Source organism: Cottoperca gobio, chromosome 7 (assembly GCF_900634415.1).
Source record: "Cottoperca gobio chromosome 7, fCotGob3.1, whole genome shotgun sequence".
Taxonomy (NCBI): domain Eukaryota; kingdom Metazoa; phylum Chordata; class Actinopteri; order Perciformes; family Bovichtidae; genus Cottoperca; species Cottoperca gobio.
Genome location: NC_041361.1, coordinates 1,509,832 through 1,650,676, shown reverse-complemented (window position 1 = coordinate 1,650,676; position 140,845 = coordinate 1,509,832). Strand labels below are relative to the sequence as shown.

The 140,845-nt window shown below is 41.2% G+C and overlaps 10 protein-coding genes across 25 annotated transcripts in view; 5 read left to right on the top strand and 5 right to left on the bottom strand.

Moving 5' to 3' along the window:
• Positions 1 to 16,158, top strand: part of dnmt3bb.1 (DNA (cytosine-5-)-methyltransferase 3 beta, duplicate b.1) — a 28,385-nt gene extending 12,227 nt beyond the window's left edge. Inside the window, exons 3-23 of one of the 3 annotated variants that reach the window (XM_029436266.1) lie at positions 1,540 to 1,678; positions 2,171 to 2,256; positions 2,365 to 2,502; positions 3,099 to 3,107; positions 4,421 to 4,564; positions 6,466 to 6,624; positions 6,734 to 6,841; positions 7,672 to 7,813; positions 7,925 to 8,050; positions 8,362 to 8,406; positions 8,509 to 8,588; positions 8,931 to 9,043; positions 9,173 to 9,356; positions 9,643 to 9,727; positions 9,838 to 9,983; positions 12,324 to 12,414; positions 12,539 to 12,687; positions 12,816 to 12,901; positions 13,713 to 13,797; positions 13,913 to 14,031; positions 14,668 to 16,158. In XM_029436266.1, the coding sequence (XP_029292126.1) occupies positions 1,540 to 1,678; positions 2,171 to 2,256; positions 2,365 to 2,502; positions 3,099 to 3,107; positions 4,421 to 4,564; positions 6,466 to 6,624; positions 6,734 to 6,841; positions 7,672 to 7,813; positions 7,925 to 8,050; positions 8,362 to 8,406; positions 8,509 to 8,588; positions 8,931 to 9,043; positions 9,173 to 9,356; positions 9,643 to 9,727; positions 9,838 to 9,983; positions 12,324 to 12,414; positions 12,539 to 12,687; positions 12,816 to 12,901; positions 13,713 to 13,797; positions 13,913 to 14,031; positions 14,668 to 14,809 (2,376 nt within the window). In that variant the 3' untranslated portion in view covers positions 14,810 to 16,158. The remainder of the gene's footprint in view (positions 1 to 1,539; positions 1,679 to 2,170; positions 2,257 to 2,364; positions 2,503 to 3,098; positions 3,108 to 4,420; positions 4,565 to 6,465; positions 6,625 to 6,733; positions 6,842 to 7,671; positions 7,814 to 7,924; positions 8,051 to 8,361; positions 8,407 to 8,508; positions 8,589 to 8,930; positions 9,044 to 9,172; positions 9,357 to 9,642; positions 9,728 to 9,837; positions 9,984 to 12,323; positions 12,415 to 12,538; positions 12,688 to 12,815; positions 12,902 to 13,712; positions 13,798 to 13,912; positions 14,032 to 14,667) is intronic. The other 2 variants (XM_029436268.1, XM_029436267.1) reach the window with 2 other exon arrangements.
• Positions 16,159 to 19,275: 3,117 nt separating this feature from the next.
• Positions 19,276 to 36,924, top strand: LOC115010818 (uncharacterized). 3 transcript variants are annotated; one of them, XM_029435627.1, is made up of 26 exons: positions 19,276 to 19,383; positions 20,083 to 20,222; positions 20,373 to 20,518; positions 20,660 to 20,816; positions 21,069 to 22,528; positions 24,921 to 25,070; positions 25,304 to 25,402; positions 25,787 to 26,036; positions 26,128 to 26,190; positions 26,338 to 26,447; positions 26,566 to 26,703; positions 27,326 to 27,433; positions 27,585 to 27,726; positions 29,048 to 29,593; positions 29,704 to 29,748; positions 29,977 to 30,056; positions 30,584 to 30,696; positions 31,376 to 31,562; positions 32,068 to 32,152; positions 32,599 to 32,744; positions 32,882 to 32,972; positions 33,424 to 33,572; positions 33,884 to 33,969; positions 34,165 to 34,234; positions 34,364 to 34,488; positions 35,955 to 36,924. In XM_029435627.1, exons 2-26 carry the CDS (start codon positions 20,096 to 20,098, stop codon positions 36,151 to 36,153), a joined length of 4,872 nt encoding a protein of 1,623 aa, XP_029291487.1. In that variant the 5' UTR covers positions 19,276 to 19,383; positions 20,083 to 20,095; the 3' UTR covers positions 36,154 to 36,924. The 3 variants fall into 3 exon arrangements, with proteins under 3 accessions (XP_029291487.1, XP_029291485.1, XP_029291486.1); XM_029435625.1 differs by having other exon boundaries at positions 26,560 to 26,703; XM_029435626.1 differs by lacking the exon at positions 19,276 to 19,383 and adding an exon at positions 19,516 to 19,973 and having other exon boundaries at positions 26,560 to 26,703.
• Positions 36,925 to 37,416: 492 nt separating this feature from the next.
• Positions 37,417 to 49,423, top strand: mapre1b (microtubule-associated protein, RP/EB family, member 1b). Of its 3 annotated transcripts, none has more exons than XM_029435700.1 (7): positions 37,417 to 37,602; positions 39,464 to 39,597; positions 40,076 to 40,221; positions 42,685 to 42,886; positions 42,969 to 43,078; positions 43,748 to 43,900; positions 45,436 to 49,423. In XM_029435700.1, exons 2-7 carry the CDS (start codon positions 39,477 to 39,479, stop codon positions 45,487 to 45,489), a joined length of 786 nt encoding a protein of 261 aa, XP_029291560.1. In that variant the 5' UTR covers positions 37,417 to 37,602; positions 39,464 to 39,476; the 3' UTR covers positions 45,490 to 49,423. The 3 variants fall into 3 exon arrangements, with proteins under 3 accessions (XP_029291560.1, XP_029291561.1, XP_029291559.1); XM_029435701.1 differs by having other exon boundaries at positions 37,418 to 37,602; positions 39,467 to 39,597; positions 45,445 to 49,423; XM_029435699.1 differs by having other exon boundaries at positions 37,418 to 37,602; positions 39,467 to 39,597.
• A 2,413-nt stretch (positions 49,424 to 51,836) lies between these two features.
• Positions 51,837 to 70,493, top strand: LOC115010862 (acetyl-coenzyme A synthetase, cytoplasmic-like). Of its 3 annotated transcripts, none has more exons than XM_029435719.1 (19): positions 51,837 to 52,600; positions 55,165 to 55,360; positions 58,624 to 58,715; positions 58,853 to 58,956; positions 59,354 to 59,426; positions 60,932 to 61,007; positions 61,775 to 61,886; positions 62,989 to 63,033; positions 64,864 to 65,001; positions 65,172 to 65,342; positions 65,530 to 65,663; positions 65,751 to 65,883; positions 66,087 to 66,143; positions 66,491 to 66,571; positions 66,664 to 66,772; positions 67,077 to 67,145; positions 67,227 to 67,403; positions 67,811 to 67,885; positions 67,969 to 70,493. In XM_029435719.1, exons 1-19 carry the CDS (start codon positions 52,474 to 52,476, stop codon positions 68,094 to 68,096), a joined length of 2,097 nt encoding a protein of 698 aa, XP_029291579.1. In that variant the 5' UTR covers positions 51,837 to 52,473; the 3' UTR covers positions 68,097 to 70,493. The 3 variants fall into 3 exon arrangements, with proteins under 3 accessions (XP_029291579.1, XP_029291578.1, XP_029291580.1); XM_029435718.1 differs by having other exon boundaries at positions 62,986 to 63,033; XM_029435720.1 differs by lacking the exon at positions 62,989 to 63,033.
• Positions 70,494 to 72,649: 2,156 nt separating this feature from the next.
• On the bottom strand, positions 72,650 to 79,236 carry LOC115010799 (V-type proton ATPase subunit S1-like). Its single transcript, XM_029435586.1, has 11 exons — positions 79,075 to 79,236; positions 77,438 to 77,564; positions 77,114 to 77,188; positions 76,695 to 76,888; positions 76,002 to 76,042; positions 75,426 to 75,511; positions 75,203 to 75,352; positions 74,482 to 74,639; positions 74,273 to 74,323; positions 73,869 to 74,106; positions 72,650 to 73,714 (listed from the first exon to the last, which is right to left on the bottom strand). The coding sequence occupies exons 1-11, from the start codon at positions 79,203 to 79,205 to the stop codon at positions 73,505 to 73,507; spliced, it is 1,461 nt and encodes a 486-aa protein (XP_029291446.1). The 5' UTR covers positions 79,206 to 79,236; the 3' UTR covers positions 72,650 to 73,504.
• Positions 79,237 to 80,321: 1,085 nt separating this feature from the next.
• LOC115010800 (tafazzin-like) lies at positions 80,322 to 86,667 on the bottom strand. 2 transcript variants are annotated; one of them, XM_029435587.1, is made up of 11 exons: positions 86,600 to 86,667; positions 85,345 to 85,493; positions 84,868 to 84,996; positions 84,746 to 84,791; positions 84,569 to 84,654; positions 84,111 to 84,191; positions 83,971 to 84,012; positions 83,537 to 83,599; positions 82,991 to 83,043; positions 82,822 to 82,899; positions 80,322 to 82,461 (listed from the first exon to the last, which is right to left on the bottom strand). In XM_029435587.1, the coding sequence occupies exons 2-11, from the start codon at positions 85,451 to 85,453 to the stop codon at positions 82,360 to 82,362; spliced, it is 789 nt and encodes a 262-aa protein (XP_029291447.1). In that variant the 5' UTR covers positions 85,454 to 85,493; positions 86,600 to 86,667; the 3' UTR covers positions 80,322 to 82,359. The 2 variants fall into 2 exon arrangements, with proteins under 2 accessions (XP_029291447.1, XP_029291448.1); XM_029435588.1 differs by having other exon boundaries at positions 86,595 to 86,649.
• Positions 86,668 to 88,146: 1,479 nt separating this feature from the next.
• On the bottom strand, positions 88,147 to 95,951 carry LOC115011081 (mitochondrial carnitine/acylcarnitine carrier protein-like). Its single transcript, XM_029436027.1, has 9 exons — positions 95,661 to 95,951; positions 92,059 to 92,151; positions 91,665 to 91,792; positions 90,545 to 90,635; positions 90,240 to 90,357; positions 89,998 to 90,070; positions 89,799 to 89,908; positions 88,745 to 88,866; positions 88,147 to 88,596 (listed from the first exon to the last, which is right to left on the bottom strand). Exons 1-9 carry the CDS (start codon positions 95,760 to 95,762, stop codon positions 88,534 to 88,536), a joined length of 900 nt encoding a protein of 299 aa, XP_029291887.1. The 5' UTR covers positions 95,763 to 95,951; the 3' UTR covers positions 88,147 to 88,533.
• A 1,081-nt stretch (positions 95,952 to 97,032) lies between these two features.
• On the top strand, positions 97,033 to 101,085 carry LOC115010552 (non-structural maintenance of chromosomes element 3 homolog). The gene is made up of 11 exons (XM_029435182.1): positions 97,033 to 97,189; positions 97,465 to 97,528; positions 98,171 to 98,290; positions 98,393 to 98,456; positions 98,674 to 98,753; positions 98,855 to 98,949; positions 99,037 to 99,116; positions 99,218 to 99,260; positions 99,424 to 99,486; positions 100,460 to 100,574; positions 100,666 to 101,085. The coding sequence occupies exons 2-11, from the start codon at positions 97,478 to 97,480 to the stop codon at positions 100,759 to 100,761; spliced, it is 807 nt and encodes a 268-aa protein (XP_029291042.1). The 5' UTR covers positions 97,033 to 97,189; positions 97,465 to 97,477; the 3' UTR covers positions 100,762 to 101,085.
• Positions 101,004 to 116,588, bottom strand: LOC115010551 (6-phosphofructo-2-kinase/fructose-2,6-bisphosphatase-like). 4 transcript variants are annotated; one of them, XM_029435179.1, is made up of 14 exons: positions 116,213 to 116,588; positions 111,688 to 111,813; positions 110,122 to 110,218; positions 109,917 to 109,983; positions 109,633 to 109,707; positions 109,487 to 109,543; positions 108,654 to 108,775; positions 108,218 to 108,425; positions 107,983 to 108,129; positions 107,339 to 107,443; positions 106,271 to 106,400; positions 105,269 to 105,331; positions 105,060 to 105,124; positions 101,004 to 104,543 (listed from the first exon to the last, which is right to left on the bottom strand). In XM_029435179.1, exons 1-14 carry the CDS (start codon positions 116,292 to 116,294, stop codon positions 104,484 to 104,486), a joined length of 1,404 nt encoding a protein of 467 aa, XP_029291039.1. In that variant the 5' UTR covers positions 116,295 to 116,588; the 3' UTR covers positions 101,004 to 104,483. The 4 variants fall into 4 exon arrangements, with proteins under 4 accessions (XP_029291039.1, XP_029291041.1, XP_029291040.1 ...); XM_029435181.1 differs by lacking the exon at positions 116,213 to 116,588 and adding an exon at positions 115,739 to 115,940; XM_029435180.1 differs by lacking the exon at positions 116,213 to 116,588 and adding an exon at positions 115,402 to 115,724.
• Positions 116,589 to 121,335: 4,747 nt separating this feature from the next.
• LOC115010538 (neural cell adhesion molecule L1.1-like) overlaps positions 121,336 to 140,845 on the bottom strand; it is a 41,530-nt gene continuing 22,020 nt past the window's right edge. For 2 of the 4 annotated variants that reach the window (XM_029435152.1, XM_029435155.1), the window contains 25 exons: positions 140,165 to 140,334; positions 138,776 to 138,898; positions 138,139 to 138,309; positions 137,738 to 137,852; positions 136,420 to 136,610; positions 135,803 to 135,934; positions 134,058 to 134,201; positions 133,854 to 133,965; positions 132,847 to 133,007; positions 132,435 to 132,591; positions 131,805 to 131,932; positions 131,588 to 131,689; positions 130,993 to 131,199; positions 130,307 to 130,377; positions 129,980 to 130,205; positions 128,037 to 128,143; positions 127,472 to 127,739; positions 127,194 to 127,316; positions 126,297 to 126,473; positions 126,031 to 126,144; positions 125,638 to 125,787; positions 124,732 to 124,863; positions 124,559 to 124,631; positions 123,588 to 123,599; positions 121,336 to 122,196 (listed from right to left, as the gene is read on the bottom strand). In XM_029435152.1, the coding sequence (XP_029291012.1) occupies positions 121,938 to 122,196; positions 123,588 to 123,599; positions 124,559 to 124,631; positions 124,732 to 124,863; positions 125,638 to 125,787; positions 126,031 to 126,144; positions 126,297 to 126,473; positions 127,194 to 127,316; positions 127,472 to 127,739; positions 128,037 to 128,143; positions 129,980 to 130,205; positions 130,307 to 130,377; positions 130,993 to 131,199; positions 131,588 to 131,689; positions 131,805 to 131,932; positions 132,435 to 132,591; positions 132,847 to 133,007; positions 133,854 to 133,965; positions 134,058 to 134,201; positions 135,803 to 135,934; positions 136,420 to 136,610; positions 137,738 to 137,852; positions 138,139 to 138,309; positions 138,776 to 138,898; positions 140,165 to 140,334 (3,625 nt within the window). In that variant the 3' untranslated portion in view covers positions 121,336 to 121,937. The remainder of the gene's footprint in view (positions 122,197 to 123,587; positions 123,600 to 124,558; positions 124,632 to 124,731; positions 124,864 to 125,637; positions 125,788 to 126,030; positions 126,145 to 126,296; positions 126,474 to 127,193; positions 127,317 to 127,471; positions 127,740 to 128,036; positions 128,144 to 129,979; positions 130,206 to 130,306; positions 130,378 to 130,992; positions 131,200 to 131,587; positions 131,690 to 131,804; positions 131,933 to 132,434; positions 132,592 to 132,846; positions 133,008 to 133,853; positions 133,966 to 134,057; positions 134,202 to 135,802; positions 135,935 to 136,419; positions 136,611 to 137,737; positions 137,853 to 138,138; positions 138,310 to 138,775; positions 138,899 to 140,164; positions 140,335 to 140,845) is intronic. The other 2 variants (XM_029435154.1, XM_029435156.1) reach the window with 1 other exon arrangement.

Genomic DNA, 140,845 nt, shown 5'->3' with positions numbered 1-140,845 from the left:
AGTGGGAAAAATTCATCTTTAAGCTGCCTGTGTTAACATACATAACTAATGTTTTCTCTTGCACACACACACACACACACACACACACACACACACACACACACATACTGTATTTAAACACACACACACACACACGTTTAAATCTCCCTTGGTGTTACCTAAATACAGCAGCATCTCTAAATCCTTTGTACTCGGTCTTCCTCTAATCTGAGCGGCTATAAAAGAGGGATTAGATGGAATCAGTATTTCAAGTGGGATGTTGTATTTTAAAATCCAAAACAAAGGTGAGCTGAGATCAGTTGCCACAGAAACGCACCCGACAGGTTCGCTCCCTCACCTGGGATGAGATGATGCGGAGGGAAACGGTTTTAAAAGCTTTCCTGCTCACCTGCGCTGATTCCTCTGGTGAACGCTGACGCTCCTCTGATGACTCACTGGCACTGGCAGCGAATGCTCTTCCCCAGTGTTTGTGTTGAGTCAGATGGTTTACCTCAGGTGGGCGTGCCTGAATGTATCTGAATACTTTGGCTCTATTGAAGCATTACTGTTTGAGTTTGATGTTTTTTTTATTAAAGCAACGCCCTGAGGGAAGGGCTTAAAGGAGCTTCAGGCTTAAAGTAATGATCTCGTCAACTGCTGCTTTGTCTCGGTCAGCAAAAAACTCTCTAACGCTCGTGATGTTAGTCTCGCTGCCTTTTCCAAATTCCAAATGCGTTGTGTCAGATGTCAAACCTTAAAATATCAGTGAATATTACTGGCATGTAATATAGTAGAATATAACACTAGCTGTACAATACGCTGATACGTAGATATACATTGTTTCTGGAAACAGGTGACCCAGTTGGAAAGGTTTCTGACGAAGCGATCGTAAGTTACGCTTTGAGGGTTCGAAGATTTGTCCAACAGGTTGCACATGTAGCTCAGTGTCATGCATGTTATCTAACAGATTATACAACAGGAATATCATGTGACAGTTTAATAGCAGACATTATGCCTGCGCAGCCTGAGGCTTTGTTGATGTTGAGCGTTGATGTCAGCCATCAAACACACGTCATCAGCTCTGTGTGGGCACGCAGGCGGAGGCTGTGTGGAGCTGTGCTGTCTTTCTCTATTCTTCATTAGCTTCTGTCAAGTGGTTTCTAGACTTCATATAACATAACAATAATAGTTTAGCAAAGTATAATTCCCATTTTAAAATATCAATTTGTTTTGATAATATCCTCAGAATGATCCTGAAGTCATATTGTTTTTGGCGAACGGCTCTAAATTTGATTTAAAATACATACTGCCAGCAGAATGTAACAAAGGATATGGAAGTTAAATCATTTAAGTTTTCCCAACAGCATATTCCTATCCTTTGTGACAGAACTTTAAACATAGATGTTTCTCGCTGAAATGCACCTTGGGAGTTGTAGTCAACCCTCTTTCACTCATCACAGAGTCTGAGCCGTTTTACAGTAAAAGTCAGCTGGTGAGATAAAAGTCTACAAATCACCTTCCCTGACGTTGTTCTTCATCTTCCTCTTCCTCTGTCCGCAGGCGCCGGTGAATGGAGCCACGCCTCTGTCAGAGAACGACAGTGGAGTGGAGCTAACCAATGAGAACAGCCCTCTGACCGCGGCCGAACCGCCTTCCCCCTTCAGCCCGAAGCAGAACGGAGACGCTGCCTCACCTCAAGGTAACACACACACACACACACACACACACACACACACACACACACACACACACACACACACACACACACACTCTCTCAAACATCAAGTGTCACATGTTTTATGTCGTCTGTTGCAAAGCTTTCCTTGCTTGTTCCAAGGTGTTTTTGCTTTTAGTCTGTATTATGAGTTGGACTGAAGTCATGTGACTTTGGCAAACAAGAACTGTGTCTGTATGTTTAGGATCACTGACCTGCGGTTCTCCTGAAACTGTGGCATAAACTGATTCTTTTAAAGGGACAATGTGGCACCTTTCACGTGTCCAACCAGTGTTGATGATCCGCGCGTTGTATATTGCTACAGTTACCAGGATGCATTGCACGCAAGCTGCGGACACCCAGACAAAACATAGTGTAGCCAAGTTGCACCTATAAGAAGTGACTCTTGAAGATATTGAGTTTCTTTTGGCCCATCTGTCGAACCTTCTGTTGATCTCCTGCTTTCTCTGCTCTCAGATGGTAACCAGTGTTCGGAGGGAAGCAGGAAGAGAAGCAGGAAGAAGTCAGAGGAGGAACAAACTACCTGGGACTCCTACAGCCAGGTAAGACCACAGACACACACCGCTTCATATCGGGGAAGTGTGTTCATAAATCTTCTTTGGGGGAAATGTGACATTCAATCCACTGATTGTGTTTGTGTTTGTTTCCAGGACAAGACTTCTGGAGCGTCTCAGTTGAGTTTGAGACAAACGCCTCGACCCAGAACGATCTTCCAGGCCGGACTGAAGCCGCACACACACAACAAACCTCGCAGACAGAGCCGCAAACAGGAGCACATCATGTTACTGGTAAAGACACACACACACACACACACACACACACACACACACACACACACACACACACACACACACACACACACACACAGTTCGGTGCTGTGCACATCTCCAGTTTTTTTTACCCAACTTTAAACCGAGGGTTGTCTTCCATCTCCAGATGCTGTGGTGTTTCTTTTAAAATACATTTTAGTCCTTGTTTGAACCCTTTCTTCAGGCTTATTTCTAAACTTTCCATATATTAAGATAATCCAAATCAGGTGCTGTCAAACACAGACATGTTCTTTTAACCCTCCAGGCTGTAGTTTCTGGTGCACAGTTTTGCAATGCAGTGGAACATTAAAACACACAGTTCAGGCAGTTCAACTGTGTCTGTACTTCCCCACATCCTGGTGTCTCCATAAAAAGCCTGTGAGAAGAATTTCCAAATATATAAAAATGTGGTTGTTCAAAACAAATACATAATTATTTTTAAACTCTTGCAGATTTAAGCTGTTGAATGTTTTAGAGAATAAGAAGGATTGATCTTTTATGTCTTGTTTTGTTTGTCTGTTTCTCCGTGCTGTCTCTCTTACCTCCGGTACCTGGTTTCCATCCAAATACAAAAGAAAATGCAAGTCAGTGTTTTTTTTTTACTTCATCTACTGTTAAACAAATATTCTGAAGAGGACACAGCAACACATGAATACGATTGTCAGTATCTATTTTGTAAAGCTGGAACATTCTCTTTTTTTTCTGCACATATGAAGCAATCGTTCTTATTTTATATTTATTTGTCTTTCGGGCTTTCTAGTGGCGCAGAGGCAAACAGAACTATGTCTACATTCATTTAACTCTGCAGAGAATCTTTTCTTCATCGATACATAAACGTTTCTACCTCAGCCTAAAAGCTTAAGAACTTCTTTGTGATTTTTAGCATCACATTTCTTGTATTTTTAATGAGGTTTTTGACTGTGTGTGATTACGATTTATAAAAATAAAAAACAGCTGGATGCAAACTTTCACTCTCTGTGTCTATCCATAAACTGACTCGACTGATGTCTTGATCAAGCACAGAGTTGGAAGCGGGGACTAAAATTCCTCCAAACTGCCTTTGAAGAAGCTGCAGTGATTTCTAGTTTGAGATGACATGGGTGGTGTGTGTCTGACTGTCTGTGGCCACGATTGATCTGTGTATGTTCTCAGAACAGCCTGTCCTCAGGTGAAAAGTGCTTCTGAGAATACAGCCCTGATACTGCAGCTCTCATGGGCGTATGCACCTGTACCTGTACAACCTCTACGTGTACTAGTCATTAATTCAAACATCCACACGTCATCGTGACTGATGCCGTTATATAGCTGCAATTCTATGAGAATCACCGTCCTGTTTTCTTTGTTTGATTTGAGGCTCTAGCTAGCTAGCTACAATATCTGCGAAGGGTTTCAGAGATGGAGAGAAAATAATGCTAATAGTTTAGTCTGCTGCGGCTAGCTCACAGATTTGGCTACGGTTAGCAGAAGACTAAAGTATTAGAGCGATGGAGAGAACATTTCTACTAATAGTTTAGCCTTCTGCTAACTGAAGCTGTGATTTAGCCACTGCCGTTAGCCGTTGCTACGGTTAGCAGAAGGCTAAACTATTAGTAAAAATGTTCTCTCCATCTCTCTAATAGTTTAGCCTTCTGCTAACCATAGCCAAATTTGTGAGCTAGCTGCAGCAGACTAAACTGTTAGGATTATTGTCTGTGATTTAGCCACTGTCGTTAGCCGTTGCTACGGTTAGCAGAAGGCTAAACTATTAACAACATTTTCTCTCCCTCTCTGAAACACTTCGCTGATATTGTCAGACTCTCCTTTTGATAAGTCCGTCTTCCCGTTTTGGGAATAGCTTTGCAGTGCAGGCACTTCTTTGAGTCTAATAAACCTCTGTCTTTATCTCTCTCTCCGTCAGAGTGGTGGTGGTCCTCGGGTGGCTCCAGTTGTGTCCGTCGGGGTCCCTGAAGCCCCCCGTGTGGAGCTGATGGAACAAGACTCAAAGGACTCGGCCCAGAGCATCAGCACTTCATCCAGCTCCAAGATCCAGCCAGAGTACAATGTAAGATGTGTGTGAGAGAGAGCGTTAGCAGGAGGAAGGATCAGATAACAGGACTAGAAACTACATTTCCATCCACTCATAGGGGCAGACGGATGACTTGGAAGATCTCCTAAGAGATGAATGAAAAAGACACAAAAACAGGATGTCGGCCCTGCAGGTGCTGAACATGTCCTTGTCCTGCTCCAGATGTTTAAAGATTACAGGTGTTTAAATCACTCCCAATAAAAACTTATGAGGCACTCCTTTGGCATTACTAATATGATAAGATATCTTAGTCTAACCCAGTCATGCAGATTTGGTGAAAATCTAGTGGAAATTTATCTCGGACATGCTAGATAGAACTAGTTTTTTGTGCATCTAATTAATTTTAAATAAATGTGCACCACATTCCTTGATTCAATGGAAGTCTATCAGTCGTAGATTTCCAGCTATGTGGAATTTTCCTGCACATCTCATCAAATCTTCACCAACATGATATCTTAATATATTGTTTTGCTTGGCCATATAGTCACTAAAGAGTTGGCTGCCAAATTCTACCTCGAGGTACCGCTACCGGAACAAATTTGCAATTTACACTTCAAAGACGATCAAATAAACTACAAAACTTACAGACATTAGAAACATACTTTGAACGCACACTTGGAACAGGTTTAAGGATGATCAAATGGAAAGAAAAAGAGAGAGATAGAGAGTCGACAGCTGCATCGATGCAGGAGAAGCAGCATTTTATAAAAAGGGGAAGTGGTGGTTTGGCAGTGATAGAAAGAGGAGGAGGGTAACTCCCTTCACAGACCATAGAGCCTCCTCCACCTGGCCTTGTGTTAGTGCAGGTGGCTGCAAACACACACACACACGCACAGTCTGGCTGTGTTTACTCTGTATCAATAGTTTCTTTCAGGTCATGACAACCTCGTGTCTGCACAGCAGAGCCTGTGTGTGTGTGTGTGTGTGTGTGTGTGTGTGTGTGTGTGTGTCCTGCATGTCTCGGGTCTGCATGCACGCCGTCTCGCAGTACACATGCTTTTCTTTGTGCGTGTGTTTGTGTGTGTTTTCACTGGATTCAGGCAGGATTCATGTAGCGTAGCATCCTTTAGAGGAGTCAGTCCATTAAAAGCCTTTTCTCTCTTGAGGCGCACTGAAGGATCACACAGTCTGACCTCCACTTGGATTTGTTTGCAAGCATAGAAATCCTGTGACAACAAGTCACAAAAGAAAGAAAGATGGCGATAAAAATTAAATTATGGTATTATTTAACAAATTGTGTAGAGGGACTTAAACCCCAGATGATGTTATTGTTATTCTTTAAAGATCTGTCCATTAAATCTGGATACAATTCAGATTTTTCCATAATCCATGCAGGAAAACTTGCTCTTGCTTTTCTCTTTCACACAGAAGTCTGGTCAGCTGTGAGATCCAGCTTCTGTTTTAAAACTCAGAGTACAGGAGGATTTGTATATATCTCTATCCCCTCATTATAGCCACAGAGTTTTAGTTTTAGGAGAAAGTTGATATATCAACGTTTCTCTCGACTTCTTTTAGTTTTCTCTTTTTTACGTCTTCGGTCAAGACACAAGGTTTTTGAAATTGGCAAAACAAAAAGTGTGCACAGGGGGTTTTATCTTCTGTATAATACAATCTAATCTATCCTTTAATCAAGGCAGCTAGACAAGAAGATGTTGCTGCCAACACGGCCTGTTGTCTGTCGTCAGTGAAAGGGAGAAGTTTAACTTGACTTTTCTGCCCTCCTTGACGTCTCTACATGTGTACATCTTGTTTACTCTTCTTCTATGTCCTTCTGTACTAACACAACACATTTTTTGCATCGCTAAAATAGTGTCAAGTACACGACTGTGACCTTACTCTCCCCTCTGCCTCATCTGTACTCTTCCTCCTCCATCCAGGACAACAAGGGTTTTGGCATCGGTGAGCTAGTGTGGGGGAAGATCAAGGGCTTTTCCTGGTGGCCCGGCATCGTTGTGACGTGGCGCGCCACCGGCAAGCGGCAGGCCAGCCACGGCATGAGGTGGCTGCAGTGGTTTGGAGACGGCAAGTTCTCTGAGGTGAGGAAGGAAGAAGAAAACCAGACAGACTGAAGGAGGGAAGGAGAGGGAAATCAAATCCTATGTGTACATGTCGGACTGTTTTTGATGCAGCATGTTTTGTCTCCAGGTTTCAGCAGACAAACTGGACTCCATCACCGCCTTCCCCAAGTTCTTCAGCCAGGCTTCCTACACCAAGCTGGCCTCCTACCGCAGGGCTATCTTCCAAGCTCTGGAGGTAAACGTCAACGTGTATACAAAGCACCTAATCTTCACTTGACCTTTGTTTGTATTTCGTCTTCTTCTTCTTCTTCTTTAGTACAGGTGTCTCCAATTACATTGACTGTATGTAGGAGTGTGTGTGTGTGTGTGTTTGGGGAGGTGTCAGTGGCTGATCATGTTTCAGATCTGAGTTCTGCTGTATGAACACGCTGTTATGTTTTCCAGCCAAGAACACACTGGTTCGCTGGATAGTGCTTTTATGCATGTTTACACCACAGTGTGTGTGTGTGTGTGTGTGTGTGTGTGTGTGTGTGTGTCTGCTTTATGACTTGTAGCTGACAGATGTGCTGCAGTGTGAGCCTGCAGGCTTCTTCACGCTTCTGTTTTCTTCCTCCTTGTGACTGAACTGTGTTTTGTCTGCATCGTTCGGCCCGTCTACATCCTGTCATCCCTCAGTGAGGAGCCTTGATCCTCGACTGTCACTCCTCTGCCTTGTTATCTTCTCTCAGCCTGACAATCTCATCTCTGTACTTAAAGGACTAAAAGAAGAGAAGGAAGTTTAAACATTCAAAACTCTGAAAGAACTCTTACATTTTGGACACTTGTTTGCGACTTGAAGCACATTTAGCTGATAATAACTTGTTTGCTTGATTTTAAATGCAGGATTTATATAATGCTGTCATTTTGACACTGTGTGGTATTGCTACGTTGGCTCAAGTACAGGATCTGAATAGTTCTTCCCGGAGCTTTCTATCAACTTGGCTGAATCTAAAACTTGATGTCACTTTGTGTGTTTAACTTCTGTCGTCTTTTTGTCTCACATAGTGTCACATGTCTTTTTCACAGATGTCCAGTATCCGGGCGGAGAAGAAGTTTCCTCCCTGCGAGTCGGACAATCCAGAAGACCAAGTCAAACCCATGCTGGACTGGGCTAACGGCGGCTTCCTGCCCAAAGGAGAGGAAGGACTCAAACCTACACACACGGCCGGTGAGCAAGGCAGCAGCACCAAACCAGTCATACACACACAAACTGTCTTCAAATGTGCCGTTCAGCGAGGAATGAAGAGTGAAGTTTGTGTGTCTTTGTGTTTCCCTGCAGACAGTAACCCTCTGGACCACCACCAGGTCCTCGATGTTTCCCTGCCAGAGTATTTCCCCAGCGCCAAGCGGCCCAGAGTCAGCCTCTGTAAGACTAAGGCCGCTCCCGAGGAGACTTACAGCAGAGGTACTTTTACAGAATGCTGCATATATATATATATATATATATATATATATATATATATATATATATATATATATATAGTCAAATCTCATTTCTTTGAGGATTGTTGATGGCGTTTGACTGCCTGGTTCACACGAGCAGAGATACAATCATATCTTATTACCTAAAGCTGGTGTAAGTTATTATTTTTGCATCTGTTTTATTAGTTTGAGTGTACTTTAGTATAGCAGGGTATTTATTTGAGTTTGGCTGCATGTGAAAAATGTGACGTTAATAAAAATGTGTGTCTTTTACATGATCCTTCTCTTCCTCAGAACAAATGGTGAATGAAGTTCTGAAGAATAAAAGAAGTATAGAAGGTGAAAACACTTTCACATTGTGTGTTTCCGTGGAACTGATTTCATTAATCGCGTCATTTAATTTTAAACGTTTCGTTGAGTGATGTGTGTGTGTTTTGGCAGAGTTCTGTCTCTCGTGTGGAAAGATGAGAGCAGCAACCTTCCACCCGCTGTTTGAAGGAGGCCTGTGCCAAACATGCAAGGTAGAGCAAGAAACAATATTTGACATTCTTTCAGAATCAGAATAATTAGGTGTGACATGGTGAGTTCCTGAAGAGCGCACCGTTTCCCTTTCTTCTCATCCCTGTTGGTGGTGCATTCAGGGGTCCTTGTCAACAGACTTTTTTAATGGCTCACATGTTGACATGTCATACTAGTAAAAGTGATGATGTCTCCATTTTATTCAAGAGCTCCAGTTCCAAGGCTCTGCAAGGCTCGTTTTAAACTTCAAACACATTGAACATGCAGTACTTGCACATGATCCCTGAGTTTATACCAAATGTGTTGAAGTTTTGTCAATATGTGTTTTTTCTGTGTGTGTTCAGGACGTGTACCTGGAGATATCCTACATGTACGACGACGACGGTTACCAGTCCTACTGCACCGTCTGCTGCGGAGGTCGAGAGGTTCTGCTCTGCGGCAACGCCAACTGCTGCAGGTCCGACACACACACACACACACACACACACACACACACACACACACACACACAGTAAATACAATACATTAAGCACTCCTCCACCGGTGTGTTTATTAGTGCGTTCACCTCCTCTCCTCTTCCCTCCAGGTGTTTCTGCGTGGACTGTCTGGACATCCTGGTTGATCCCGGAGCGTCTAACAACGCCCGCTATCTGGACCCGTGGCGATGCTACATGTGCCAGCCGATGCTGCAGTACGGCGTCCTGAAGCGACGGCACGACTGGAGTTTAAAGCTGCAGGAGTTCTTCGCCAACGACAACGGACAGGAGTTTGTGAGTCAACTTGTATTTTTTAAGAGGTTTAGTAAATGATCCGTTTGGGCAAAGTGAGATATTAGAGACGCCAACAGTAACATTTATGTCAAAGCATATCTACATACTGTATATTTGTATCTGTAGATCCCAGTGGTTCCCAGCCTGGGCGTTGCACGATTACATTACAGTTACATTAGATAAAGATAAATCTGTTCAAATATTATTATTTGTCTGACAGTTGCTGTCTAATAAGAAATATGATTTGTCTTCATTTCTCTGCAACGTCCTTTTGTTTGTCTTCCAGGAGAAACCAACGATTTTCCCAGCAGTCCCTGCAGAGCAGAGACGACCAATCAGAGTCCTCTCTCTGTTTGACGGCATTGCCACAGGTGAGGAGGAGCGTGTGAATGATAAGAGACCGACAGTGAATGAATGTGTTTGTACTTATTTCTTGAACCATTTGCGGTTCATTCATTGTGAATGTGCGTCTTTGTTTCAGGCTACCTGGTTCTAAGGGACCTGGGTTTTAAGGTGGACCAGTACGTGGCGTCAGAGGTGTGTGAGGACTCCATCTCAGTGGGCGTTGTCAGACATGAAGGAAGGATCCAGTACGTGCACGATGTCAGGAACATCACTCACAAAAACGTAAGAAAGAAAAGGTTTAAATATAATAACTGAAATAAGAGAAAACACTTTAATGCTATTCAGTGTCTGCTCTGTCCAATAAAGGTAAGGAGCCAACAAATGATCATTTTAGGCTAAAATGCTTATTGTTGTGTGATATTACTGATTCACATGAATGTATGAAGGCTTTATCAGACAGGGCAGTGCTGAGTGTGTCTCCTCTGCTGTGTGAACCACGTTGTCATTCAAAGAGATCGAAAGAAGTCGTAAAACATTCAATCCATTCAATCCGCACCAAATCAGTGAGTGTTGAAATATAGAGACAGGAGTTAGGAAACACATGTACTGACAACTATACCATGTGTTTGTGTGTGTGTGTGTGTGTGTGTGTGTGTTTGTGTGTTTGCATGTGTGAAGTTTTGATTGTCCTATACTTTGTGACTTGGGGGTAAATGCAGTCACAGTAGCTCTCATATCTCACCGCAGATGAGGGCTGAGTGATTTGTTGCCTTTGAAAGCGGCTCAGGTGTCAGAGGAGATAAATCAAGTGCACCTGAAGCGCAGCATGAGTCAGCAGATTCAGCTCCACTGCTCAGTCTCAGTTTTTGTGTGGTGCAAACATTTAGAGGTTGTTGTCCTGACGGTGAGATTGATGTGAATATTGATCCCACTCTGGTGTCTGTGTTTGGAGCTGGAGCCAGGAGGCGATTAGCCTAGCTTAGCATAAAGACTGGAGGCAGAGGATAACAGCTAGCCAGCTCTGTCCAAAGTTTAAAAGACGTGCCTAACACCACCTCTAGACTCTGATACACACTAATAAGTGAGTGGTTTGTTTAATATGAACACAAACGCAATGTACGAAATGTAAAAATAACAATTTATGGATTTATTTTGTGACGAACAGTGTGTCCGTCTGCCCAGTACTCACTACGTACTACATATGCTATGCTAGGAGAGCGGCGTCAATATCACTAAGAAAGTAATGAGGGTTAAAAAAGAGGCCGCTTGTCGGGAAAGCGTAAAAGTACAAATGACGAATGCCGTCACACACACACACACACACACACACACACACACACACACACACACACACACCAAACAGAGACTGGCAGTGACGTGGTTCAGTTCAGAGGACAAAGAGCAGCTTCAGCCTCAGTAAACCCCCTCCGGAACTCTGTGTCTGTGTGTGTGTGTGTGTGTGTGTGTGTGTGTGAGTGTGTGAGTGTGTGAGTGTGTGAGTGTGTGAGAGACTCCTTAATTTCTTCCCCTCATTGTCCTCCTGTAAAAGGACTCTGTAGAGCAGAGTTACTCATTGCGCGGCTCGCCAAGCTTTAATTGGTGTCTCGCGTGGCAGTGGGTTAAATAAAGAGGGTGATAGATATGATTATGGAGTCAATGCAGATATTTCATAAAAACAAGCAGGGCTATTACATACAACCCATTAAAACACAGTGTCTGCTCTATTAGCCTACAAATAAGTGATTATAATAATTGATAAAAGATGCAAATATAGACAGAAACAAGATATTTAAACCTGTCTCTTCATACGTTAGTTTGGCTCCGGTCCACTCGTTTCACCATTACGTGCTAGTTCGCGTGTGTTTCTACAGACGTAACATGGATCGATTTCTTATTAAAGAGTTGCACAGCAGGTGGACAGAAACAAAGCGTGACACACGAGGAACATTAAGATTTGTCTTTGGAGCATCAAACCAGACTGCTCCCATTACAAAAAGAAAGGCACGAGCCGTACAAGACGAGTAAAGGAACATTCAAGACAGGTGGACAGAGGAGTTTGTATTTGTCCTCCACGAGTCGAACCCTTCGTGCTTAATGAGAAGTCATCTGGAGCCGCATTTCTAAACAACGCATCCAAAATTCAACGAAACGTACGCACCTGGAAGAGAAATGAGTAATCAAATAAAAATAGAGCAGCTTTCTTCTGTTTCTGGACAACAAAGGCTCAAACTGGGTGAGATGATTAATAAGCAGACGTGCTTTTATGACTGGATATAGCTTTTCATACTCTGCGGTAAAAGTGGCTCTCCTGTTGACTTTGTCCTCTCAATGTGGCTCTCACGGAAACATAGTGAAGACCCCTGCTGTGAGGGTACAAGAGGACACAGGCTGAGCACATCTTACACTTGATCTGTTGGGTTGAATCAGCTTCTTGTGCCTGTTGCTGGTGCACCTCAGATTCAGCACATTATTGAGAGCAATCAACAGATTAAAGATTAGTACTGCGAGGAGAAAACATTTAATAAACTGACTTACGGATGATTATTGGTTCTAAAATCTCTGTTTTGTAAGTGGAATTGAGTCGTGTGTCTCTTTCTAACACTTGGTGCTGCCGCCTCTCAGCTGATGGAGTGGGGTCCGTTTGACCTGGTGATTGGAGGAAGTCCCTGCAACGACCTGTCAATCGTCAATCCTGCCAGGAAAGGGCTCTATGGTAAGAACCTGCCAGAGGAGGTCATGTCAGGGACTTTGAAATCTTCACTTGAGTCGCACTTACACACCAAACTTTCCAATTTGCTGAAGCAGGTTGGTTGATGTTCTGTGTTGTGTTGCTCCAGAAGGCACAGGGAGGCTTTTCTTCGAGTTCTACCGTCTGCTGAACGAGGCCAAGCCCAAAGAAGGAGAGAACCGGCCGTTCTTCTGGATGTTCGAGAACGTGGTCGCCATGGGAGTCAATGACAAGAGGGATATCTCTCGATTCCTGGAGGTGAGTGTGCGAGAACATCAAAATGTCATGTTCATGTCTCGTCATCGTCTCGTGTTAGTCATGGGAATCGACGAACATATTTGAAGTCATAGTTTTCTTTGAAATGAACACGACCGATCACTCTGCAGTGCAACCCTGTGATGATCGATGCTATCGAGGTCTCTGCTGCTCACCGTGCTCGATACTTCTGGGGAAACCTGCCGGGCATGAACAGGTAGGAAAGAACTCCGAAATATCTCCTGACAAACCAGACATGTGCCACATGTTCCACATGTTCCACATGTTCCACATCTTCAGACATGTTCCACATGTTCCACATGTTCAGACGTGTTCAACATGTTCCACATGTTCAACATGTTCCACATGTTCCACATGTTTCAGACGTGTTCCACATGTTCAGACATGTTCCACATCTTCAGACATGTTCCACATGTTCCACATGTTCAGACGTGTTCAACATGTTACAGCAACAAGACCAATTTTAGTGTTGCAGAGAAGTAAAAAGAGAAGAGGCGATAGATAGATAGAGAGACACAATAGAGAGAGAAGAGAGAGAGAGAGAGAGAGGGCGAGAGTGAAGAGACAAGAGAGATAGAGGAGATATATAGAGACATAGTATAGATAGTAGGTCGAGATATAGATGACATATAGAGATCTATCTATATATATAGATATATAAGTATAGATATATATATACAGAGAGATATATGGATATATATATATAAATATAGATATATATGTATATATATATAACATATATATATACATATGTATATACATATATATACATATATATATATATATATATATACTACATATTATATATATATATATGTATATATGTATATATATATATATATATATGTATATATATATATATAATATATATATGTATGTATATATATATATATATATGTATATGTATATATATATATAATATATATATATATATATATATATATACATATATATATATATATATATATATATATATATATAATATATGTATATATATGTGTGATTAGTTCTGTGTGTTTCAGGCCTCTGTGTGCTTCTGGGATGGACAAGCTGAAGCTGCAGGACTGTCTGGATCACGGCCGAGTTGCAAAGGTTTGATATATCTACTATTATTATACTAATATATATATTACTCTTCACAGTTCTGTACTTTACTTACTTTAGTTGTTAGTTGTTCTTGTTTGACCGTGTATTTGTTGTTTTGCAGTTTGGGAAGGTGCGCACCATCACTACACGCTCCAACTCCATCAAACAAGGGAAGGATCAACACTTCCCTGTCCTGATGAACGGGAAGGAGGACATACTGTGGTGCACTGAGCTGGAGAGGTAAACAGGACACACACACACACACACACACACACACACACACACACACACACACACACACACACACACACACACACACACACACACATATACACACACACACACACAGTGTTTAATGAGGATAAAGAGCCTTCAGATCTATTGCAGACAAAGGCTTTTAAGATCCAAAATATTTGTTCAAGTCGTATCAGAGCCGTTGTAGGTAATGAATAATATTCACAGAGAGGGGTATTCTGAATATTCTGAGAAAGAACTCAAAATTTTGAGTGAGATTATAAAGTCACAAGAAAATAATGTAAACTTGAAAAATGATATTTCGTTATTTCTAAATCTGATTGCAAAGTGAAACTTGATTAGTTCATCCTGTGCAGGGATACTACACTGACATGGGTGGCGTCTGTAATGAGGTTGATCCAACTATGAATCTATATTTATTATCCTTTTATAAATGATTTATGACTTTATAATCTCTAAGTGTGTGAGTTCTTTCAGTCAATGTACAGCGTTAAACTCGGACATTCAGATTTGAATCCTTGGAATAATATATGTAATGTTTTCTTCTGTTTTTAAACCACAATGGCGCTCACACACCTTTGTATATTTCAGCTGATGGTAACGGTTTATTTCTCTCTGCAGGATCTTTGGCTTCCCTGTCCACTACACAGACGTGTCCAACATGGGCCGCGGTGCCAGACAGAAGCTTCTGGGCCGGTCCTGGAGCGTCCCCGTCATCAGGCATCTGTTCGCACCACTGAAGGACTACTTCGCCTGCGAATAGACGCCACCCATTGCCAGCAAACAGACGCCACTTATGATTACAAACCAGCTTCACGAGTGTCAAACTGGCTCCAAAAACAAACATCCGCCGCCAGCCACATTTTGTAAAGAGCTGGAAGTTTTTCTCCACTTTGGCAAATAACCAGTTTCACGAAAAATCAATGTAACTGGGAAATACTGAAAACAGCTGTTTGTTTGTATCCTGGAGATAATGCACAGCGAGCTTAAACGCACACAACACACACTAACACAGATACAGCATTCACTACGACATCGTGTCAGAGAGAGAGGGACTCTTCTGCTTTGTTCACTAACATTAGGCCTGTACAGTGATTTCAACAGGGTCTTACTTATGTTCTAATATGCCCTTAGAAGGTAATGTTTTTAAGTTGACAACACTTAGTAGTTGTAGAAAATAGAGAACATGGCACCAACGGTACAGATTTTTAAATGGCTCTGTATCAAACGTTTTGTTTTGTTTAAGGAAGTTCAAAACATTTCAGAGGTCGCTCATCCCTCCATTTAGTTTATTATTGAAGCGTGTGACAACAGGCTGCTGACACAGACGCTGTTGATGTTAACAAAAGCACTTGAACCAAAGTCATTAGACGGACAGTGAGCTGCTGCTCCACGAGCCTCCGGCCTGAATGTATTTCAAAACAAAACATTTCAATTTAGAAAAAGATGAAACATGACATTTGGGGTTTTCTGTCAAAATTCTTAAGAGAAAGGAAATCCACATCTGTACCAGATAATAAAAGATTAACAGATTATTTCATCTATACACATCTCATCTCAGACACAAAGGTGCTGTGGTGTCAATGCTAACAAATCAATCTTTGGTAAAATGACCAGTTGCTTAAATTTCCCAACATATTAGAGTAAGAGGCGTGTGTGCTAAGAAAACCATAGCGCCACGTTTGAGTTCTTCAAAACGCCAATAGAAGAAGCGCTCGGTAAGAAAATACATTCAGCGATGGAAGCTGGTGCACCGCAAGCTAACCTGGAGATGAAGCAGGATCGTCTTTTAATTTAGAGTTTATAATCATTGAACAATGATTTTACTTTTTGTCTTTTACTTTGAGCTTCGATAGAAAAGAAAAAAATGTTCTAAGATTATATAAAAATGTTTTTGTATAGATAGTGTGACACTTTGAGTCTTAACGTCTCCCTGATAGCTTCATACAAATACTTGAAACAAGCCAATGCAAAAACAGAGATATAGAGAGTGGAGAACCGTTCAGACAGCTAAGAGTTAAAGAGTGTTTATCCTACTGTAGAAGTTAAGATTTTATCTTATGAATAGTGTTTTAGTTCACTGTAATGGCTCGATGCCAGTGTCTCCACATGTGTGTGTGTGGGGGGGGGGGGGGGGGGGGTCTTGGTTAAAAGAAGTTGAATTCAGGAAAGAGTGTCACTTTGTGTAAATGTGGTTTTACAACAAAAACACTGGTGAACACGCAATATGTTTTGTAAACTACCACCGACTACTTTGGTATCGGAGTTCTTCACTTTCCAAAAACAGGACTGCCGTGAAAATCATCTCGATGATGCAGGTTGACCACAAAATGACGTTCCCACCCAACCAAAGTGCGTTCTCACTTACGTTTCAAGGGAAGCGTTTATCATCCATGTTTGCAGCTTCAAACACGTGATTAACGTTTTAAATTGACACATAACAAAACAACATCATTTGGCTTAAAATATGTTTGTTTCTTTATATGATTTACGGATGTAAATAAGCGAACGTGGGTTTCACACGGGACACAAACTGTGATGCTTTAAAAACAAAGAAATACATTTCCCTCGAGCAGTAATTGATTATGCCGTGTCTGTAAATGGGAACGTCATTTTCCAGAGACCAGGCTGGTGTGGTGCACATGCTTTGGTATACAGTATGTATCAATAATTCTGAGTAATTATGCGAAAACAAGAGTCTGAATATGTCGTATGTGGTGCACATTTGTTGCCAGAAGAAGTGTTTTCCTGTGAAACTTCAAACGCCAAGTTATTGCAATAATGTAGATTTTATGATACACCTTAATAATGAAACACATTGTTGTTTTGCCTTTAATGACCTGTCATACTGTTTTAGCTTTAGCTTTAGCATTAGCATTTTCACCACACGGAGGGATTTTTGATATTTTATTTTGGTACAAATTCACTTGATGTGACCAAACTCACAAAACTTGGCGTTTTCCTTTGAAATATCTTTTTGCCTCATTTTGATAACTGGGAGATTTTTAAATGTCGGCTGTCACCAAATCATACTAAATGGGCATTACCTCAGACAAAGGGGCAACTGTACGTCACTCCTCCTGTAGGATCTGTTCTGTGAATACTGTAGCTTTATGCTCCACATGCCCTGTATATATATATAGCTTGTATTTTATCACTGGAACTATGTTTTGCGTACTGTATTGATAGAAAGGTTTACAAGTGTTTTAACTCTTGCTTGACCAAGAACTACTTTTTTCCCTTTTTTTACACAAAATGCACAAGCCTTTTTTAAGAACCTTTTCCTTTCATGTTTAAATGACCCGTTCCGTTTAGAAATGTAAGACTCGTCCACGGGGCTCAACGGGCCTCTTAAGTTACATCTTTTAGTTTTAAAGTCTGATTTCAAAGTCCTTAAAAAAAGACAAAAAGTAATGTTTACATGCTTAATTAATACTGCTGCGCTAGTTGAATGTTTTGATTGAAAAAATTACGCAAAAAAATATATAGTTATTGTGTTTTGTAACTGTTCTTTTAAGACTTTTTATATTGACAACACATACAGTATATATTAACAGTATACTGCTTTCTTTAAATGTGTTATGTTAAAGCACAATATAGAGCATATTAATCAATAGCTTTGTGATATCTTGGGTTATTGAGATGTAAACCATTGTGTATTTGTAGGCTTTTAGTGCTTTATCTTTAATCAGAATCCCATTTGAGGATTTTTTTATTTAGCCGAAAAGTGCAAAAGCCTTTCAAAAGAACAGATTCTGTGCTATTTTTATACTTTGTTTGAATAGTGGAAAAGCGTTGATGTATTTTTTTATGTTTGTGTTCTTATAGCCACCTATATGTTAAGCTTTACTCAATAAAACGCAGCTTGGCTGCTGAAAAAAACACTGCTATGTTTCCTGCGTGAAATGTTAATCCTTTGGTTTGAAGATTTACCCTCAGAGGCAAAACTTCAATACATTTGCCAGTTTACATTATCGGTCAAACCGCTAATTATTTTATTTTTGAATTAATTATTCAGTATATAAAATCATGATAATGACAAATTGACTTTATTCATAAAGTCATGTCTTCAATTTGTTTGTCTGATCAAATGTCAAAATTATTTAAAAACATGGTTGGAATTAAACATAACTTTAATAATATATGAATTATAATTAATTAGTTTATCAGCATACCGATGAAATGTTTTGAAAGTAGTTTAACCATGAGACATGTTTTGCTGTACTGAATTTAAACCATATGCTTTTCTTATTTATCATGTATTTATATTTGGTTTGAGACAATAATCTCAGCTAATATGGATTAAAGGGTTCTTGTCCATGAAAAGCTTACATGTTATAAGCAGTTATGAAGAATATCACTGCCATCAAAGCTGAGGGGGGAGATTGAATAAAGTTTAGGTCCAACAAATGGGATTTCTGTTTTTCGCTTGTTTAGATTAAAAACGTTCTCAATGAGCCAAAAACTGTAATTAAAACATGTCCAAGTAAATGCCAGGGTCTCCTGGCAGGACAGGGATGTAAAAGCTGAGTGTTGTTGGCATAGAAATTTAAATGTACATTGATTTTCACAGAAGATGCCAATTGCAAGCGAAAGAAATACCATGGGTCCTGATATAGAACCGTGTGGTACCCCACAGGGAACCAATGTGTCAAGAGATGTGTGGTCTGCACAAAAATATGAATACAATCATAGGAGTATAGTAGTGAGACAACAGTGAGGTATTTAAATTATGGAGTAAGAAATTCAAAGAGATCTAGTTACTAAAATGCAATCAACAATGTACATTTTTAATTATGTCAGGCTCTTAATCTTAATATTATGAATTATATTATATTAATTATATCTTAAAATGTTCGCCGCAGTCTCGTTTTTTGGGCGATTACGTTAAAACTACACAATTATCGCAATTAAACACGGTAAATATTTAACTCAAGCATTACCGCATTTACGGCGCTTTGGTAATTCGGCTAGCAGCTAATGTGCTAATTTAAATAAAGGAAACTGCTAAAGCTAGCTACAAAAGCTAACCGTAGCCTTCTTAGCTTCGCATGCTAACCGAGTTTAAACGTGACAGCACTGTGGTTGTTAGAAAGGTACATACATTAGCTGTTAATTAAGTGACATTATTTTATGATTTATTTTTTACAGTAATGAACTTTTTAAGTAATTTTGTTGTGTTTATTACTATTTATACTACGTAGCATTGACCATCACCCATTTTAAGAACTGGTTTACGTTAGCTGAGCCGGGTATCGAGGGGCGGGTTTAGCGGTTGGAGGAGTTGTGTTGAGCCTGATAGTTTAAATACCCACAAGGAGGAACGTAGCAGAGAGGGTGAGTAGACGATATATTTACATTTATATATATATATATATATATATTTATATTTATATTTAACTTTTCAACTCACTCCCAGTTCTTTACGGAACACAACGTTCATGAACGCAGCTGTACGTCAACGGGCGGCCGCGTTCCAACGGGCGACAACGTCCCCGTGCAGTAAAGTTACGGTTAGCTCACGTTTTAGCGTGCGTTGTGTAGCCCCACCGGCTAACGTCTTACTTGTTTCCCCAAATAAAACGTTTGGCTAAACTAGTTCCCAAAATAAACTAATTTCGCTGAATCGTGGGGAGTTTAAATACGCTAGCTAGCTTCTGTCTGTTTGGTTACACTCGTAGTTTGTTGACGGTTAACGCTATTGTTACTTGCGCATTGACTTCGGGCATTTTGCGTAGTTAAGCCACAGCCACCCGTTCAGTCGATCAACTGTAACATATGGCCAACATTAAACGTTAAGAACATTATTTAATTCACGTTATTTTACACGGCTACTGTGACAGTCAGCGTTTGAACAGTTGCACATTTCTCATTGTTTGTTGTTGGCATGGTTTCCAGTAAAACGGTCCATCGTGGCTTCTCTTTCGGTATGTTACAGGTAGATCTGGTAAAACCTGGTGTAAACAACTATTTGTAAACAGCTGATTTTAGCTCAGCGGTTTTGTTTTTCACACTTCAATGCTCACGTCTGTGCAGGTCCCGTAAGGAGATGGCCATGAGGAACGTGGCAGTGAATGTATCTGTGACTTCGATGCTACCGAACCGCTACGAGCTGCTGGCCTGGCTCAATGAAACTTTACAGGCAGGCTTCACAAAGGTGGAGCAGGTGTGCACAGGTAGGTCAACATGCACTAACCTCAACAAACAATCCTGAGCTATGCTGTTATAGTGAATATTTTGTGTATACTTTGGTGGATGGTGGGCACTCTGCTCACCTGACTGCACGTTATTGATTACTTTAGTGTGCTGTGTGTTTGTGTATCCAGGTGCAGCCTTTTGCCAGCTGATGGACTGGTTGTTTCCGAAGTCCCTGAATCTTGCCAGGGTCCGATTCCAAAGCCACTCCATGGTGGACGCTATCCACAACTACAGTTTACTGCAAGCTGCATTCAGAAAAGTTGGAGTGATACGAGTGAGTATTGTAAAAAACAAAAAGTGGTGAACGACTAGTTAATCTGAAAACTAATCAGCAGATGGAAACACTTCTAAAGCCTGAACATAATCTGTTCAGTGGTGGATATGAACACAAGTATAAGATTTAATCTCTCTGCAGCACATCCCCATGGAGGCGCTGATGAAGAAGGACATTACAGTCGCTCTGATCTTCCTGCAGTGGTTTAATGCGCTGTTTCACAAGAACAAAAGCGAGCACAGGGAGTACCATGCCTTAGAGGCCCGAGGTGGACAGAGTATGGTTCCTGCTGACTCAGGTGGGAGCAGAGTGTGTCTGTGGATTATTACACATAACAACAGTGTGGTTGATGTTTGTTAGATTACGATTGCACCTTTCGTCTTTGCTGTGATTAGCGCAGCGTTGCATTATAACTTGATGAATGGACCACCGTGCACGGTGTGAATGCAGCTTTACTTTAATGATATGAAACCAGCACTATTACGTGTTGTGTGTCTGAAAAGCATTCATAGTGTGTGTTTTCATCCCGTTTTAAATTGTCATTCCTCAGAGAACTCTCCCCAGAAACTGGAGATCATCGTAAAGATGGGGGGCAGAACCGCGGAAGAACCAAAAAAAGTCAAACCGACGGAGAGTTTAAACAAGAACGCAGATGTGATAGTGATATCCGATGAAGATGATGCGATGGATGTGTCTGTGGAGCAGAAAACAGAGAAAATGGAGACGACCTTGCAAGAAGAGGCGCAGGAGATGAAGGAGGAGCAAGCAGCAGACAAAGGAGATGAAGGGAGCCGTGAGACTTTGCTGCACTTCATCAGAAGATACTGCAGCGACAATGTGGACACAAAGGCAAACTTAAATACAAGTGCAGTTTCTGCCATCTTGAGTCCAACCCACGCCGCAGACATCATTAAGGCCTGCTCACCCTCGCCGTACTGCCTCTACCTGTATGTGGGCGTGGAGCTGGGTGGAGGACAGAACACAAGTGTTGTCCTGATTGGCTACTTTGACCAGAGCTTGGGGGTCAGTGTGGTGAAGCCTCTGCTCACGCTGCAGATGAGTGTTGACACTGTTGATCCACAAACCTCGGCGAACACAGACACACACACGGCAGATACCGATGCACAGCTTCTGATTGAGGCGCTGCAGAAATGTGACCTTTGTCTGTCCAACGCCGCTGTGTTTTACTGTAACGCTCCACACCCGGGGGTGAGCCAGGTGTTTGTGTCCAAGCTCCAGGCTTTCAACCCGAAGTTAGTATCCCTCTGCGGCCTCCCTGGGATGGCAGCAAGAGCATGTCAGGCCGGACTCTCGGCTTCCTTTAGTTGCGTGGTTGACCTGGTTACAGACATCCACCACCACTTCTACACCTGCCCCTCCGTCAGTGCCAGTCTGAAAGGGTTATTTGATGATGAGTCTTATAACCCCTCCCATCCTATCTCTGCACAGTGTCTGTTTTTCATCCACGCTGTGCAGAAGGTAGCCAGCAGCTGGAGGCTTTTAGTCGACTATTTTAAGTCACTGGAGAAAGCAGAGGCTGCTGACCGGATCAGAACCCGGCTGATGGATCAGAAGTTCCAACTGCGCTTCATATTCCTCAGCCACATTTTAGAGCCCATCGAAGCTCTCCAAGAACTGCAGCAGCGCAGCACAGCGGCCGTGGCCGTGGAGCTGCAGCTGACGTCCATGCTGGTTCACGCCTACGCAGCCAGTCTCCTCCGGCCCTCCATCACAGAGCGCTTTCTCAGGAAGCGAGACCTGCTTCTCCTCCAAAACGGGACGAAGCGGCTCCCCATAACAGAGGTGCTCGTAGGTTCTCGTGCCAGAGAGTTCCTGTGGGCCACCGCTGTCGTGGATCTGGGGGAACGGGAGAGGAGGGACTTCCTGAAGGATGCAGTGGCTTTCTATATAGCAACACTAGAGAGTTTAGTGGAGAGTCTTCCTGAGCATCTCGGGGAGGTGGCACTGAGGAACATCAGCAAAGTGCTGAACCATTCGGAGAATATCAGTGTAAGAACATTTATTTTTTGTTTATACTAAGTGAGACTTAATGCCAGCTATAGCTTATTAATACCCATAAAGCCCGTCAATAATGGAATGTTTAATTTAATTTAATTACAAATGTCATTTATATTTAGATAAGGTTGAGAAGCATCTGCTCATTTGTAAATAATATTAATAATCCACAATTGTAAGATGGTACTCTATTCATTTTATTTAGATATTTATGTAAACATTTCAGAATAAAAGCCTTGTTTTAACAAATTACGGAATTCTTGCGACAGAAAAACAAGAGAGGGCTTTTATTTTAAGTGTTGAGTTCAAAATAAATAAACATAATAAACATAAACAAACATTCTTCAGATATTAAGATTATTACCATTTAAACTTTAGTGTTGTTGCTAGATGTCAATATACTGTATACTTACATTCATCACACGGAGGAAAGGAGACGCCTTGAATCTCTAGAAGATCTGCAGCCGAGCCCTCACCTGTATAATACTACACCACCTTTATAATACATACTACACCACCTGTATAATACATACTACACCACCTTTATAATACATACTACACCACCTGTATAATACATACTACACCACCTTTATAATACATACTACACCACCTGTATAATATAATACATACTACACCACCTGTATAATACATACTACACCACCTTTATAATACATACTACACCACCTGTATAATAAACACTACACCACCTGTATAATACTACATCATCTGTATGCTACACCACCTGTATAATGCTACACCACCTGTATAATGCTACACCACCTTTATAATACATACTACACCACCTGTATAATACTACACCACCTGTATAATACATACTACACCACCTGTATAATACATACTACACCACCTGTATAATGCTACACCACCTTGATAATTGCTACACCACCTGTATAATACTACACCACCTGTATAATACATACTACACCACCTGTATAATACATACTACACCACCTGTATAATGCTACACCACCTGTATAATGCTACACCACCTGTATAATGCTACACCACCTGTATAATGCTACTCCACCTGTATAATACTACACCTGTATAATGCTACACCACCTGTATAATGCTACTCCACCTGTATAAATACTACCACCTGTATTAATACTACCAACCACCTGTATAATGCTTACACCACCTGTATAATACTACACCTGTATAATGCTACACCACCTGTATAATGCTGCACCACCTGTATAATACTACACCTGTATAATGCTACACCACCTGTATAATGCTACACCACCTGTATAATACTACACCACCTGTATATACATACTACACCACCTGTATATACATACTACACCACCTGTATAATCTACTACACCACCTGTATAAGCTACTACACACCTGATATAATCTACACCACCTGTATAATACTACACCACCTGTATAATTACTACACACCTGTACATACCACCCTGTATATATACTACACCACCTGTATAATGCTACACCACCTGTATTAATGCTACACAACCTGTATAATGCTACATCCACCTGTATAATGCTACACCACCTGTATAATGCTACACCACCTGTATAATACAACTACACCACCTGTATAATACTACACCACCTGTATAATACATACTAATACCACCTTATAATGCTACCCACCTGTATAATACTACACCACCTGTATAATACTACACCACCTGTATAATCTACACCACTGTATAACTAACACCACCTGTATAATACTACACCACCTGTATAATGCTACACCCCTGTATAATCTCACCACCTGTATAATGCTACACCACCTGTATAATACTACACACATGTATAATGCTACCACCACCGTATAATACTACACCTGTATAATGCTACACCACCTGTATAATACTACACCTGTATAATGCTACACCACCTGTATAATACTACACCTGTATAATGCTACTCCACCTGTATAATACTACACCTGTATAATGCTCCACCTGTATAATACTACACCACCTGTATAATGCTACACCTGTATAATACTACACCTGTATAATGCTACACCACCTGTATAATGCTACACCACCTGTATAATGCTACACCACCTGTATAATACTACACCTGTATAATACTACACCACCTGTATAATGCTACACCACCTGTATAATACTACACCACCTGTTTACTACTCCACCTGTATAATACTACACCTGTATAATGCTACACCACCTGTATAATACTACACCTGTATAATACTACACCACCTGTATAATGCTACATCACCTGTATAATGCTACACCACCTGTATAATACTACACCACTTGTATAATGCTACACCTGTATAATACTCCACCTGTATAATGCTACTCCACCTGTATAATACTCCACCTGTATAATGCTTCCTGTGTTTTCCCTTCAGGGTAATAGATTGTCCAGGAATGTGCTGTCAGAGTTGGGGGATCAGCTCGGTCTGTTTAGTGATGCGGTTGCAGAGAGACAGATACTGGGATTCGACTACACCCGTTTCTTCAACACTGTAAAGGAGGAACAGAGTCATTGCTGGACGAAGGTAAACACCACCAGCTGTTGAATGAAATGTATAACTGCTGGAGTTAATCCTGGTGTGAACTGCTCAGGTTATTAGGGACGTACCGAGCTTATCGGTCCCCTTGAGTGACATCACAGTTCCTAAATTAAATAGTTTGTTGTTTTACCGTCATACAGTTTTTGATATCGTAGATAATGTTCTAGTTCTGTAGCCATCAAATGTCATTACAAGAGGCTCCTGTGTCGTCTGTACAGATGCTGCATGTCACCAGACAGAACTCTGCTCTGCGTAAACTCCTCCTGACCCTCCTGGCGCTGCCGAGCTCTCTTCGCAGGACGCAGGTGTTTGCTAAGGTGAGTGTTGAGAGCTAAACCTGTACAGAAGGCTTGGGGTTCGACGCCATATTCACAAATGATCTTATCTTTAAGGTAAGATCTTTCCAGGATGTGTTTAAGTGGGGTTGTGCGGTGTATGGCGGGCAGCACGCCCCCCGTTACAGGAGAACCAGACAGGAAGTTAAGCTTTGTGCTGCTGCCGTCTAAGTTTCACAGTTTTAAACGAAGACTCCAAATCGTCCATTTTCATTCCATTTGTTGCTTTGTCTCTAAACAGTTCTGTTTGTGTCAGTAATCTTTATACATTTCAATTCATCCCGCATACGTGTTCTTTACTTCCCCTCTCATGGATTTATGTGATGATAAATGTGTGTGTGTGTGTGTGTTTGCTCCCATCTCAAGGTGTTCAACAAGGCTCTTCCTAACAGCAAGGAAACTCCCAAAGCTTTACCCCAACAATGCAATTGGGCAGGAAAACGCCGCCGCTGTAAAAAGTCACTAAGGAAACTTGTCCAGGCAGGTTATGGAGACAAGAAGAAAGATGAAACTTCATCAGATGATAGCGTTGACCCCAAACCCAAACCCAGTCTACAGCTTCCCTCCAAACGCTCCAGGGGCATGGAGGACTCCGACTTCACAGACAATTCTTCTGGTAAGACGTGTTCCAGCTGCATAGACATGAACATTTCACTAATGAGGTAAATCTAATAATAACACCAACGTGACCGCTTCCTCTTCATCAGATGTGGTCGATGTCACCGAAGAATCCAAAATAAGTCGAACCAGCAGACTAATAAAGGCAGAAAGTAAGAAACGTGGAGTTAATGATCTCGTTTAATTAGTTATTACTTCTTCGATTGAAGATGTACAGAAGCAGAGCCTTGATGTTATCAAGTGTTTATTCATATTCTGTATGGAAACACATTTAGAAGTTATTGTCACTGTTGTTATAGGTGAAAGAACTCTACAGGAAAAGTCTGCCATCGTCGAGGATGATGAAGATGAAGATGAAGATGACGGCTGCATGAGTTTAACAAGAACACCCAAATCGGCAGAATTGCTGGTAAAATCGGATTATTCCAATTAGCAAATTTACAACCACTAATTTAAAAAAAAGTACTAATATCTTACTATATCATACTGTTAATTTATTAGTGTGTGTGTGTGTGTGTGTGTTACAGGCTACGATGGGGGAGCTGGTCTGGGGTCAGCTGGAGGGCTTCTCTTGCTGGCCAGCCATCATTATACCCTGCACGGGAGAGGATCAGCTTCCTGAGTGGAGGATGGTGGAGTGGTACGGACAGAACATGTCCGCTCAGGTGAGTCGGAGGAGAACGTTTCTACACAAACTAAAATAATAATAATAATAATAATAATAATTGCTTCATATTCAAAGTGAAGCCATTTGTTGTTTTGGTGATTTTATTTCCCTGGTTTAACGGTCTGCCCCCAAAGAGCTAGTGAGAGCAGCTGCTCAGCGGGCAGAGAGACGGCACCACACACACACACACGTTTCTCTCTGACCAATCAGGGGTCTTCAGTATTTGAACCCCACCTGCTTGTATTGACTCGGCACGCCTGCCAACAAAGGTACCAGGTGCTACTCGCAACTTTTGCTGATGGAAAACCAAAAGTAGCGAGTAGAGCGGCACAACATTGCCACATCTTCACCAGATGATTCCTGTGTTTGGTGCATCAACATGAAGGCCTGGACCACTGTTGATGACATCATCAAAACTACAGATCTTTACTCTGACGGCTTTTTAAATCCCTAAAGTTTCACGTTCTTAATTAAATATGTATTAAAGCGTCTTTCTAATACAAGGTGTCGTATCGGGGTGGTATCTTGTTGCTCGTTGAGTTTGGGTCCAACGCCTACACATTGCCAAGCATCATTTTAAGTAACTGATATTAATTTTTATATCTCTGCTCTGATTCCAGATCAGTTTGGAAGCTCTGAAACCTTTCGCTGCCTTCGCCCAGAACTTCTCTTCCAACTCCTTCGCCACCCGCGTCATCTACCAAGACGCCATCTTCTTGTCCCTGCAGGTCTGAGTGTCTTTCTGCGTGTTTCCTGATAAACATAAACAGCACTGTTGTTGTAACTGCTCAGACAACACAACACACACTGCTCATGGAGAGTTCAGATGTGCGAGTCATATTTGTGCTCCTGCTTACATGTTTATGTGCGTTTCATCAGGAGGCAGCGCTCCGCTGTAAGAAGCACTTTCCTGCGTGTGTTGAGGATCGGGACGAGCTGCTGAAGCAGATGTTGGACTGGGCCTTTGAAGGCTTTCAGCCCACCGGGCCGGACGGACTCACACCTACAGCTGCCACAAGTGGTATGAACATCTGACTTCTAAAGAGCCTGAATAGATTTACCGAGTACCTTCATGTGCGGGGGGGGGGGGTTAAAGGCACTTAACCCTGAGCTGCTCCAGGGAGACTGTCCCTGTAGTTAGTTCACTAACTAACTACTAACTCACATTTTTCAAGTTTATTAGCTGTAATATTTGCTTTAACATCGCCACAAAGCGACGCAATAGACAAATATAGTAGATTAGATTTTTTCAAATAATTAGCTAATCTAGTCCTGCGGAATGAACCACATAATATACTGTAGAGTTCCCAAACCTTCTGTGGCCAAGGCACACCTGTGTTCATATCCGGGCAGAATCCCCTCTATAACACATCGTGTCACTGTCATCACTCTGTGAACATTTATTGAGTCCTTGTAAGAAGCTGTTCTCCTTCACACTAGGAGAGAGCCTGTGATGTGTCACACTCTAATATTTCCCACCATGCACAAACGGCTAAAACGGCTTCGCTTTGACACATTATTTTTTTAATGATTATGTTTATTTATATTTAGGCCAAAGCATATAAGACCTATTGTTTCTATATTGTGAAATAAGTGTGTAGGACAAAGTACCGATAAAGTACAGTGCTTCCCTGCGCTGCGCCCCCTCCCAACGGAACCCTGCGCCCCTCCCTGAAATTCTTGTTTTTTATATTCACAACTCACTTTTCACATTGAACAGGTCTCTTTTATTAAATAAACTAAGCGCTTATGTTATTTATCTAATGTATGTGCACATTTCAGTTGCTTTGCGTATTTACATTCTCTCCTCTGCATCGCGAAGGACGGAGCCACACACACACACACACACACACACACACACGATCCAGCCCAGGCAGCCTCCCGCAGAGCAGTACACTTAGAGGAAACACTGAAGTAAATCACAAACCTTGTCTATAGTTAAATGCAATAGGCCTAATTGTTTCAAAATCCCACGGCACACCGGGATTAGTCTCACGGCACAACGTTTGGGAACCACTGCTGTAGAGTGATGTTATGTTCAAAGACAGGTTCTTTAATATTCTGCATTATTATCCTCCCTGCAGCTCTATAGTGGTCAGAGTCCCAACTTTCACTCTGGGTGAAAGGCCACGCTACAGGTGAAGCATAGGAAGTTTAGCATGCATAGCCAATATAATAATGCTGTGTATATATTATAATCAGTAGCAGCCTCTGGGTAATAAACAGCCACACGTACTAATATAGACTAAGTAAGAGCGGAGACGATCTGATCTACACATTGTACGCATCATGGTGACTGATCTTCACTGCTGTCTGATGCTCACATGTATGTCTCTGTCCAGGTGTTACTACAAACAACAACAGCCTGAAGGTGAAGCAGAAACTCTTCCCGAAGGCCATCTCCTCCACCCCGTCCCTCAGCTCCTCCACCCCGTCCCTCAGCTCCTCCACCCCGTCCCTCAGCTCCTCCACCCCGTCCCTCAGCACCTCCACCCCGTCCCTCAGCACCTCCACCCCGATAAGCAGCAAGAGCAACATAAACAGCATCGAGATGAAGGTGGTGCCGGCGTCCGTGGACGAGGCGTCCGTGGACGTGGCGTCCTCCCACAGAGGTGGAAAACCTGCTTCAGAAGGATTTGATTTAGCGGGAAAAGTCACTAAAGCAGTCATGAAGGAGAAGGTGTCCCGAGAGGGAGAGAGAGATGACTGGGGAGGAAGATTGGGGAGAGGGAAGGCTAAGGGAGGGTGTAAAGGAGGGAAGGTTCAGAAGAAGAAATTAAGTTTTGATGGATTTCATGATGATGACATGAAGAAGAACTTCACCAAATCTTACAATAAGGTCAACCATTCGACCAACACGTACACACAGCCGGACCAGAAGCTCAGAGGTACCAAATTAAATCTATCATTAAGCTTCAAATGTTTTTTATTCAGCCAAAGAAGATTATACCTCTATTGTTGTCAAGTCTCATTTAGTTATTCCTTTCTTTCATTTCAGAGCAGACTGTTCGTAGGATCAGGGACAGGAAGCTGGATATTGAAGGTGAGTGTTGACATTTATTACCTTTAAGCATACATATTTGATTTTGTCGTGCTGGATGGTGAAATGATTAGTGGTTATGTTTTATGTGCACACAATTGTAAGAATTGCTAATCCTCCAATAAAACCTTTAAATGAATCTTGAGTTTGTAAAATGTCTAATGTTAAAACATAATAAGTAGGATGTGGTATGTAACTAGAGTTGCATTCTGTTTTATATTGTGTGTGCAGACTTCTGTTTGTGTTGTGGGACTGAAGACGTGGAGATATTTCACCCTCTGTTTAAAGGCAGCCTCTGCTCGGAGTGTAAAGTAAGAAATCGTGTGTGTGTGTGTGTGTGTGTGTGTGTGTGTGTGTGTGTGTGTGTGTGTGTGTGTGTGTGTGTGTGTGTGTGTGTGTGTGTGTGTGTGTGTGTGTGTGTGTGTGTGTGTGTGTTACAAGCAGCAGTAAGAGCGACTGTACTCTGAATGTGTGAAGTATGAAGCTCAACACTGCTTTTCCTCCGGTGCTATAACGTGTCCTAACCGCTGTCTGTGTCCCTGTCTGTGACGCTGTCTGTGTCCCCGTCTCTGACGCTGTCTGTGTCCCTGTCTGTGACTCTGACGCTGTCTGTGTCCCTGTCTGTGACTCTGACGCTGTCTGTGTCCCTGTCTGTGACCCTGTCTGTGACCCTGTCTGTGTCTGTGTCCCTGTCTGTGACTCTGATGCTGTCTGTGTCCCTGTCTGTGTCCCTGTCTGACTGTCTGTGTCCCTGTCTGTGTCCCTGTCTGACCTGTCTGTGACCCTGTCTGTGACCCTGTCTGTGTCCCTGTCTGTGTCCCTGTCTGTGTCCCTGCAGGATAACTTAACAGAAACTCTGTATCGTTACGATGAAGATGGATATCAGTCGTACTGCACCATCTGCTGCTCTGGACTGGAGGTCATACTGTGCGGCAACAATAGCTGCTGCAGGTTTGTTTATCTTTGAATAACTATCTAAATATAAAGGAACAAGTTGAGTCTTTATTAGTTTAAAGGTATAATATGTAATATTTCAGTATTAAAATGTCTAAAAACAACTATCTTTTATACGTTTTGTACTTACATTATTCCAATGTTTCAAAAGTGTTCAAACCAATAGAATCATTTTAATGAGGGTAAAGGCGTCATCTCCCTTTTACCCCCGCCAAACACCAGATGATAATTAAATGTCACAGATTTATACTCAGCAACAGTAATACAGCCACGCAGTATGTGTGTGTCATTAATTGCATGACATTTATCCTGTAGAAACCTAATTTATTGAAATGATATTTCAGTATTGATCCAGCTGACCAGTGTTTCATGCCAGCCACCGATCTAATGAGTCAAAGACATTTTTAGTTTGATTGTTTTGACCGCGGATGACAGCGCAGGGCCACGCCACGATTGAATGTGCAACATCTCGTTGGCTACAGTAGCTGTATGGGTAGTCGACTCATCCGATGGTACGTTGGAAAGAAATGACATAACACGAATTATCCATTTCCAGCAACGTCATCAGAGTCTACGTTTTCATTGAGAGACCTCTAGTGGCAGAAATGAACATACTGTGTGTTTTTAATTGTCTCCCGTCCCCCCCCCGGTCCCCCGTCCTTCTCTTCCTCTGCAGATCTTACTGCGAGGACTGTCTGAACATTCTCGTCAGCCCGGGGACGTTTGATTCGTTGAAGCTGCTGGACCCGTGGATCTGCTACTTGTGTCAGCCTCATCGACCCCGCGCTGGTGCGCTGGTCCCCAGAAAGGACTGGAGCATTCGTGTTCAGGAGTTATTCGCCAACAACAGCGCCATGGAGTTTGTGAGTGATCAACAGATTTGTCAAACATTACACGCATTAAATGTAAAAGTCAAAGTTGCCACTTAATTGTCTGCCTGATCTACAAATGAATGAATGAATCGTTTACTGTCACTTAGACTTCTGGTCTCCAATCAGAAACATGATCATTTTAATAGCATTAAAGTAAATTAGCTTTTTCAATCTACAGAACATTTGTGATAAATTAGAAATTTCGGATAGAAAAAGTATTAATGAAATATTAAACTCATAAATACAGCTTGTGTTTTTCCAGTAATTGTTTATTTAAGATCACAAATTAAATAAATGACTTTAAATAAAAGGATTAGTGTAGACGAGCGGTATACAACCCTAAGCACAGTGTGTATTTAGTAATGTGACAACTTAGTGTCAACATTAGGAAGTTGTTATAAATGAAGTTTCACAAACACAAACTTAAGTCTTATGGAATTTCCTTGTAGGAAACTCGTTTCCCTTCAACACGTTATCACTCTGTTGTTACTTGTAGGAGCCTCATCGTGTTTACCCGTCCATCCCTGCAAACCTGCGCAGACCAGTCCGAGTTCTGTCACTGTTCGATGGCATAGCAACAGGTGAGTCACACACACCCCCGGGCCTCCTTCCCCAATAATGATTGTTTGGTACATTTCTGTACGAGTTTATCGTATTTAAGAGCGAGCGCATAATTATCTAACAGTCGGCCGTCTGAAGATGAATTCACTTTAATCTTTGAACAGTAAGTTGTTTAGTCCTGGAGTTGTTCTGAGAACTGAAGGCAGACATTACTTTTAAGCTCATATTAAACCAAAATGTTAATTCATTAATGTACGATCATTTCTCTTACGATGCTTTAAAGGAAACGCCTCGTAGTAAGGAAGGTTCCTCGGATAGATTTTTAACAGCTTATTCTTACGATGCTTTTAGGAAATGTGTTCCTCCTCGGGATAGTATAGCTTGTATAGTATTAAGAGTTTGATCAGAGGATCTTATTCCTTAGGAGTTTTCTTCCTGACATGTTTGTGTGTCTGGATTTGTTCAGGCTACCTGGTCCTGAAGGATCTCGGCTTCAAAGTGGAGAAATGTGTTGCCTCAGAGATTTGCGAGGATTCGATTGCTGTGGCGACCGTCAACCACGATGGGAAGATCATCCATGTCGGTGACGCCCGGTTCATCAACCAGGAACATGTATGTATTCATATCCTTACAATTCTTCTTCTTGATTTTCAGTTTGAAAGTCTCATCTTGTTGTTTTGAGTCATTTATAACCCAACATTAACCATTGAACACACAACCTGAACCAGCGCCGTGTTCCTCTTTGACAGATCGAGCGGTGGGGTCCGTTTGATTTGCTGATCGGCGGCAGCCCCTGTAACGACCTCTCCATCGTCAACCCGTCTAGGAAAGGCCTCTATGGTATGTGACTGTGTTGTAATGCACTTAGTCTTCAAATAAGAATTTATTAATTGTGTAATTAATGCCAAACAGTCGACTTCCACATATTTGTAAATTCAAAAAGTAAAAGTTTTTGGACTGTTCAGACAAAATAAGCAGTTTTGTTTGTAGATTTACCCAGTTAATCAAATAACTAAAGGAAGAAATCCTTAATGTCACACCTGATCAGTTATAAACCACGACGGGGTATTATCTTCTTGGAATATTAGCCCCCTCTCCCGGCTCCGTATTTCATTTGTCTACAATATCCCAAGATAAACAGATGAGATCCGTGTGAAGAATATTTCTGGCCTCTGCAATGCTTTGATCAGATCGCCATTGTTATGCAGATTATATTTATATTAGTGTTTGAAACGAGGGCAATATCAAGGAGCCTTTCTGCTTTGCTGTAATTCCCTCCTCTCTCCTGCAGAGGGCACCGGCAGGCTGTTCTTTGAGTTCTACCGCATCCTTCAGCTGCTGAAGCCCCGAGAGGAAGACCCCAAGCCGTTCTTCTGGCTGTTTGAGAACGTGGTCTTCATGAACACGCATGACAAAGTCAACATCTGCCGCTTCCTCGAGGTTCGCCCCGTCCAGTTGTTTTTTATCTTGAGCACTCTTCTTCTTCTTCTTCTTCTTCTTCTTCTTCTTCTTCTTCTTCTTCTTCTTCTTCTTCTTCTTCTTCTTCTTCTTCTTCTTCTTCTTCTTCTTCTTCTTCTTCTTCTTCTTCTTCTTCTTCTTCTTCTTCTTCTTCTTCTTCTTCTTCTTCTTCTTCTTCTTCTTCCTGTTTCTTTGTCCTCTGCCTTCCTGTTTTCCTTCCTTATTGCGCTGCTATTATTCTTTAACATGTTCTAAAGTCAGAGAGTGACTGCTGCGGTCTGATTCTTCGACAGTGCAACCCGGTGCTGGTGGACGCAGTCAAAGTTAGCCCAGCTCACAGAGCGCGTTACTTCTGGGGAAACATCCCGGGGATGAGCAGGTGAGGCGATCGATTAAACAGAAATTAAAGGTTGTATTACGAACTGTTTCTGACTTGAGTAATATGTTATTGTGGTCACGTCGGTCTACTATAGTTTGTGTTTCTGCTTTTCAAAGTGTTCTCTTTCATTTCCCTGTTTTCAAAAAACAGAAGTAGAAAATAAAGTTTGCGTGTTTGTTGCTCATCTCCCATCAGACCCATCATAGCGTCCCAGAACGACAAGCTGAATCTCCAGGACTGTTTAGAGATCAGTAGAGAAGCCAGGGTCAGTGACTGAACATCTACAGTCCCTCTACTTTACGTGCTGAATGTGCCTTTTCACAAAACAATTCTGATTTATGATCATTAAAAAGAAAGGGATAAATAATGACTCACGTTGTCGTTTGTATTCCAGGTCACCAAGGTGAGGACGATCACCACCAATGCAAACTCTCTGAAGCAGGGCAAAGGACTCAGATCTCTGCTGCCTGTCCTCCAGAGCGGCAGAGAGGACAACCTCTGGATCACTGAACTAGAAAAGTAGGCATCATAATAATTATGTTTAAGAGTTTGTTTGTAATCACAGTGTTGCTCTGGCACCAGCAGGAACCCTCTTTACTTAAAAAGGCAAAAAGAAACAGTAAACTGAACGGAGTAACAAAAATACTCGACGCAAGGAATATATCTGGGACGCTTACTGAAACAGACCAGACAAAGGGAGGGAGCAGAGACTAAATACACAAGGGAGGGGAGGTGATGAGGAACAGGTGAACCTGATCAGGGCGGGGCAGGGAATCACACACGAGGGCAGGAAGTGAAGTATCTGAAAGGAGAGACAAGGAGGAGTATACCAAAATAAATCAGGAAATAAATAACTTGGTCTGCTTTAAAAGACGTTTTCTTTTCAAAGCCAGTTTTATGTTTTGACTCTGTTACTCGTGTAAGTGAATTTTGCCACTCTGGACTTTTTTAGTCTTCATTGTTGTACGCAGGTGTCTCTGGGCTCAGAAGAGAAAGCCAACACACGTTACTCTGATCACCTGTATGTCTGAGATCATCTTTATCCACAGAATGTGTGAACTTCTCTCGCAGCAGCTCCCAACGTGCTGTCCTGGAGCCAGATAATCATAGGGTAGCAACCCAACAAAACCAATTATAGGGACAATTAAGATTTTCTTTTACTATGCTGGTGTACGTAACACGTGTGGCTGCAGCAAACTGCTTGAGGGCATTTCAACAGAAGTGTCATTCTGACAGTTTGACAGTCAGCCCCAACTCTTTAATGAATCCGCCATTTATTTCCTCAATTAATCATTTGGTGTATAAAACATTAGACATGAGAAAAAGTAAGTCTTCACATGTCTTGTTCGACCAATGGTCCAAAACCTCAAGATATTCCGTTTACCGTCATAAAAGAATAAGAAGACCAGCAAATATTCATATTTAAGGAGCTGGAACCAGAGATTATTTTGCATTTTTGCTTGACTTACATGATAAATCAATTATCAAAGATGATTAACTTGATTCAAGATGTTAATTGTCACTCAAGAATTATATAGTTATACAAGAACAAGCGTGTAAAATGCTTTCGCTGGGAGGCTTCATTAAAGACTAACAAGTAGTAAATATGTAATAAAATATATAAAAAAAATATATATAAGACGCAATTATATATATATTTATTATTATATATATATATTTATTATTTTATATATACATATATATATATATATATATTTATTATAATATAATATATTTATTATTATTATTATATATATAATTTTTTATATATTTATTATTATTATATAAATATATTTAAAAAGAATATATATGTATTTCTTTTAAATATATTTATATAACAATAATAAATATATAAAAAATTATATATATATATAATTTCAATATTATTATTATTATTATTATTATTATTATTATTATTATTATTATTATTATATAAGTTGAACTTCAGCTAACACCTACGTGCCTTCTCCTTTATTCTCCACCAGGATCTTTGGTTTCCCCAAACATTACACCGACGTAAGGAACATGACCCGTCTTCAGAGGCAGAAGGTGCTGGGGAAGGCGTGGTGCGTGCCGGTCATCCGTCACCTCTTCGCTCCGCTGAAGGACTATTTTGCCTGTGAGGAGCTGCTTCCTTCGTCCACCACCTCCGTCGCCCACCACCTCCCCGTCACCCCTCTCTAAAAGTGCAGCAACTGAGATAGGGGAGGTTAGGTTGTGTATAGAATGTGTGTGATTGTGTGGAGGGTTATTTCCGCCACTACATGTCACTTGGTGGAGCATAAATGAAGTATGGAGGATTCTACAACTTTTTATAAGCCAGCTCACAGACAGGCTTTTTTGGGCCATGTTGTCACCTATGCACTCAAGTATCTTGCATTGTGTCACTTATGCAGTTTGTGTGCACAGCCAACACTTTGTCCTCCAAAGCCACAAAAGATGGCAGATAATGATCCTACATTAAATTGTGTTTGTTATTGTGTATATATATATATGTAATACTTGTTGAACTGGCTGTAACTGACATACTATTGTTAGCAACAATTGACACCAAATGTTTACATTTACTACTTCTCTTCTGATAAAGTGTTTGTGATAATGCAAGACTACTGAGGTACGTGGCCACATTGACCGATGATCGTATAAAATACAAAGCGTGATCTATTCTGACTCATGTATCATGAACAAATGTTTTTGAGAACTGATTTTGTTTTTGGTGTAAGTGGACTGGACAGTATTTTAGCACAAAACATCAGAGGAATGGATTGAGACGTGTTAATGTTCAATCAATGTTCAAGTGTGGAGGGGAAACTGAAATATCCATATCATCTCTACTGTACCAAATATATATATATTTGTATTATTATTTTTAGAGGGCATGGTGAATATTTGGGCAAGTGATTGTTGGATTGTTGACAAGACCAAAAACTGAAATAAATCTCATAATGATCCCAGGGATGGCTTCTTTATTTCACTTGTGTCCCATAGCGGAAGTTTGTTATCTGTTATCTATTATTTTTACCTCATAATTACCATGTAATGTATCTAAATGAATTTGTATAGTTGTATTTACATTTTTTTTATTATCTCATACTGTAGGTGATTTATTAAAGGGTTCCTTTCTTACCCTTACCTGTATGTATTCCTGGCAGTGTAAATAAATCTTTAAAACAGCATTCATGTGTTAAAATGACATTTACAGAAAATGTAATTGGTTAACTGAATAAATATGAAGATCCAAATACTTATTTATTCCTCAGTATCTATAAATCCGAGCACATGGCTTCATGATTCCCACACATACCAGAGATAATTCATTAGAAATGCTTTTTATTAAACACATTTAAATCAACTATAAATCCTGTGTTGTTTTTTTTGACGTATCCGCAATAATAGCGTCACGCCGTTGTTACGTTTAGGCGTTACCCGTTCCGTACTGACGTCATAAAATTGGTTCTTCCGCTGCCGGTAGAGTGAACGTGAGCTGCCGAGAAGAAGAAGAAGAAGAGAAAAAGCAGAAGTGGTTATAACGTCGCAACAATCACAGATATACCGTTTTAGGACACTGAGTGACAACCGAGAAAAATATTAATATCACCGTGTCCGAGATCTGTGAAAGCCAATCTACTCCAGGTAGGTGTAGCGTCGCGGAAACGCGTAGTAATTCTGCGTTATTAGCCACCGGCATGTGAAACGGTGGCTAAGCTCTGTTAGCTAAGATGCTAGCAGGAACGTAACCGTTTTATCTCGAGTAAAGCTGCTAGGGCAAGACTTCCAATATATTTATATATATATATATAGCCAGCTGCGTCTGTAACTGTACAGAAATGCAGACAAAGCCAGCGCCTTCGAGCTCCGATACTGAAAGTTGCCCGCATTATTCAACAGTGACAAGCTAACTCAAGCTAGCGGGATGCTTGGGGAGTTCAGGGCGGGGAAAACGTCTCCGTAATGTGTCGTGTTCGAGGTTAACCGGTGACAGATACGTAGCTACATTTTAGCTAACGTTGCAAGTCGTAACTATGTACATTTGACATTGTACATTTCATTTGACCAATCGTCAGGTGGTAGCTTGTTGGTTATAACGGCTCATACATGTCGGTTGGGTAGCCGCATAGCTAGGTTAGCTGGTCAGTTAGCTAACTGCCGCTGCTGTTAGCTGTATAAGTTTCTAACGGCCCTGTTGCTTTCAGCTAACCGTTACTCGCGATCAGCTGGAACGTCTAGTTGCTTAGTAACTTAGTGCTGCAGCTGACTGCATTACATACTGAATGTTTGGTTCCTCACCATCTGACAACTCTCTGGTCATATAATGCACATAGAAGCCATTAGTTTGCTATTATATATGGGGAATAAGTGACAATGAAGAGTAAAATTCAATAGTTTTATTTGGTAAATGGTCAACACAACCTCTATTAAGAGTGACTTAATATGAGGGATATTCAATTGATTGAATATTTTCACTAACACATGACAGAATGTTTTCATATTTAGTGTCATGTCTCATTTCCATGTAAAATCATAAACACCAAGATCAGATTTATTTCCCCTTTCAAATACAATAGTCGAGTCAAGTCTTTTTCTTATAGGGCCCCCCAGCTATTACTTTCAGCTGTTGAGGAAATAACTGGTCTGGTGTAAGCTGGAGATGAGCCACAGCATAGACTGTGGATGAGTATTTCTGCTGTAACTAGATACCTTTATTTTATTATTTATTTATTTATAGAGAGATTACATTATCTGCAATGATTGTAGTGAATACATGATGACTTAAAACCTAAGTTAATTTATTTGTAGTTCTGACCTCTGTAATTAACAATACTGTTGCTATAATCTGGGAAAAATGTGATTTAATATTACAATAAATCTAAATGCTATATTTTTGGAGTTACTTGGAAGTGAAATGATTAGTCGATTGAAGGAATATTAATCTGCAATTTTTGATATTATTGCTCACGTTGAAAGAATCCACTGGTTCAGCTTTTCAAATGTGAATATTTGCAGCTTTTCTTTGTCTTATATGATATTGAACTAAATATTATTAAAAAGGAATTTGAAGAGATCACTTTGGGCTACGGGATATTGTAATGGGCGTTTTGTGTATTATATTCTGTAATTTTACAAACCATATGGTGAATCGAGAAAATGCCTGGCAGATCACAGATGCAGCACAAGTCTTGACACAAAATAATGAGTAAATGTTTTATAATTTAAAGGCCATCGTTTATCTGTCTCTATACAAATCATTTATGAAGTAATGACCATAGTTGCTTTGCGGGTATCTGCATTAGGCAGTGCTTAGTCATGTTATTTACAGACCAGTTTATAGTGAAAAATGATGACGCAGCATGAATGATTCATATTAACTTTAAGCCACCAGTTTTGTGGCTATGTTGGTACATTTGGCTGTGACCCGTTGCCCTACCGGCCCCTCTGAAAGATAAACCAGTCATCATGTAAATCTTTCTCACGCTGGTTCTGTCCTCTGTGTCAGCAGGTGACCGACAATGGCTGTGAACGTGTACTCAACCTCAGTGACCAGTGACAACTTAAGTCGTCATGACATGTTGGTCTGGATCAATGACTCGCTACAGATGAACCTCACCAAGATAGAAATGTTGTGTACAGGTAAGAAATGTTTTATTAATGATAAACAGTTTCACATGAGTGTATGCATGTGTGATATTTTTCATGACCGTGTGACTGGTGTTGGACCTTCTGCTGCAAGATGCATAATCTTTTCCCTCTTGCTTTTAAACCTATTAACTGCTAATATTTGTCACTCCTAGTTTCACACCCATCTGCATGTGCATGCATGTGTTGTATTTCTGCAGATTGTCGATCTGACATTAAATATCTAAACCCTCCGGTTTTAGTGTGTCGCAATAGCAAGTGATTTTGTATAGCACGTTTCGTACATGGGGGCAATTCAGTGTGCTTTTCATCAATAAAAACACAAAGATATATAGATATATCTATCATCTATCTCTCTCATATTGTTTTTTTAAAGTTTAAAAAAAGTGAGTTTTTTTGTGCATTCTTTCTTCCCCGAGCTTTTAAAGTGCATCACTATTTAAGATCATTTTTTATCATTTCAATTGTCCAGGTGGTGCCTACTGCCAGTTCATGGACATGCTGTTTCCCAACTCCGTGCCTCTGAAGAAAGTTAAATTTACTGCCAAGCTGGAGCACGAATACATTCATAACTTCAAGCTTCTGCAAGTTTCCTTCAAAAAGATAGGAGCCGACAAAGTAAGTAACCACACGCCTACTGCACTGTACACGTGTCCGATTAAAATTACATGATGCATCCAACATGAGTGCAAATGGTCTGGGAATGTATAAAGAAATATCTGATATTGGAGAGCACATTTTGTTGTTTCACTATTGACTACTTTGGGGGCAAAAGAGACTTTTTAAAAAACATATGTTATGTATTTCATCACATGCAAAGTGTTCATACAGTTTATACGTGTGTCATTGCTGGGAGCAGCGGTGATGAGAGCCTGTGATGCAGGTGCTGTACAAGTGGTTTTCTATATTTTGGCTTGTTTATAATGGATTAATACAAATAGTATGAAAATATTTGGAATTGAAGTTGATTGCAAAAATTCTGCATCAATGTAGGAAAATTACTTTTGGCTGCTAGCATAAAAGCATCACATGGAAATGGCTGCAGGTGAAACCCTCCAACAAAGGACTACTGGCCTCCAGAAAACAGCTTTTTCTGTAAGACTAAAATCTGATAATATGTAAAATACTGGGGAAATGGCCAACATGGATGTAACTCATCACATGTTATTGAAAGATCCTGATCAAACATGCTTTCTGTCTGACAATATCACTGACTATAAAGTTACAGACTATACAAATACAAGGAATCTGCACACAGACGGGTCCACATCTGATGGAGGGCTGCATCTTCTGGTGCTGCTTTAAAAGGAAAACATTCCACTGGTTGGCTGAAAGCTTTTACTGTGGAGCAGCTGAAGTGTTTGTATCACATGAACAGCATCTTAACAGCCGCGGACTTCTTCACAGCCGCCATCAGTAGCCCTGAAAATGAGTGACCATGAATCATGTTGGCTGGTCGTTGAGGATTAGTTCGCACTTTGTATAATATTACTGGGCAACCCGCCCACTCTTTTCTGTGGTGGGGAAAACCTTGTAACTATACTTACTATACTTCCCTCTCTAGTCACATGCGCTGTAAAGAATAATCATCTATAGAGCGACGAGGTATAAAGGACTGCAAATATTTCAAATCAGAAACTGTAACAACTGCTTCTACGGAGAAGAGGAATTATTATAATATGTTTGGAGTGACTCTGCCGTTCCTTACTGGTATGCAAACTAAAACTCCCGTCATTCCCTCCCAAGCAGCTGAGCTGCCTCTGCTGATCTGGTCATGAGTCACCTTGTTTTTTCTTAGCCCTTTGTTGGCTTGTCGGCCACTCTTTGGATACTATTTACATTGTGCAGGTGCACTCGGTGTGTGCACCTGTCACAAAGTAACAAGACACGATTTCATACGCAGAGATGCACATTGAAATGCTCAGCTGTATTTTCTAAGCCCCTTTTGTCCACTAAAATCAAATAAACATGGTTTAGTTGGCCTAACATGAGCATAATGGTGTAACATATCTTTCAGCTGCTGCCTTGTAGCCTACAGAGAAAACATGCATGCACAAGTCAAACTACACTGTTTCAGTTTTATTCTTCAAGAAGTAGATTTTTCATAGGAAATGGAAAGCGTTTGTAATTGCTGTTCTGGATACTTTTTAATGTCTTGATATTGCCGGCAAAGATTATAAGGGGTGTGGCAGATCCATCTTAGTCATTTGTTTTCCAACTGAACAGTGCAGCAGCTTGCAGCACTATTGATAATCATTTATTCATATATCAACTTCCTGTCTGTAGTGCATTTGTTTTAACTTGCTACTGTGGCTCTGTGCTCTGTCTGAAAGGCCTGGACTGTGTTGCTTCAGACATCAGTGTAACAGATGCTTGAACTTGTCGAGCATCAGTGGTATTCATTGCTGTTCAGAGTTATAATCCCCGGCATTGTGCCTGCATTGTGAACTTTGCTCTCGTTCATGCTTTGTGTATTGTCGACTGATGTCGGCTTCCTCTATTGCTGAGTACTTGGATTTGCTGCTGATGTCTTTTTATTTTTACTACGGCTCTCTTCTCCTTACTGTGGCTTCAATCCTGACTAGCTTTGTGTTTAATATAGATGCTAGTACTGGAGACATTTAACTGGGCCCAGCATCCTTTACAGTTCATACATTGTTAGTCCATCACTTTAATCCAGCAGGTCAGTAGCTGCCTCTATATCAGTGTCGCAGTAAAGCTGGTTTGGTTGTCTGTGTTTTTGCTCATTGGCTGTGACAGAAGGTTACCTAATCTTACTTCCTTTAAGAGCTACTTGGGTATTGATGCATGTGTCGGTAATGACACAGCATTTCTTTTACTATAATACCCACAAATGGCTAAATATTATTTAGTAGAGCTGAGTATGAAACCACAGTATTTATTCTGTTCAGCATGGGGTCATCGTTTCTACCATAACACATAAGCTGTATTGACAGTTATGCTGAACTTGTAACAGATCTAGCCGTGGCGCACACACCAACAGAAATGAAACCTGAAGCTACCAGGCAGACATCTGTCCAAACATCCTGGTCTTTACTCTCTCCCTCCTTTTGCTTCCAGATCATTCCAGTAGACAAACTGGTGAAGGGGAAGTTCCAGGACAACTTTGAGTTTGTCCAGTGGTTTAAGAAGTTCTTTGATGCCAACTACGATGGGAAGGAGTATGACCCACTGGAGGCGAGGCAGGGCCAGGATGCCATGCCCATACCCAACACCGGCATGTCGGCTCTCGCCAAAAACCCTAAAAAGGCCTTCGGTCAAGGTAAGAGTCGCACAGTTTGTCATTTAAAAAGAAATGCTGTAAAGCGTTGCACATCAATAACCTACTTTTCTTGCCTCTTCAGCTCCTCAGAGGCCACCCGTTGCCAAGGTAGCGCCCAAGTTGGCTCACGTCAGTGCGAGGAAGCAGGGAATGGGAGGTGGTGACGAGGAGAGGGCGGAGCTCATGAATGAGGTCAGCACACCACTATGCTCTGTAATAAAACCACATATAATAACTAAGCAAGTAAACAACTAGGGCTGTGCCGAACAGTTCGAAGCTTCAGTCATAAGGTGGACATCAACATTTCAGAGCTGAGCAACTTCTTCTTGTTTCTGTGCATCTTTGAAAAGGCTACACTAATATTATTAATATTATTAGTATTATGCGGTTTGTAGAATAAGATTCCAGCGTGGGCTGCGTAGGGTTGTTTCCGACTCGTGTGATCCAAACATTTCCAATAACTCCAGAGCGTTGTAAAGTCCAAAAGGCAAACAAACTGTTCTTTTATAAGCCTTTGGAAAATTCCTCTGCATCTAAAGACATTGAAGGTGTGCATCAGCCTTCATAGCCGCACACAAAGGACGTTACGCTTTGTATTATCAGCAATCTAACACAACTGACTAGTTATATTTGTTAAAGATAGTTGAAGAAAAAAAGACTAAAGATTCAAAAAATTGGCTGATAAAATATTACGACAAACATTAAAAGCTTCATTCAAAAAACTTCAGTAGAAACTTCAAATGTATATAAAACAAGACATTCAGTACTGCTCAAATATTAATAATCATTAGGCATGTAACGTGAGTCACCTGAAAATACAGAAACAAAACGTGATGTTATTTTGACCCTTTTCCCCCAAAGGTGGAGCTCCTGAAATCTACCATTCAGGACATGGAGAAGGAGAGAGACTTTTATTTTGGTAAGCTGCGGAACATTGAGCTGATTTGCCAGGAGAAAGAAGGAGAGGGCGACCCCACACTGCAGAGGATCATCGACATCCTCTACGCCACAGACGTGAGTTTCTCACAGAATGTTGTCATTTATTCTGAAGACCAAGTAGTCAAGGATATAAAAATATCAGCATTTAGTAAGATTAAATTACTCAACAGGATATATAAAGAACCATCAGTGAATGAATCCACTCACAAGTGTTGTGTGTATCTAAGCCTGATGGATCCTCGTCCTCTGACACAGAGCTCCATGGTTGTTAAACTATTAGAAACACATCAGTGAGCCTCACTGTTGCACTCGCGTGTTCCTCCATCACCATGAACACACACTAGTTTATTTTCACTCAACCCCACACACTCTGTCCTGCCGCCACAAATACTCACTAGAGCACCAAATGTGGATTAATCCTCTGCTGAAAATAGTCCCTGACAAACGCTCCATTTCCTCCTGATTGTTTGATCTATAAAAACAAACTGAGCAGCTGTTTTAGGAAATTACGGATCTTTTTTTTTAAAGGTATTTTCCTGCGATTTGTTAAGAATAACGCTTCTAAAACCTCGCCAGTCTTATTCTTAGAAATATCCTCTAAAAATAAACCGTTATGTTCTGAGTTCAGCACCAGATTAAAGCCCATTTGCTCGGCTGTTAACAACTGCTGATGGCGCTGTAAATTCCTGCAGAGGAATGGCATGCAGCTCGCTCACTGAGGCCGGGGCTCGGCTGACGTGCTGCTATTTACCACTGCATCGTGTCACTTTGACTTGAACTGCTCTCGTATGGTTTATATTTCTCTTATTCTTATTTCTTTTTATCTGTACTTCTTTGTTTGTGATGCTGCTACACCTGATTTGATATTTGCGATAGTGTCAGACTTTGAGGCATCAAGCCAACGAAGCTAAAAATGCACTTTTAGTGATAATGGGCATAAAACGTACGGGCCTAATCATAGAATGTAGTCTTTAGATTATAAACGGTGTAATGGTGAATACTATTTTATCTAATGAACATCTGTTGCGTTAATTAAGGAGTGTTTGGAAACACGAGCCTACTTGTGCAGTTTCTTGACGCGCTGATACTTATTATTATTATATATTATATATATTATTTACCATGCTGGTCATTCAGCACTTAGTGAAACAGTTTCTGTGCCTGCTGGCTCGTATAATAAGTCGGGACTTTGCTTGGCGTGTAAATCTATAAACCACACTGTTGCATTTTCTTCAGTTGCCAAATATGTTGGTGTTGTGATCACGTTGCTGGTGTTACAGCTTTATTGCTTTGGGTGGAGGTAATGAGATCGAACACCAACATTGTCCCTGCACAAGCGTATCTGTAGAGTTTTAAGTGACTTGTTTTCATTCCCCGTTTGGAGAATATGTTTCCTACCCGTTTGTCTTTCCGCCATTTTCCTTCCTTTCACTTGAGAAACTGTGAAGCCTCTTTAAAGACCTCCTCCCCACTCCTAACAATAAGGCTTAAGATGTTTTGTCAATAACTTCTTAGGATCAACTAGAAACTAGGGACCTGCTTCCTAAAGCTCCAGAGTTCAGTGTGTGTGGTGCTGTTATTTCATGTCTCCCCCTCTCTCTCTCACGCTGTGTCTCCAGGAGGGTTTTGTGATACCGGATGCTGAGGAGCAGGAGGAGTTTTAATTTTCAAGACTGCAAGCAACTTTTCACTTAGATGCCCTGGTCTACAAACCCACCTCGAGATCCTTCCTCAAGCCAAGACAGCCAGTTTGGTTTTATGTCCAACATCAAACCTGATCTCGACTTGCCCCCCCCCCCCCCCCCCCCCCCCCCCCCCCCCCCCGAACCCCAACCTGCCGGACTTCTTCCTTCTAGCCTTCAGTCGCCGTACAGCTCAGCTCCTTCTTACCTGAAACATCTTTCTCCAATAATCTACAGAGCCTCGGTCACTGCCTCTCCTCCCTACACACCCGTCAGTCTGCAAGAGTCCCAGGACCCCCTCCCTCCCCTGTAACCCCACCCTCCCCAAAACCAGATTTTGCAGTACATATCTGGTTTTTGTAATGGACTTGAGTGTGAAAAACACGGTGATGTTCTCTGTGTGTGTGTGTGTGTGTGTGAGAGTGTGTGTGTATAAGTGTGTGTGTGGGTGGTTGTATGTGTTTTAATAATCAATTTGAAACAAATCAAACATAAAGAACCTCCTCTGAAGACCCGGTTGTCACTTCACCAATCACTTTGTCCCAAACTAACCCAGATTGTTTGTGATGGCACGGCAGCCATGTTGTGCCTCCTGTTGACAATAAATGATATTAAATTGGAAGAAGACGCGTGCGCAGAAGTAAGGAATATGTATAATGAAAATACACACGACTAGAACAACCGGTCCCGATGGTGCGTGAGGTGTGTTTTTGAAATGGTAAAACATTAACATGGATCCAGAAGGCTTCTCAAACTCCTAACGTTCCCGTTTTATGTGGCCGATATGTTTCTAAGCAAAATAAAATGAACAAAAACAACTTGTGACGCCGAAGGGCTCCGGTTTAGTCTGGGACAAGGCACCAGGCGGGTCTTCTTTTGGCCTTTTTTTTCCACCAAGGACATCTTCCTGATGTTGTCCCGTCGAGCTTCAGAAAAGCGTTTGTAAATGTTTGCTACTGTTTTATCACGTTTCCCCCCCCCCCCCTCACTCATTTTATTTTCTTTTGTCTTGTTTTCAAACTTTATTTCCGGGCACCTGTCCGTCATGCTCTCGACTATATACATTTGTTTTCTATTTAGGTTGAGTTCTTTGCACATTCACTAAAGATCACTCTGTTCCCACTCGGCCTGTGTTCACACCGGCTTTCTCTTCCAGTCGGTCAACACGCCAATGTTAGTAAAACGTGCCCCAACAAAAGAGAAGAAGACTGTCCACCGTGTTTTTGTCTTTTTTGAAGAGACTGTTTTAAGGCACATGCACTGTTTTATACCAGAGGCCCCCCCTCGGGCCTCAGCCAGTAGAAATGACACATTACAAACCCTCTGACTGATCAGTGTGTCCACTACATGTAGCCGACCCGTCTCTGCCCGGCTGAGCTGTGAAAGTGGATTGTGCTTCGTCGGGCGACTCGATGAATCGTCTGCTCGGTTTACTAATGTTGGATTTTAGTTTATCCCAAAAAAACAAAAGATGTGGGATCGATGAGCTCTGAAGGCATGTTCCTTTCTGGGAATGCAAGACAGGTGTCGTTTCCTACTTTCTCTTTCCTGTTTCCACTCCCTGACTCATTTTATTATTAATATTGTATATTGTGGATCTGAATTGAGACCAGTTATTTTCCACTGTACTCTGTAAAAGTGTCATTTTCTGACAGTTGTACCTAATCTGAAACACAATGTGGGTTCCACAGCAAACTGTAAACAGCAACTTGTTATTACATAACGTTATCAATGGCCTTATTCATAGCATTTTCTTTCGTAAGAAAACATTTTTCATAACTTTTTTTATTTGACTTTAATGTAAGTCTGGTGTTTTGGGCAAATGTTTGTACTGTTAGTCATATTTTTGATGTGTCCTGAAAATAAACAACATTGGAGGTATTGTGGACAGAAGCTGGGATGTGTCAGGGTGCAGCGGGCCGCCTGTCTTCCATCTGATGCTCGTAAAGCAACATGTGCATCTTCATTGTGTTTCGCTTCGGCTCAATTTAATTCAAGCTTTTCTGGTAAATTATTTGTTTGTCTTTCCAAGTGTTGAGCTGAAAAACGCAAACGCGGTGATAAAGTTCATCGCAGCTGCAGACTTTCAGAAGAGATTCTGCAGAATGAAATTAAAGATCAGAAGCTGAGTGGAGCGACGATCAGCTGATCTCCAGTGCAGATGTGTTGTGATGTGTTTTAGCTTCATGCTTTTATCTTCACTAACATGAGGGTTGGTTGTTGGTGCCTGGGCGTTAGGTGTTTGTATTTTCTGTTGCCTTCAGTAAGACGTATCTTAAAAATAAAAAAAGAATCTCTTTTTAGAAATGTCAAAATCCTTTTTCCTACTTTCTAGTGAATGAGCTTTAAGTTCTGACTTTCTGCTTTAATTTGAGAGTTTTTGTATCCGTGTTGCGTGAACGCTGTCGGGACAAAGCAGCAGGAGAATGATCACACGAGTCGACCAGTAGGTTTTTAAACGTTGTCTATCGAGTCGTATGGTTCACCTTCTGACAGCCTGATGCACTTTCAGTTATCAGAGTGTGTGCTGATGTCTGGGGGACTTCAGAGGGTCCAAGACAAACTTCTCTGACGGGCACTGAACAAAATAGAAACGTCTCTTGACACAGATGTAACATCAAATTAAAAAGCGAGTCACGACTTTGATGCAAAAGTATTTCTTTAAAAATTCAAATCCAATGTGCTGAAGTACGAAGGAGACGCAACAAACTGCTACTGATGTGCCGGGTTTCCCAAAATGCTCTTCACTGTCGGCATCTTTGGCCCCCATAAAGTTTGTACTGTACTCCAACCTAAAACCTGCGGTGGTGTGCAGACTTGTGTCAGCTGAGACCCCAACGTTCCTAAAACTAAAGATATTTGTTTATAGTTCAGTTGAGTTAATGATATAAAACGTCACATTTTCAGCATTTGATTTTTGCTATTTTCTCAGACGATGACGAACAATGTCAAATATCAATATGTACACAACACAACCGACGCAATCTCATTTAATAACGTGCTGTGACCATGTGACCCGAGTCACCTGGTGCTCCAATCAGCCTAAAGTAAAAATAAATTATGTTTACAAAATTCAGATTTAAGCACTTTTTAAATTCCATATCAACCAGTTCTTTTGAAGGAAACCGTGTTTGATGTGTGTGTTGATGCCAAGACCAATCGTAGCACACCGAGGACACGCACACTGCGGGACGTAAATGCTTCCTCTCTGCACGCCGTGAGCCTTCTCGATGCAGAAACACTTGAACTCTTGAAGCTGCAGCTTTTGTTTCTCGAGCAGTGTGTTCGTGAGCCTTAGTGAAGAAGAGCTTTTTGTTATGCAACATTCAAGGGGAGCAGATGTCCCTCTTTACATAGTGGCCTCTACTGAACCCAGTGCCAGTGTGACCTCTGACTCCCTCACAGTCTGTATATAAGACTTCAACTACCTGTCAGGTATTTGTATTTGATTTGTAACATCATGAGATCTTTGACAGTCCAAGTTGTGTGTTGACTCCTGTCTGGTAGTAAGGATGTGTTACTGAGGAGGACTGTGTGTGCGGTTTGGTATCATCATTTGGTTCAAGAAGGTTTCTCTGGATGTTTTCAGTCACACACACGCCTGAAGGAGTTCACGCTCAGAAGGTTTTAGGCCACTCTGCGGATCCATAACTTTTTTAATCAACGTGCATGTTGTTGGTCCCCAGTTTGGCTCAAGTCCTGCAGGTGTGTATGTGTGTGTTTTTCTCAAGGCTTGTAAGGTAATGGTGCTGCTTGTGTGACCTCTGACCTTTTCCATCTCAATCAGTAGCGATGAGCGTGTACACTGTGTCTCTGTCTCAGTTTCTGCTGCACTTGATGTGTTTGTTATACTCTGGAAAACTCCATTTACTTCAATCAAGTTTGGTACAAACAATAAAAACAGAATTTCCACGTCGACGCTGTTTGTTTTGATTGACCCTGAGCTCAGATCAGCAGTGTGCCATAAACACATTGTAAAGGTACAATATAAGCCATGTGAGGCTTGATGCTAAAGTCGACACGCTTACAAAGACAATACTTCTGTTAAAATGTTCCACAGGGCGCTAGAGGAATAATCGGAGTATCACCTGTCAATCAAATGTCACGTGAATCCATCCAATAGTTGACTTTTCACTGTCACATAAAAGTGTTTCCCTCTTTTCATGTAGTCAAGTAAAAGTGCAAAGTCTCACTAAATAGTTTTAATGTCTGAAGAAATGCAGCGATGCAGAGAAACACGGAGAAAGCAACAAGTGGAAGTTGAACACGGAGAAAACAAAGCAGTCTTTGTGACGCGTGATCCTTCAGTCCAGGCCTGAGGTCGACCTTTGACCTTCAGCGCTCCAGAGCTTTGACATCAGAAAGAGCCGGAGGGACGTCCAGAGAGCAAAACCAATGTAACTAAGTACATTTACTCAAGTACTGCACTCAGTACAAATGATGTACTTGAGTATTTCCTTCTCATGCCACGTTCCACTCCTCCGCTCCGCTACATCTCAGAGGGAAATATTTACTACTTGAATCTATATGCAAATATGAATGTAGATGAACTACCTGCTTGTATACTGCAAAACGTAGTTAAAGTATTAGCACACACACACACACACACACACACACACACACACACACACACACACACACACACACACACACACACACACACATGTAAAGTTGAACATTATCGCCCCCTGCTGTCAGACCTTCACTGGTAATATAATAAAATAGACTGTATAGTTCCGACTACACAAGAAGTAATCAGATTTCTTTTATTTAGTAAACGTAGTATTAGCTCAGGGTAAAAATACTCTGTTACAAGTAAAAGTCCTGCATTTAAAATCTCACTTACTAAAGTATTGGCATCAAAATATACTTAAAGTCCTGATGATGCAGAATGGATTGTATATGTACTTTATATACTGCTGGTCTTATGTCATCTTCACCTATAATAAAACAACATAATGTATTTGTATTATTAATATGAATCTGTTTATTTAATAGTTATTAAATAAAGCAGTGAAGTAAAAAGTACAATATTTGCCTCTGAATTGTAATAAAGTGAAAATACTTACATAAAGTAAAAGTACTTTAAAATTGTACTTAAGTACAGTACAAAAGTTAATGTGTTACTTTCCGTAGATGGAAGTAGAAGTCAGTGTAACAAACGATCTAACGACAAGGGGTAAATAACCCACCTTTAAAATAATTGGACCTTTATTAAAGGTTAAATATACCCGTCAACAGCTCAAAGTAAAAGTTGTTTATTTAATCATTGGTAATTATTTAGGGGATTTTGCGTGCATTTTATTATTCTGTACATGATCCAAACAGGCCTTCAGGCTCCACACAACATGTAATTATATTATAAGACACACCATATAACTAAGTAACATGGCTGCTGAAGTCGAGAGGAAGATCTACATTTATTACAAAAACAACAACAACAATGGAAACGTTTATTATTGTTGTTATTTTAAATGAAAATTGTAATTTAATAAAATTAAGTAATAATAATAATAATAATAATAATAATAATAATAATCTTTATTTGTATAGCACCTTTCATACAAGAGTTGCAATTCAAAGTGCTTCACAGCAAAAACATAACAATTAGTACAAGATTAGACAGAATAAGAGCATTTACAGAACAATAATCACAGTGTTGACGTACATGAGTCTGAAGTACCATTATAAAAATAGCAGAATTAAAATAGTATAAATAACATTGGAGATCATGCCTAGTATCTGTATCTGTGCCGTACTTAACGACCTCCTGAAACCACATTCATCACCATTCTTTTAAATGTTTTAAACTATCAGAGGCCATATTTTGAATGCATGAGATCAACAACGGGCCGCTGTGGCCCTTCAACTGGTTTACTCCCTTTGATACACATTCTTCATCGTCTTCGTACCTTAAAAAACTGGCACATTTCTAAAGAATCACATAGTTTTAATTTATTTGTACCAAATAAAGAGACGAGGAACAACATTAATAATAATGATTATAAATATGATGATGATAATAATAATAATAATAATAATAATAATAATAATAATAATAATAATAATAATGTAGAAATTAGAGTACAATAAAGTTATGTATGATGAACCCTAAAGAATCTCTTACTTTGAATTCATTTGTACAAATTATGAATAATATATATGTTTTTCTTTTACCAAGACAACCGTAACCACTTGAACGCAACGTGGGATCGCAATTACCATCGTTAACTGGCTGAATTCGGAGCTTTAGGGCAGTACGCGAACGCACCGTGAGCTCTGATTGGCTGCTTGTCAGTCAATTCAACATTGTCAAAAGAAAAGAAGAAGAAGAAGGAGAGGAGAAGAAGAGAAGAAGAGAAGAAGAGTCACCGCTGGGGCAGAAACAGTTCACCTCCAGCCTCCCGGACAGCATGAAAAACACTCTGTTGACTGAAATTAAGCTTTTAATTTGATAATTAAAAACACGTGAAGTCTTTACAGCTACAACAGAAGGGCACCGCCTCCGCGCGTTTTCCTTTAGTGCTTGAGTGAGCTAGCTTAGCCTGTTAGCTTAGCAGGACACCCACTCAGCCGTGTCCGTGTGTGCAGGACTTCACACCACCAGGAGCGGACAGAAATACCCCTGGAGCTGCACCACAACTGACCCGGACTTTACTTTACAACTACAGCTGCACGTGTTGGATCCAAACGCGGCTTTTGCACGCAAAGTTCTAACAAAATATCAACAAGGAAACATCCTGACAAACAAGGAAGTCTGAATGAACTTTGCTGCTAGCTAGTTGTGCAGCTGCATTGCTTCATTGTGCTGCATGCTTCAGCAGCTCCGTGCAGCCTTTCCTCCCGTCCTGCAGTGCTGATAGTGATTATCTGTAAACCCATCTGAGCGTGCTGTTGACACCAACGAAGCTAGGCTGGAAGCGTGCTAGATCTAACGTGCTAACTTGGAAAGCAAACATTTCAGAGATGATTCCCGAAAAAGCGCCGAAGGAGGACGTCTTCTATGGGTCTGGGGACCTGAAGAAGGATGCTCACATCCCCAGCTTCGACAAATATAAGGAGCTCTACTTGAAATCCATAGAGAATCCTAATGGTAAGTCCACGTTGTAGTATTTAAAGTACATTTACTCAAGTACTGTAGTTTTACAACGTTGAGGCACTTGTACTTTACTTAAATCTTTACATTTTCTGCTGATTTATATTAGTCCTGACTTTAGTTGAATGATATATTGTCCCAGAAATTGCAATAAACAATATTATTTTCATTTTAAGACCATTGTATGCCACTGACCTAATAATAATAATAGCATAATAATGCAAGCACACCCTTTCAAAGAGCAACGAACCTTTAATTCTTAAGAATATTAAGAAAATAAAAAAATATCCTAAATAAAACAATTTAAACAAAACCACACAAGAAAAACAATTAATATTAAGACTTTCAGGCTCTGTTAGAAAAATGGCCAATGTCTGCGGATTGCCTTTATAATGGAAGGGAAAACCCTGCTGTTTGTTCTGTCGGTATGTAAACACAAAGGGCAACATCGAGGTCAAGATCATGCCCATATATCTTACAATAAGTCGATGACACAACACTTCTTCTCCTACTACATTAACTTTAGTTCCTCTGCAGATTTATAATAATATTAACGATGCAACATAATACAATATGATGTATTTTAAGATAAGAAAGACTTCTTTGTCATCCGTCTACAGACAGTGCAGCACAGTACACAGAGGAACGCAGTGGTGTTCCCCTGCTCCCGCTGCAAAACAAAACAATGAATTAAACGGGGCAGAAAAACAAAAGGTAGAGAACGAGCTACAAGTCTTATTGTAGTAATAGTATAGTAATCGCAGTAGTAATAGTTTTTTGAATGCAGGACTTTTTTACACTTTAGTTTTGCTACTTTTGCTGAAGTAAAGCTTCTTCCACCACGGTCTCATGCACAGAGGACTTCCCTGAGTACTCCTGCCATTTAAAGGCCACGTCTGACCTCGGCGTTAAATGCATTTGATTTAAAGGCGATGATGAAAGTGTAATTGGCTGTACTAACCTCGGAAGTAAACGCAGCAGCCCGTCGAAAGCTGATTTCTGTGCTCGGCACCTAAACATGCTTCTGTTACTGAACCTCATGATTTACCTTTTCCATGTTCAGAGACGTCACATGGAAACAACTGATTACAAACAATAGTCAGAATTTCCCTTTGACCAACTTGATGTTTGTTGAAATTGTTGATGGTCTAGTGGCACGGCTTCCAACTACACCACCGTGGTTGTGAGTTCAACACCAGGGCTGCCACCAGTGTGCCCCTGAGCAAGGCACTTAACCCTGAGCTGCTCCAGACAGACTGTCCCTGTAGTGAGGGCACTGTAACCTGTAACCTGACCTGTAATGTAAGCTTCTAAATGTGATGAGTTCCTTCTTGTCCTTCTCTTACTTCACAGGAAACTCATTTATTTATGTTTTTTGGATGTTGATGAGATAAAAAAATGCATAAAAATAAACCTCGAGCATGTTTCATCACACGATGAAAATGAATTCATACTTTATTTGTAGATTTGACTCTTTGTTACCTGCAGCCTGTACTGAAGGAGTCATTTTGGGTTTTCTGGTAACGAGGAAGCAACATGGCCTCTGGGCGGGCGTGTTTCTACTAAACTCACCATGCAGGTGGGGGGGGGGCATTCTTTATCAGTGCAGCTATTGTTAAACAGCCGCTCATGTCATTTCCGTGAAGTGTGGAGGCTGTAAAGAACTTCAGAGGCAATCAAACAAGTTTAACCTGCAGGTGGAATCTGGCTTCAGGAATGTTCTCTGGAGTTAATGAATGACATCCCAGTACATGCGTACAATAAGTATAAGTACATACATACATACATACATACATACATACGTACAATAAGTATAAGTACATTATCTTCACGTAGGTGAAATCCTTTAAGTGCATCACGCAGAAATAAGAAATCATGATGAAATATTTGGGCGATTGTGACTCCGTTATGAAAGTTAATGATGCAAAGAAAAAGCGTCACAAACGTTTCACAAGAGGAACAAGTTGCAGCGAGAAGATAATTAACCACCAATATTGTGAGATTACAATGTTGGCACATTTAGTTTTGTGTGGAAACATTGTTGTTTACGACGTCTTTTATTCAGCTGCTCGTGTGTCAGCGGCAAATGAATGTGTAACTATATGAAGGACATATTTCCACTTTGTTCTGGTGAGTTCTTGTCATATTTCTTTGACATTTTTAAGGTTAAACTACTTTATTATTATTGTAAAATAACCAAATGTTTCATACTTTAATAAAAGCTGAATTGAATGAGCTGCATGTGGCTCGCTCCACCAGATGCGTTCCTGCTGCACTGAGATCAGCATCTTCCTTCTTGTACGTGATTAACAGATAACATGTGCTCAGCCCGTCATTACAGCCTCTTACACAGTTCACCTCCGATAAGAATCATATTACAGGGAACACTGTTGCTATAGAGGTGGAATATATTCTCAGTTTCAGAAGGTCCCCATACCCGCACATACTTTGTGATGGTTAGCTCCCTGCAGGCGTATTTTACTGAAGTGAAGCGGTGCATCTTCTCTGGCGAGATGAGCGTCTGTGGGATTCATCAACACGTCTTTCTTCCCGTCCTGCAGAGTTCTGGGGCGACATCGCCAAAGATTTCTTCTGGAAGACCAAACACACGGGTCAGTTCCTCGAATACAACTTCGATGTGACGAAAGGAGAAATATTTATCAAGTTTATGGAAGACGCTTCCACCAACATCTGCTACAACGTCCTCGACCGCAACGTCCACGACAGGGAGCTCGGAGATAAAGTGGCCTTCTACTGGTGAGTGTGTGTGTGTGTGTGTGTGGGGGGGGGGGGGTTATGACTACCAGTGTCCAGAGTGACACAATCCCCGTGTAGTGGTTGGGGGCGTTCAGTTGTGTAATGTAATTGTTGCAGCTTTAATGTCTATTTTAAGTGTTTAAACACATTTGGTGCTAAAACAAGTCGATGGAAAGACGCGTGATCAACTGCTACTTATTTTACACTTTATTGACTTTCAACACGGCAACTTTACAACGTGATTCATTTTAATATGTATTAAGGAAACATGCTCTTTCCATGTCGTCCAAAAGTAAAGATTTGCTGCTTTTCTCTTTCTTAAATATTATTGTCAGGTATTATAAGTGTAGTTCGTAGTACAGCTTATTTTATGAGTAATTGATTAATCGTGTAGTCGCTGCAGCTCAAATCTTAACTGTGTGTGTGTGTGTGTGTGTGTGTGTGTGTGTGTGTGTGTGTGTGTGTGTGTGTGTGTGTGTGTGTGTGTGTGTGTGTGTGTGTGTGTGTGTGTGTGTGTGTGTGTGTGTGTGTGTGTGTGTGTGTGTGTGTGTGTGTGTGTGTGTGTGTGTGTAACAGGGTTGAATACCAACAGATTGAATGAATGGCGCAGCAGTCGTCCTCCCTCCTTTTGTCTCTCGCATACTTTCTCTCCGTTCTTCCCTCCAGCTCTTTCTCCCTTTACACTTTGCTCATCTTTATTTTCCTCCTACATATTAATTTAAACACTACACGGAGCAGAAACACCACAACAAGGAGCACGAACGGTTCAGAGAGAAGCGTAAAGAAATGGACACGTGTCTCTCGTAACCGTGGTGTCACATAGTAACAATGAGTTTTTAAGAGGATCTAAATGTAAACTCTCTGCAGATGCAATCTGCTGTTGTTTACGTACAGACACATCGTTTCCAAGACTTCACCCTCGATGCATATCATGGTTTTGCAGCTTTTACTTATCGCTCAGCTTTATCTGATGTCTGACACCGACATGAAGCAGACAAACAGGATGGATCGTCGGTGTTTGTAAGAGCAGGGTGGAGTAAATAATATAAGGAGTTTATTTGTTCTCTGTCCACAAACCTCACGCTCTTAGTATTCATCTTGTTTCACAGACCTGCTGCGCTCCTTTCATTGAACTGCTCTTGGCTGACTCTCTTTTATTAAAACGCTGCTCTTCTGTCTGCAGCATCACTTCTTTTCTCTTCGCTCCCCCCCCCCCCCCCCACTGTCCCTCGCCTCGGGCCTTTGATGTGTCCTCATGTGAGTGCTGAAGCCACAGAGGAATGTTGGACCACGCAGGGCTGTCCAGGGAGAGGACGGGGAAAGTGGGAACATGTGATTGAATGTAGCAGCGATACCAAGACAGCGTGTGCCCTCATGCAGGAGAATCTCTGAGCGTCAGTCGGGATGAATCTTTTCATCCTTGATGGATTATGTTCTGTATAAAATGTCAGATGAAAGTGTAAAGTGTAAAGTGCTTGAACCCAAAGCTGAGGCTTCAAGGATGTTTAGTTAACAAAATACAAGTCTCAGTCGTAGAGTTGGTACTTGTTACTTGTTCTGGCAGTTTTTGTTTCCATCTCACTTCATGTGAATTTCCTCGCACCACAGAACTCCCTCTCTTAGCTGAGGGGGGGGGGGCTTTTTATAGATCAGGCTTTTATTGTCTTCAGTTCGTGTGATCTTTTAATTCGCTGGTCTTTTCTTATTTTTAATGACGTTCTTATCTAAAAGAAACAGTTTGTCCTCATTGGTCCCTGACATTCAAAGTGTGTGTGTGTGTGTGTGTGTGTGTGTGTACATTTGTGTAAGTGCTATTATCGCTCCTAACATTTCCAGTTAGTCGAGTCGGGCAGAGAAACTTGTCTGATGACCTTCGTTAAGGTGTCGTCACGTGTAAAACTCCAGAAGGCAAAATAAAGCGTCAGAAAATGAAGTGGTTCTAAAACCAGTTTCTTGTTTTGTAAATGTAAAACCCAAAGACGTTCGAGCAAAGCAGCAAAACTTCACGTTTCAAAACCAGCTGAAACCAGATATTTGGCCTGAAACTGAAACGTTTGAATTCCTTCAGACGTCTGTTGGTCGACGAGTTTTACACGAATGATTGCAAGCTCGACTCGTGAGACGATCTCATGTTCTTAAAGATGGCCGACGCATACAGGCCGATATCACAAGTGTCAAACAAACAATGAGCTTCTCTGGAGACGCCTCTTAAGAATAGACCTTGTTTGTTATATCTGATTATTCTGCAGACTTTGTGGGCGTGTCGTCTGCGTTGACGGGGAGCACAGTAGGTCACTGTGTCCGTGCACCTTCTGTATTTTGCCCTGATTGTGAGCAGACATTGCATCAGGTGTCAGCATGGAAATTATTAAGGTCAGAGCTTTATAATAGTTTCAGTTATTCTGTGAACGCAACTCCCATCAGCTGTCGGTGCCAAGCGGGTCACAGAGACCTTTCAGCTATGCACACACACACACACACACACACACTCTTCCACACACACACAGGAAAAACATACTCACAGATACAGAGTGCTATTGAGAGTCCACTGAGGCAGCAGTGTGTCGGCTGCTGTAAGAGATCTCACGACCAATATTATAATTATTCAGGTTAAGAGTTGCTTTAAATGTAAACGTGTTAATAAAATGCACAGAGGCTCGTGTAGAGGGAAATGTACTCGTCATGATGTAACTGAATTATACATTCATATCATATTTAATAAGAGTACAGAATTGGGGCTCAGCGCTCTCCTCCCGTCACTGTTCTTCATCCTGCAGACTGATGCTGAGACGAGCTTCACGAGCACGACTGGGATTTAATAATCTGGAGAGGCAGAGCTGTCACAACTCATTCATCGCTCTCTGTTCTCCAGAGTGTGTGTGTGTGTGTGTGTGTGTGTGTGTGTGTGTGTGTGGACTTGAATGATGCTTTTGCAAGCCTGCAGTTTCCTTAAACGCCCAGGATGTTACTCTGTTGTGAAAAAGGGGAAAGTTGAGATGTTTCACAACTGGGCTGAAGTTCTACAGACCAGAAGAAGAATGTAGATTTGGTTTTGTAACTGCTCTTCTGTGTAACACGTGGTTACAGTGACACAAGCGAGCGAGCTGGATTAACCTGCTTTGCATTTTGTAAACGTTCTCTGTGCTGGAATATGAAGTTTGATGAAACACAACATGTATCCTGTAAACGCAGATGATGATCTCTCAGAATCAGTCGATTGTTGGACCAGTTGTTGATCAACTCTGTTCTGATGTTTCTTTCAGGGAAGGCAATGAGCCCGGAGATGAGCTGACGGTGACGTACAAAGAGCTGCTGCAGAGAGTCTGTCAGTTTGCCAACGTCCTGAAGTCTCAGGGTGCGTCATGAACACGACCCGCTGAACCTGCTGAGTCAGAACTAAAACTGTGTTCGTCAACATATCCGGGAAGATTGATTTGCTCTTCCAGTAAAGCACACTTCGCTGATCACACTCCCGTCTTTTTGTCTTTGCAGGAGTGAAGAAGGGCGACCGTGTGTCCATCTACATGCCCATGGTGGTGGAGCTGGTGGTGGCTATGTTGGCGTGCGTCCGCATCGGAGCCGTTCACTCCATAGTGGTGAGTTAGAAAGTGCGCAGCTCAACTCGACTGGCACTGCGAGAGCGCAGACCTACGTCGAGGCCAATGGTGCATTCGTGTGCTCCTCTCATTTCCCCGAGTTTAACTTTTGAAGCGGGTTCCGAGTTGTTTCTCCGACTTCAGGGGCCGTTCACGCAAATTCTCCCAGTCATGAACTCATTTTTCAGATTATTTCGACAGCACATGAATGCAACACAAAAGCCGTATCTCGCATGGTTGAAGAAAGTTCAACATGTCTGCATCCTGTGACTCGGCCCTGTGGTTTTTATATCCTGCTGGCAGACGAGCTCCTCGCTGGATGTCATTGTGTCAACATGGTGAATTAAAGTCTGAGTTAAAAGATGGAAGTTAAAACTGTGTGTGCGGCTGTTTCCAGTTTGCAGGTTTCTCTGCGGAGTCTCTGTGCGAGAGGATCCTGGACTCGCAGTGTTCGCTGCTCGTCACAGCAGGTGGGTGTCAGGAAACAAATCTCCGTTGCAGGATGTTTGGAGGGTCCAGGGAATGATTTACTCCCTGACGCAAACCTTGTTAAACCATATTAAACTGAATATCTTTGGGTTTTGGACTAACGACACATTTAAAGACATCACCTTGGATTTAATGGGGATGAATATATTTCACTATTTTCTAAACTAAATGATTTATCTCATAGTTGTTAGTCGCAGCTTCAAAAGATTAAATGACAGGAGAGATGACATTTGAGACACGCATGACTCCTCAAAGACACCTCCGCAGAACTCGTGGCTCTCAGTGGCCGGTCCGGCTCGCCGCAGGTCCCTGAAGCGTCCCTCTGGCTCCTCGGCTCCTCGGCTCGTGAAGCCGAGTGGCTGAAGGAGCTGTTGGCGGAGACGAGGTGCTGAGCTGTGACCAGTAATCAAAGTCTTATTAGCTGGATTAAAGTCTGAAGATATAAACCTGTAAATCTGCTGCGTTAATGGCCTGTGATCACACACACACACACACACACACACACACACACACACACACACACACGCACACACACCTCTCATTCATAGAAGTAAGCGGCTCAGAGTCTTGTATTCTGAGCAGCATGTGTACACTGAGTGTCATTACGTTGTAACGAGAGCACAGACGGTGAAACGGAGCTCAATTCTCCGCTGGGTGTCGTTGAGTTTTACTACCGCAGATAAAGTTTAGTGATCGATCTCGACTACCTGACGCTGCAGAGCCGACGCTGCAGAGCCCCCGCTGCAGAGCCCCCGCTGTGAAGCTGTCCACAGAATATAACAGAGTTATTTGCAGTGAGAAATAAAGTATCAGTTGGTTTTTGTATTGCATAATAAAAATACAATTTCGCCTGCAAGTTATTTCACAGATTTAGATTAATAACACAAAATACTGTCAAGAAATGCATTTTATTATTATTATTATTATTATTATTATTATATTATTATTATTATTATTATTATAGATGCAATGACATTAGACTTTATAATTATACTAATTGGTCTGGGGCGTCCCGGTAGCTCAACTGGTAGCACGGCTGTCCCATATACAAAGGCTGAGTCCTTGCCCACAGCGGACACTGGTTCGAGTCCGACCTGTGGCGTGTGTCGTTCCCTCTCCCCCCCCCCCCCCCCCCTTCACAATCTGCACTTCTCATCATAAAGGCATGAAAAGCCCAAACAAATAACTTAAAATAAAAAAGCTGTGTTGATCTGAAATTTCTCTACTTGAACGTTTTGATGCGAATACTTTGACTGCAGTATTTAAATGCAGTATTTGTACACTGAGGTATTACTACTCGTACTCGTACTACTCGTACTAAAGTAAAGCTCTTGCACCTCTGCCTCCAGCAGTTTGTTTATAACCGGCTCGTGTTTCCAGTCCCGCCTGCTGCTGCTTTAAATGAAGTCTTACTGAAACTGTTGACTGCAGAATACATCTTCCTCTTCTCTTCTTCCTCTTTGTTCATTTCTCTGGTTTGGCTCAGACGGTTTCTATCGAGGAGATAAGCTGATCAACCTGAAGCTCTTAGCGGACGAAGCACTGCAGAAGTGCAGAGACAAGTAAGCTGTCCACACACACACATTCAAACACACACACACACACACACACGTTCAAACACACACGTTCAAACACACACACACACGTTCAAACACACACACACATGCTCAAACACACACACGCTTACATGCTCAAACACACACATGCTTACATGCTCAAACACACACACACACACACACACACGTTCAAACACACACGTTCAAACACACACACACATGCTCAAACACACACACGCTTACATTCTCAAACACACACATGCTTACATGCTCAAACACACACACATACATGCTCACACACACACACACACATACATGCTCAAACACACACACATACATGCTCACACACACACACACACATACATGCTCAAACACACACATACTCAAACACACACACACACATACATGCTCACACACACACACACACACACATACATGCTCAAACACACACATGCTCAAACACACACACACATGCTCACACACACACGCATACATGCTCAAGCACACACACACACACACACACTTGTATATTAGTGACCGTGAGATAAATTGACAAATCATCCCTGAGCCTCAGACCTAACCATCCCAGAGTAACTTTAACACAAAGTTCTGCAGAAGTTGTGATTGTGTGTGTGTGTGATGATGATGATGATGATGATGATGATGATGATGATGTTCCTGCTGCAGAAGGGATCTACGAGCATGCTGAGCATTGAGACACGTTGGCTACGTGTCACTGGGTCTGAGATGCAGTCATGTGTTTGTCCCTGCAGGGGTTTCCCGATACAGAGGTGTATAATGCTGAAGCACTTGTCCAGAGAAGCAGAAGAGACTCCTCTGGGCTCTCAGTCTCCTCCCGCCAAACGGTCCTGCCCGGATCTGCAGGTAAACGATAAACTAAAAACCCAAACTGGGCCGTTCCAGACCAGGCCAAAGAGTCCCTGCAACATTAGTTTGATGGTCTTATCATGTCACGCAGACCCATCGTGTGTGTTGATATTTAAGTTCACATCTCCGCTTTGCTTCATAGTCAGTTTTACTAACGTGTAAATAATGAAACCTTTACTCCCGGTTTACTCTTTGAAGGTGGAGATATTCTGCATTTTTCTTATTGTCATTAAATCCCATGAAAAGACCAAAAACCAAAGAATTAATCCGACTGAAGCTGCAGGTACACAGGTGTGTTATATGTGCATGAGATCCTGATGCACCTCCTTCCTCTGTGATGGAAGGAGCGCCACTGTTAACACTATTAGAAACACATCAGTGAGCTTCACTGCTGACATCTTCAGTACCATGGACACACACACACACACACCGTCCTGCTGCCCAAATACTCACTACAGCACCACATGTGGATTAATTCGCCGCTGAAAGTAGTCCCCAACAAATGCTCTATTTCCTCCTGTTTGTTCGAAAACAAACAAAGTAACTTTATATTTGTGTTTTTTAAAGCGGTCCGTCTTCAGTACCATGGACACACACTGCAGTTTATTCTGACTCAACCACACACACACACACACACACACACACACACACACACACACACACACACACAAACAAAGTAACTTTATATTTGTGTTTTTTAAAGCGGTCCGTCTTCAGTAGGAACCGATGAGCTTGGCGCTGAGAGAAACGTCTGAGCGATGGACGAACACATTGTTGCTTTGGGTCTTTTCATGGGATTGGTTGACAGTAAGACGGCTACAGACTAAAGCAGCTTTATCCTTTTAAATGTTGATAAAGTTAAGACTTATTACGATGTTGCATCCACCCAACAAGGATCTTTACTGACTGCTCTTCAACTGTTTGGTTGTTTTGGGTCTTCTTCTGAGAAACTGGTTTATTAGCGTCGATATTTTCTTTAACTTTTGTTTCTTCTTGAAAACCTCCTTAATCTTCCCTCAAATGATCAACTTCTGGTGACGTTGTTTTTAATAACCCTCTCCCTCCTTAACTTCTCCTCCTCCTTTCCTCCACCCAGCAGGAGAAACAGACAGGGAGGGTAAAGAAAACACGTCCTGTCCCGCAGGTATTTTCATTCCCTCCTCCCTCCACTAAATCCCCATAACACCTTTTGTTTTTGTTTTTGCTTTTTTAAAGGAATATTTCACCCTCAAGTAGACTTTTCATATCGCAGCTGCTGCTGCTGCTGCTGCTGCAGTTGCTGCTGCTGCTGCTGCAGTTGCTGCTGCTGCTGCTGCTGCTGCTGCAGCTGCTGCTGCTGCTGCCGGGTTAACACAATAAACAAAGCATGAAGAAGAAATCTTACGAAATTCATTTTTAGCGGCATTTATTTTGATGTCTTTGATGAATTGTTGGCACTTTAAACTATAAATATTTGATCTGATATCATTTAATAAAATACTATTGATGGTTTATTGTGTTCCCTAGCAACAGCAGTTTGTTGTTCCTGTGATTTCAGATTACGTTTGTGAACATCAGAGATTATTATTAATCTTTAATTAAGAAATAAACTCATTTAAATCTTGTATATTGTTGTATATTGATATCTGATACTATGATAACATATACAACAGACACAATTAGTTAAATTATGCGTAAAACCAAATTCTAACAATTTATGATGAAGAATCAGAATGAAGGCAAAAATAAGAAGCAATAAATAAAAACTGTTCACAGATGTTTTCTGAATCAATTGGAATAAAAGTACCTTCTCTGTCGGCGTGGAACTTGTATTAACACGGTTTTTTCTCTTTCTGTATCTGTTGTGGACGCTCGTTGTACGCAGCCGTAAGAGCTGCTGTCTGAAGCGTGTTGTGTTCTTGTCACTAACTGCTGTAACGTTTCTCTCAGAAGGATCAGGAGTCTCATGTTGTGCTTCACTAGTTTTAATTAATATATTTTGGCTTCTGCAATTTAAAATCCTTTCTGAAGGCCCTGTTTTTACTTCTTGGTATTAATTCACCTAGAAAGCATTTTTATTGCTAATATTACATTTAAGTTACCTGTAAATATCTTGCTGCTGTGAAGGGCTGGGTGATATCGATGTTCCTTCAGTACCACACACACACACACACACACACACACACACACACACACACACACACACAAACACTCACTACAGCCCCAAATGTGGATTAATCCGCCGCTGAAAATAGTCCCCAATAACTGCCTTATTTCCTTCGTTTGAATAAAAAGTACAGAGCTCAGCATCTAAAGATTACTAAACCTTAAAGTAACTATATATTTGTGTTTTAAAGATTGACGTGTTCAGTAGAAGCTGAGGGAAACGTCTGAGAGATGGACGTGTTACTGCCAGAGACACCAACACATTGTCTTTATGAAATATTAAGAGTGCTGCTCCAAAATATAAAACAAAGCACTTTTATTGTGAACGCAGACGTGTCATTATTCCACATGTCGTTGTGAAATCAACATTTATTTCATCACAAGTTTTAGCATCTTTCTTTTCTTTAGTCATATTTCTGTTTCTGTTTCCTTTCAATATATCTCATCTCTCGCTTCTTTATCTCTTTTGGCTTTGTGTCTAACAGAAATAACATTTCTCCATTATTCTGTTAACTATATAAACATCTGATTGTGACTCGGCTCTGACGCGCAGGAAATAAGTCACGACTTTTCTAACACGTTTGTTTTTATCGCTTTATTCTCTGTAACTGATCTACAGAGGTCACATGGTCTGCTTCTCTCCAAACTAGTTTGTCAAACTAACTTTCTTTCTCTCCTGTTTTAGATTATAGAGACATGTGTTGTTTTAATGGTGTGTGTGTGTGTGTGTGTGTGTGTGTGTGTGTGTGTGTGTGTGTGTGTGTGTGTGTGTGTGTGTGTGTGTGTGTGTGTGTGTGTGTGTGTGTGTGTGTGTGTGTGTGTGTGTCAGGTCCCGTGGAACCCCAAGGTGGACTTGTGTTGGCACACTCTGGTGCGTGGAGCTTCAGACGAGTGTGAACCAGAGTGGTGCAACTCAGAAGATCCTCTCTTCATCCTCTACACCAGCGGCTCAACCGGCAAACCAAAGGTGCACACACACACACATTCAGTCATTGGATTGAAGAACTGTCAGAAGACTCACATTTATAATAATCCTTCTGATTTCGTTATTAATAACCAAACAACATTGAGAAAAGGAGCTAAATATAAAATCCCCCAGCGTGTTTCACCAGCGCTGCGCTCGCCTCTCGTCTGCAGGGAGTCCTCCACACAGTCAGCGGCTACATGCTCTACACTGCCACCACCTTCAAACTGGTGTTCGACCACCAGCCGGATGACGTGTACTGGTGCACGGCAGACATCGGTTGGATCACCGGACACTCCTACATCACATACGGCCCGCTGGCTAACGGGGCCACCAGCGTCCTGGTGAGTGCCGTCAGCTGAGGGACGCCGGGAGTGCTCGACTTCCTGTTTGTACAAACTTCAGTGAACACATAAATATTATTGTGTTTTAAATGACTTCATCCCGCCTCCCGTACCAAGTCTGAAATGTGATGTTAAAATCTGTGTGTGTGTGTGTGTGTGTGTGTGTGTGTGTGTGTGTGTGTGTCAGTTTGAGGGCCTGCCTACCTACCCAGATGTAAGCCGTATGTGGGAGATTGTGGACAAATATAATGTTTCCAAGTTCTACACGGCGCCGACCGCCATCAGACTGCTGATGAAGTACGGCAGAGAGCCGGTGCAGAAGTGAGTCGTGTCTGACCGTCACAAACGGACTTCCTGTGATGCTAGCATTCTTCATGGTGTCTGTGCTAAAGCACCTTCTCTCTGCAGGTATAAGCGGGATTCTCTGAAGGTTCTGGGGACGGTGGGAGAGCCCATCAACCCTGAGGCCTGGCAGTGGTACTACAACGTGGTGGGAGAGAAGAGATGTCCCATTGTCGACACCTTCTGGCAGACAGAAACTGTAAGCTAGTACAGGCCTCCTCGTGGGCAGGAACGCATGCTCTTCAATCTAGACATTTAAAAATAACTTTTATCCTCCACTCGCTATTTTTAACTTCCTCACTCAGAAGCAGTGTTTGCAGACTGTTGGCTGTGCTGCCCCCTGCTGGAAACACCGGGTATTCACACCCAAAACATTTGTAACGGGATGTTTTCTGTTTTCAGGGTGGACATGTGTTGACTCCTCTACCTGCAGCCACTCCCATGAAACCTGGATCTGCTGTGAGTAGATGCTGCGCAAATAAACGCACCCAATAGTTACGTAGTGCATTGTTTTATCTATAGTGCTTCCACATGGTGAAGTACTTTACGGACATCTGAAATATTAAAATGAGCATTAAAAGATTGAATAAAAGTGTGAGCAAGCTGCTAATAAAAAGAGAAAATCAAGACAAATGCAAAAATAAAAGCAATAAACAAAAGATTAAAAAGCAGCAAAAACGTTTTAAGTTCATTATTTTTTATTTCAGTTTTTATTTTTATCTTATTTTCCATTTTTTATTAAGGAAAATAGCGACAATTAATAAACAATTCTTCAAATTGCCATCTTTTGTTTTTCCGTCCTCCAGACGTTCCCGTTCTTCGGCGTGGTGCCGGCCATCTTGAATGAGTCGGGGGAGGAGCTGGAGGGGCCGAGCGAAGGATACCTGGTTCGGATCTTCACCGCGTCTTGTGACGATGTCGCTGTTATTTCTGAGTGAACCGGTCGTGTGTGTTGATCGGCTTCTGTTTCTTCACACAGGTGTTCAAACAGCCGTGGCCCGGCGTGATGAGGACGGTGTACGGAAACAAGCAGCGGTTTGAAACCACCTACTTCAAGAAGTTTCCTGGATACTACGTCACCGGAGACGGTGAGAGACCGGATCTTCTTTACTGCTTTTATTTCACTTCTCATTTTGTTTAATTTATTATTTTAAAATGTTCTTTATGTGTTTCCTACCTCTTTCCACTGTAACATGTGAACTTATACTTTATCTATATTAACGTATATTATTGTTTACTCTACTACCTTTATTTATTTGAATGTTTTAAAAAAAAATAAAAATCTTTTAAAGTTACATTTAAAGGAACTTGCACCGTCTCCCAGAACATTTGCAGATTTGTCAATAAACCAAATTGTGTTGGAAACTTTGTTGAAACTTTACTTTTTTACAGGTTGCCGTAGAGACAAGGATGGCTACTATTGGATAACAGGGAGGATAGACGACATGCTGAATGTCTCGGGTAAGAACCAATTAACCAATTAACAAAATCAATGAATTTATAATGATGATGATATAATTATATCCCTCTTTCCCCTTCAAGGTCACTTATTGAGTACAGCGGAGGTGGAGTCGGCTCTGGTGGAGCACGAGGCCGTTGTCGAGGCGGCGGTGGTGGGCAGACCTCATCCTGTCAAAGGAGAAAGTCTCTACTGCTTCGTCACGCTCGCTGATGGTCTGACGTTCAACCGCACGCTGGAGGCCGGGCTCAAAAAACAAGGTTGGTGCTCACGGCTTCGTTAGGGGGAAGGTGCATTAAAGTATCGCTATCGGGAGGACGAGTCTCATGGGACACTAACAGTATCCACGCCCCAAACACCCAAGAGTCAAAGACTAAGCAGCTGGTTCGTGTAAGTCTCCACATCAGCTCGTAGACAGAGGAGAGGAATGTAACGATAGAAAGAACATCACTAGACGGTTAAATCGAGACGCAAATATGTAAAGATTCAAATATGTGAGAAGAAAAATGAATCTTGATGCTCTTTATAAACAGCAGAGGGCGCTATCTGTATCAAGATGCAGACATTTAATATGTTTGCGTGTGAGAAGCACAATAAATATTATTAAACAGCCAAAGGTGGTGAGTGACTTTGAGTGACAGTCAGATTGTGTGCTTGGTGTTCACAGTGCGGGAGAAGATCGGTGCCATCGCGACACCAGACTTCATCCAGAATGCTCCAGGCCTCCCCAAGACCCGATCCGGTAAAGTTCCCAAAGTTAGAGAATTAAAACAATTGATTTGTTTGTTTTTGTCATTAAAATGACCTTCGGTCTCCTCTCTGCAGGTAAGATCATGCGACGGGTGCTTCGCAAAATCGCCTGTGACGAACGAGACCTGGGCGACATCTCCACGCTGGCCGACTCCTCGGTGGTCGAGCAGCTCTTCCAGAACAGATGCTGCCCCGACGTGTGACGGCCTCCAGGATCCTCGCGGGGAAGCTCCGATTGCAGCCGCACGCCACCGGCCACAAACCCAGCCCGGGGAGAGAAGAAGAAGAAGAAGAAGAAGAAGAAGAGGAAGAAAAGGAGAAACTACATGAACTTGGTCTTGTCCAACAAACAACCTTTAGCTCCTGATGAGTCTGACCGGTGTGCAGCAGAGCCGGTGTTTAACCCCACTGTCCTCTTTAATGTACGAACGATCAGCAGCAGGTGGAGACACGACATCTGTCTGGATGCTTCACACTTCTGTAGAAGTAGTAATCATTTTAACAGCAGCAAAGAAAGTATAGAAATGACATCAGTCTGTTGGCTTTAATGTTTTCCAGAGTTTAAAACACACAGTGGTGTTTATGAGAAGCCAGAGGTTGTTTCTGTGAAAGACCGTCCTGCGACTGTGTGGCAGAGGTGGAGCCGGGTAACGCTTCCTTTGGTTTGATCCTTGTGTTTTAGCCAAGAATACACCACAGCATGCGTTCCCTAAAGGGACAGTTTGGAGGCTCTTACCCACAGTCGGTGGATAATGCGCCTCCAGTTTGGAGAAACCGAGTACCAGAAGGAAGCTAAGCAATGTTCTGCTGCAAAACGTTACAAATTCACCAAAGTCACACAATAACGTAAACAAGCGATGGAGGCAGCAGCGGACGAGCACCTCTTGTGTTCTGCGAGGTGAAATGAAAATAGGCAATGGAGCGTTGAAGAGGGCTTCAGTTCCCCGTCACAGCCCTTTCTGACGGGCACGGTGAAGGTGAAGGCTGCTGCCCCCGTCCACAGCAGTACATTGTTTAGCTCCCGTGCCTGTACTCCCATCTGTTTCTCCAAAGTGGGGGCGTGCCGACCTCCATCTACTGCAGGTAAACTATAGATAAGATCCTCACTCAACCCCACTTCAGACATTTTGAACTATCCCTTTAAAGTGTTTCCACACTGGAATAAGGCTAATGTGAAGTGCTATCTGTAACTGGCCTGTAGTTAATTCAACAAGTCTCCTCCCCTCGCTCGCTGTTATGTCAACTGACGATTACGCTCAATATTTCTACTAGTTTTCATTTCTATTGTAATTTTCTAAACGCGTGTAGAATTGTGTAATTTCTTTCTCTGGTTTTTGACATAGGATGTGTTGGGTATGTCTATTCGTGTGTCTGCACACTGTATATGGGGCTCCTTTTCTTTCAGTCTGGTAAACGGGGAACGTGTGTCCAGCATCGTGCAGCTCAGGACTCCACACGGTCGGCTCCTCTCTCAAAAGCCCCCAAAAAAAGGGAATTTCCCAATAACTCCAACAGAAAATAGTTTCTCATTTAGTGTTCTCGTGTTAAAGTCGTATGATGTGTCCACACTCGTTCATTATTAAATCAGAATTAATAGTTATCTTTGATTAACTTGAGGTATCAAAGTCGATCCCAAGCGGCTGTAATTATGTGAGAGTATGATTTTAATTTAGTAAAATAATCAACAAAACTCACGATACGTGATCGTCCACAATCTGTGGATCAAGTCTGGATCATGATATGGTGACGTCTGTTCAAAGCTAAGAGTCTGTTAAGAATAAATCATCATTGGTGTCTTTATTCATTTTCCTGTTGGCCCGAGTATTTAAGCTCTGTATCGGAGAAAATAAGGCTGGTGCTATTCAAATTAAAATGTTTATTGTATACCATAAAAAGACCAAAACCAACAATGTGTTAGTCCTTCTAATACTTACTTCCTGTCTTTACGCTCCACTATAAGCCTTCTTTGTTGGTTTGAATCTTTTTATGGGATTTGTTGACGGTAACACAAATATAGAATATCACCAGACTTTCCTCCATCCTTAAATGTTTTTTTTATTGGAGGAGAAAATGTTAATGATTTTCCAAGCAAAGGTCTTTAACTTCATTCTTCATGCTGATAGACTGAAGTCAAGGTTGAAGCAACGGACCAGTCGAGCCATAAAATTGAGTCAAAATCATCTAAACAAATCTGAATTCTGAGCTAATTTGGTGCTTTAAAAGGTTTCTCCTCTAAGTTTCCTTAGCTGATTGTGATTACATTTGTGCAAGATGAACCAGAAGCAGGTTGTCGTACAGATTTCATCAGCTTTTTATTTTTGAATTTGTTGCCGTTTGTTTCTCAATGTGCCAACCTAAGTAACAGAGGAGCTGGGTGTATACAGCTAATCATTGTATTTAATGTTTAAAGAAAAAGTGGAGCTGCTTATTTGACATAGAAGCTTTTTATTTTGGTTTGTATAATAACTTCAGGTGACGGGACGAGTATTGCAGTTTGTATTTTTTTGTTTTTCTCTGTTCATCTTCCGTTTTGTGTTTTAATTTCTCTGTTTTTATCAGTGTATGCAATGACAGTAAATGAACATGACTACTGCCTCTCATCCTCTGTCACTGGCTGGTCCTTTGAAAAGTATTTGAAACAAAAATACATTAATTTATATAAATTACATTTATATAATCCCAATAACAAACTTTTGTTGTCCATTTTGTTTTTGGGGCGATGTCATCACTGAGTCCCTCATCCAGTTGTTAAAGTAAAGTTAAAATAAGTTTTTACCACAAACTATTCCCTGTCAGCAATCACACTGTTCACAGGTTTCAGTATTACAGAATAATATTGTAATCTTCCTTTAACCAAACAAACGTAAACGCTCCGCTCCTCTCAGAGAGCGAGGGAGAAATCATGCGCCATCTTGAATCTTACGTGGACGGTGTAGTTACCTGCCTTCCTTTTGTAGTCCGTTTTTATTGTATTGCAATTGCCTGACATCGGCGGGAATTCGCTTAAATGCTGCTGAGGACTTCCCAATCCGTTAAGTGTGATCATAATGTCAACTTCTGTCTCACATTAGACAGTTTTGTATTGAAGTTTGGCGGTCTTAATTGAGCTAACAATTAGCTTAACGTTAAGCTACATGGCTAAGTTAGCTATAACGGTCCTAACTGCTAGTCAGTCACCGTCAACGCAGCAAGATCACGTAACCATGGGGTACAATATCATACTTTCACTAATTATATACACTAATTATGACAAATGTGGGTAACTTAATGCTGATGGAGAAACAGTTAAGTGAGAGTAATGAGATGGAGGTGGCGGCTGCTCTGGCGGGATTTTAAAACAAAAATGGCGCCGGGAGAATATCAGTGTGGCCGTCAATCATGGAGCCATGAAGGAGCTCAGCGGACTTTGAGGACTTCATTAATCATGCACGAGGTCAAGAAAGAAGCTCATCTAAAGGTAAGGCCTGTATTTAATTAATTGCTTTGTGACTTGATCTATGTTAATTCATTTTCTTCTGTTCAGCCTGGTTATACATCATTTTATACCTGTGGCTAACATTGTTTTCATAAACTGCATTGCCCTACACAAGTCACTTATTGTATTCTAGTGGGTGATGTGGATAATCTGTGACAATTTAGGTCATTTTAGGCTCTTTCATTTAACTATCTAACTAATGTGCATACAGTACATTGGTGTACATTTCATGAGCATGGGATGGTTGTCGGCACAGCTCTCTGCAAGTGATGTGGCCCTCTGTGCCTACTGGTGGCCCATCTGGTGATATGTCATGTAGCACATAATGATGTTTGCACATTGGGAATACAGTGTTTCCCCTACCATTGTCTTGGCAGGGCGCAGCGCAGGAGCCCAGCGCCCTGCCTGAAATTCCAGGTTCTCACTTTTCACATTGACAGGTGCTCTTTTAGTAAATAAACTAAACGCTTATGCTATTGATCTAATTTGGTGAGCGCCCCTCCAAAGCAGTAAACCTAGGGGAAACACTGTGAGTAGTATTTAAAGGTTGCAGCTCTAAACTGGATCGTACAATCTCTAATGTTCATATTTTGATTTTAGTAGTTTTGTGGAAATGTTACGTCACAATCACTTATCCGTTGTATATATGTTATTAGAGACATTCTTATTGACAATTATCTGTATCTAATTTCAGGAATATCTCACATTTGAGTGATTTAGTAAAGAGTCTTCAAAAACGTCTCCAACTATGCCCAGCTGCGCGACACATGGCTCCCTTTAAGCCCAAAGCAAAAATTCCAATGGACGCCTGATCTAGATGAGGCCTTTCTCTCATCCAAAGTCTTGATTGTAGAGGCTATCCGTCTGGTCATTGGCTACTTTAATTTTTATAAAAGAAGGAAGGCAGAAGCACATAAAGTTAAAAGGCAAAACACACATAATACAAGCTGGCTTATCACGTAACATTGGAAGTTTCCCTTTTTCAGGCTGTACAAGTGCGCGTAGTTATTTAAAATGCAGAAATGTTATGTAGAATAAAATGTAACCTGCCATTTAGTCAACCACGTCTTTGTTTAAGCAGCCGAGGAAGGAACGACGAGCAATCTGATCGTTTACTCTGAGCCTTCAGACTTCAGCTGCTTATTTGTTATGTTTGAACTTTATATTGTTTTATACTAAAGGGGGGGGTGAGGGGTGTTTCTCTTAACTTCTGTATTTGGCATGTGCATATGATTATTGCTTTAAAATAAAAACATGTATTAAGATAAATGAAATGATACCTTAGTTTCCACAGATGTTTTATTGGGGTCACAGCACGACATTCAGGACCTTACAGCATCGATACTCAAGTCATCAATAAATTAACAAACAGAAAAATAATCATTTCACATTGAGCATATTCAGCTGTGGAAATATGAATAATAAATGTTGAGTTCATATTTATTATCACAGGAAAACAAATAAAAACAGGAACTTAAGCTCATGTTTAACAAACATGGAGATTATTCACAAACTGGAAACGTTTGACGTTTAATGCTGCAACTTAAGTTGTCTTTCATGTTTTACATTTCTTTACTAAACTAATGATTTGAATTCTCCCTTTGATCAAGAAGACTGGAGTTGACTGTATGCAATGGATATGATTCATCGATCATCCACGCAGAACATGTAATCCCTTCATTTCACTTGATAACTAACGGACACAATTGTAAACACGCACACACACAAGTTTCACCAATAAATAGCATTTCATAATTCATCTTCGTCCCTGTATCTACAATTGTATCCCTTCCATGTGGGACATTTACCCACCAGAAACTAGCTCCAGTTTGTCTCTTAAGTATCAGCTTCATGTTTTTTCTTCAGAACAGCTTTAAGTGTTGTAACAGTTGCCTCGAATGTAACACTAATACAGGAGAAGCACAAACCTGAACTATTCCTCAGTCTCAGATGCACATTTTCAAGTATAAACTGACACGTATGCAGAGATGACTAAACCTTTACTCTGACAACATCACTAATTAGTCTGTGTAAGGCCCAACTACAGATGAACAGGGAGAGGAATGTAAAGGGTGGGAGAGGAAGCATTGCAGTAAGAGAAAGGAGGAGAGATGGAACGTGAAGAAGTCAGGTGTGTTACTCTGTTTGGGGCACGGAGATGGCCGGGCCCTTGGGGTCATCAAAGCGGTCCATAGTGCGGAGCTGCATGATCATGTGCAAGCCGTAGGTGAGCACCAGCACCATGAGGAGACTGGTCATCAGGCCCATCCAGATACCAGGAGAGAAGAAGCCTGCGCAGTCACTGGCATACGAGAAGTCACTGCCAGTCACGTTGAAGCCCTGGATCTGTGGAGGCAGAACAACAAACCAGGGAGGGATTTTACATCTCAATACATTTTCAGGAAATGATCACAAAGTTGCACTTGAGCAATAATGTTATAAAATATTATTTCATCGCACAAAGTCCCTTTAAAAAGAATACAATTCTCCTCTATCTTACCTGAAAGTCTTCAAAAGAAACCCTCCACTGATTGGCTGGATCTTTAGATGAGTGTGGCACGAGCACAGGCCAACGGAAGTTGGTGACGGAGCCACAGCGGTACGAGTACTCAGCGGGGGCATAAACGTGTCTGCTCCCGTTAAATGTGGCTTTGGTGCCGTCGTACTCCAGCTCCACGGCGTCTAGTGTGAACCAGCGGCGTGCAGACACCTTGTAGTGGCGCTGGCTCATAGCAAAGCTGGAGACAGAGTTCAATGGATTATTGAAGGTGACGTTGATCTATGTTTATTAGCGTTATAGAGTTAAAGGCTTAAAACCAAATTCTCAGTTACAACACAAGATATAGAATGATGCGTGTGTGTGTGTGTGTGTGTGTGTGTGTGTAATGTATCTTGTGCACTCACATCAGTTTGAAGCTGAGGTGGCCGAGGACATTCTCATAATTAAGAACCAACCTGCGAAGAGCCAAACATTTTATTAGAGAAAGAAGTAAAAACATTTCATTTAAAGAACCTGATGATGAAATAACATGTTTATTATAGAACGTTATGACGCTTAACGACAGTAAGTACAGACTTAATACATTTGGAATCATACTACAGGTGTGAACTACCTCGCTTTGGTTTTGTCACAGGTTGAGCCGTGGAGTTTCGGGCTGGCACCCTCCCCAAAGGTAGACGGGGTCAGGTCGTGGTCTTCCCAGCGACCGCTCCGAAGGATGCTCACTGACAGGCCCTCTGCCCACAGAAGGATACAGGTTTCTTCCCCCTCCTGCAGGAAGAGGGAACAAAGAAGCAGAAGAGAAGTCAAGAAAAGAAAATAGCTTTATTAACAAATCCCATGAAAAGACCAAAACCAACAATGTGTTAGTGCGTCTGTCAATAAACATCCCATTGGTTCCTACTGAAGACGTAAAGACGGAAATCTAAACGGCTCACAATTAACATAATCAACAGGAAAAGAATTGTACATTCGTTGGGGACTATTTTCAGCGGCGGAATAATCCCCATTTGGTGCTGTAGTAAACATTTGTGTGTGTGTGTGTGTGTGTGTGTGTGTGTGTGTTCATGGTAATAAAGGAACATGCCAGTGCAACAGTGAGGCTCATAAATATGTTTAACAACAATGGAGCTCTATGGCACTGAGGAAGAAGATATATCAGGCTTTGATACACACAATACTTGTTACTGGATTCATTCACTGCTGGTTTAGGTATTTTCTTGTTATCAGTAGGAAGTAAGTTGGATATCTCCAGACGCATCTTTTACGCCTTAATAACAACAACGCTAAATTGGAATAAAAGGCACTTGAGAGATGAAACTGAGTCACTCCACCTTAAACTCCACTGGACCGTAGATCCCGGCCTTCTCCTTGATCTTGCGCTGCCTCTCCCTTTCTCTCTCTCTCTCCCGATATCCTCCTCGGGCCTGCAGGAGAGAGCGTCCTCCACCTACGCCGGATTCTATGGAGAGAGACGCCGCCTCCTGTACAGAGACAGAGAGTTAAACTGCCGCAGAACAACAGAGACATGGTTGATGAACATTGACACATCCTCACCCTGGAGGGCTGCAGGGCTGTGTAAATGGCTGTGTATGGGACAGACTGGGTCTTCATGGTGCTCAACACCTGACCAATCATCTCGTCTGAAAAACAAATGATCAAATGAACGATTTTCATTTTATAAACAATGTGCAGATGTGTTTATTTTTACTAATTGTATTAATGTTTTATTTTATTATAGGTTAGGGTTAATATAAGTTATATATATCATCACCATTACTTGTGTGTGTGTGTGTGTGTATATATATATATTTATGTTGATAAATCATTATTTTGCGTACATTATATTTAAGTGCATCTGTACATTTCCTTTCTTTTAAATCTATGGAACCGTCACATGGACATTTGGCGATCTTACAATTGCACTGCAAATTGAGCGTCTTTCAATCAAACCTATATTAAATCTTATTCTTTACTATATCTTCTATGTATATAGACATATAAACAGAAGTTACCAGACTAAATGAGTGGACAAACAATCCATGCAGAGACTTAAGGGCTCACTGAATGGTTTGAGGAGTATAATGTGGATCATGTGCTCTCGGCCTCATCAGATGTGTTAGACAGACTCACCGTTCCCACTGAGAATATCTTTTGCAGACAACAGATCAGCCCTGCGTCAGAGGAACAATGACATATTGATGAAAAGGAAGTGTGGGACATAATTAGCACAGTTAAAATCAAATAAGTAAATAAAGCCCAGACGTCCCCTGATGTGGCTCTCCGCCTGTCAAGGTTTTCTTCAGCTTCTGTATTTGCTTCTCAGTCTCTCTCTCTCCATCTGACCCACCATCAACTTCAGAGCCCTAATTCAGACTGGATTTATTTCTCTCCAGGAGTGATTTCTATCCTGTCCGTAGCTCACATGTGGGTAATCTTTGTGAAGATTTGAAGCTTCGGGCCTTTAAATGCATCGGCAGCAGCAGAGTGACATCTGCTGGTTGGTAAACGTACAGCAGCCCCTCATGACTGGAGCCTGAGCACTACAACGCCTCTCTGATTTGAACAAATATGAGACTAAAACTACGATGTTGGATGTGTTTGTATTCACGGAGGAGCACGGCAGACACACTGTCCTCGTCTTATACACAACTCTCTCTCTGTTACAGCGGACGGGGAACCTCAATAGTTCCCAAACAGGCGTTTTTTGTCCTCTGCATTGTGTGACTGACTTGCACATCAATAAAAAGGTTTCCTGGTGGTTCTCATGCTTGTGAACTTTGTTTCTGCATAAAGACGTTACAGCCCTGGTGTCAGTGTACCTACCCGATGCCGTACGGCAGCCTGAACACCAGCAGGGCGGGCGAGGAGGCGTTGAGCCTCAGCTGACTTAGTGTCTCAGGATCCATGTACAGAGGGGAGGTTTCCAATTGGTCCTGCAGCTGACCAATCACTGCATTGGAAGCAGGCCAGGACACAGCAGGCAACACCAGAGGGGAGGACGAGGACATCAGAGCCCCCTGTGGCACACAACAGACAAAACATCCGTCAGTGATATAATAAAAACCTACCAAGGAGGAGAACCAAACACACTTATTGTTTTATTTATTTAAGTGATAGTTTCAGTCCAATATGTTGCTTCTTCTCATTTTTACATGGGACAGGAACTTTAAACAGATTAAACGTATAAAAGACAATAAGATTCAAAACATTCCCCTGATCCACAGTCAACATCTTCATCTTACCTCCAGGTTGGGGAAAACACTGTCCTGCTTGTTTCCAAAAGCCCCTCCATACATGGTGAAGTCCTCTATGCTCATCTGGGGTGGAGACAAGGAGTCATATCTCAAATAAGCAAAAAGCAAATAATTATACCCAAAATGTACACAAAGAAGAGACTGGTGTTGGAAATGACATCAGACACTGCTTCCACAACTGTCACTTTCTCTTTACTGTCTCTTATAAATAAAAACTCACTGATACACTCAATAGTTGGAGAGAAATATACTTTATAGGGTATATAATAACTTTATGTGTGTGTGTGTGTGTGTGTGTGTGTGTGTGTGTACCTTGTCCTGAAGGAACAGCACTACATTTTTTGGGCCCACATTCAGAGCTTTCTCCAGGTAAGAGGCCAGCTGCTGCTGCCCAACGATGTGCCCCGCTGTGGGGGGGGACTGACTCGGTAGGGAGATCCTGGAGAAGATTCAAAGCAGTGGTTGAAGAAGTATTCACACCGAATATTGAATTAGAAATACCCATACAATAATTTAAAAACCCTACATATACAGGACATGCATTCAATTTTCTTGCATTTAATCTGAACCGATGCATCATATTATATAAAGGGGTCATATGTTTTGTGCCTTTCATGTATTACCATTACATTCAAGTCACAGGGCTAAAAACATTAACGTTTAACTGAAGAATAACAGCGGTTCTGAAGTTATTAAAAAAATACCTAAAACTCTTCTAACCACCCGAATGGAAAGATATTCGGTATACTGCACAATAAATAATATGTTTAACAAGTTTACATGTTGCATGGCATAACCCTAACCCTGGAAATATGTCCTTGCTGAATTAAAATTCTAAATTGTATTGTTAGCTATACTAGTTGTAGAAGCCATTTCGCATTATTGTTGGCATTTATTATGATTTGGTTTAAGCCCTGCAATATTATTTTGGACACTTGGTGGCGGTGATTAAATGCACTAGGTTGTCACTATATAAGGGTGCACAGGTGACAGGAAATGGGTGATAGGACACAGGTAGAGAGAGCAAACAGTTCTCACCAGTGAGCGACCCGAACACATCAGTGATACAGCAGTGACGGTGACAGACCATCCATATCAACAACTAGGCTACAGCGCTGGGAAACCCGGTATGTTCACCAACACTGTCATCTGCAATAAACCTACAAACAACTTCATAAGCTCAACTACAAGCAGAGGCTCTATCTGCATAAGAACCCACTCACCTACCTGTGTAGATGGCATAATAACATTGGAACATTTGGAAATTGCCATTACACTAGTAGTTATATTGGTATTTATTGATGTTTCTTTGCAGAGAAGAAATAGTATTCATCACGCAGGAAACTATCCTTCATCCAGATGTTTAAAAGAGTCCTGCAAATACCTTCAGTAAAGCTGTGATTGTTTTTTAAATGATCTTTCATGGTTTCTCAAAGATTGCAAAACATTTATCTAAAGGAAAATTGAAAGCTCTGTGACTTAAATGTAATAGTAATTATTCATTCTGTCTGTATTTATCTACCTTATTCCTTGAGCAGCACCTGCATTTGAAATCTATAAAAGGCTCCTCTTATCATCTTAATGCATTTCAAATCAATGCTTTTAAATGAACCCACTGCAATAAAATGTTTCTTACTGATCACACAGCTCATCTTTCAGACACTAAGGAAACCTCTTCCAGATGACAGGTGACATGGCACCTGACGTTCATGATGGGGATTACAGGAAAGTCTCATGTAACACCTCTTTACATTATTTTAAAACGTTTAAACAAAACACAGTGTCTGCATTTTAATCCTTATTCTAGCAGATAACCGTCGACGATAGCTTGCGTGCATCCGAACAACATCAACTGACGCTAACGGTTAGCTAAACGGGAATAAGAGCGTCAAACCCCGTTAACCCTTTGAACCCATTGAGAAAAACGCAATAAATTCAACAGTACTCACCCTTCACTTGTCCACATAATAAGCGGCACCTGCTCATCGCAATTCCCCGTGTTTAATATGTTTAATAAACCGAGAAACACGGCCAAACACGCAGAGATGCGGCGGAGCTGCGGTGTCCCTGCCGTCGCCATCTTTACAATCTCTCTGACAGCAGCAGGTGACGTCATGGATGTAACAGTCCATGGAGCGCGCATGAAGTGCGCCAGAGAACGTGACGTCGGGTGAGGTCACGTGACGTCGGGTGAGGTCACGTGACGACGCTCTCTCGTTTTCATTTTGCAGCATCAAATACTTACAAGTACTACAAGCATTAATACTACAAGCATTAATACTACAAGCATTAATACTACCTACATTAATACTACAAGCATTAATACTACAAGCATTAATACTACAAACATTAATACTACAAGCATTAATACTACAAACAATACTACAAGCATTAATACTACCTACATTTTAGTATTAATGGAATCGTATTGAAGCAGTGTCTAAATGACATGCATCCTGTAAAGAAAACGTAACTTTTAGTTAATTTAAAGTACAATTTTGCGGTACTTTACTTTCCATTTTATCCTACTATTCACTTCTACTCTACATTTTGCAGTCAAATGTTGTACTTTTTACTCTACTACATTTTTTGTAGTTTTAGTACAGCTTTAGTTTCTTTGCAGATTTAGATCATTGATACAAAATATAAATCAATGAATAAATTATAATGTATTATTATAGTGTATGAAGATCCACCTTTATTAGCTGCAATTTGAGTAATGCTTACACATCGATGCATCAATAATTATAACCGAGTAATATCACATATAGTTCTGAAATAGGACATTTGGCATAATAATTCCGCCTACCGAGATATCTTGATGCCAATACTTGTGTACTTCTACAAGTATTTTTGTTTTAAGCTACTTTATATATTTCTACTCCACTAAATTAATTTTAAAACATTAGTCACTAGTTACTTTACAGATTCAGATTATTAATACAAAATATTAGGGATGCTTACACATTAATTAAAATCCAGTAATTTATTATAGACATTATTCTGAAATGGTCCATTCTGCTGGACTTTAAGGACATTTTGATGCCAATACTTAAGATTTAAAATGCAGAACGTATTTTTACACCGCAGTATTGCTACTTTTACTTTATTTTTATATATTCTAATGTGACATGACATGTTTTCAGTCCATCAGGAATGGAAGGTGAGTGTTACGTTTCACAACACACGATCAAAATTGATAAAAGTTCAAGATTTATTGGCGTTTACATACAACAGGAAAGAGTGGCAATGACAGTAAGGCGATACATTTATAAAAGAACCACAGATCACTAAGCCGTGGCCTTTCCTCCCTTATAAAAGCCATTGATCTGTGTGAAGTTATATACACATCTGTAATGATGTAGCATTCAGAGGTTGAAAAGAGATATTGAACTAGAAAAAAAAAACTTAATATAAATGTACGCTTGAGGAAAAAGATGGCAGGACACATGGTGATGTTATGGACATTATGACCGAGCAGTCGACTCATTAAAAGCTGCATGGACGTAACAAAAGCTAAACAAATGATGATCAATCATCATCATACGATCAGAGTATTTACTCTGCATGCGTCTTTCTGATAACAGCTGTAAATGTTAACCATGCAGTACAGTGCTGAGTGAAGTCTTCATTAGATAACGATTTATAAAGCTACGTCACACTGCGTACTAATATTTAGTGTCAAACCAACGAGTTGTGTAAAGTACTCCTCAAAATGGGGCAACAGGTTGATGCAACCCTAACGGCAGACATCATGGACGATTCTGCAAACGTTCGGATTACATTCAACGTTTGTTTTGTTTCATTCTTGCATGTAAAATGGCAAATATACTAAAGTTAAAGTATGGATAGGCAAAAGCAACTAAAACACTTTATGTTTTATTCCATAATATTTTCATGAAACCCTCATTTTTAAATGCCATTTCTAGTCGTTTGTTAGTAGCAGGGTCCGCCATTCCTGTGCTGGATTTAAATTGCCTTCCTAAACTGGAGTAATTCCCGGGATGCAGCGTTTACTCCACTTCTAGACTTCCCTGTTAACTCCCCTGCAGCTGTATCAGACATGGATTAAGTTACTGCTCATTCTAACACAACATTTCCTTCTGCTGCTTCAAATTAAAAGCATTCAACTGGCAAAACACAGGATGGCTTTTATTGTAAAGCAGCCTAAGAAAATGTTTAACAGCTAACGTTTTTCAGATATGCGGAGCATTGGCACCAGAAGCAGCAGCCATCGTGATGAAGATCTGTGAGGGGAAACCACCGGTGCCGTGTGCCGCATGAAATCAGAAGGCTGTTGCTCAAAGCACGATGGAAACATGCAGATTATTGGCTGATTTCTTTATTTAAACCTGAGTTTATTTGGCTGCGCTGTAAACGTATACCCCCGTTTCTCTTGTTGTATTTCTGGTAAAAGGGTAGCTGCTCACGAGTGTTTGATGTAGTATTGAACCACACTTGCTGTTATCACCTGTATGTGTGTGGGAGACTGAAACCTTAAGGTCAGGGAAAGATCACGGTGACAGCAAATAAGAAATGCAAACATTAATAGCAGATCAGTGACTCCGGCCTGCCGCATGCTTCTGCTGTCCACACCATTATTTTGCACCTGAACACATAAAGAAACTACTTCCTGCATTGGCACTGCACGTACAAGATGATGGTACCGCTGGGAAAGTAAATGAAAACCCAGCTGAGCAGTTAAAATCACCATAAGTAACACTAACGATACTTCATGCTCAAACGAAGCTACAAACATTCAAGATATTTCATTGCTTTCGACCGATTCAGTGACGGGCTGCGTCGAGGTCGCACAGCGTCGATTGGTTGAAATTCAAGTAACTTCTATTTTCCAACCTGTCCACCCTGTTTTGGGTGGCAGCGGCTCAGAACCCATCCCAGGAACCAAATGATGCATTTTCTATATTAAATAAAAACATGACACCTGCTTTTAAACATTAACAAAAGGAGTTTTTGTTGCATCAGCATTATTTGGAAATGACTCCTCAGTTTTTCCACCGATAGAGATCATAATCCCACAACGCCGCAAGAAACGTGCCCAACATGTTCAGAGGATTGTGACGACTCGATGACGTCCCAGTGTGGAGGTGTGTGTGCTCCAGTGGAGAAAAGGGAAGTGGATGGTGGGAGGTTGAACTTCCAGTAGTAAAGTTTTTACCCTCAGTTTCAGGGTAAAGGATCATCGTTATTGTCGCAGGCGGGACGGCGGGGACTCAGGATTTGATCTGCATCTGCCCATGGAGGGCCTCGGCCTGGGCTTTCAGGCCCAGAAACTCCCCCTGGATGAAATCAGTCAAGACTTTCCGCATTTCCATCTGAAAATGTAAAGAACGAATGTGTTACGAACACCTCACGCGCTGCTTTACCCGACCATGAACCAGTTATGCTGGAACTGAAACCTTATTGACAGTATGTGTCATTTCTTTCAAGTAAAAAAGTAAAATATTTGCTGCTTCCAGCTCTTCAGATGTGAGGATTCTTCTGATTTTATTTGTAATATATTTGAACATCTTTGAGTTTTAGGCTGTCGGGAAAAACTTAAAAGACATCACGTTGGGCCCTGAGAAAGTGTGACTGCCACGTTCCCACTACTTCACTAGACTATAAGTAATATTCCAAAAAGGAAATCGGCAGACTAATAGATAAATAATCCGTGTAACGCGGTCTGTCCTCACCTGGCTCTTGTTTTCGGCTCGGAGGGATTCAACCAGGTCTTTCAGACTGAACGGTTTCCCCACCAGGACTGTGATTCTCTGGAAGCAAAGCAACAGTTACAGCAACACCAACAGGAAACAAACAGCCACGATCAACACCATCTTAATATTGCTGGGATTGTGTTCCCACCTTGCCAGTGCGAGGAACGTAGGGCTTTGCGTTTGGCAGAACGTCACTCAAACCTGAGACCGACACACAGATTTAACTTTGTTTTCATATAAATTATTAATCAGTGTTTCCTTCAGCAATGGAATCATTTTCTCTGACATTTTGAAATGTTCACCTGTTAAAGGAAAAGGCTGGCGATATGCTATATATATATAATCCACATGTGGTGCTGTAGTGAGTGTTAGTGGCAGCAGGACGGTGTGTGTGTTCATGGTACTGAAGCAACATGTGGCGCACTGATGTGTTTTTAATAACAACAACAACAATGGAGCTCTGTGGCCCAGAGGAGGAAGATCTATCAGGCTTTGATCCCCGGACTCATCCTTTATCCACAGTTCTTAAAGCATTTATCTTCTACATACCCGACTATACTTTGCAACTTTTTATTACAACAACTAAAAGTGGCCCGGGAACTTTGTTGCATGTCAATCACCTGTGTCTGTGTGTGTGTGTGTGTGTGTGTGTGTGTGTGTGGTCATCTGCATGTACTACGACAGTGTAACTCACCCACATGCCAGAGCGGCAGGATGATCGGATTAAGAGAGCACTCTGCTATTAGCCGACCGACACCTAAAACACAAACCATGAAGCAGAATCACTTCCTGCTGTAAGAGCTGATTCTATAAACACTCAACATGCATCTTTCCAAAAGCTCTGTTCATCTTTCCAAGTTTCTAACGTGTGCTCGTTGTGCAGTACGACACGGTAACATCGATGGGTCAACGCTTCGTTCATCTCATTGACATTCAAACTCTAAATTAACATTATTATTATTTTACTATTTGCTGCGTAGGATCGTTTGTGTGATCCAAACATTTCTAATAACTCCAGAGGGTTGTGAAGTCAAAGTTTATTGAAAAAAAAGATATTTCCACAATTCACAACTTGTTATTATCTAACAAAAAGTTATGTTTCAATTCAGATGTGTAACGTGCACTCACCCCATTTTAACCGAATACATTCTTCAGTTAAGTTGACTTTGCCTGTAAATGATAAGAGAGGAAGTGCTTATTGCCACGATACTAAATCTAAATCAACAAGAGGACAAGACTACAAGAACATGTGAGGAGGGTTCAAATACCTTCTGGAAAAATGTGCACCCATTCTCCTCCGTTTAATTTTTCCACAATAAAATCCATGCCTTTCTGGTAAACACCGTCACCTACAGAAACATCAAGTCGTTGATCAACAGAGTCGATAACAGCACGTCCTCATGTCCCTCTCTTAGTGGAACTGCACTCGGCTTAACACACATCTACAGAACATCTGTGAAAGAAATGTTCACCTCACATAAAAGACGAAACTCTGTATTTAATACTGCTGCTTCTTTTTAATGTGTAGAGCATGCGACACCCTTTGACCTTTGACCTTTGACCCTCGCAAACAACAACAGTATAACTAAACACCTGACAGAGAGTTGAGGCTGATGGTTCATGTCGGATTGTACATTTATATGCATACGTTATATTTTTCCTCCGATATCCGGTATCGGACCACATCCCTGACAGACAGTCGGGGTTATTAATGCTAGAGACTCACCTCTGCAGACAGGGACACACTTTCCACGGCTGAAGAACCTTGAATGCAGCTCTTTTGTGAAACAGATGTCAGACGCTGTAGGAGTCCTGCACAGTTACAGGGAAATCAATACACATTATCCGAAAGAATTAAAACAAAATCCTGCGTTAATGAGGTTTAAAAATGATAAAAACTCACCATCGCATCTTGTTATAGGTCCACAGCTGTCTGAGCTTTAGCACACCTGTCGCAAACACATGATTATTTCACTGTGTTCTGATGTTACCGTGTAGAAGTGTGTCATTTCATCCGTTTCTTACCCCAGATGTGCGGGTCATCCATACAAGACTGGTGATTGGACAGCGTGATGAGGGGTCTGTCGGAGGGCCTCTGGTCAATCAGGTCCAACAGAACCTCCTGGTTGTGGACCGTCAAGTAGTTCATGTACTCTGACGATTGGGAGGGAGAAAACATGTGAGAATGATCTTGTTGGGGAAGAAGTATTCAGATCATTTACTGAAGTAACCTGGAACATTTGTCTTTAGAAAAAAGCCATATTACACCAACTGCCTCCTTGTTTGGTTCTCTGAGGCCTGAAACAGCAGCTGCCACGATATTAATAAATATTATATATATATATATATATATATATATATATATATATATATATATATATATATATATATATATATAAATAAAGTAGCATAAAATGGAAATATTTATTAACTCAAATGTGTACTTAAGTTACATTACACCACTGGTATATGGTGTGTGTGTATATATATATTCCAACTTACTGGTCCAGAAGTAGGAATATGAGCCCACCATCCCCATGATCAGTGAGCTGGAGATCCTCCATGCCAGAGCAGGGCATTGTGGGAACGGCCATCTGACCTCCAGGGGCATCACAGCGCTCCACAGACACTACATCCACACACGCATTAACCTGTAAACAACACGATGAGAATCAGCCAGAGGGGAAACTAAACACAGGTTTAGATGTTGTTGTTTTTTCAGGTGTGGATCTGGTTTTGATTTCTGTAATAGATGCTCATTATTATTATTATTATTATTTAACTACACGTCTACACTAAGCATCTGTTCTTGTACTGCTGTGACATTTCAATTTCCCTGGGTGGGATCTATAAAGTTTATTACCCTTCTATAAATCCATCTATTACACAATCTTTGCAGAAATATTCTGTTACAAGTTAACATCCTGCATTCAATTGTTTAATTAAATAAATGTACAAAATAAAGAGCATCAGAAAACACTTATAGTACCAAAAGTAAAAGTACTCATTATGCAGCATATATAATATATATTATATTATCTGGTTATAATTATCGATGCAATTAATAAAGTTAATTACTTTATTATATATATATATATATATATATATATATATATATATATATATATATATATATATATATATATATATATATATATATATATCAGAATACAGCTGGTACTACTTCATATACTTTATCTGCCAGGTATGCTTGTAGTTTTAGCTTAATTTATAATAATGTATTTGTTGATTATATTTTGTATTTAGTGGAATACTCCGATATGTAGTGTAGTAAAAGTATAACAATGAAATACTAAATGTAAAGTACAGTACTTAAATGTACTGTAATGTGGAGTAACGTTACTGCAAGCTAAGGTCAAAACATCCTGAGGTAGTTAGCAGCTAGCTGATGTTAGCCTGCTAGCTAACTGCTAGCTAAAGTTTACCGACACATACAGCTCTGAGAGACATATAACTGTACCCCTGTAAAAATAAATAAACTGGTAAACTAAAGGGTACATTTCCGTTTTAGCTTAACATTAGCTGAACCGACACACTCGTTCAGTTAACCTAGATATCTGCATTTTTCATTCCTGACTCTTTATTTCGATGTAACAGCTAAAAAAAACGACTATTTTCGCTCTTAAATATACATATAATGTAGCGTGTCGCGCTCTGAGACCTTATATTTTATATTGTAATACTTTAATAACTTGGGATGTACATAAAACCTCACAAGTTCAAACATTTACCTCACCTTTCTCCTGCTGACAGCAGGCTGGTGGTCACCGACCCCGGAACTGAAAGTCACGCACTGAATTCTGGGAGTCGTAGTTTATTTAGAGAAAAGCCTTTTTCACTTAATGATGTGCCAGACTTGCAGTAACTGTTTGTTTTTCCATTTATTTTCACACATACATTACATAAATAATGTGTGTCTCGTCAAATCATATTTAATGTAGTTTGAAAGCCGCTTTTCGTGTCGAGAAACGTGGATCTATGGATAATGGAGTCTGTGAAGTAGGTCAAAGGTGAAACACCTCTACACTAATGCTTTGACCTGCTGTTCACTGCTTTAAGGCTTCCCTTTATGCAGGATTACTGGGATCAAATATGATTAACTGGTGATTTAAAATAAGTTTAATTATTATTTTGTTAATTATAATTTTAAAGAAATCATACTCAGTAAAGCATCTGTTTGAAAAGCTTAAACTGGACATTGAATATTTCTGGGATTTCTGTGAATTACAAAAAGAAGAAAAATACAATCTGATCGCTCATTATAATCAAACACACACACAAAAACAAACACATGTGGATGCATGTTTTATAAGGAGAAAGTATGATCCAAGTAGTATTAAAAAATAAACGACATAGACACCGATTTTATTTTAAATCAAACTTTGGATGCACATGTCAAAAACTACATTAGATATGTTAGAGAGAAAAAAGGTAATATTTTTGTTAAATACAGTATATGCATATTGTGTGTTTTCTTTTCTTTTCTTTCTTTATTTAATTTACACGGACTATAACCCTGGTGTGATCAGATAATCAGTTTTGTATGTCATTAAAGTAAAACAAAAACAAACAGCTTGTCTTTGCAGTGTTTGCATTTTTTCTGCTCCACACATGTTTTGCACTCAGACCTGCTCCGTCTGCAAATAGACTACTGACATGTTTTATTGCTTAGCTCCATGCAGATTAATGGCCTCATGCCAGCTATGTACACAAGGCTTAGTCTGGTGATGAGTAGCCTGCTGCTCTTTCTTTGTATTAATATATATATATATATATATATATATATATATATATATGTGACAAAAAAATGTGACATGTGACAAAAAAAATGCAATTTGAAGTCATTTTTACAAAAAGATTTGACATTTCCTATTTTATTTATTTTAATTACTGTCAAAAATAATCTTCTGATTAATCTCTAATAAAAATAACTGCTAGTTACAGGCCTAGTAACTCTTTAATGTCACATGCTGCAATTGTGAGTCTCTATTTAGCAAGTGCTGCCACCCTTTGTGTGAATGCAAACTCTACTTCTATAACGGGAATAGTGTTACATAAAAAAGCACACATGACAGGTGGCGTTTATGGAGGCTACTTGAGCTCGTCTGACAGGGGGGGGTGTGTCAGACAACAAAGGTTGGGAACCACTGACATCATGTTTTACTGCTCCTGACTTTCCAAAGTCTGCACTCACATTAATGGCATTGCATCTGCCCGTCTGAGTAATGCCAGCTATAGTACAGTGTTCAGACATGTTGTGTAGGGCAGCGGACACTCACACTATTTGTATGGCAAATTCCAAAACACTTTATTATAATTTATAACACTTGAATCACAAAGATTACAAAACTCCCCGAGCCTTCTTCTGGCAGAGTTTATAAATTAAAAACATAAAAACAAACTTGAAAAGTGAGAAAAGGCATAATTACGCTTTGTCTCAAAATAATACATTCATAAGTGTGCGTTTATGTTGTACCATTGCTCACAAGAAGTGAGCGTAAAATCTTCATTACGAAGAATAACAATCAAGAAAAATATTTTGTCAAATAAAATGTTAAATTACGTTTAAGAAAAACAATAATTCATCACATTTCAACGTCATAAAATGTGACTTTGTTTCCACGAGACGCTGGTGCAGACTGGTGGCCTCTTCACAACAAACTGAATTCTTCACCAGCTGGGCGCGAGCGTGTTCAATCCCTTTAATGCCATTTCAAAGCCCAAGAAACAGGCCTGGGGGAGGAGGGAAGAGATCAGGCAGGGGAGGGACCACAAACGGTACAAGGTCCCTGATATAACTAACTTTAATAAACTAACAGGCAGACGATGCTGTTATCAGGAAGTATAGTATTTAGAAATATCAAAGGACGAGAAGATTTACCGCGTTGGCAGGAAAGGCTCGTAGAAAGACGGCATTGAAGCCTTTGTAGAGGGATCTAGGTCCTTCCTCTCGGAGCAGCGTTCTCAGGACGTCCAGCAAACCTCTGTACTTCCCATCTGGAGCTGCACACACACACACACACACACACACACACACACACACACACACACACACACACACACACACACACCACACCACACCACACCACACACACCACACCACACACACACACACACCACACACACACACACACACACACACACACACACACCACACACACACACACACACACATCCCCACACACACACACATCACACACACACACACACACACACACACACCACACACACACACCACACACACACACACACACACACACACACACACACACACACACACACACACACACACACACACACACACACACACACACACACCACACACACACACACACCACACACACACACACACACACACACACACACACACACACACACACACACACACACACACACACACACACACACACACACACACACACACACACACACACACATCCCCACACACACACACACACACACCACACACACACACACACACACCACACACACACACACACACACACACACACACACACACACACACACACACACAGTTAAAGGATAGATATCTGATTATATGATATCTGCTCCATCTGAAGACCCAAAGCTCTGATTTCTTCTCCGAGGAGCGAGGAGCGAGGAGCGAGGAGCGAGGAGCGAGGAGCGATCTCTGATATTAGCACAGTGCACATGTGTGCAGACACAAACTCCATCAAAAGTCTCTGCAGATGTTAAAGCCGAGAGCTGATCAGCTGTGATCGCCGACTTCAGAAACAGACGTCACTTGAGGGGAAAGGACGTCTCATTTCTCTAAAACCACATTTCCTTGTTTCCTCTCTCCTCGCGTGGTTTCCTTGTGTCTCTCCGTGCAGGAAGAGACGTGAGGGAAAGAGACTTGGGATGCACCCGGGTCTTATACAGAGCTCCGTGTAGAGCTTCACTTTGTCTCTTACCTGTCTGGAAGTTGGATTTGAGGACATCTGGAGGAAGAGCGATCGTCCAGTTTAAAATCCCGGCGATGCCACCGGCCAGGAGGATCTTGGGAGTGCTGAGCTGAGAAACGCTAACACATAAAGACACATTCAAATATGAGGTTTTTACAGGACTTGGAAGAAGATCCTCGTACTTTGTACAACTTTCTCCCCTGCTCACCTTTGACCCTCAGGTGTCAGGACGTTTTTGAGGTATTCATATGTCAGGAAGTAGAGACCATTAGAAGGCACGTCTGAGAGAGACAGAGAACATGTGAGGCTGTACATCCACGCTGACCTTTGGATTCAACATTCAGACACATAAACGGCGTTATCGTCTCCCGCTGTGAGATGGATGATGAGTGTTTCTACAGTTTTACTGCTTTTACTAAGTTAAAGCTCTGAACACACAGTGAAGTTTACCTCTGATGAGCGTTAGCACCGTGCCTTTGTAGACACTGCGGATCCCCTGCGCCTTATAGAGCCGGACTGCACAGTCAAGTGGACCCGCATACCTCGACTTCCCACCGCTAGCCTGCACCTGGAAACATTTAAATACTCAGATTCATGTTCAATTTAAAGAAAGTATTTAGAGAGTGGACGACGCTTTATACGTTTGCTCTGGGTAAATGTGACGGCATTTGTTACTACTTCCTTAACTTTCTGAAGAAACCAAACAACGAGGAAGATCAAATGAATTGCAGATGAATCCACAATGAACACCTTACCTGCAGTAAACATTTGATCCTCTCTCCTGGAGTCACAATCACAGTCGTGAAGACTCCGCCCAGACAGCCAGACAGGAATATCTGAGTGTGCCTGAAGGAAAGAGAAATGAATCACTTTCACGTTATAGATCATCTGGGCTCCAACTTATATATATATATATATATATATATATATATATATATATATATAATAAATCATTATTATATTCTACAGTGAGGCTACATGCTAACGTCAGCATGCTAACATGCTCACAGTGACGATGATGCTGATGATGCCCACGCCTGCAGTCTGCTGTGAACGTTTTTTGTGTATCCAACTGATATCTTGTTGTGAGACCAAAAGAACATCTTGCTCAGGACAGAGGTCCCGACGGCTTTGCGAGGTCACCTCATGTTGGATATAAGATATATGTTTTCTCTCCTGCAGACTCCGCTGTACTCTGTATGACTTGTGCCTCTGAGATCTCACAATAAAGTGTCAAAGACGTAACTTTGTTGAACATCTCACCGAGAACTTTATTATAATTCAGAGGACTTTCACCATAAACATCAAAGAGCATGAGTGCAGACACCTTCTCGTGTATGTTACACTCTGTTCTTTACCACACGGCCATTGGAGGTAAAAACAAATACATTACGAGCCGGGGAAGCGTGGAAATATTACAGCCCTCCCCTGATCGTATCTTATTATATTTTATCAGCGATGGCTCTCAGACGTAGTTATTTGTGTATGTTCTTCTCAAAAGCCTAACAGAAAACATATGTACATGTTGCTGCCAGTGAGGGAGGGGGGCTGGGGGGAGGGGGGGGTACAGTGAATGGTTACAGTGAATGTAGTTCTAGGAAACACAAGGACTAGAATTCCTTCTGAGGTGAAATAGAGGCGACCGGTGGAGTCCAGCATGAGTGACATTGTAACATTCTGTATATAGATTGAGGAGTAACATGAGGAACATGGGGGGGGGGGGGCGTCTTCAAATAGGCAAATGATAGTAGAGTGGAGGGCAACAGAGAAATGGTTATATATAGAGCTCGTAATCCAAGTATTACAAACACATTGTAAAAGAAACAATTATGGTGTGTGTGTGTGTGTGTGTGTGTGTGTGTGGGTTGTACTTACGTTAGGGGTTTGTTAGGGTCTGTCTGCTGGAGCTGTTTACCCAGACCGAACCCAAAGAAACTGATGGCCATCATCGGAGCCACGCCTGCCAGGGGAGCCCCCATACCTTTATAGAGGCCGAGGACACCCTGCATGCATGCACACACACACACACACACACACACACACACACACATGGACACACACACACACACACACACACACACATGGACACACATCAATTCATCAATTCTGTGCAACAACATTGTGAGAATGCTCTTTCCATCAACCGATGAACTCACTAACTGTGAACTGTAATGAGGAGTTTGTGTGTCGACAAGCCTCCCCTGTGTGTGTGTGTGTGTGTGTGTGTGTGTGTGTGTGTGTGTGTGTGTGTGTGTGTGTGTGTGTTTACCTCTTTGGATACGGTCTTGCGGAAGCAGTCATACGCTCCTGTGTAGAGCACATACTGAGCGCTGGGGGCTTTGGGCTGCGTCTGTAGCCTCACCTGGAGAACAGAATTTAATTAGAAAGATGACACACACACACACACACACACACACACACACACACACACACACACACACACACACACACACACACACACACACACACACACAGGGGAGGGGAGGATTGTCGAGACATGAGATAAGGGTAACACCCTGTCTGCTGCTCAGTGTCACTGATAAAAAACTAAACAGGGTGTTGTGACAGTTACAGTGAGTCGGATACAACCTGCTTTACTCTTTAAACACACGATCATTCGCGTCACACAAGGTCCTCATGTGATGACTGCACGCCATGTATGACAAGACATCAGACTGCACGCCATGTATGAAGAGACATCAGACACACGTACCACACATCCTAAAGTAATGCAGTTAACACTCAATCACTTACAAAATACTTACTGCAAAGGACTTTGTAATGTAATCATTGAGGGAAATGAGCCCAATAAATATTCTTTCAATGGAAATGTACTACCTGCACATTAAGCTCTAATCACCCAATATTCATATTAATATGAGAGTTTAATAAGTCTGATGAAGATGGGCCTATTGACTAATAGTCATTTATTTACATAACCGCACAACATTACAATTAATGGGAGATTAAACACGTGTCTCTATTTTCCCAGATTGGTGCAAATTTACAAAGTTCTATCTATAACTATTCTATCTATATCTATATCTATAACTATAACTATAACTATTATATCTATATCTATAACTATAACTATTCTATCTATATCTATATCTATAACTATAACTATTATATCTATATCTATATCTATATCTATAACTATAACTATAACTATTCTATCTATATCTATAACTATAACTATAACTATTATATCTATATCTATAACTATAACTATAACTATTCTATCTATATCTATAACTATAACTATTCTATCTATATCTATATCTATATCTATAACTATAACTATAACTATTATATCTATATCTATAACTATAACTATTCTATCTATATCTATATCTATATCTATAACTATAACTATTCTATCTATATCTATATCTATATCTATAACTATAACTATAACTATTATATCTATATCTATAACTATAACTATAACTATTATATCTATATCTATAACTATAACTATTCTATCTATATCTATATCTATAACTATAACTATAACTATTATATCTATATCTATATCTATAACTATAACTATAACTATTATATCTATATCTATAACTATAACTATAACTATTATATCTATATCTATAACTATAACTATAACTATTATATCTATATCTATAACTATAACTATAACTATTCTATCTATATCTATAACTATAACTATTCTATCTATATCTATATCTATAACTATAACTATAACTATTATATCTATATCTATAACTATAACTATAACTATAACTATTCTATCTATATCTATATCTATAACTATAACTATAACTATTATATCTATATCTATAACTATAACTATTCTATCTATATCTATATCTATAACTATAACTATAACTATTATATCTATATCTATAACTATAACTATTCTATCTATATCTATATCTATAACTATAACTATAACTATTATATCTATATCTATAACTATAACTATAACTATTATATCTATATCTATAACTATAACTATAACTATTATATCTATATCTATAACTATAACTATAACTATTCTATCTATATCTATAACTATAACTATAACTATTATATCTATATCTATAACTATAACTATAACTATAACTATAACTATTCTATCTATATCTATATCTATAACTATAACTATAACTATTATATCTATATCTATAACTATAACTATAACTATTCTATCTATATCTATATCTAAAACTATAACTATTCCTGGGACGTTCAGCAGAACCTGTAAAGCATGACCATGATTTGAAATGTGATGTTTGACAACACATCACTGAGACACACAATCAACAGATTGCGTAACAGAATGTAATGTGAGCCTCTTCTGCTCTTCAGCCTGATGCTCACCATCTTATTTGATCCCGTTAGCGTAGCATACAACGTACTAACATCACAACATAAAGTAACATGAAGCACAGAGTGCAGTGCTGCAGGTGTCATTAGTTCTGCAGGTAAATTAAACTGTTGACCTCATGATGGTGCAAGATGAAAAGTTATTATACTTCATCCTGACGGGAACATCGAATACTTGCTCTGAACCAAAGACCGACTAGCATGGCTGATAAAACACTGATGGATCTGCCGCAGGATTGAGTCCTGGAGGCCTTCTCAAGGTACGCACGCTGCCCGTGTAGCGTCGATGACCTCGAATGACATGGACAGTTCAGCTATGAATAGAAAGGTGTCATAAAAACCCCTCGACTGAATAAGTTACCATTTTTAATGTAATGATTGTAATACTGGCTCATGAGGGATCTGGTGAATGGACTGTGTGTGAAGATAACTGTGTCTGTTTCATGCTGCTGTTTTCTTTAAGATGTTTATTTTATTTTTATTTTTTTAAACGTGATTTTTCATCTTTTGTTTGTTTTTTGTCGCCGTAGTTTTTCATGTATTTTTTCTTATTCTACATTTCTTGTTAAAAAAGAAAAATTAAGAAATATTTTGTTTAAAAACTGCCAGTATTCACTTATTATTAAAGCTGAGATAATTAATTATTATTAAGGGTCAGGAAAAGAAAGTTCATCGGCTGTTTAAGTCATTTTTGAATATAGATTTATAACTGGTATAAATGATTAAACCGTTAAATGAGAAACTAATTAGTAGATCAATTAATATAGATAACAATCTGAATACAAATAATAATAGTTATAATAATAATAATAGTTATTATACTGGTGCCTGACAGCGTCCTTCATAAACAACCCACCAAATTATGTTGATTATAAATAATATAATACGTTTTACGTTTATAATACGTATATTACAGGTATTTATCACCATTCTAGTCTCGCTCCATAAAACAGGAGCAACGACCTCAAGACCTTCAGACTTCTACTAAAACAAAGCAGACATTTACATTTGACATATTCTTCTTAAATCTGATGATTTTGTACATTTCTGCACAATACTACCACTGCTAAACCTGCACAGAGTTTATGTATACACCAATACACCAAAGCAACTTCCTTGTATGTGAAAACCATGATTTAATAATCATAATTCTGATTATTCTAACATCTTACATTATTCTAACATTAACCTGAATATCTTTGGATTGTTTTCTACAGTTTGTCAGACCAAACAAGACTTTTGAACACATCACTTCTTCTGGACAAAATAATGGATAATAGAAAATAAGATTTTAAGATGATTTGTCAATAATCCCTTCAACACCTTCACCTGATCCCTGACTTTAATCCCTTTTAAAACAAACACGCTGCAGAATAAAAACTACAAGAAGCAGCAATAAGGACAACATAAGTAATCTGTCCTCTCTAATATGTAAATAAACTTATGTTAAAACACAAATGCTCTCGCAGTATTTATATATAGCCTGAGCAACATGTTGTCAGTCACCTTGATGGTGTCCAGAGGGTGTCCGGCCAGCAGCAGACAGGCTCCGGCGACCCCCCCAGCCACGAAGTTCTTGAGCGGAGAAACTCTTGCCTCTTCCCCCATCGTCTCCCCCGCATGGCCAAACCACACAGCCGGGCCAGGGTCCGCTACACACCGAACAGAGTCTGCACACACCGTCTGTCTCTCTGAGTGTGTGTGTGTGTGTGTGTGTGTGTGTGTGGGAGTGGTGAGACACACAGCCTGTCTGCCTGCTTCTATAACTGTCTGTCTGCTGCCACGTAAAGTACGAGGCTGCTGGACTTTGCCTCCAGGAAGGACTAAGAGCTACTCTTACTGTAAACACGTGCTATTTATACAAGTACTACAGCCATCATATGTTAGTTTACTTGAGTTTTATAGTGACTATAATCTCCAGAGGATACAGCGCTCGAGCAGAGTAACAGCGACCTCTAGCGGTGGAACCGGATACAGCGTGCATACAGGTGGTCCCACCTGAGGATAGAGAATACCTGCAGCCACTGTTACCAAGCAGTGAGCAAAGCAAGCTCAGTGTGCTGCACAACGCGAAGTGGGAAGTGAGTAAGTACCAGTGCTGGAAGTAGTATTCAGATCCTTGATTGTTGTATATATACAAAACATATCATAAAATATGACAAATGACTTTATAAGTATGTAAGTATTGTGCAGTAAAATGTTCCCTGTCAGTGTTACTATTGTATTTGATGTTTTTAGATTTATATTACGGCTGCATTAATGTGTATGATGCATTTTACTGCTGCATTTTGTGTTAATTTGAACTGCTTTATATACTATTCGGTAGTTTATTCGATAGCAATGCATCATATTCTATAAGATCGACGCCCTGTGAGAAACTCCAAAAAGTCAAAAGCTTTTAAAAAGAAAAAGCACTTTGAGTTTGAACTTAAGGACAATAATTGAGTAAGTTTGCATACTTGAATCCATGCTGCCCTTTGGATTCAACAGTCAGACACATAAACAAAGTTCCACAGTAATTACAGATAGAAATACATTTACTCAAGTGTCGTACTTTTGTTGTACAAACTCGAGGTACTTGAACTTTACATGAGTATTTCCCTTTTATGCAACTTCTACTTCACTACATCTCAGAGGTAAATATTGTACTTTTTACTCCACTGCATTTATCTGACAGCTTTAGCTACTATATTACGTCTGATGTTTGATTGAATGATTTAGTGTTATTTAAACACTTTCATAACTCTATTGTGAAGATATGACCAGGAAAGAATCTAAATAAATAAGTTTTATTGTATTTTCACAGAATAAATTGATTTCACTCCTTTTTAATTCTGTATTAGTTTATTTCTACATATTCCTGAAGATGGTCGCTATCACGTGAGCTTGGTTTTGTAAAGAGAGAGAAAAAAACAAACATCCGGCGCGCGCATTCTACGTCATCAGCGGGCGCCTGAAAACCGCAGCAGCGGGAGTTTGACAGTTTGGTTTAGAAACTCAGTCGTTTCTAAACCAAAAGTTTGCATTTAAACAAAGTAAGTAAACATTTCGACTGTGCCGATTGCTTAACACTCTTTCAGCTGCCACTACAGTCTGCGGAGACTGAGAGATGAATGTTGAACGTTATTTAAGTTAGATTTTAGCTTTAAAACAGCTAGTTAGCTCTCAGGGTACCCTAGCTAACGTTACTTCAGCGTTAATGTTTGTCACTTCCGTGTCCGCTGACCCTGTTAAACTCTTTTAATCTGTGTGACTTGTTTGTTTATAGCCACTTAAAGCACACTGACCGTGGTTTTATTTTGTGTATCAGGCAGTGTGTCGCCATGACGCAGAGAAAGAGGCTGTCCAACACACAGAGCTCCTCTCAGAGCAAGGTAAGTTTACACGGACCCAACATGCTCACCTGTTTAATGATGCTCACTTACAGCCCAGTCAGAATAAAACATTATGTACAGGTGTAGAAACAATTTAATAACCGGCTGTGCCCATCTTAATGCAACCGCTTTGCAACACTTATATAAAGCTTTAAATGAAAAGGTTCACAGCTGCATCTAAAGATTATTCCCATTATTGATTCATCTGTTGATTGTTTCTTAACGATCCAGTCCAGACATGTTTTATAACACTTAAAATCGTCTTTGGACAATTTTGTTTCATTTTCCGCATTCACAGTATAACAAACATACCAAAAAACAAGTAAGAGCAAATATATAATATTGTATCTTGCATTTAAAACACACACATACACTCTTCCCTCCCGTGCACAGAAATGTCGTACAACATCCCTCCCAGCCCAAACAATAAAGATAGAGATAAGAATATAAAGTAGTTTGCACAAGAAGCAGAACACGTTTTTGTGTGGAGTGGGGGAAAGAATGATTGAATTATTATTAGTAACAAATATATTTTCCAGCCAACAGTTAATTCAGGTGGTCTGAGTGTCATACCGTCTGTTAATGATTATAACCATAGTGTTGTATTAGACAATGGTTTCAACTGAAGTTGTTTGCATGTAGAGACAACCGAGCAGCTCGGTGCCTCTGGAAGAAGAAGATGACTCGACCTTCACTCAGCCGAGTACGTCGCAGGTACAGAAAGGGCTGGAGAAGTTCACACCTGCACAGGTAGACCAAAAGGTAAGAGGCGCACAGAAAAGTTATTTTAAATAATTACAAAACTAAAGTTCCTCTTCCTCTTCATAATGATGTATTCACCCACCATGTTTGTCTGTCCTGCAGACAGCTGAGGTGGTGCAGTTTTTCTTGGTGAGGGACCAAAAGAAGATTCCTGTACGGCGAGCAGGTACACACGTTGTATCACCCGTCACACTGTGACATGGGTCTGCACTTTTACATTGGCCATTGGTGGATGTGTCTAAAACCAACATTTTTGATGGTTAAGGCCTCTAAGCCTCTAAGCGTGTTGAGGAGACGTCTTGCAGATCGCAGCCAACTCCTAACGATCCGCCTTCTCCCCCCAAAACCAGCGCGCGCACTATATGTCTGCTTTGTCTTTGCAGACCTTGTGAAACACGTGGTGAAGGAGTACAGAAACATCTACCCTGAGATCATGAAGAGAGCAGCACGTACTTTTGACCAGGTCTGTTCAGTCTGAAAGGAATTAGCTAAACGTCGTATTAAAGAAAATATCACATTAAAACTGAACAAAATGTCACAATGTTGCTATTTTACCTGAAACAGGTATTTGGCCTTAAAATGGTTGAAATAGACGCCAAGAATCACATGTACATACTCATCAATAAGTTGGAGACAGTTCAAGGAGCCTCTCCAGTCAAGTGAGTGATCCTGTTAGTGACACTATTGCAGTCCTGTCACTATTCATAGAAACAGTTTTAACATATTTGTTTTTGTTTTGTGCGCAGTAGCCCCGCCAATCCAAAGATGGGTCTGCTGTTTGTGATCCTGAGTGTTATTTTCATGAAAGGAGGCGTCGTCAGAGAAAGTGAGTCTCTCCGAGGAGGCATCCATCACATGCTCTTATTAATCCATTCGCTTGTTTTCATTTTGTCATAATAATGTGTATCTGCACGTTCTGTGCTACAGACCTCATCTGGAACACGCTCAGGAAACTCCGAGTTGACGCCGGGTAAGACGAGATGTGTGTGTAACACATCTGTACACATGTGTGTGTGTGTGTGTGTGTGTGTGTGTGTGTGTGTGTGTGTGTGTGCTGCATTACTCTGTGTTATTAATGACTTTGAATCCAGTCTTTTTGTTTTTATTCATTCTGTTATTGTGACCCTCTCCAGAGAGAAACACGAAGAGTTTGGTGACGTGAAGAAGGTGGTGACAGACGAGTTTGTGCGTCAAAGGTTAGAATCAACGTCTCGTCAGTTGAGTTGGCATGAAGAAGGCCTTCACTTGCATCCTGTATGTTTACAAGGAACCAGGTTACACAGGGAAGCTGCTAATACTTTGAGTCGACGTATGTACATTTACTTTAAATTTATTCCATGTATTGAATGTCAATTAATTCTGAATAATAGATTATTTTCCTGTCGATAGATTAATCGCTTCATTGCCTAATCGAAAAGATGATTTAGAAACTTGATTACGGCCAAGAAACTGTCTTTCTACGGGAAAAGTCTTGCAAAGAAATCCAGGTTTCTAGAAAACAGGAGGTTTGTCCTCTCACTGCACGCTTCAACACACACACACACACACACACACACACACACACACACACACACACACACACACACACACACACACACACACACACACACACACACACACTTTCTTCTAGTGATACAGTTCAAATAAATCAGGTCAGGTCTGGGTGCTGAGCTGCTGCTTTTATGCAGATTTACAGTAACCAGGTCAGTAAACATGTTCTCGTGTAGCTTAAGTAACAGCTTCTCTGAGTAAACTTGTTTCTTGAGTGCAAGTTAACTTTCTTTGCTCCGATAAGTAATCTGTTACCTGTGCACCTTCTGAAGGAATGGCCACTCTGAGTCAGACAGGTGATGGCTCAGACAACTAATCCATTAGCTCTGTGATCAGAAGGTCACAGGTTCAAGCCCCCTGCAGGGATCACTGTATTAACCTGTGCATTGGTGTGATCAGAGCCAGTGTCTGTCAGACCATAGACTCTGGTTTATACCACACCACAGAGCAACAGACGGGTGAATCAAACCAGACCACTACAGCAGAGTGGCTGTGGCATCACTCTCCTAACAATCTGTATTTTATCTAATGCTGTGTTTCTATACTTGGTATTGTGTTGAAGTTCATGTGATATGATTGTGTGTGTGTGTGTGTGTGTGTGTGTGTGTGTGTGTGTAGGTACCTGGAGTATGGGCGGATCCCTCACACGGAGCCAATAGAGCATGAGTTTCGTTGGGGTCAACGTGCTGAAGTGGAAGTGTCAAAAACCAAAATCCTCGAGTTCATGGGTCAAGTAAGTATCTGTGTGTTGACGTGTGGTGACGGAGAATATCCGTCTGTAACTGTGACTTTGTGCGTAATGAAGATCTGGTGTTTGCTCTCAGCTTCATGAACAGGACCCTGAGAGCTGGACCCAGCAGTACCGAGAAGCCCACGCCATGTCCAACTCCACGCAGGCCAGCACCAGCAGCCAGAGATAACTCTTCTAGTATTACTTTTTCATTTAATTTATTGTGGGCGTTGATGCTGCATCAGTGCCACATCTTCTTTCTTTTTTTAATGCGTTTGTGAGCAAAGTGAAGACAGAAAACATTTTACATTGTTTAAACTCAATCATTTCAAATCCTCGTCACATTTTACATATTTGTATGTTCATACTTTACCTTTTTAATTCTTGATGTCTCTTTAAATAGGTTAATTACATCCAATATCACACAATAAGTCAGGTATCCATTTTCCTTTTTATTGCCTGTACTTTAAAAGGTATTTGTTCACGTTCAGAAAATAAAATCTTTTATAGTTGATCAATGATTGCATTTATCTTTTCATTCATTCCTCTCACACACGCTCGTTGCTGTTAGACAAGACCATTACCTGCTGCACATCCCAGTCGCTACATATCAGAGCTCAGGACACGCAGGCACAAATGCAATTTGATTTGCACAAATAGACGAGACAGGAGCAGTTTGACAAAGCTGTGACCTGTAGATGCAGTTAAAAGCACACGTTTACAGATTTGAAGGTGTTTTTAAAGGGATGATATTTTCTAGTTTTCTGACTAAGACACTTCACATTGTGTGGAAAGAAGTACATGCATTTATTTACAGGGTCATGTGCATCCCTTTAAAATAAGAGGTAACGGTCCCCTGAGAAGATTGTATTTTCTATTGCTCCCTCAGGTGACGCAAAGGAAGAAGCACAAACCAGGAGGCCCGTATCACCAAGTTCAGTGTTCGTCGGCTGTCTTTGGGTTACACTCACAATGGTATCATGAAGTTCAGGACATGTTTACAGCTAATCTGCAACTTAGACCATCAAATCACAAACTAGTCACTGATCAGATCCTTAAAGAAAGAAGTCATTCAAATACTGAGTTTAAAATAAAGTGCAACGAATCAGAATCACTGCTGAGGGATAGTCCACACTAAATACATAAGACTTTTATTGCAGCATTTCAAACGTTTATTTAAATCCTGTTGTCGATGACGTTTAAACTCGACTTTATACAGTTTAACATCTGTCTTTTTATTGTCTTATTTTATAGTCGAATTGCCCTCGTTCAATTTTAATTTGAGCTTCATCTCTAGTCTGAAAGATGCTCTATAAAAACAATTAGTTTCACGTAATTAAGAAATCTAAAACTATCACTTTATAATAACCACAGTCCCTTGTGCTCCACTCCTGGTTCTGTTTATTTGACATGTAATTAAGAGTTGTCCTGTGAGTTGCTTGATGACTCATCGTATTCAGCTCAGTGAAGCCGGTGAACCTGAAGAGCTTTGTGATACAGGCGTCGCAGATCTTCACCTAAGGTCCAAGTAAACATTTTAAAAACACTTAACACATTGCACCAGATCTCCTCACGTATCTTAATTAAATGACTGATTAAAAATATACGTCAGCACACACTGTACCTCTGTCTCCAGTGTGTGTGTGTGTGTGTGTGTGTGTGTGTGAGGGTGCATAGAATAATCATGTTTATTTGACTCGTGAGGCACATCATGGTATTTGGGCAGTAAAGTGCCAAATGTCCCCTTTAAAGGCTTGTGGGGGTGTGTGGTTTGCACGGTGATAACTTCTTTCTCTTCTTATGTGACAAGTAACGAAACCACATCCACCCAAAAAACAATTAGCAGTGTGATTTGGATACTCATGATGTAGCTCTTGTGGATGTAGAGACCTGCTCCGTAAAGACTCCGACATACAAGCCAGTAATAGTTTGGACGTAGAGTGAGATGAGAGTGAGACGAGAGTGAGACGAGAGTGAGACGAGAGTGAGATTGACGTCACTCGTGTCTGTACGCTCAGCATGAGGCTCGGGTCAGCAGGTGCTGCTTTGGTTCTGGGAAGTCGGAATTTCCGGACATTTCAAATGGAGCGACCTTTGATCGGAAAGTGGAGAGAACTTCCCTGAAGTCTTCTCACACCAACAGGGTGAACGCTGAAGTAATATTAGTTTATTAGCGCTTTCTTATTAATGCCTCATTAAAATCAGCTGCACACACAGTCCTGTCCTCTATCAGCGCTTAACAGTGTTGTTGTAACGGGTTTCTTATTAACGGGTAATGCTAAGAGCTAACAGAGCTAACAGAGCTAACAGAGCTAACAGAGCTAACAGAGCTAACAGAGCTAACCTGGCAAGAACTTGTTTTACTGGAACAACTCGGGTGTGACGTCATTCCGAGCTCTGATTCCCGACTTCCCAGTACAAATGGAACGCACCATTAGCTTAGCTTAGCACAAATGAAAACATGGAAACAATTGAAACCCCTGGCCCGGCTCGGTCCACCTCCCAGCTCCTCTAGAGCTCACTGATTAACACATTCAATGTCATTTGTTGACATGTGTAAAAACTAAAGTTGTGCTTTTACAGAGGGCTGTGTGCTGCACTATTCCTCAGCCGGCTAATTGACAATCGGTGGCACTAAGAGACACAATAATGTGCAACAAAGTCGATGAAGCAGTTAACATAGACGTAAACGACGGACAGATATAACTAAAAGAATGGCCTCTTTCCACATGTTTGTTTAATTCTTCTTTCTGTGTTTGTGTAGCAGAGATCGTGTGGCTCTACGTAGATGTTTGGTGACACCTGGAAGCTGCTTGACTTCCTGATTGTCTACTCTGTATTTTATCACGTTGGTTATTCTGTACACACGACATCTATTGCACGTCAGTCCGTCTAGGGAGGGGGATCCCTCCTCGGTCGGGTCAGACAGAGGGTGTCGTCTACTGTACAGATTGTAAAACCCTTTGAGGCAAACGTGTGATTTGTTATATAAACAAGTTTGATTTGTAAAGAACAGCATGTGTTTTGGTGAGAAACACTGAACGTAAACTACAATTCAACACTTTGTTTGAGTCTTCTCGTCACCATGGAGTTGCCTAATTTCAGGAAGTAAACTAAGCAGACATAACGTGCTAATTATTGAACTTTAGTGGTACAGGAAGAGTTGTTTTACCGTTGCACAGAACCATGCTAGCCGTTTCCTCCTGTTTCCAGTCTTTGTGCTAAGCTAAGCGAACCATCTGCTCGCTGTAGCTTCATATTTAGCGTGCAGACATGACAGTGGTATTGATCCTCATACGACGCTTGGCAAGAAGTGTATTCCTCAAAATGTTGAACTCTTCCCTAAAGTCTCATTCTGCATTGTTACCCAATCAACTGTGCAAACTTTGCACCGCTGTGACTGCTAGTTAAACAAAACAAACTGCTGCGTTTGGATTCTCATATGATGCACCTCTGTGACTGTGGAGACAAGATAACATGATGCAAAGTGGCTCAGATCAACATACAGCTCAAGTTAAGACCCGACTGGATGACTTAACGCTGGTTGATGCAATAGTACAAGAAGGGAAGAAGACAAGGATGGGATGAAGAGAAGAAAGGAGACAAACACATGCTTGTTCAAGAATATCCGAACAGTGATACTGCTCGTGTGTCCAGGGTTCAGCAGAGTTCACAGTAAAGGAAGCCTCTTCTTCACATGACAGACATTGGCCTGAGCCCTGCATTATAAAGTGCATTTACAATGGAAATAGGCTACCATAGGAGAAACGTCTCATATTCATATATCACAATGATTTTCCATTTCACAACAATGACCACAACAATCAACACTTTGATAACTTATTAAACATTTAAAAAAGGCCACTTTCCATGAGGGTGGATGGAAATGAAACCAGCTTCCTGTTGCGTCCTCTAGATGTGGTCGGGGACCGTCTCTAACGCCTCCGCCGGCTCTCTGTCCACGTCCACGTTCTGAGAACCAGACAAGCAGACGAGGAGTGTTTGATATATATTCTAAAGATCTTTCTAGTGTTGATATTTATATATTTACTGTGTAGTTGTTACTCCTGTGCAATGAGAACTTCTGTCTTAACAGTGTTGGGGAAGCTACTTTGAAAGCTTTGCAAGCTACTGATTACTACATCAAAGCTACCTGAGGGAGGTGTTGTTAGATAAAGCAGAGAAAAAGTAGTTCAAACTACAATATTTGATAATGTTCAGAAGTTATTAAATGCGCCACACTTCTTTGTAGTTTCAGAAGTTAAGTACACAAAGAAATGACAAAACAAAACTACTTGACTCACTATGTAAAAACTACCAACAAGCTAATGCAAAATGTGATTAACTAATAGTTGAATTACATGTAGTGCACCACTCCCAACAATATGTTGGATCATCACAGGATGACACAATGTGATGCCTCCATTAGTCAACACTCAGAAAACAACCTGTCGTCCTCTGCATGTCTGTAAACAAGAATAACAATACCTCTGGTTTGTCTCTGTGTGTGTTGACAGCTTCAACGTTGAGGAACACCAACTCCACTTTACAACCTGAGAGACAAAGACAAAACGCATCAAAGAGAGGGGGGGGGGGGGTCATGAGAGAGAGTCGTGGTGATAAGGAGAGATTAAGAGAAGTGAAAACTCAACAGGACACAAAAAGAGGAGCTGTGGATGTGTGACAGAGAGACTGACCGTAGGCGACGGGGGTGAGTTTCAGGACCGTGTGGAGAGGACACTTCAGGTAGGGCAGCTCACCTGACACACACACACACACACACACACACACACACACACACACACACACACACACACACACACACACACACACACACACACACACACACACACACACACACACACACACACACACACACACACACACACACACACACACACACACACACACACACACAGTTGTATTTGTTTATTTATATGATATTAATGTATTTGTTCCATGAAAAGACTAAAACCAACAACGTGTAAGTCTGTCTCTGAATACTGTGTGACTTCAAGCCCATTGATTTTTACCGAAGATGTAAATCCTTAAAAACACAAATATATAACTTCATAAAAAACAGCTGGTCCTTGTAGTTTTTATCAAACAGACGCTGCGCTTTGCATTTTCTTTAGGCACTGAGTCCACCATTTCTGTAGCTTCCTCTTGGATGAGTGCTTTTGATCTCGTGCCGCATCGCAATGTTTTTATAGAGGTTGACGTCCATAAACGTCCCGAACACAACAATAAGTAAATCCAGCCAGAGTCCAGAGTCTCTGCAGATACAGACACCGCCACACACTTGTAGTGAGTCATCAGTGGTGATTGAGAGAGATTATTCTGTATGAGTCTCCACCCTTTGGCATCCACAGTTTTACCCTAAGAGGCTGAAATTTGTCATGGAGGTCAAGTACCTGTGTGTGTGTGTGTGTGTGTGTGTGTGTGTGTGTGTGTGTGTGTGTGTGTGTGTGTGTGTGTGTGTGTGTGTGTGTGTGTGTGTGTGTGTGTGTGTGTGTGTGTGTGTGAATGCAAGAACCCCTGGATGCATGCATGCTACTGCTCATTGTTCCATTAAAGAAATGTAATTCTTATAAAATCCTTTGTTTCTTCACAGATGCTGCAGAAACTAGAACTCTAGTAAACCTCAAGGAGTCCGAGACCTGAGCAGCGTTATTGTAAATGAATGAAGTTTCTCTCACGAGCAGTCTTGTCCAGGAAGAAGGCGAGCAGACATCTCATAACAGCCTGGTGACAGATGACTAAAACGTTCTCCTGCCTCTCCAGCTCCATGATGACCGGCTCCAGACGCTGCACGAGGTCCTCGTACGACTGGTGCACACATGTAAACACAGAACATGTTAAACTAGCCACACAAGTAAACGGCAAAAACAGGAAAGAATTTTGAATTCTGAAGGTTTTTACTGATTGTGTGTTTTGCTTGTCAACATGTAAAGTGAGACGTGTGTGTTTGCTTATAATTTATGTTCTGAGATGTGTGTGTTTGAGGTCTTCATGTTGTTAACAGAGTTAAAGGCTTTGTGACCACTCTGTTGGCTGTTTATCAGTTAATGTTTGCACGTGCGATGTTTGGTTTAGTTGCTGCTATGTAACCTTTATTAATTAGTTATCATTTAAGTCAATAATCAATAAAAATGCATTTGCTGGTTCTGAATTTTCAAACTCTTTTACATCATTGTAAATGGAATATCTTTGGGTTTTGGACTATTAGTCGGACGTTTCATAGACTAATAATCATTAGTTACAGCCCAACAAGAAGATATTTCTACACGATTAAGCTGTACTTAGTGTGCGTTGAGCTAAATGCTAACGGTAGCATGCTAACATGCTCACAATGACAATGCTAACAGGTTGATGTCAAGCTAGCAGGTGCAGTAACTACACCCTCTTTGTTTACTTTTAAACAACTCACTTCTGTACAAAGTGGCTCATTAAAACTAAATGAACCTGTAGATTCTGTGGTCACATGTTTCGACTCATCTTGTAGGACAAAGTTTGTTTTCAGGTTTGTTTGAAGCAAGTCTCCCGAGATGATGAAGCCTGTTGTGTTTATTAACTGGTCCATATAATTACCTGAGGGCTTCATTAGTTTGTGCAGCGCAGTCATGATCATAACAACAAGTTCTCACCACGACCTCAAAGTCAGACGAGAGAGCTTTGATTATAAAAACTCTTTCACAGTTTGTTCCTGCAGGTCGAATATGAGTTTAAAAACCTAACAAAACGTTTCTTGTCTTCTTCTTCCTCACCTCGCCTTTAGGGTAGCGGTAGCGATACTTGTCTTGGTCCCTCAGTGCAAACTCCTCTGGGTAATTCTCTTGAATCTCCTCGTATGTCATGTCCTCACAAACCCCCTGAGGCACAAAACACAGATAAACACACAACTCTCTTTCTCACTCCGTCATACGTCAACAAGCAGGACACAGTTTATAAATATTTGTGGAATTACATAAACTATGAACAGTAGAGCACTTGTTGTAGAGAGAAATATGAATTAGTCATGTGTTTTATTACGTGTCAATCTGCATTCAAACAACTCAATTATAATGAATTATAATAATCCATATTATCATAAAGTGAAACCTGCTCTGCATGTACATTGATGTGATATTGTCGTGTTATTAGGTAGGCAGTAAGGAAATATACAACATTTACAGACTTTGACTGACTGAACCCTCGTGGTCAGCCATGTGTTTTGTTTACGTTTGCCGCCGTGCACCTGGAACGCTCGGAGGCTGGAAAATGTATCTGGGTAATTCCGACCTCTGACTTTGACTGACAAAGGAAACATGCCACTGGCTTTTTTGTTGAGGGAACCAGTGCGACGCCAACCTCAGGGGTCGGACTACGAATAAAAACACCATTCCAGCATCACTCTATTCTCCACACTCACAGCGTCTATCTCATTGAGGGCCTTCCACTGTTCATACGGGACTCCCAGAGCCTCGGCCGTCTGGATGGTCCTCTTCATGTGGCTCGTCCAAACCTTCAGGTCACTGATACTCTGCCCACGCATGTACGCCCCCAGAGCAGAGGCAAACTGACAGACACAGAGGAGAGGTATGAGTATAAAGACAGGATGTATGTATATATATAATATTATGTAATACAAACAAAATGCTCCTAACCTTTGCCCCGCGAGGCGACAGCCCAGAGTCTCCCCCGATGCGACCCACGAGGTTGAGTTCGCTCTCTCCGTGGCGAGACAGGTAGATGGATCTCGGGGTGACGTGGATGTTCATGAGGTAGTAGACGATCCTGCTCTGAATGTGGTCCTGGACCCGGTTCACCAGGTACCTGCTGCCCACGTTGAAGATCTTGATGTAAGATAAGCTCCTGCGTAAAGACAAGATATTCCTTCATTAAGGGGACAAGTGCAGTGTTACAGCAGCAAAGGGACAGAGCAACAAGAGGAAGGAAACATTTGTTTTTGACAGCAGATCAGTTTAAAATATTGCGTAAAGTAATGAGCAGCCACAGGGAGCCGGTAGATGAAGAAGGAAGAGGCTAAGCGCACTTCACTGCAGGCCTGTCCGGTGTTCTCAGAGTGTAAGACGCAGTCACCTGTCCTTGTTGTCATCCAGTGGGATGTAGTTCAACTTGTAGCATTCGATCCTCTTCAGGAAGTCGGCCACAGCCTCCTCTTTGTCACAGTCTTTGTAGTCAGGACTGCTGAGCTTCACTTGCTGTTAAGAGAGAGATTGAGCGAGACATTGTTACGATAATGAACAATGTCTTACTCATTAAGTTTACAATAAGGGGCCCTTTGTATGATCCATACCACATGTGCATATGTTTTGACACGAGATCCATGCCCTAAGGAAGTTAAGGGGATCCCTCAATGGTCATGAGGAAGTGACCGTCACATCTAGAATAGATAACCTTTGCGCCATGAGTCTGGGGCAATGTCATGTGTCTTAATGTATGACAAGGTTCGTATGTTCATTTAGGACTCAGATATGTATACAAGGTTTAGATTCTCTTTGTCAGTTGGGACTCTACATGGTTGTGCTTGGAAGAAAGTAGGGTTCCCATTATTGTTGTTTGTTGTGCAACGAAATAATAATTTATCAACTATATCTGTGTTTTATTGATTCCTCTCTGTTTCATACCACAATGTTGTGAGCGATAAATATCCTCGACACATAAAACTACACATCCCCATCTGAGGCCTCGTGCAAGAACATTTTTGTATTCATGGTCTAAACTTTTCTTGAGCCCCTCCAACGTGCCACTTAAGGATGAATCTGTTCGTACAGGTGCTGCTTACAGGACGCCCGTTGCTTTTCAAAAATCTAAATGAATTTGTAACCAAACCTGAGTTTACCTAAAGGGAGCTTAGTAAGTCAAGACTAAGAGTAGTTATATGAACAACCTTTAATCTTTTTAAAACTCACTTTAATGTTCTGAGCGATGATTTCTGGATCATCACATATCGACTCCACAAAGAAAACCTGGTCAGGTGGAAAGGAAAAAGAGTGAAATTGGAGTTTTTCCATTTTTCCGGTTTTCATTTGTAACAGAACAAAAAACAACAACAAACCTTGTAACCGTTTTCCTTCGCGAAGCCGAGGATGACCTCCCTGCGCTCCAGAGTTGTGTTGGTGGCATCGAAGACCTTGAAGAGACAAACCAGATCAGTGAGATTATTTTGACTCATTAATAAAAAGGATGTATAGCTGCTTGTTAGGTCCAAATGTGACCAGACACGAGACAACGTGAACATTTCATGTCACGGTTAATATACTTCAAGCTCTTGATATTCCATTGGAACATGTTTTTGATTATAGCCGCTTTAAGCATTACAGCGTTAAAGATTCCCCTCACCACCACCTGCCCCTGCTCTCTGGTGAAGTAGTCACACACATCTTTCAGGGCAGCGATGGCACAGGCCCTGTGCACAGGAATAGAAAAAAACATGAATTATGCAATATTTCAGAAAGATCTTGACACTTTCATACATAATTAATAGTTTTTTATGGCGAGGAGCCGAGACGTGAAGTCACACATTGTTGAAGGTGAAGCTTCATACTTGCGTATCTTCATGGCCTCTGCGTTGTCGGGTCTGAAGAACTCGAAGCTGTTGTAGGAGCGCGTGGCGTCTCTTCTGTACTGCCCGACATTAAACACTGTGAAACAAAGGAAGATGTCTAATCAATTTCAGCTGAAAGGACAGATAACCTGCTTTTCTGTCTACTGAATGGGAACAAAAGGCCCAGAGACGTCACACATGTTAATTACGACTGCTGATTGCCTGATCATATGGTCACAGTGGCGCCTTAATGTCTGTCGGATACCAGCAGACAGGGACATCAGACATGTGTATGACAGCTGTGAGGACACACAGGGTTAGTGACTGGAAGGCCCAACAACTTTATAGAGACAAAATATAAGAAGAAGACTTGCATGATACATTTCCACGACACAGCTGAAGGCTGGAAATCACAGTTTACTTTGACATCAATTAGATGCAAATAAAAATCAAAGAGGACTGAGGAAAACCTCAGAGCGCCGCGCCACACCACGACTAAGCCAGCACACAGCGTGACGAGGCTCCCAAGCTACGAGAATCAGATCACACATGTAAAGAAAGGGGTCAAATATTTGGAAGAACAAATGTATTATAATGAACTGAAGGTTGAATATCCGGTAAATAATTGTATTGAAAAATACATTAATTATGTTACTAAATAGAAGTTACTTGTTATTATGAGTATTTATGACTCATGTCTGACAAGCTCTGTATGGAAAAGTGCAATATCCAAATCGCAGGAGGTGCAGTATTTGTTAATTATGTGTGAAAATACTGTTCTGAATTAAGTATAGTGTTGGTGCAGAGCAGGATGTGTTGCGTCAGGTACAGGTGAAATATGATCCGGGATGTCCAGTTTGAGTAACAGATAAGTGAGTTTGAAACTCTGCTGAGGAGGTTTATATTACTCACAGACGTGTGTGTGTATATATATATATATATATATATATATATATATATATATATATATATATATATATATATATATATATATATATATATATATATATATATATATATATATATATATATATATATATATATATATATATATATATATATATACACACACACTGACCCACACAAAACACAACAAACTAATTTCCCCATCTGAGTATTTTAAGCAGAAAGAGACACAGATGCATTTATTTCACTAAACAGCTCTACCAGTTCAAATATTACTGCGATTACGTTCTCGCTCCAGTTCACCAGCTCAGGTGGTTTTGTATCAGGTTGTGATGAAAGTCAAATCTCCTTCGTGTTCGTCACTTCTCCATGGCAGTGATGAAAGCTATTATGTCATTGTTTGACCTTTACTAAGCTTGTTTCTTGCTTTATTAAGATGAATAAATACTTTATTATGCACGTATTAACAGTTAACTGCTTTTTGCAGCTACCAGATCTAAAGTGAGAATAATAAATCCTTTATTATGAACTAAATGCAGATGTTAATCCAGATGTTTAATTAAGAGACAATTTGAACTTTCTTGGCTTGATCCCAAAACAACTTGTGTTAAGACAATTTAATATACAAGTTACTAAATAATGCAAAGCAGCATCCTTTACCTTTAGTTGTAACTCCGATCCAGTTCAGGTATCTGGTGAGTTTCTTAGAGATGTAGGTTTTCCCTCTTGCCGGGAGTCCCACCATCACTATCATGGTGGGGGAGTTGGTGAACTGGGGCACCGACGCTGAAACACACAAACACATGTTGAGTTCCACTGAGGCTTATGCAGAAGTTAAACATTGATGGAGCCTGGTGGAAAACCGTAAGCTTGGGACATGGGAGAACCTGCTGCATACAAACTTAATTAGAAGTCTTATAAGTTGTGGTGAGCGCCTGAGTCAGACGGGAGGAGTCTCAGAGCTTTGGATTTCTTTTAGTTTAAAGGAATAATTCAACACAATCTGCTTAATTGCATGATTATTAAATATAAGGTTACAGCCAGCATCCGGCTAGCTTAGCTTAGCACAAAGACTGGAAACAAACAGCTCACTGTTTAAACCTAAAACTATTTATTCATAAAGCACCTTTCGTGCAAAGTTTCAATACTCAGTTAATCGTGAATACAACTTTAGCATCATCATGTTCCATCATCTGGCACCGAGAGCATCAAAACGAGCATTTCATTATGTGAAAGTGCTGCAGATGGTCACGTTAGAAAGAAAGGAGCATAAACATGCTCATGGTGAACCTTTGGGGTGAACGGCCCTCCGGTCTCTCGCAGCGAGGGACGCTGTGCTCTGCAGAAGTCATCCTCTCGAGCCCAAAACACAAAACTGACTGTGGCTCTGCTCTCAAGACGGTCTGACACCTCCGTTAATGCACAAGTCTCAGGTTGTCAAAGTGAAGTGAAACAAACAATGTAGTTTCCACGTGTGTGTGTGTGTGTGTGTGTGTGTGTGTGTGTGTGTGTGTGTGTGTGTGTGTGTGTGTGTGTATGAGTGTGTGTGGGAACGTGTGTCAGACAGTGTGTGTGTACTCACAGCCTCTGCGTTGGCTCAGCCTGCTTTTCATCCATGGCCCCCAAGTCTTCTCCAGAGGATTCTGAGTGAGTGTTCTTTGTGTCTGTGACATGGCGTCAACAGCCAAGTGAGCGTGTGTGTATAAAACCTCTGCACGGTGTGTGTGTGTGTGTGTAACAGGAGGGCCAGATAAAGAGGAGATCTCCAGGTGAGCGCACAGATTTTGAACTTTCTCCCTCAATGTCAGTGGGGGAGGAGTATCAGTCAGCACACCTGATGCATCGTCTCTGATTGGTCGTTTAACCTGTCTGTCACTTTAACTGTCCCACTAAATATGAGGTCATCGACCAATCACAGAGTGCAATTCTAAACTTTGCCCCAGCATACAGGAAGTGGTGTAGCAATAACGACCATGCTGAGCAGCTCCTTTAGGATTCAGTGTCAGGGTCAGTGGGAGAAAAAGTATTCAGATATTTTATTTAAGTAAATAGTATTAGCATCAAATTACCCATTTCTACTCGTCTCGCTATTTTTTGGTTTTCTACTCGGGATAGTACCTGGTACTCAGCCGAGTCCAAGAGAGCTGAGACAAAACAAAAAGGTGATGTAGAAACACTGCTGACCACTGATTGGTCGGAGCGAATTGTCACTAGCGCGTCACATTGTGCACAAAACCAGCATTTTTATCTTAACCAGGAATAATTCATGATATATTATTTGTTTATTATATTTTGTATTATTAATCTTAATGTGAATCTGCAAAGTAACTAAAGTTAGTGTGTGAGTGTGTGTGTGTGTGTGTGTGTGTGTGTGTGTGTGAGAGAAATACTGCTGGATGTTTACTGTGACTCTTCTTGTTGACATAACTGATATTTAAAGACACATCTGTTGAAATCATTAGTCTTGTTCCCCAGTGATGCGAGACAAGTTAGTACATTTACTCAAGTACTGTACTTAAATACAATTTAGAGATACTTTTACTTTGAGTATTTCCATTTTAATTGACGACAGCTATCTGATATATTTAGTTACAAATTAAACTAGGGCTGCACCGAGTAGTTCCAAGCTTCCTTCATAAAGTCGACATTTGTCTATTTATTCTGTTTGAACCCGCTATGTCTGCACAGTTACAGACAAAGATTAGGCTACATTATTATTATTATAAGTATAATACTATTTGTACAATTACATCCAAGTAGTGGCTATGTAGGGTGGTTTCTGTGTGATCCAAACATTTCCAATAAGAGTGTTGTAAAGTCCAAAAATCAACATTTATTGACAAAAGATAGACGTAATAATTTACTAAATTCACCACATGTTATTACCGAATAAAATATAACCCTTCCAATAACAATCTTTTCACTGCAGACAAACACCCCACCTGCACGACAGACACTCTCAGCTTCGGTGAAACCGAACTATATTTCTTTAAAACACTAAAGCACAAACTAACCGTTCGAAGCAGCGGTCGAGCAGCAACTCTCGTATTTTGCGAAGTTTTTTTATAATATATATATATATATATATATATTATATATTAAAGGGGCACTCCCCTGTTGTTACATAATGTCTCCTGTGTTCTGGCGGGTGATCTGTTGACCTGCTTAAGTCATAGTGATGTCATCGGGTTAATCTCGGCCTCGGCTTCATTCTAAGAAAATGTTTTAACAGCTTTAAAATGCTAACTCATAACTCATGTGCTCAGGTGCACAATGAACTCACAACCATCTGGTGTTTTATTTGGAACCGTACCACTACACCACTACACCACTAAGCACATCATCACCCTCTCTATTTAGGAGGCTAATTCAAGTTTCAGGTGAGTTGCATTATGGGAAATGTAGGATACACATTTGAGATGAAGAGTCAAGGTATTTTCGGACTCTGCGACTTTGATTGTGACCACTTTTTTATTCCCCCAGCTTTAAGGAAGAGCGATACTACAGCACTGGAGTACTTATATCATACTGTGGCCAAACCATGAACTGCAATGTCTCTGGTTCTCCCTCATTGCTAATAAAGGCATAACAAAATGTTCAATATTCACAACCGAAACCCCGTTTAAAACCAAAATCCAGAATGTAACAACGCTCTACAACCAACGCTCTGATCAAATCCAATCATAGCCACTCAGAAAAAGCGCTTTAAATGTACTCGATTTCCCATTGAACTCCAAGATGCACATCTACAGTAGCAGCTTCCTCAACAATCATTTCAAAGTGTTATTTATTAAATACATCAGTTGATTGAAATGTCTTCAATTCACAGATGTTGGGCTCCACTCATCGACCCGTTTAACAAAAGCCCTTATACAAACAAACACACATGGATGTATCCTCACCCGATAACAACCTCCCCCTAATGTGGGTGACACCAGTTTTGAAGTAACTGCTGTTATTTATAGAATTATTAGGACTATTATTTCATCATTTTGTTTTGTTTGATAAGTATCATGCCAAGTTCTGCATGAACACTTGTGTTCTTAGTATTTCTCCCCTTTTCTTATCATTGTTCTACATGTAAAGTCACTTGCAACCAAATATATAAATAATAATACAATTTATATTGATAAAAAGGGAAGAAACAACCTCAATAATAATAATACTAATAATAATAACATGAAATACTACAGTATTGCATCTGTGACGTTGTGGAGTAAAAGTGTAATAATAGAAATATTGTCTCAATATTGTGCTCAAGTACAGTATTTGAGTAAATGTGTGTGTGTGTGTGTGTGTGTGTGTTTGATGAGAGATAAATCTACCGCAGGTCATTCATCTGTCTGCTCTTGAAGCTGCCAATTCAAACCTCACCTGTGCTCTGACATCGCACGCGCCGCACCGGTGGTACTCTCTTCTTGGACTCCATTTGTTTTTTTTCACGCAGAAACTCAGAAGACACGTTGTTCGCTCCTCGTCACACAACTACCCCATTCTCCCAAAATAAATGCCTGACACCCCCACAAAGCCGCCATGCGTCCTTTTAGCATGTAGCTCTTCCCAGACTACTTCCTGACCGAGGCGGAGGAGGACACCCAACACCTCCGCGCGCCGCACCACGTCCACTCTGCACGCAGCTGCAGGGGCATATAGGGGCAGACACAGGCGGCACATGATGTTCCATATGTCCGTCAGCTCCAACATTACTTACATAATGTTGCACAAGTGTGCGTGCGGGCTGTACAGAGCGCGTGTCAGCGCTGATTGAGTTGTTTTCTTTTTATGTAGTGTCATCACCCGCCACGCGTTAATTAATGAGAGTGATCAACAGTTTGCGTCACGGGATCGCGCACGCGCACACAGTCCCTCTTTCTCGGAAGAGATGAAATAAAGAGGAAGTGTGCGTGTGAATGTTTGCATTACATAACCCAGTGGCTGTTTGGGCATGCTCCTCAGTCAGCAGTTCGTGTGTGTGTGTGTGTGTGAGAGAGAGAGAGAGAGAGAGAGAGAGAGAGAGTGTGTGTGTGTGTGAGAGAGAGAGAGAGAGAGAGAGAGAGAGAGAGTGTGAGAGAGAGAGAGAGAGAGAGTGTGTGTGTGTGTGTGTGTGAGAGAGAGAGAGAGAGAGAGAGAGAGAGAGAGAGAGAGAGAGAGAGAGAGAGAGAGAGTGTGTGTCGCTGTCACTCACCGTGCGGCCGCTGGAACCGGAGCGACCTCCTCACACCCCCCTGCGGCTCGGTCCCGTCTTGCGTAATCGCCGCTCCGTTCATCCCCAAAATCTATTCCTGTCGGAGTGTGTTATGTTATGTGTGTGTGTTATGTTATGTGTGTGTGAATGAAGCATTGGGCAGATTGTGCGTCGCTGCCTCCGCCCAGCCGCTGTATGATGGTCTGGTCGGGTCAGTCAAGTTGCAGCTAGATGGTGTGTTGGTACTCGTCGCTCTCTCCGGTTGAGTATTCCTCGGGTCACACACACATACGCACACGCAGACACACTCACACACACACACACACACACACACACACACACACACACACACACACACACACACACCGTCTGCATCAGGGAAACTAGTCCTCCAGGTTTACCCCATCGTTACCGCCTCTCATCTCCTCCCTGAAAGACAACAAACAGATCCAACTGGTCTCTGCACAAATAATTGTTTTCATTATCCACCACGCCTCTCCTTTGTGTCTTCCTGAATGGATCACTGATGATGCAAACTGTGTGTGTGTGTGTGTGTGTGTGTGTGCGCGAGTGCGTGCGTGTATGTAATAGGAGAAATAAATACGGTCACACTCATCAGTTGTGTAACGTTTAGGATGGAGTGACATCGTCACAGCAAAACTTAAAGGGACACTCCAACAATTTTACAAATAAAGATTAGCTTGCTAGTTAATGTGGAGTACTATAGTGCAGTCTCCCTATCTCAGTGTGTGATTGAAGGCTACAAAGTTATAACAAAAAGATTACAAACTGGGAGTGTGGTAGAAAATGTGAGTGTTTAACAGACCGTATATGATAAGTGGACGTATAGTCACCGTGACGTCACCCATTGGTGTGTGGAATACTGCTTTTGGCCGTTGCCATCTGGGTTCTTTGGAACCAGAAGTGATACAAGAGGGTGAAGCTAAGTACAACCAAACACTGAACAAGACATTTCAACCAACATGTTAAAATGAACTTTCGTGAAGTGAAAAATACAGAAACACAGTGGTAGCGTCCTGTCAATCACAAGGTAGCCCCGCCCTAAAGTACACCCTGCTTTATCGTCTATTTGACTCTAACTGGGACCATAAGTTACACAGTGAACATCATGCTGCTTTGAAGAAGACTTGAAAGTAGTGATTGAGACCATAAACTCATTAGGAAAATGTTTACTGAGTCAATCAAGTGAGACGTTGGGTATTTTTTCATAGACTTCTATACAATCACAACAATGCAATGGAACTAGAGGAGTCACCCCCCTGCTGGATATTAGAAAGAATGCAGGTTTTAAACACTCACAATCCCTGCAGACGCGCTATCAGTACTTTATTCAGCCCTTTTCAGACATGGAATATGTGACATAGCTGCTTCATCTATCTGTCCTCGTTTACTCTTATTAAAAAGCAAATTAAGAGGCATTATTCTTATTTTCCCACATGATGTATGTAAAGTGTTTTACTGGATATTTATTTATGCATCCACACAGTTTATATGAAAGAACACAGCCGTCTCTGTTGCACCACGAGGAGTAAAGCATTCACTTCAGACTTGTGTGGTGTTAAAAAGTGTTTCAGGTCCGAACACATAATACACATTTAGGTCAGACTATTTTATTTGTCCATTTTTAAAGCCGTATTAACGCTCTGAAACTCCCGTTTGAGGAAGTGAGGACTTGCAAAAATGTCCTCACTTCTCGGGTCTATAAACAAACTAGTCCCCACAAAGATGGACGTACAAGAACAAACACACACACACAGAAGAACATGTTCTGTTCGGGATATGCGTAGTCCATGTTTATTTATTAGTTGACAGTCTGGGGTTAGTTTGTCAGATACAGTACAGCGCACAATGCAACAAGCAGGTACAACATCAGCACACCTCAATATTGCAGTACACCCCCCTCCCCCCCCACCTCTGTTTATGTCTGTGTGCATGTTTAAACCCCCCCTGCACACACACACACACACTTCTCCAGAGTAATCATGTCCCTGCTAGATCCTGTGATACTGATTAATTCATTGTGTTACTTACTGATGGCATCTTTGCTACTGACGACATCATCGTAACTGATAGTAGCACTGTTGTTATCAATAGCAGTATTGTTATTATTTATACCTACATTTTTTTTGTCTTTTTTAAATTTATTTTTTGCTAGTTTTTATGTTGTGTTTTCTTTCCCCCAACATGTTTATATGTATAAAAGAAGGCTGCGACAGAGACAGACAGACAGGCAGACAGACAGGCAGCATTAGGAGCAGAGAGACAGACAGGAGCCGGGCCGAGACCGGGGAGACGTTTAACAAGGCAACGTGTTGAAGGGTGGACTGCGGATTATTATACAAAACACTAATGAAGGAGCTTCATGTTCATGTGACATTTTGTTTCACAGGTTGATTCCAACATAAACCGGACAAGGACAGGTGTTGGGGATGAGACCTCCAAACTAAGAGTATGTCAACACTAATTAGTTCTCAGCCCTCCGTCCAGACAATAACATTGTTGTTCTTGCACAAAAACAAAGGGTTCCAGAACGTTCTCCAGAGTGTATACGTCTTTAAACGCTGGCTGTTCTTAGTGTATACGCAGAAAACTGAGCTTTTGCAAAACTGTGGCGTGAAGCTGTGGTGGTGCTCGGGAGCTGTGTAGCAATAAAAAGGACTTTTGTGTGGCCTTGTGATCATTTTAAACTCCTGACTGCTGGTTAACATGTAATGTCCTCCATAGAGCTCCATTGTTGTCAAAAAACTATTAAAAACACATCAGTGAGTCTCACTGTTGCACTGACGTGTTCCTCCATCACCATGAACACACACACACACTGCAGTTTGTTTTGAATCCATCCCACACACACACCGTCCTGCTGCCACTAATACTCACTCGATTAATCCGCCACTGAAAATAGTCCCCAACAAAAGCACTATTTCCTCCCGTTTGTTTGATAAAAACTACAGTGAGCAGCCGTTTTAGGAAATTACTGAGCCTTTAGAAAAAATAAATAAAACTATGTATTTGTTTTTCTTATTGTAAATTAATTGTTTTGTGGAAAACCCACATCATTAATATTTAAGAATGGCTGGAGGAGATAAAAAAAATATTGACATCTTCAGTGGGAACCAATGGGTTTGGAGCTGAGAGCCACAGACAGGAAGTCAGAAAGCATTGAGACGGACTAATACATCGTTGGTTATTGTTTTGTTGTGGCAGTAATAAGAACAGAAAATATATGTATATGTGACGTGACTCATCAGGCTCGTCCCTCCCGTCCCTCTCTGCTCCACAAACAGTAAAAACAAGCTTCAGCTCTGGGTTCAAACACACATGGTTCACATACTTTGTCAGATTGAGTTTATCTGGCACAGCGGAGCCACAAAAATAAACCCTCTAAGTACTACGATTAATTTCCAGTAGCGGTCCATCCATTAAAACAGCGCTGCCATGGCGACGTGGATAAATGTTAACTATGACATGACTTCTTAATAATCAATTTTATCTGCTGCATCTCTAAGCGCTATGAAGGAACTCAATAAAGGGGGGGGGGGGAGTTGTTCTTGCTATAATTCTAGTCTTCTATAAATGTCTTTGGGCTACTAAGTGACACAAGAGGAAAACCTAAGAGGACACGATGGTGGGGGGGGGGGGGGGGGGGGGTGTATGATACAAAGGCTGCAGCAGTTCAGTGAAGAAGCACTGCAGTACAAAATCAAACAGAGCAACAGATAATAATAAAAAACGATTACAATTTGATCATCTTATAAAAGAAGCAATGGAAATAAAAAAACGACATTCTCAAGGTTGTATTTACATTCAGAGAACGATACGTCAGATTCCCTATTTCTGTCGACGACTCCTCCTCGTGTTTGTCTGTCCTCCTCTTCCTCTCTCCTTCAGAGGGTCCCATATGGTTTTGCTACAGAGGACCGGCCCTCCATATGGTTTCCATTGTCCTCCACTTTATGCATGCATCAGTATATATGTGTGTGTGTGTGTGTGTGTGCATAGGAGTGTGTTTCTGTCTGTAATCACATTCTACGGTGGCCTTGAAAGCTCAATCCACTGCGACTTAAGAAAACACATGGAAACATACGAAACAATTTAGTTTACCAATTTAAATAATATTACATAATATGTGATTCATACGACGGTGTGTTAAGAGCCATTGTAGGTAAAAAAGGATCATTAATTAGAGAGGGAGGGGGGGGGGTACTATTCATAGAAAAATGTCGTAAAAAGTTGTAAATCTACAAGAAAAAACTTCTCAGGGATTAAAAAGGTAAATTCAAGAGAAAAGACTCCCACATTTACGAGAAAGAAACTTGAATATTCTCTGAAATTATAAAGTCACACATTTGTGAGACTGTTGTAGAATCAGAATGTCAAACCATAAAAACACGACGCTAATTGCCATGAAGTTAATTAAACAGTTTCCGCTGTGTTCCGTGTTTGCAGGTGTTTGAAGTGCTATGAGCTCTCAGGGCCACCGTAGCATCCTGGTCCCGCAATATACCTGCTGAGCAAACAGGAGGATGATGGGAAAGTAATGTGTGTGAGGAGAAATGATTGACAGACAGATGGACAGACAGAGGGAGGAGAGGAGGCTCAACTGGACTCTCTTAAGGCAACTGATCTCCCATCCCTGCAGGTTACAGAGCAGGGAGGGAGAGCGTGAACAATCACACACACACACACACACAGACACACAAAGTAACAGTCTTTAAACTCATACGCTATATATCAACTTCTTGATTTTTAAATGCCTCAGCGAGGGGCATGCATCTTAGGTTAGGGAGCCGCTCTGATAGACGCGCACACATCAATAAATAGCAAGATCACCCTCAGACGCATGCACACAAACACAAATAAATAGCTCGTAAACAGCATAAACAAAGACACAGAGTGGTGACGAGAAGTAACAAATATAACTGAAAGTGGTGTGTTTATACAAAAACAATGAATATGACTTTAAATGTGTTAATGAAACAGAATACATGTTTGTACACGATGACAAGATGAGATTTCCCTTTTGTCAGGGTAACTTCCTCTGCTGGACCGTTGCACCAGCTGTTGCTTGTTTCAAACTACAACGAGAGAAATACGTCTGTTTCATCCTCCAGTGTTTGACCTTTTTTTTCTTTCCCGTTTTAAGCCACATTTTTACAAACACCTTTTGGATCTTGGGTCATTTTTAAATATATTATAACCGGATGAAAGACTTGCAGTCGTCAAACCTCTGGATCTGAAGTCATCAGAGAAACAAGCTGAGAAAACGTTTGCGGCCGCGTTGGAGGAACCCGGATTCTTAACATGAAACTGCTTAATTACTTAAATATGTAGAAAGAACTCATCTCGACCTGCGTAACACTAATGTTTGATGAACAGCTGGTGCAGCGAGCTCTGTTTCCTATAGAAGAGTGAAGCGCTTTCTCATTTGGTGTGTTTGCTTGCAGGTGTGAGTGTGTTTCTGAGTGTGTGAATGTGTAAACTTGGAGTAGAAAAGGCGAGACATCCTGTAAACAGCTTCACTGCATAAACCTTCGGAATGTATTGAGACAGTGTGTGTGTGTGTGTGTGTGTGTGTGTGTGTGTGTGTGTGCACTACTAACATTACAGGCAGTGCAGTCAGGAGTGGTCTGTCCCTTTGTGTTTTGTTGCAGGCAGGCAGTGTGTATGTGTGTTATTTTTGTAATGTGTGTGTGTGTGTGTGTGTCTAGCTGGGCCGGTTCAGGGTGCTCGGCATGGATGGAGCGATGGGGACAGGTGGGACTGCGTTAACGGGAGAGGTGGGACCAGAGCTCTCGTGGCCGGGGGGGACGGGCCCCCGGCCGCTGTACTGGCCGATGAACGAGCCGTCCTCGTTGAACTGGATGTCCACACTGTCTCCGTACTCAGCCAGAGAGTCGTCGCTGCCCAGCTTACTCTCCCCGCACAGAGACGGCTGGCTGTCTGAGCGCTTCTCATCCGCATCACTGAGAGAAGACACAGAGAGACACACCGTCACAAATGACCGGGAATTATCATTTAAAAGCTGCTATTCAAATAACACCTGGAGCAACCATGGCCAGTGCTGAAATGTACGTTGTTTACTCTCTCGCACTACACAGTTTCGAGGTATTTGTATTCACCTCGAGTAGTTACGTGATACTTCTACTATAATTGTACTTTTTACTCCACTACCTTTATCTGACAGCTTTATTGTTGTTGTCTTTTACTTTTCAGATTAAGATTTTACATAAAAGATATGTATATGTTCAGTTTAGACAATACATATTTCAGGAATAAAGCCTGTTTCACAACCCTTTTGGCTCGTGACCGCTCCTTGTCGTGTTTCAGATGTTTAAAGGTTTCATTTGAATAACAGTTTGAGGCCCAAATTGGTAAAATGATCCGTTATTTCACAACAAATCATTGATTATAATCTTTAATTTGTTATATAAATACAGATTTGTATCTTCTCTCCCATTAATCATCTCATGACCCCTCAGATTTATATGGGGACCCTTTGGAGGGGCCCGACCCCTAGGTTGGGAACCACAGGTCTAAACTATCTAATTGGATATAAAGCAGTTCAAACCAGCTGCAACAGCAACGCTGCTTGAACATCGATGCATCAGGACTAATAATGTTTATTAGCACTTCTGTACTTGGACTTAAGACGGGTTTCAAACACAGAAGTATTTTCACATTATTGTGTTGGTACTTTAAGTCGAGGATTTGAGTACACTGGCCATGGCTGAGTAAAGAAACCCACATTGATGGGGTTCAAATGACCTACAACAGCTCACATGCAACATTAAGTCATCGGTACAATCAGAGTACAATACTTCATTTCCGCAGCAGTAATTCCATCTGCATTTATAAAGCACTTTTTTAGACTTAGCGACCACTTAAAGTGCTTTACAACGCAAGCCAGCATTCATCCATTCAGGCTGCCAGCTGCTCATCAGGAGCGATGAACACTCACATGCGCTCACACGCTGTTGGCTGCAACTTGTGGGTTCAGTATCTTGCCAAAGATCGACCCCCGACCTTCCGACCTCCTGAGCCACAGCCACAATCTACTCACCACTTTGCTGCACTCAATGTCTTTTCACACTAAAAGCCCCCATTTAGCCCCATATATACAAGGAAGGCTGCAATACTTAATAATCGTTCAGGGGAAAAGGAGAAGTGTAAAACCTGACGTGACTGTTGTACTGATGGAATTAGTGGATTAATAGCTGTCCAACAGGGTGAATTAGAAATAAAGGGCTGGTTATCTCTGCCACAGAGGGGTTTAATTCTATCACAACACAGTCGGCGATGGGCACAAGAAGCCAAACATGCATGTAAGAGGTAAAGAGGTGATTAACTTTCTCACCTCTCCAGAGATCTGCAGGCAGAGCATTAAGGAAGAGAGATAAAAAGGAATGAGAGCTGAAAGTGTTAGAGCTAAAGGTCAAATAATAATGAATATTAGAGCAAAAACAGAAAATAAAATTAGTAGAGATTTCATTCCAAAATAAAGGTATTGAAATTGTTAAGCATTGCAGGAAACCTTATAATAAAAAAGGCTGTAGATGATAAATAAATAATGACTTTGAAATGAAGACTCCTATTGGACAGGATTATAAAAGCAGGTCCGTAAAGCAGCACAGCTGAGTGGGACGAGGAGGAGCACATCAGTGGGTTCGTTAATGAGAAGTCGATATAATCAGCTCGTGTCTTCCTCTTAAAAGCAGCACTCCTCTCTCTCAGCTCTGTGACGAAGAGTCCACCGGCTTCTTCGGAGAGGAAACTTTGCCCAGACTTCCAAAGCAGCATCATAACTCTCAGTAAAATCTGAATTCACCTTGGATAAAACCCGGTAAGCATGTGGTCAGAGCATCATAATACTGACCGACACACTCAAGTGACTAAAGTGGTGGAAACATTTACTGTGTACAATGTTGAGGTTCTTAAGTGTTTCCACTTTCTGCTACTTTATACTTCTACTCCTCTAATGAAATTAAATAGCATGTTCTGCGACAGAATAATAAATTCTCTTTAATTCAAGAGAGAATTGTTTTAGCGTTTCTATCTTTGCATAATTTAGTCAGAAAACCATTAGTTCTCTACGCTGATGGAGAACTTGTGTCAATACATCCAGTTAGATCTTCTCATAAAGCAGGAACATCAGCGTCCTGAAGACGGCAGCCCCGCCTCAATGTGTACGATCTGCAATGTGCAATGAACTACCTGACCTACTATTATAAGATGATGTGATGCCCTTTTATATTATTATTCATATGTGTCCTTCATCCCAAAGGAAAATAAATAAATTGCCGCCTGTGACTGTGAGAGGAGACCCACCTGTACTCTCCAAACGTCTCATCCTTCATGGGCCGAGCCTCAGAGTCCACCTCCTTGTCTTCTTTGTCCTTCACTGTGAGAAAAAAACCCCTCAACATCAAACTCTTGAATACAGACTAAAGTCTGCATGTGCCCGTGTGTGTGTGTGCATGTGAGCGTGTTGTTTGTCTTACCTGCGTATTTGCCGCCCTTACTGCGCTTGATGAGGCAGAGGATGAGCAGTATCATCACCAGCAGCAGGATGGCGCTGATGAGTCCTATCAACCAACCTTGGTTGGCGAACCCACTGGGCAACTCCGACGGCGCTGAGGGATGGAGAGAGATGAATTAACTAACGATTAATACCAATGATTGTCATTGCAACTGGACTCCATCTGCCTCCTGTAAATGTTACCTTTATTTAGGGATGATAGACAGAACCAACCTTCCTTTTCTTGGAAAACTTTAATGTAAAAATTATTGTGAAAAAAAGTGATGGGGAAAGTAGAAGTTCATTAATGACTACAAAACCAGTGTTTCCGTTTAAAGTTTAGTGTTTTAAATAGTTATTTCAAATGAACCAAAGTCACACAATAACACAAACAAACTCAGTGATCGAGGCAGCGGTAGAGTCCCGTGTTCTGCGAGGTTAAATTACTATTTTTGTCAATGGAGTCTGGTGGATTTGAATAGAAAATGGAAAAACACCTTCTATTCCCCGTCTGACAGAGCTGTCAGTGGAGAAAATATTCTAAATATAGCGTACATTTAAACTGATAATGATTTTTTAAGGTGGGCCTTTTTGCTTTAATCCATAATCCATAATCCTGCCTGCTTCTCCAGACTGGGCGCGCACCGACCGTTTTCTACTGTAGGGAGTAATACACTGACTATGGATAAGTACCAGACTATCCCTTTAAAGTCTGCCGAATTAGCTATTAGAAGTTCCTGTTTGCATTGTAACCATAAATGTACAAACAACTATCACTGAATTACTTTGACACTGAGAAAAACTTTAAAACGTGATGAATCTGAGGCAAGTTCTGCAAGTTAGCACCAGAATCCAAACATTGTGTTTTTGTGCATGTTTCCACACATACCTGGTCCCATGGTCCATGTCACATTTTCCCAATGAGTCTCGTTTCTGTGCTTGATCACAAGCTGGTACTGAGATCCTGGTTGGAGGCCTGTCAGCGAATAGAAACCCTGCGTGGAGTTCACCACCTCTGAGTCCGACCAATCACACCCGGCTGCAGCAAACGCACACATAAAGGAAAGTCATTAGTGAAGTTGTCGTTAGACTCCGTCGTATTTTGCACGGATGAAACTTTCCTCACTGATAAACCTATCAGTGTTAATAATTGATAATGGTATTCTCTTCTCTCTCCACTTCCCTGCTCTGCGTTCTCCTCCATTATTCTCTTAGCGTCATTATGCAGAAATGTAAAAGCTGCTCTCCCTCTCTCCCTCTCTCCCCTCCACCCTCTTCTTACGACTTTTCCTGAGGTAGTGGATGATGAAGCCGTGGTTCCTGTCTCGCTCTCCGGGCACCCAGCTCAGGTTGAGAGATGTCTTGCTGGAAACTATGCTGATGTGGGCTGGAGGAACTGGAAGGTGGAGGATTTAGAGAAAAGAAGGGAAACAGGAAGGAGGAAATGAATGAAAACATATAAATACAGTTATAAAGTGTAAATGAGAGCAATACAAAATAAAAACATTTTAAAGTAAAACACTAAGTAAGCAAATCCTGTATTTTCACCTCCGTCCAGCAGGGTGGCGCCCCTCCGTGTGATGGGAGGTCCAGCTGCAGTGCTGGTGCGTGCGATCACTTTAAAGATGTAATGGCTGCTCGGGTCCAGAGACTCCAACTCAAAGTGAGTCACAGAGGAATCGATGAGGAACTGCATCTCCAGCGGGCTGTCTCTGGTCTCCACCTCTACATGGAACACAAACCAGGTGGTTGTCAGCAGTGTTTACCTTTACTCAAGTAATGTATTTAAGTAAGTACAAGTTTCAGGTTCTTATATTGGAAATGTATTGTCGTTGCAGAGTTTAGGAACTGAGACAAAAAGAAGCAGTGCTTCACTTGAATATTTGCCTTTTATGCTATTTGCTACCTCTACTCATATAATGTACTTATTTTCTGCCACTAGGGGTCTCAATCAATACAATAACAAAAGATGCAGTTTGCTGGTATGGTGAAGCAGCGTGGGATCATGGGAGTTGTAGTCTTCACCACCATTGCTGTAGTTCCCTCCTCTCCTTTCCTCCGCTCTGTCTCTGACTGTAGGTGTGTGCGCACGTGTGTGTGTGTGTGTGTTGGGAGAGAAACAGAGCCGAGGAAGGAATGTGAATCCGAATGTGAATATATATTTATTTTAACGGTGCGCGATCTACCCGTCCCGCACTACACCCCCTGCTTTACACCATTACAAGTTTCTCTTGGTTTGAATGTTGTTGTTGTTGAACCTTTTGGATGATGTAAATATACAAGTAAAAAAAATACATAGAACATATACAAAAAACTTACGTTGGTCTTGTCGTTTTCAGACATTTTAAAAGTTACTTATTATACTTTTATATCTAATTTCTCATAATAATGAATATAATCTCTTCACCCCAATGTGTTCAGTCCATTCTGAAGCAGCAGACCTACCCTGTTGATACTGCACCATGTATCCCACCAGCACGCCGTTGGTTTCCTCTGGAGGGGTCCAGTAGAGGGTCAGCGATTTCTCTGAAGGACTCTCAAACCTCAACGATGCAGGAGGACCAGGCGCTACACACACACACACACACACGCACACGCACACACACACACACACACACACACACACACGCACACACACACATGTTGGCATATCTTGTAGCAAATACATATCTTTAATAAGTGCACCTCTTGCCGGGTGAACACCGCTTCTCATTTAAACTCACCTCCCTCTGGGGTGCTGAAGTGGTGCGGGGGGGAGTGAGGCCCCTCCCCTTTGCTGTTGAAGGCAGTGACGGACACCTCGTACCGAGAATAAAGCTGCAGCCTCGACACTTCCTCTGAGGTGGTCCTGCCGTGGACCACCACCACCCGACTCTCCCTGTCTCTCTCCCTGCCTCGCTCTAAGTGTCCCTCTTTCTCTTTGGCCTGGTGCAGTTTTCCAAGAGACCTCCGGACACGACCGTCGTGTGGACCCACCCTCCGGATGTAAATCTGACATGGAGGCAGACAAAAGTTAAATCAACGTGCAGTTCAACCAAGAATGACGGATGCCTTAGTGATGATATTTGATTATATTTTAACTTTTGTATGTCTTTTGTTTTTTATATATATAAAAGCCATTACAGGTTTCTATCACACCCTCACACGTACTGCATATTTAATGTTTTTACGTGTGTGATTTATAAATAAATATACGATACTATATACACTATAAAGTAAAAGTATCTGTGACATAAGCAACAGTGAGCGGAGCTGATGTTCCTTGAGTAAAGTTGTTATAACTGGTACCTTGTATCCCATCAGCAGACCTCGGACATTTTGGGCTTCGTTCCACTTGACTCTGACCGTGCTGTCAATCACAGTAGTTGTGACTCCAGTGGGAGCTTCCACAGGCTCTGAGAGGGAGGGAGAGAGGGTGAGGGAGAGAGGGTGAGCTTGCTGTAAGAACAAACACACACAAGTATTCGACAAAACAAATGTCCTCATTGAAAGTAAGGAACATGTTTCATTTGTTGTCGTCTAAGCTACTTGTCTGTGGGATTCTTTCCAAACAAACTCATCCTAAATTGTCAGTGAATGAATCAGACTCATGGACCTGTGCCACCCAATCCACAGTGGCACCCATTTGAATGACATTAATAATTAATGAAATGCATGTAAACTCAAAAGGCACCAGCAGAGGGCGCATGCACGTGTAAAGAGCGCGGGACAATGGCGGCGGATCCCAGCAGTCAATCCCAGAACAAGTAGGGCTGCACAATATCAGGAAAACATGCAACACAGACAATGTTGTCGCAATAACGATTTAAAAAGCAGATTATTAAATTGCACTCAGTTCTGCCTTCCTGCTGCTTTCTTCTACAATACAAACACATTTCCAACATTCTTTTATTGACAAATGGACAATGAACTGAAAACAACAGGCACCAATGAAAAAAACAAAATGTACATTTTAAAGCGCAGCTTTCTACTGATAGGAGTGCAATAGTGCAGTCTTTCTTTTTAAGACGATAAAAGAAAGGAAAACGACATATTGTGCAGCAGTACAAACACAAAACAGTAATCCAGATTAATTAGTACTCGTCATATTATTATAACTGTAGTCTACAGCCATCACCTCCGTGTGTCAGAAGCTTCCTCTGAAGACACTTCTGCTTCAGCTAAATGGTGATAAACGCTGCAGCCTGTCAACCCAGACTGAGGCTGATAAGACTCTTGGTTATGGTAAACAGAATTTGGGTTGCAGTTATGTAACAGCTGCCTATCCATAACTAATTGAGGCTCTTGACTCTTGACCTAAAGACATTTTCCCACTGAGAGCAATTAACAAGCTGCACAGCAGAACGCTTGTTTCAACTATAAACGAGATCGCAACAAAACAGAGCATTCACGTTGACACGTTTCATTGGACATTTCTGCAGCCGCGATGTGAAGACGTCTTATTGTGAGATGGTTTCAGTCTTTTAATACCCAGCGTTATGTAAGAAGAGGAATTTTGACCTCTTTTATGAAGGATGTAATTCATCACTTTTAATACAGGAAAGTTCACATAAAAGAATAGAAGAGTTTGAATTTGATGAAGACTTGCGGGGAAAGAATATGTGCCAGCAGTCCAAAGCTTTTTGTTTACTATTCAATAAAATTATAATTGAATTTGTTTCATAGACTCTGCTTGACTTTGACTTTGACTTTGCACTCAGTAAAGTCAAAGTATTCCCAAGTCTGTCCAGATGTAAATTAGAAATGTACTCAAATTTTACTCATTTGTTTTTCAACCTTGACCAAAATAACCTGCAGAGATTAAACTGTAACTATGTTGGTATGTTGTTTTCTGTATTTCTTTTGTTGTTTCTATGGATTGTCTATTTTTCCCTTTTTCATTTCCTAATTTTCTTTCTTTCTTTGACTTTATTATTATGTATTTATTGTCATTCATTCATTTTCTTTTTCTTCTTTTAAAATGACCAGAGTGCATTGCTTCGTGGTATTTTAAAGATGTTTGCACCATTGCTTGTCTGGTCCAGCCAGAACAACTACAGTTTATGTCATTTCTAATAATAATACTAATAATAATAACATCCAACATTATATAACTAGTGTTTGTGCAATCTGAGCCGCTGTCTGCCACAAATATTTGCCTCAATCTATTAATAAACAAATCAATACAGTATCACAAAACATAATATTGTAACACTCGAGTGCATCGATATTTTCTGTACACGCCTACGTACCGTCCTCTCCAGAGTGTCCGATCTCAGGCACCGGTGCCGGTCCTTCTCCGAGTGAGTTGACAGCCTGGACTTTGATCTTGAACGGTGTGTACGTTCCCGTGTTGTTTATCAAGAACGGCGGAGACTGCACGTAGGCGTGGTTCCAGTGGACATCTGTCACTCCAGACTCTTGCCAAAACACCTTGTACTGGAAGCCCTGGCCGTTATGCGAGCGCTTGTCCATCTCCTGCGACGACGCACAGGAATATACAATGGATTTGGATTAAAGAGGCGTGCCTGCACCAAGAGCACGCTCACACACAGATGCATGCAGATTGAAGTACTCACATCCCATGAAATGACCAGAGTCTTCGGGTCTGTGGACTCACTGCGCACGCCGGTGGGGTTACTGTCAGGAACTGCAGGGAGAAGGAGGGAGAAAGACACTTCGTAACGCTAGAACACAAACCATTTTAAAGAGACAGTTTGACAAATACACTTGTTTGCTTTGTGCTGAGAATTAGGTATCATACATTACTTAGTTTAGCATTAGGACTGGATAACACAATATGTAAACTCATCATTAATGTTATATTTCATTAGTTTGATCCATATAAAAGTGTCTGGGAAGTAGTCAGCATGCAATAAACGAGCAGTGGATCATCCTGCACGAGGTGTTGTTGTTTTGGATTCTTCGTTCACCATGGAGGTGTTCAAAGTGAATTGATTTACAAAGGATCATTATGTGGGTGAAGTGTTCCTTTAAGGGTCTATCTCTGCGCGGGGCGCTAAGCTAAGCTAACCAGCTGCTGGCTGTACCTTCATTGACACACACGAGAACGTTATCCACCTTCTCATGTGGCAAGAAAGCGAATAAGCGTATCTCCCAAAATGTTTAATTACTCTTTTAACAGTCTCCTTATCTTAATAGAGACAAGATAAGTGTGGGAATCAAACTTCTGACTGCTCAGAGTTAATGAACATCTAATCCAAACATCACAGACGTCACAGTGTCTGCGTCTGGTGTCACGTACTGGCCGGCGACGTGCTGTGGTTTCTCGAGTGCTTGCTGGGGGCGCTGTGGTCGATCTCGTTGATGGCGATGACCCTGAAGTGGTAGGTGCAGTAGGGGTGGAGGGTCAGCTCCAGGTGGTCGAAGTCCCCGGGGACTCTCTCCCACTCCTCCCACCTCTGCTTCCCCTCCTCTGCGTGCTGCTCCTCCTGGGCCTCCACGATGAACTCTGAGAGACGCAGACACGACGAAGTCAACACTACATCTTGTGAAACGTTAGGATCAGGAACTCGGAGCAGCTCAATACTTTAAAACGCTGTCGCAAATAACATGACAACCTTTGTTATTAGTAATGTAATCCATTGTATAACAATTTCATTTAATTTACTTTAGCTTTACTTCAAAATAATAAACTAAACTAAAATCAAACATTTAAAATATTGCAATATTGTGTGTGTGTGTGTGTGTGTGTGTGTGTGTGTGTGTGTGTGTGTGTGCCTGGGCCCAGTGTGTGTATTTGTTATTTGTGCAACAGCCTGCACATATCAGATCCAGGTCACGTGTGTCTTGGCGTTTATTCCCAAACAAGATGGTGGTCACATATGTGTGTTCAGTACCTATGACGGGGCTGTTGTGTGAGTTTCCTGGGATCCAGCTGAGAGTGAGGCTGTGGTCGTCAACATTAGATAGAGACAGATTTTTGGGAGGATCCGGCGGAGCTGAGGGGAAGACACAAAGCTTTTAGTGTTAAAATAAACTGACACACACACACACACACACACACACACACACACACACACACACACACGCACACACACACACGGAGGGACGTACCTACGACAGTGATGGAGCCACTGGCTGTTACAATGTCCAGCTCAGTGATGACCTCACAGGAGTAACTTGCGCTGTCGTCTGATTGGATGTCTGTCACTTTCAGGGTGCCATTCTCAAAGATAGTGTGCCTACACACACACACACACACACACACACACACACACACACACACACACACACACACACACACACACACACACACACACACACGTTATGTAAATACACTTATAGGACATTTCTGCCTGTTTTAACTCATTTACAGATTTATACATAATATCATAATATGTATTAGTTTAAACTTAAAGGTTATTAAATAACCAGACATTTTCTGTGTAACTGGTTGAATGTTACACATTTATTTATATTTTTCTGTATATGATCTAAAATCATATAATTGTGATACAACAAGATGAAGTAATCTGTTGTTCTCTTGTTAAAACTGATTTAATTTGGTCGCAGTAACGAGAAAAATGCGTAATTACAACATGAAAAACATTTTGTTAGAATGTGAAAAGAATCTTTTTCGAACCAGAAACTGAGCTTTATTTTTTGGGACATTTAGTTCAGATTGTCACATGATCCACTTCATGACACTAATGTGCTGATTGAAGCATCTCAGTGTGTGTTTACTTGTCATCTGACGTTTCCTGCAGCTTATGCGAGCCTTTCCTCCACACGATCTGGTACTTATGCAGCCGAGGGTCTTTGTAGAAGCGACAGTCCAGCAGAGCGCTGCCTCCTCTCAGCACACGCTCGTCCTGCGGGCTCGTCAGTATCTCCGTCCGATCTGACAGGAACAAGAAAACACTGTGAGCACGACTTACGACATGTTTAAACGTACTCAGCAAACAAACAAAATGTCTTTATTTCATTTGTTTCCACTATCTTTCAGGAGCTGCTTCACCATCAGCTGCTGCTTATTAAAAGTTTGCACATGTGAGTCGAGCCTCCTTCAGATCCTTTTGTGCATTGCATAGTTTCAGAACTCTTGTTCCTCAACACTCAAAACTTGAATATTGGCACAATATTATATTAGACTCACTGTAGACTTCCAGGTGAGCAGTGATGGAGATGTTGGTGTGTTTGATGGAGCAGGTGTACTCTCCACTGTCATCGTGACTGACGTTGGACAGCACGATCGTCCCATTGGTCATCAGAGCGACACGAGGGTCCGACAGCAGAGGAAGCTTGTACTCACCCTCCCTACAGACAGCACACACACACACACACACACACACACATATATATTGATCCTGACGTGCATAAATCAGAGGTGTCGCTGCAGCTCTGTCCCTCCTGAGGCTTTTATTCCACACAGAAATGGATACCACAGTAACCGCAGTAAATCCAAGTAACTGGATCGATGGGAGTGTTTCTTGGATCATCAGTGAATGTGTGACGGACAGAAGAAGATCAATAAAGGACGAGCCGGAGAGAGAGGAGGGATTTAACTCTGTAAATCAACCTTTCATCTGGAGAAAGCATCTTTGCATGCTGTATAACGCACATTGTGTCTAATTATTATTGAGCAGAGGTTAGAAGCCAAAAGCAGCTTAATTATAATTAAGAAAAAGGTTTTAAAGATAAAAACACAGGTTGCATAATTGATCAAATATTTGTGACTAAGCAGTAAAACAATACAATGAAATCCATGAAGAGTTATAACATAATAAACAATTAAACATCTCATTTATCAGAATGTGTTTGTTCCTGCAGCCACCGGAGGGCGCTGCTGCACTGAAAGTAAAACCTGTGGCTGTGTCACAGAAACTTCTCTGTGAGAGTGTTTACTATAGCGAGGGGAGAGAACACACTGACTCTAATTTGCGATGCTATTTAATGGAAGAAGTATTCAGATACTTTACTTTAGTAAAAATACTAAAGGTACACTCTGTAAAAGTCCTGCATTCAAAACATTACTTAAGTAAAAGTTTGTCGACAGCTAAATGTACTAAAAGTAAAGATGTAGAGTAGGAGCTCTCAGACACCAACTTTGAGTCTGAATATTGTGTGTGTGTGTGTGTGTGTGTGTGTGTGTGTGTGTCTCACCATGTGATGTGTGGTCGTGGCGAGCCGAAGGATTGACAGTGTATCATGATGTTAGTGCCCACAGTTGTACTGTACACCACTCCATCAGAGGACAGGATCTGAGGAGGAAGCTCTGCGAGACACACAACCATAAAACACTCATCAATCACATATTCTGAGGTGAGATGGTTTCCAGGACGAGAGGAAGAGGCAGCGTGAACGTACCGACGACATAGAGGTAGGTGTTGAGGAGGATGGAGCCGTGTTTGTTCGTGGCCTCGCACTGATACACGGCGGTGTCAGCAAACTCCACGTCCCTCAGGATCAACACACCACCTGATACGCTCCGACGAGGATCGTCATCCACCTCTACACAGGGGAGGGGGGAGGGGGGGGGGGGGGGGGCAATACTGTGAGTTTGTCAAACAGAAACAGGCTGAACACAAAGAAATGTTTAAACAGGAAGTGGCCGTCCAACAGGAGAGGTAGCAGCTGCGACACAGCCTGAACTCCTCGCTCTCATTGTCACAGCTGGGCTTCTGCTTGTGCTGTTCATTTATTACATTCCTCATTTCCTTTATTCTTTCCTCTGTCTCTCTTATCCTTCCTTTCGTTCTGACTGCTTTCCTTCCTTCCTTCCTTCCTTCCTTCCTTCCTTCCTTCCTTCCTTCCTTCCTTTCTACCTCACTTCCTTTGTTTTTTCCTCTTTCTTCTTTACTTGTGTGGATATTTGTCTTCCTTCCTTCCTTCCTTCCTTCCTTCCTTCCTTCCTTCTTTCCTTCTTTCCTTCCTTTCTACATCACTTCCTTTGGATGTTTCCTTCCTTTTGTACTTATTGTTCATTCTTTTCTCCCTTCCTTCCTCTTTGTCTCCACCTATTTGTTGCTTTCATTCTTTCTCCTTCTTCACCTTTCTTTTCTTTTAAATTCCTCTCTTTCATCAATCCTTCCTTCCTTTGGTTCTTACTTCCTTTTCCTTTCTCTCTCTCTCTCTCTCTCTCTCTCTCTCTCTCTCTCTCTCTCTCTCTCTCTCCCCCCCATTCATTCTTTCTGTTTTACTGTCTCTCTTTCCTCCCCCTCTCTCCCTCCATCTTCACACTTCCTGCCTTAATTCCTCTGACCTTAAGAGGCTCTCTGTTATAAAGGACCAATATGTTGGACTGTCTGGAGCCAGGAAATGACCGCTGCTCTTCCCTGAACTCTATCTGTGGTTGTCAAGCGTTGTGTAATATAATGACATACAGTGTAACTTTAAGTGAACCTAAAGAAACCTAAAAAGTGCTGATTATTCGACTTTGAGATGGAAAACGTCGACTAAATGAGTTATCAGAGCCAAAAGGGTCAGAAGTGGTTTGTCTACAAATGAAAATGAAAATAAATGTCGTCTGTGGGAGCATCACAGTGTCTCAGAGAAAGATCAGCGACATGCAGTCTGTGAGACGTTTCTGAACTGCGACTGCACTTAGTTATTGGAGAAATAGTCACGTCACTTTTCCTGCACTATGTGCTCCATTCACTGTTCAGCTCTGCGTCTCATATCTTGGATGAGAAGACAAATAGCTGAGCTGCAACAAGGCAGAGATGTTCACAATATCTTTAGTAGCTAGAATAGCAAGGTATTCAAAGTTGTATAAAATATTATCATTTTTCAAAAAGTTTATTATTTTTTATTTTTTTCAATTAATTTTCAAAAATGTTATTATTATTATTATTATTATTATTATTATTATTATTTTATTTTAAATAATTATTATTTCATTTTAAATAATTATTATTTCATTTTATTTTATTATATTAAATTATTTTACAAAAACAAATATTATTTTTCAAAAAGGTTATATATTTAGAAGGAATAAATAACAACAACAAAAAACGTCGATATCGATATAGGTCAAATTGTAGTTTTAATCCTTAACGCTTAACAGCAAAGAAAGTCCGATAAGAACCAGAAGACAAGAGAAACAGCCGCACCTGAGACCTGCTGACCGTTGATGCTCCAGGTGATGGCCGGGGTCGGGATGCCTTCAGCCTGACACTCCAGCCGCACAGTTTCCCCCGGAGTGTACAGCAGGTTCTGAGGCTCCTTCACCCAGTGGGGAGAGGCTACAAACAAAACACAAAGAAAAACATGAACATTAATCTGTTGTCAGCAATGTTTGACTGATGCAGAGCAGCAACGCAGAGGAAGTAAAAGAGGAAGTGAAGGAGGAAGGAAGATATTTGACATGGAAGACAGAAAAGGGAAGAAAGAATAAAATAAAAGAGGTAGTTAAAGAATGAGAATAAAAGCACATCATTAAAGACACTCTCAATATCACATCATGTGATGGCCCTGAAGGGAGCTTTTTAAAGTTCCATACTTGGAGCATGGAGTTTGAAAGATATGGAAATGTACAAGGTGGGGAGCGTCTAATTACAAATGCTAATGAGTTGCATTATGGGAATTGTAGGTTCCAGTGTTTTTGGAGTTTGACCTACGTATATTAAGGACACAAAGCCAAGATATCTCAAGCACAGCCTCAAATCTAACGTGGAGGGACTTGACAAGGCAGCATGTCCACGTGCAGTCTGTTGCGTGTGCAGCCTACCTTCCACAGTGAGCGTGAAGGAGTGGGAGGTTTGACCGTGCTCGTTGAAGGCTCTGCACATGTACTCCCCGTCATCATTCTGGGTGAGGCTGTCGAAGCGAAGCCGGCGGTCGTGTGAATCTGAATCCACTTTGCCGCTTGTGTCCTCCAGCCTGCTGTCCTTCTTTATCCACTCCACCTTCGGGGTGGGTCTGCAGGGACACAGAGGGACGCACGAGGGAAGAGGAAGACGAGAGAATTGAGCACGGAGGGAAGAGCGATGGATGGAGATGGATCGATTGAGAGGAAATTAGAGTTGAATGAACACAGATGATCTTGTTAATGATGTCATATCCCATTTCCTCGTTAAGGCAATATTATAATGACCCTCCATTTATCGCTATGGAGACGGAACTCCATTGGGAAGGAGGGTAATTAGAGCAAACACAAAATAGCAATGAAACACAGGAGAGATAAAAGGATTTAATAAACAGGATTAGTATCAAACCTGTGTGTGTGTGTGTGTGTGTGTGTGTGTGTGTGTGTCTGTTTTTGAACATTCAAGCTGAAGATATGAGCACATTTCTGAAATTATAGCAACACTTTACATACGTACAAAGACTTATTACAGGTGATGGACACATGTGTTAACATGCTTATATTGACATACTGTAACTACATATATCTACCTGTTTAACAGTTTACATATTTGAAGGAAGTAGGGGCTCTTATTGTGAAACAAACAGGAAGTGCATGTTGAAGTATGGCAGGTGTCATAAAGGAGTTGTGGATTAAGAGTTGTCGTCTTGTTGAGTAACACATGTGGCATGCACTACTCTCTATTTTGAACTGTACTATACTTAAATAATAAAGATAAGTTAATATGATTTAAAGTTTCTGTTGTCCACAAATGTATGAATCATGTATCAAATGATTAAATCCGTCTGATCAATCTGCCTCTGATCTGATTGAACGACAGGCAGGCTGATACAAAATAACCACACACACACACATACACACACACACACACACACACACACACACACACACACACACACACACACACACACACACACACACACACACACACACACACACACACACACACACACACACTTCTACAGACATTAGACTGTTAATGTGGAGACGCTGGACGGGGCTTGCAGTAGATTTAGTAGCAGTTAGTAATAGTTCTGTAGTGAAAGCATTAAACTGCAAATGCGTTTGGGTTATCAATTATGACATGAGGTATAGTGGAAATTATCACACACACACACACACACACACACACACACACACACACACACACACACACACACACACACACTGAGATCCTTACAGGCCTTTGGGGAGACATTCTAGGACGACGCTGTGCTTCCTGAGCGCCAGCATGGAGGTGTGTGAGCCGGTGGGACGGAAGAGGTGGGGCTTTCTGCCATGAACGACATCATTAGCTGAAGAGAGAGAGAATATGAAATCATTACACACTGTAATGTATTCACTGTAAAAGTGTAGGTGACTTTTGCAAGATGGCATATTTGAGTGATTTTAGATAAAACTGAAGGAGTAAGTGATCGTTGCTTTTACTTTATGGAACTCCTTAAAGCAATTAAAGGTGTCGTATGTAACATTTCTGTATTGACGCCAACTAGACCTATATATTTTATTTAGATGTGTACTTAAAATATCCCAAATGTTTCCAACAATATTAAGTCTGTGTGTGTGTGTGTGTGTACTCACTTTGCAAGACTGTGAGGGTGACAGCGGTATTAGGGAGAACAGTCCTGGCTGCAGTATATTGGGCGTTGCAGAAGTAGTCGTTTCTGCTGTCGCTCCTAAGCAGATTAGCAAAGTACAAGTTCCCATCCAGGCCGACCATCACTCTGTCGTTCTCCTTGATGTGCACCATCTCTGAGGCAAACGAGACACACGGGCCGGAACAGTTAAGGTACAATGTAGTCAGGAGGGGAACAGAAACGGCTCTTCAGTGCACTGCAGTATGGACTTTCACGAGCTAAACTACACGGACCATTTAAAAGGCTTCATCAGTCAGTGAGAGAGAGAAGGAAGGACAACTAAAGGAACAAATTAGAAATATAAAGAGCCCAGACATCAGCTGACAGTACTGCATTCATTAGTTTGAGTGGAAATGATCTGCAATGCAGCGCAAAGCCCCCCCGACTCAGCTGGAAGGATAGATGCAAACTAAATCCCACAAAGCTGCTCACATTCAAGAGCCTCACAGAGACAAACAAGCAGAGAGGCAGGCAGACTGGACAACTAGCAGAAACTAAGCGTCTGTGTGTCTGCCTGGCTGTCTGTCACACAGCTAATAAACTAGACAGAAGACAAGAAGCTAAATGAAGAACAGACTCACTCTTGTCCATCCAGTGGATGTGCGGAGGAGTCGAGCTCTCTGGAGGGTTGCAGGACAGGATCATGCTTTCTCCCTCAAGAGCTTGCTGATGGACTTTTTGTTGTTTTAGAAGAACTGGTTGAGCTGAAACACAAAGCAGCAGAATGTCAGTTAACTTTATGTACTTCAACATAAATCATCGGGACATTGAATTGAGTCTTCTCTGATGGCATGTGACACTGTCCCTCTCTCTGATTCAGTAAAGAAACAACTTTGCTGTCTGGTGCAGTTTGTCCTGTAACAGCTGTGATCAGTGCACGATGCTGCAGTGCTCCTTTCTTGCTTCACAGTTTTTCTTACCGTCGAGCTTACGATGCAGTTTCTTTTTTAATACTGTATACATTATTCATTGCTTCACAGGTGTAACACTACTGATCAAAGGAAATGGTAGAAGTACTAATTGCAGAAGGGAGGAGGTCGTGTTCATTTCTAGCATCTTTTCAGGAAAGTATTCGCTGTAAAGAACGACAGAGAGGTAAGTTCTGGTGAAATCCAGCGGCAGCAAAAAGCCGCTCTGCATTTCATCTCTTCTGTCAGCGACAGTCAGAAGACACATCTTAGAGAGAGTTAGTGAGCAAATCAGACTGAAACTGTACAAGTGAGAGGAACAAAAGTAGCCTCACATCTCTGCTCTGACCAGAGCGTGTTTATCGGAAGCTGAACACAGTCAGGTGACAAGCGTCGTCCACTCTAAGAACAACAACTATAAAAATAACTGCAGCGTTCTGTAAACTGTGGCGCCAAATTGGCTGATGAAGACCTGTTAGTACGCTGCGCAGAAAAATAACTTTAATAAGAATAAAAGAAAGTGATGAAAAGTAGCCGCTGCAGGAGAGACATGCTGTTTATTTCCATAAGTACAACTTATTGTTTGTTCCTCCTGTGTGGAACAAACACACCTTCAGACTCAAACACTGTCGAGCTTATACACCTGACTTATTTATAGATATCGTTTGTTGGTGTGGACGGCCCTAAACTGTGACTTCCCAACACCTCGTGCTTTGCAACCCCATGCACCTCCCGCCTGACGCTGCAGCTCTGTCTCCAGGAAGTGGTTGCTATGGTAACAAGAGATGAGAGAGCAGAACAGGTGGCCCCAGTCAACCTCACTGAGTCATTGAAGTGTGTGTGTGTGTGTGTGTGTGTGTGTGTGTGTGTGTGTGTGTGTGTGTGTGTCTGTGTGTGTGTCTGTGTGTGTGTGTGTGGGAGGAGGAGAGACAGCGAAGGAAGAGGGGATTTGTGTCTTACTGTACATCCTTCATAACATTTCCTTCATGTAACTATGAATCAGCACGTGTGACACATCGGATGCACAGCACGCTGTGTCTGCAGGATGTGTGTGAGACTCACCCTCCACGATCACATGTATGGATTGTGTCATGGCGGTCCCCAGGGTGTTGGAGGCGTAGCAGCGGTAGAAGCCTTCGTACGAGTCCAGAGTCTCTTCATCTTCGGCTCGCAACGTACCCACATTTTTGCGCTCCTTCCCGAACGCCACGCCGTCCTTCACCCAGCGGAAACTACAGAGGAGAGGATGACGCTTCTTATCACGTCAACAGCAATTCAAAGACTAACTCACAGCAAGTGAGACGCCCAAAACATGAAGCGACACATGATTAAACACTTCTGTGCAACAAAGCACAGGGAGGCACTACCTTAGTTTTCATCGCACAAAACAAAGAAATATATTTGTAGACTTATTTCTCTTAGCGTCAACAACCCCCACGTGTTACACGTCTCTCATTACTTTCTCACCTCCAAGGGGCATAGGGCGTTTGTCAGGGACTATTTTCAGTGGCAGATTAATCCACATGTGGTGCTGTAGTGAGTATTTGGGCAGCAGGACGGTGTGTGTGGGGTTGAGTCAAAATAAACTACAGTGTGTGTTCATGGTGCTGAAGGAAGATGTCAGTGCAACAGTGAAGCTCACTGATGTGTTTCAATAGTTTATTTAACAACAATGGAGCTCCATCTATCACAGAGGAAGAAGATGCATCAGGCTTTGATTACTGAACCCTTTAATAAATAAAG

Excerpts from the sequence above, each read along its gene's own strand:
- LOC115010818 (XM_029435625.1), top strand. The coding sequence starts at position 20,096 with ATGGCCATGAGGAACGTGGCAGTGAATGTATCTGTGACTTCGATGCTA. Across the intron at positions 25,071-25,303 it reads AGAGTCATTGCTGGACGAAG|ATGCTGCATGTCACCAGACA; the intron begins GTAAACACCACC and ends TCGTCTGTACAG. Across the intron at positions 34,489-35,954 it reads TGGATCACTGAACTAGAAAA|GATCTTTGGTTTCCCCAAAC; the intron begins GTAGGCATCATA and ends ATTCTCCACCAG.
- mapre1b (XM_029435700.1), top strand. The coding sequence starts at position 39,477 with ATGGCTGTGAACGTGTACTCAACCTCAGTGACCAGTGACAACTTAAGT. Across the intron at positions 39,598-40,075 it reads GATAGAAATGTTGTGTACAG|GTGGTGCCTACTGCCAGTTC; the intron begins GTAAGAAATGTT and ends TCAATTGTCCAG. Across the intron at positions 43,901-45,435 it reads ACATCCTCTACGCCACAGAC|TGTCTCCAGGAGGGTTTTGT; the intron begins GTGAGTTTCTCA and ends TCTCTCACGCTG.
- LOC115010862 (XM_029435718.1), top strand. The coding sequence starts at position 52,474 with ATGATTCCCGAAAAAGCGCCGAAGGAGGACGTCTTCTATGGGTCTGGG. Across the intron at positions 58,716-58,852 it reads CAACGTCCTGAAGTCTCAGG|GAGTGAAGAAGGGCGACCGT; the intron begins GTGCGTCATGAA and ends TTGTCTTTGCAG. Across the intron at positions 65,002-65,171 it reads GCTCAACCGGCAAACCAAAG|GGAGTCCTCCACACAGTCAG; the intron begins GTGCACACACAC and ends TCTCGTCTGCAG.
- LOC115010799 (XM_029435586.1), bottom strand. The coding sequence starts at position 79,205 with ATGGCGACGGCAGGGACACCGCAGCTCCGCCGCATCTCTGCGTGTTTG. Across the intron at positions 76,889-77,113 it reads GTGTTTTCCCCAACCTGGAG|GGGGCTCTGATGTCCTCGTC; the intron begins GTAAGATGAAGA and ends TGTGTGCCACAG. Across the intron at positions 74,640-75,202 it reads ACGGTCCAGTGGAGTTTAAG|GAGGGGGAAGAAACCTGTAT; the intron begins GTGGAGTGACTC and ends CTCTTCCTGCAG.
- LOC115010800 (XM_029435587.1), bottom strand. The coding sequence starts at position 85,453 with ATGCCCCTGGAGGTCAGATGGCCGTTCCCACAATGCCCTGCTCTGGCA. Across the intron at positions 84,792-84,867 it reads GGATGACCCGCACATCTGGG|GTGTGCTAAAGCTCAGACAG; the intron begins GTAAGAAACGGA and ends TGTTTGCGACAG. Across the intron at positions 84,192-84,568 it reads GTGTGTCCCTGTCTGCAGAG|GTGACGGTGTTTACCAGAAA; the intron begins GTGAGTCTCTAG and ends ATGTTTCTGTAG.
- LOC115011081 (XM_029436027.1), bottom strand. The coding sequence starts at position 95,762 with ATGGGGGAAGAGGCAAGAGTTTCTCCGCTCAAGAACTTCGTGGCTGGG. Across the intron at positions 91,793-92,058 it reads GCAAGACCGTATCCAAAGAG|GGTGTCCTCGGCCTCTATAA; the intron begins GTAAACACACAC and ends GCATGCATGCAG. Across the intron at positions 88,867-89,798 it reads CAAATCCAACTTCCAGACAG|CTCCAGATGGGAAGTACAGA; the intron begins GTAAGAGACAAA and ends GTGTGTGTGCAG.
- LOC115010552 (XM_029435182.1), top strand. The coding sequence starts at position 97,478 with ATGACGCAGAGAAAGAGGCTGTCCAACACACAGAGCTCCTCTCAGAGC. Across the intron at positions 98,950-99,036 it reads CAAGGAGCCTCTCCAGTCAA|TAGCCCCGCCAATCCAAAGA; the intron begins GTGAGTGATCCT and ends TTTTGTGCGCAG. Across the intron at positions 99,261-99,423 it reads AAACTCCGAGTTGACGCCGG|AGAGAAACACGAAGAGTTTG; the intron begins GTAAGACGAGAT and ends GACCCTCTCCAG.
- LOC115010551 (XM_029435178.1), bottom strand. The coding sequence starts at position 112,700 with ATGTCACAGACACAAAGAACACTCACTCAGAATCCTCTGGAGAAGACT. Across the intron at positions 109,544-109,632 it reads CGAAGGAAAACGGTTACAAG|GTTTTCTTTGTGGAGTCGAT; the intron begins GTTTGTTGTTGT and ends CCACCTGACCAG. Across the intron at positions 105,332-106,270 it reads CTTCCTGGACAAGACTGCTC|GTGAGCTGCCCTACCTGAAG; the intron begins GTGAGAGAAACT and ends TGTGTGTGTCAG.